We start from the raw sequence: 122,175 nt of genomic DNA, 5'->3' as shown, positions 1-122,175 counted from the left end.
GATTTACTGAGTGAAGCCATAGAAACAGGAACATTTTCAGAGGCACTATACCACAAACTGGCAACAAGAACAAGAATTGGTCCCCAATTATGGAGTTACTCACTCAGTTGGGTAGATATTTAACCAACATTCATTATAGAATTCTGGTCCTAACTCAATAATTGAGCTTCTAAATAAACTATTAAATAATAGCAGCAATAGCAATACTGAGAGAAGCTCCCCTTTCCCTCTGTTTCAGCTCACAGATTTGATACCATTTCATTCTGTTGTCCCTTGTTCTCCATCTTCTGGCATTCACAGAATGAGATGGCTCCATAAACCTCAAGTACCAAGAGTCTCAGATTCCTTAGCCTCAACTGAGGGGTTGAAGATCCATTCAGATCTTCACCTCATCGCGACTTAACTCCCAGCGACGTCTTCAGGTTCTCGTACACCACATAGCTGATGCTGACAGCTGGAATGACCTTCAGGAAGTTGGGGGCCAGGCCCCTGTAGAGACCAGTGGCCCCTTCTGTCTGGATGATTTGTTTGAAGAGCCCTGACATTGTCATCTGTGGGCTGCCCTCCAGCATGGCTATAGGAGATAAATGACAGTCAGCATTAGAGCCAAGGAACAGCAAAACGTGTAGTCATTTATAACCTCATCTAAATAAAATGAGGAAAATATTATATATTCCAATAAGCAGTGTAAATTAGGTGTGCATTGTTTAAGGTCTCACCTTGTGCCTGCATGCGGGTCCTGACAAGGGCCAGGGGGTAACTGGCCAGCTGACCACAGGTACTGGACACTGTGCCACATCCAAGCAGAACTAACACTCCCGGGTCAGTACTGTTGGCGCCATACTTCTCTAACCAAGAGTTCTTCAATGTCTGTAGAAAAAGGAACATATTCAGAGGCTATTCCAAATGGAGCATCCAATGCAGTGAAAACATGTAACTAGAGATTTGTAAAACCTTCTCTGGGTCTCTTACCTCATACACAGCCAGGTCCATTCCAGCATAGGGGATGATGCCCATCATGTTGGGGATGAAGCCCTTGTAAAAGGCACCTAGTCCCTCTCTCCTGAAGATGCTCTTTGCACAGTCAGAGATGCCAGAGTACTGACCAGTTTTTCGCAGGGCAAGCCGTGTTTTCAGAACCTGGTGAGCAGAAATAAACTGAAAATCTAGCAGGTGGCATGTAATCGAAACAAAAACATTACGAACTTTAAAATCATAAGTGTTTGTCCTCATCCTGATAACAATCACAGATGTAATCGTCCCAGATCTAATCGTAATGCTAGAGGGTGATGACTGACGGCTGCTCACCTCCATGGGGTAGATGGTGCTCTGAGCGATGACTCCAGCCATAGAGCCAGCTACAAAACGCTCCAGGATGCCAAGTGTCTCCTTATCACTGCCAATCAAACGCTTGATCTACACCAGAGTGTCCGTTGAAAGAAAAGTGAGGGGATGAGATAAGACAGGACAGACACTGTTAGAACATAAACTTGGTCGTCACAGACAGAATTTAGATGGTGTCATAATTAACGGTATACGAGTCCAAACTCTCTCTACATTAAGAAAAATGATACAGGAGTAAGTGTTGCACTGCATGTAGTACCTGCTCATAGGCCATGAACTTGATGGCGGATTCAGGGGCGATTTTGATAATGTTGATTCCGTTCCCTCTCCACAGCGACCTCATCCCACCTTCTTTGATCATCTGGGTGAGCCCACTCATGATGCACATGTTGTTGCTACGGGAACCGTGGACCTGACAAATCAAGAATATAAAATGTTTATCATGCAGAAGTCAAATGATCAATTAGATAATTAGGGCCGTATTCCGATTTGATCTGTGCGCTTAACTGAAATGTTCAGCCAAGTCTCCCATTGACGTCAATTAATGATTTAGATGAACGTTTACGTTGTGCAAGCTTATTATAAAACTCTGAATCGGCCCTTCCTTCTCAAAACATTTATTCAGTTATTTAAGTAATGAGGCATTAGCTCTGGGAATGTGAGTACAATGTGGAACAAGTCAAAGTGTACTGGGGTCAGTTGCACCAACCCACAGATGACTTGTTCAAACAGACCCACTGACGTCAATCGGGGGTCCACACTTTGCTATCACATAAAATCCTATCTACGCACTCCTGACTTATCTGCCACTGCAGCCAATCACATCTCAACAGAGAAGGTGTGCTGGCTCTCTGCCACAGTCATTGGTCGGCTGGATGAGCCAGGGAAAAACAAACAGCCCCTAGGACTCTTGACCCCATGTTTTGGCACATTTACATACTCATTAACCCATGTATGACGCTTAGGTAATCGCTCTTGCAACAGTTCTGTTATTTGCCTACAAGTTATGCAAGAAGCCCACTTTCACTCAACAATGAATAGGTAATTGAGGGCAAGGTGTACCATTCCTAGGACTTGTTGTTGTGTTTTGTTGTTGGGAATACAGGGCTGAGGTGGTATCTAAGACAGTAGATCAAGGGCTTCTTACCTGCATGAGTACTTTGAGTCGGTCTAAGGGGGCGGTGAATGTTCGGGACACTGCTCCTGCACCTCCACCTGCTACCAGATGCCTCCACCACATCCCTGTCAGTTTCTCCTCTGTCGTGAAGTCATCAGGCACCATCAGATTGTCACCTACGTCAAACAGCTAGACAGCAGACCGATTGAACATTAGTATAATTATCCACCACTAGCCCATTTATTTTGTCCCAATATACATTTGTTATCCAAGAGCAGCTGCAACAAGATGTTTAGTCAAGCTATAAGGGGTGAGCTGACATCAGTGTGTGGGATTTCTAAGGCCTCATGTTCACACAAACCATTCACCTAGAGGTGACGAGGGACAAGCAGTATTGACAGCTAAATGTGCGTCAGAGAAGACTCTGCCCTCATCCCTTTAGAGCAAAGGTCACAGGTTATGAGGCTTTAGGTCAGTTGACTTAATGTTCCGAGTTAGGAAGCAAGTTGGATTCTATACGTTTCCTGTTCTGTTATTTCTGGGACACTGGTGTGTAATCAGACATTAAACCAGTTAAAACATAAGGGTGCTTCTGCTTTAATGCAGTGGTTCGGACTTGACATGCACTCTTGATATTATGAGGGTAAAGACTGAGGGAAATGTTCCCTCCTTGTAACATTGTTTGTTGCACAATGACCATCTAGGTCAGCCAGGGAGACTCCAGACATAGTTTAAGTCCCTAGATAGGTGCCTTTGCAAAATCCATACCAGAGTACAGGCTCTATCCTTCTTTACCATGCCAGCACCAAATCACTAACTGAAAACTACTTAATGATAAGCAAGAACTTAGAAAATGTGAAATTGGCAGCACCTGTTATGTAAGTGTAATTAATTCTACTGCCACATGTTAGTCTGGCCAAAGTGACTCAAGAGTGAATGCTGCTTGACATTTTGCCTGGCCTTTGTTAGGTGGTCATCTCATCTCCAAGGGAGTACTTCTGAATATTTTTAGCCCCAGCTCAACCTATACAAGCTGTTCTGTAGCTTTTGGCACATTGGAGAGGTAAGCAGGCTAAGATTTAGAAGCAGCGTCGCTCATTAAGGCGTACAGTATTTCAATACCCCACCCACGTGCTGCCCAAGATCATACTGTCCCGTGAAGGTGGTTCTAGGAACGCAGGGGATCATTTTATTCTCCTCCTACCACTTTACAAACATGACGATCTTACATAAGGGATAATTAAATTGGTATCGACATTTTATATAAGGGGTAATTAATTCAACCCGTAAATCTTTTAATTATAATCTTGTATTCAGAGATTTCCTGTCCTACACCAATTAAGTCACGAATAAGATTAATTGGTGACACCTCCATTCGGTGTTGATCTATGTTATAGGATTAACATCCCCATTCACAATATTGAACTTTAAAGGCTTTTGTCAGTGGATACAGAGTGTACTCAAATTCATGTTAAATATAATTAAATTCTCTGCTTTGTGGATAGCTATTTCACATCCTCCCTCCTCACCGTGGAGTGTTTCCAGTATAGGGTGATCTCAGGGATGTTGTTCTCTTTGGGCTGTAGCAGAGGGTAGTTGCTCCACTCATTCCAATCAATGGTCATTGTTCCATTCTTATCCATGCTATTTAAAAAAACATAAAAACAAAGCCATAAACTCTTGAGAATATGAATCAAACCAGTAATAATAGCTATACAGACAACATTGACCAAAATCATAAGGAAACACTGTTTCATCCTAATATCTTACCTCTGTAGGACCTTCTTTGCATGCTGCTGGGATATGTGAACACCAAGGTCCTGGAGAGACTGCATGATCTCCTTAGAATCCATTTTATCTGAATCACAATGGAAGACAATTCATCATAATTCCACCTGAATCCAAACAAAAATGTGTATTTTATGGTAGCTTAGGCATGTTCTGAAACTAAGTTCGGATTTGTGCATAATAGCATACCAGTTCTTCTTCTGTCCAGGTTCTTGAAGACGAGTTTCAGATCTTTCTCCTGATCTTGTAAATAGTGAACAAACTCCTCAAAGACCAGCTGCCCATCCAGGTCATTGTCTGCACTTTTCACCACTTTCTGCAGGGGCAAAAAAAACTAAATGATCAACAAAATAGCTTTCTTATAACAGACACCATGGAGGACAATAGAAAAGCAATCGACAAAAGTAAACCCAAGACTGGGGCTTATCTGGAGGGGGACAATACTAATTGAATGCATGCAAGCACCTGACAGGAGGGTAAGGTGACCGTTGTGTGAATAATGTCAAACAGTGCATTCCTCAATGGTGTCATCACCTCAATATCCAGCCAAGACAAAGCACTTCAACAATGTCTCTGATAGGGCCTTGGTTTTCTTTGCCTCTATGTTGAAAGCCATTGACTCAAACCTAGGCTAACCTGTCCTTTATTTTAAACTATTTTGTCCCATGTTTAAATGCCATTCTATGTGAGAGAGAACAACGTGTATTCACTTTCAAAATGTGACATTAGGCCTGTAACATGGACAGAAAGAATGCTCTCAAATGGGAGCATTGTCACAGGTAACTGACAAAATAAAGGGAACATTTGAGTAAATGAGGGACAAAGCATATTGAAAGCAGGAGCATTCCACACAGGTGTGGTTCCTGAGTTAATTAATCCGTTAACAACCCATCATGATTTGGGTCATGTATAAAAATACGCAGTTGCCCATTATTTTGGCCACCATGGCTAAGAGATCAGTGACTTTGAAAGAGCAGTCTCAAAGGAGCATAGGGGGGTTAAAGGATGTGTGTGTCAGTCACCAGATCTCAACCAAATTGAACATTTATGGGAGATTCTGGAGCGGTGCCTGAGACAGCGTTTTCCACTGCCATCAACTCTCCAATAGAGTTACAGACACTTGTAGAATCTATGCCAAGGCGCATTGAAGCTGTTCTGGCGGCTTGTGGTGGCCCAACGCCCTATTAAGACGCTATGTTGGGGTTTCCTTTATTTTGGTAGATGCCTGTAGTTCAACACAGTAGAGCAAATATCAACACCAGGCCAGCAACTCAACTGCTGATGCCTCAGTCTATTTTAGACCAGGTAGGTCGACAGGCTTAGCACAAGTTGGCAGGTCAACTTGTCATTAAGGATATAGATACATGTCCACGACACTAATACCCATGCCTGAAGACACGAGGGCTCAAATCACGATGCCAACCTCGGCCAAGAACATCATGTCTTGCCTCTGTGGGTCACGCAGTCTTCAGGGTCAAGAAACTCTAGTCTTGCATGCATGGGGCGGCAGGTAGCCGACTGGTAGAGCGTTGAACAAGGCAGTTCCAAGGCTGTCATTGAAAATAAGAATTTGTTCGTAACTGACTTGCCTAGTTAAATAAAGGTAAAATAAAATTGTAATTTAACAATTCCATCATGTTTCAGTGATTTCTTCATGTGCCTAATTGACAACACTGAATCTGCTGGTTTAGTGCTTAGGGTCACTGATATGCAATTAGACTTAAGAGGCAAATATAAACTTGAAACTAGAAGCGGTTGCCAGCCAATAGTTTGAATGTGCAAGCCCAATGCACCATCACTGTAGAGAACAATAATAAATTGTCTATGCCTTCAGTGTTAGATTACAGTTAATGAATTATAAAACTGAGTCATTCAAAGAATTCTAACACTGATGAAGCAAATGCAATTCATTTTTCAAATATATTAATGAATATCAGGGGCCACATTCATCCCTCGGGGAACTCCTTGAGTAGGGGCTTAGAGTTTTTTAAAGCCTGTCTACATAATGTTATATGAAATGATGCGTTCTATCTTGATTTCCATGGGTCTGAATCATTGTTGCATTCAATTCATGCTGAAACTTTTATACATTATGGTCTGATGTGGTGGATTACATGCAACACTATGCAGTAGGTGAGACAAACCCTGACTACAGGAAGGAGGGGTTGTACTTACAGGAAAGTACGACAGAATTGTTAAAAAACGTATAGTTTAGGAAAAGCCTAATTAAATCACTCAAAGTGTAAAACTTGATGTGAAGTTCGCAGATGCATATACATACATATGTTAAAAGAATAGAGTGCAAGTCTTACCTTTCGCCATTTCCGATAAATTGAACATTCTTGGGACGGTAGAAACACACTCAATTTGAAGAGCGATTTCAGCTCCGATGGTAGTCCATTGGACTCATAATACTCGAATTCAATAGGATCCGAATTCGGAACAGGCACATAAAGGCACAGGCCAAGCATGTTTAAATTTAAGATAAAGCCACTCCACAATAAATAAATAAATAGTACACCAAAGATTGATAAATTCCCTAGGCGTGTTACTACTAAAACGCCGGTAATGAAGTGCCTCGTGTTATAGAAATCTATGAAACCACACCCTTCTGAAAATAGACCAATTTTATTGGCTCCTATGATGATTTTTTGCCCCCCTGTCTCGGTAACGTCATTTGCTATCGACCAGTCACTGCATCATTCAATTGACAAGCCTTGATCTTGCGTAAAAGCTGCTCATGACCCCCACCCCCTCCCTCAGACTATTGTTCCACATTCATGTCCTAGTCAGGAACTGAGAAACTCGGAAATGTCAGACTTGCGAACTGGTTGAAGTTACACGCGTACTGCGTTCAACCAGTTAGCAAGTCGGATAATGCCGAGTTTACTAGTTCTGACTATTTTTATTTTATTTTATTTTTATTTTTATTTTTATTAACAAATCACTACAGAAAGTACATAAGGGAACACAAGTATATATAGATTATATATAATGGACAATCGAGCTAGGGGGTACAAATATCACATTACAATTACACAAGGACCTTAAGGGACATACATACATTTACAATTCTAACAGCTTTTTTGTTAGTAGAGTATTTAACTGTCTTAAAATACATTTCAATTTATTTTTGTAGGATAAGAAAATGTGTTTTTTTGTTAGTAAATTTACATTTGTGTATATGAAATTTGGCCAAAAGAATAATGAAATTAATTACATAAAAATGTTTCAGTTTATTTTTATCGTATGTAAAGAATCCAAGCAGTACATCTCTCCACAATAGTGTAAAATCTTCATAAATGTGTTCAATTATAAATCTACTGATGTCTTGCCACAGTTTTCTTACATGAATACAATGCCAAAAAAGATGCAACACTGTTTCTGGGTGGTCATTACAAAAGGAGCAATTTGAATTTATGTTTTCCTTAAACTTCTTCATATAGTGGTTGGCAGGGTAATATTTATGAATAATTTTAAAGGAAACCTCCTTAATTTTGTTAACCAGTAGGTATGTGTGTGGCAACATCCAAACGTTTCCCCAACAGATATTATCAATACATCCATTCCAATAAGGCATGACATAAGGTATAGATACAACATCCTGCTGAAACAAGGTTCGTATCGCTCTGTTGTTGAATGGACCAGAAGAGAAACAAATCATTCCTACTGATGAGTCAACAGGGTCAATAGAAGGTAGGCTCTGAGGGTCAGGTCTTGACACGTTCCTGAATAACAGAGCAACACCTGAGGGAATGGCGTCTAAAACAATTGCAAAATCTTTAGGTGTTACAGGGACCTTGTAAAGAGATAAGAATTCCTTATAACTGAGTAAAATACCCTCTGCATTTACCAGTTGGCTCACCAATAGGATATTATTTCGGAACCAATATTCTAAAAACAAAGAAGTATTTTTATACAATATATCCCGATTATTCCATATATAATATCTGTGTGGAGAAAAATTGTGTTTATAAATTAAGGACCATGACAAGAAAACCTGCCTATGAAAAGCAGAAAGTTTCACTGGAATTTTGTCAATATTATAATTGCACAACAACATGAAGTTAAGGCCATCAAAAGTAGAGAAGACATGATGAGGAATACAATTCCAGATAGAAGTGGGTCTTCTTAGGAATTGTTTTATCCAATTGATCTTAAAATTATTATTTAAAGTAGTAAAGTCCAGAAAATTCAGTCCATCATTCTCATAAGTGTTCATTACAACAGTTTTCCTAATGTATTGGGTACGGTTTCTCCCCTAGTTCTGACTACCGTTTGTTAGCCTACCCCTATGTGACATATTATTGTGAGACTCGCTAGGCTAAATTTTGGGAAAATAACAAACGTTTCCTGTTTGGAGATTCATCATGCCTTGATTGGAATTTGTGATATGTCAGTACTACAGGTTTTATAAGCAGAGTTTTACAAGAGGAAGGCCTATATGCTGCTTTGCAGTCTACCTCTACAATACATCATATATATGAGGTTATTAGATTGAAATTCATTCAATTCTTTATTTTCATCAATATTTGTCATTCTATATTGTCATTTAAAGCTGATTGATTCTACCAGCAAGATGGTCTGAGTTCAGCCAACACATCTTAATAGCAACTTTCTGAGAATTTCCGGCTAAGACAGAACAAGCAGATCCTTAGATTGTTCCTTAGATTGTTATTTAGCCTTGTAGTAACAATGTTAACAACTGCAGGAATTATGAGATAACAAACTGTGCCTTTTATCAAATCAAATCAAATTGTATTTGTCACATGCACCGAATACAACACCTTACAGTGAAACGCTTACTTAAAAGCCCTTAACCAACAATTTAATTGTTTTTGGTTCAATAGAGATGAATTACATACATCTTTATGTGCACTAACCAATATCATAGGCTAATTAATTTGGGGTTCAACACATGAGGAAGTGGAAACACAAAACACATTAACTATAATACCCACTGCTAGTAGGCATTTTTCATCCAACAGCAAATGTAATGTCCTAAAAAAAACATTGCAGTTGTAGGCTACTACCCATGAGACATTTTGTGCGCCACTCCATATCTCAAAGCCATATTAAATATCTTGGTTGTAAAATACTTGCTACTGAGCTGTATATTGAGAGTTGAGAAATAAAAAATACCTACGGAAAGCTGATACCCTCCCCTCTCTTCGACAGGGACAAGGGGACGAAGCTTCCTAAGCTGTGTGTTTCACGTAACTGCCTTTTGAAATGTTATACAATCAGAATGCATTTTTTTCTCGAGCGGGCCCCAGCAAGGGCACCGGCACAGGGGCAGACACATTCATTACAGGAATCATGAGGATAATATAATTTACTGTTTGACCAAATAATGCTTTTAGCTAGTTTTTATATTTTTTTAATAGTATTTTATTAGGATCCCCATTAGCTGTTGCTGAAACAGAAGCTATGCATCCTGAGGTCCACACAAAACATAAAATATGACATAATATAGAACATCAATAGACAAGAACACCTCAAGGAATGAACTACACAAATTTAAAATAAGAACAATAGAACCAAAAAAGGTCTTACGGACACACATACATACACTAGTATATATAAAGTACTAGTCAAAAGTTTGGACACACGAACTCATTCAAGGGTTTTTCTTTATGTTTTACTATTTTCTAAATTGAAGAATAATAGTGAAGACATAAAAATTATGAAATAACACATATGGAATCATGTAGTAACCAAAAAAGTGTTAAACAAATAAAAATACATTTGATATATTCTTCAAAGTAGCCACCCTTTGCCTTGATGACAGCTTTACACACTTTTGGCATTCTCTCAACCAGCTTCATGAGGTAGTCACCTGGAATGTATTTCAATTAACAGGTGTGCCTTGTTAAAAGTTAATGTGTGGAATTGATTTCCTTCTTAATGCGTTTGAGCCAATCAGTTGTGTTGTGACAAGGTAGAGGTGGTATACAGAAGATAGCCCTATTTGGTAAAATATCAAGTCCATATTATGGCAAGAACAGCTCAAATAAGCAAAGAGAAAATGATAGTCCATCAATACTTTAAGACATGAAGGTCAGTCAATATGGAAAATTTCAAGAACTTTGAACTTTTCTTCAAGTGCAGTTGCAAAAACCATCAAGCGCTATGATGGCTCTCATGAGGACCGCCACAGGAAAGAAAGATGCAGAGTTACCTCTGCTGCAGAGGATAAGTTCATAAGTTCATTAGAGTTAACTGCACCTCAGATTGCAGCCCAAATCAATGCTTCACAGACTTCAAGTAACAGACACATCTCAACATCAACTGTTCAGAAGAGACTGCGTGAATCAGGCCTTCATGGTCGAATTGCTGCAAAGAGACTTGCTTGGGCCAAGAAACACGAGCAATGGACATTAGACCCGAGGACATCTGTCCGTTGGTCTGATGAGTCCAAATTTGAGAGTTTTGGATCCAACCGCCGTGTCTTTGTGAGACACAGAGTAGGTGAACGGATGATTTCCGCATGTGTGGTTCGCATCCGTGAACCATGGAGGAGGAGGTGTGATGGTGTGGGGGTGCTTTGCTGGTGACAGCATTCTGCAGCAATACGCCATCCCATCTGGTTTGCGCTTAGTGGGACTATCATTTGTTTTTCAACAGGACAATGACCCAACACACTTTCAGCCTGTGTAAGGGCTATTTGACCAATAAGGAGCGTGATGGATGGCTGCATCAGATGACCTGGCCTGCACAATCACTCGACCTCAACCCAATTGAGATGGTTTGGGATGAGTTGGACCGCAGAGGGAAGGAAAAGCAGCCAACAAGTGCTCAGCATATGTGGGAACTCCTTCAAGATGGTTGTAAAAGCATTCCTGATGAAGCTGGTTGAGAGAATAACAAGAGTGTGCAAAGCCGTCATCAAGGTAAAGGGTAGCTACTTTGAAGAATATAAAATCTAAAATACATTTTAATTTGTTGAATACTTTTTTGGTTACTACATGATTCCATATGTGTTATTTCATGGTTTTGATGTCTTCACTATTTTTTCTACAATGTAGAAAATATTAAAATAAAGAAAAACCCTTGAATGAGTAGGTGAGTCCAAACTTTTGTACATACAGTGCGTTCGAAAAATATTCAGACCCTTCACTTTTTCCACATTTTGTTACGTTACAGCCTTATTCTAAAATGTATTCAATAGTTTTTTTCTCCTCATCAACCTACACACAATACCCCATAATGACAAAGCAAAAATAGGTTTTTAGAAATGTTTGGAAATGCAATTAAAATAAAAAACTGAAATATCACATTTACATAAGTATTCATACCATTTACTAAGTACTTTGTTGAAGCACCTTTGGCAGCGATTACAGCCTTGGGTCTTCTTGGGTATGATGCTACAAGCTACAAGCTTGTCACACCTGTATTTGGAGAGTTTTTCCCATTCTTCTCTGCAGATCCTCTGAAGCTCTGGCTGGGCCACTCAAGTACCTTCAGAGACTTGTCCCGAAGCCACTCCTGTGTTGTCTTGGCTGTGTGCTTAAGGTTGTTGTCCGGTGGGAAGGTGAACCTTCATCCCAGTCTGAGGTCCTGAGCGCTCTGGAGCTGGTTTTCATCAATGATCTCTCTGTACTTTGTTCTGTTCATCTTTGCCTTGATCCTAACTAGTCTCCCAGTCCTTACCGCTGAAAAACATCCCCACAGTATGATGCTGCCACCACCATGCTTCAAGGTAGGGATGGTGCCAGATTTCCTCTCGACGTGACGCTTGGCATTCAGGCCAACGAGTTCAATCTTGGTTTCATCAGCCCAGAGAATGATGTTTTTCATGGTCAGAGAGTCTTTAGGTGCCTTTTAGCAAACTCCAAGCGGGCCGTCATGTGTCTTTTACTGAGGAGTGGCTTCGGTCTGGCCACTTCACCATAAAGGCCTGATTGGTGGAGTGCTGCAGAGATGGTTGTCCTTCTGGAAGGTTCTCCCATCTTCACAGAGGAACTCTAGAGCTCTGTCAGAGTGACCATTGGGTTCTTGGTCACCCACCTGACCAAGGCCCTTCTCCCCCGATTGCTCTGTTTGGCCGGGTGACCAGCTGTAGGAAGAGTCTTGGTGGTTCCAAACTTCTTCAATTTTAGAATGATGAGGCCACTGTGTTCTTGGGGACCTTCAATGATGCAGACATTTTTTGGTGCCCTTCCCCAGATCTGCGCCTCGACACAATCTTGTCTCTGAGCTCTACGGACAAATCCTTCAACCTCATGGCTTGGTTTTTGCTCTGACGTGCACTGTCAACTTTCGGACCTTATACTGAATACCATCTGAAGACCCTGTATATGTCATACATTACCATAACTGTTCCTGTATACTGCTGTATAAACTTACCTCAGTCTCCAGAGCAAATATATTGACAGACTAATCTACTTTTCTATTGAAACATGTTTCCTTGCCAAAAAATCTAGTTTAAATGATACACCAACTCCCTGCGTCATTTGTTTGAGCAGTTAGACTGAAGCTAGTTTATCCAAATGTATTTAATGAAAATCACAATGAATTGATCCAGGAGTTGAAGTCAACACTATATTCGTTTCTGATGCAGCTGGAATCATTTAGTCACTTGTCAGTACACTTGTAAAAAACAAGATTATATAAAACACTACTATATGCATATGTACAACAGCTAGCAATATCTATGCCACAATGCAGTTGAGAGCATACTAGGTATTATATATTATACAAAATCATCAAACTGAACATGGATGTTGTGTTAGTGTAATGTTCCAGGTAGGTTCCAGTCTGCTCTTCAGCTTGTGACCACAGATTTGTTTTGTGGCCTGCCGGAGGTCATTTTGCAGGGCTCTGGCAGTGCTCCTCCTTGCACAAAGGCGGAGGTAGCGGTCCTGCTGCTGGGTTGTTGCCCTCCTACGGCCTCCTCCACGTCTCCTGATGTACTGGCCTGTCTCCTGGTAGCGCCTCCATGCTCTGGACACTACGCTGACAGACACAGCAAACCTTCTTGCCACAGCTCGCATTGTTGTGCCATCCTGGATGAGCTGAACTACCTGAGCCACTTGTGTGGGTTGTAGACTCCGTCTCATGCTACCACTAGAGTGAAAGCACCGCCAGCATTCAAAAGTGACCAAAACATCAGCCAGGAAGCATAGGAACTGAGAAGTGGTCTGTGGTCACCACCTGCAGAACCACTCCTTTATTGGGGGTGTCTTGCTAATTGCCTATAATTTCCACCTTTTGTCTATTCAATTTGCACAACAGCATGTGAAATGTATTGTCAATCAGTGTTGCTTCCTAAGTGGACAGTTTGATTTCACAGAAGTGTGATTGACTTGGAGTTACATTGTGTTGTTTAAGTGTTCCCTTTATTTTTTTGAGCAGTGTATATACAAATTTCTTTAGCCTGCTGAGGTTGAAAAGGCACTGTTGCGCCTTCTTCACCACACTGTCTGTGTGGATGGACCATTTCAGTTTGTCAGTGAAATGTACGCCGAGGAACTTGAAGCTTTCCACCTTCTCCACTGTTGTCCCAAAAATGTGGATAGTGGGGTGCTCCCTATGCTGTTTCCTGAAGTCCACGATCATCTCCTTAGTTTTGTTGACATTGAGTGAGAGGTTATTTTCCTGGCACCACACTCTAGAGCCCTCACCTCCTCCCTGTAGGCTGTCTCATCGTTGTTGGTAATTAAGCCTGCTACTGTGTCGTCTGCAAACTTGATGATTGAGTTGGAGGCGTGCTTGGCCACGCAGTCATGGGTGAACAGGGAGTACAGGAGGGGGCTGAGCACGCACCCTTGTGGGGCCCCAGTGTTGAGGATCAGCGAAGAGGTGTTGTTAACTACCTTCACCACCTGCGGGCGACCCGTCAGGAAGTCCAGGACCAAGTTGCACAGGGCGGGGTTCAGACCCAGGGCCTCAAGCTCGATGATGAGCTATGGTCAATGAACAGCATTCTTACATAGGTATGCCTCTTGTCCAGATGGGACAGGGCAGTGTGCAGTGTGGTGGCTATTGCATCGTCTGGATCTATAGGGCGGTAAGCAAGTGGGTCTCGGGTGGCAGCTAAGTTGGATGTGATATGATCCTTGACTAGTCTCTCAAAGCACTTCATGATGACAGAGGTAAGTGCTATGGGGCGATAGTAATTTACTTCAATTAACTTTGCTTTCTTAGGTAAAGGGACAATGGTGGTCATCTTGAAGCATGTGGGGACAACAGACTGGGATAGGGAGAGATTGAATATATCTGTGAACACACCAGCCAGCTGGTCTGCGCAAGCTCTGAGGACGTGGCTAGGGATACCATCTGGGCCGGCAGCCTTGCGAGGGTTAACACGCTTAAATGTCTTACTCACGTCGGCCACAGAGAAGGAGAGCCCACAGTCCTTGATAGCGGGCCACGTTGGTGGCACTGTATTATCCTCAAAGTGAGCGAAGAAGGTATTCAGCCTGTCCGGAAGCAAGACGTCGGTGTCCGTGACGTGGCTGGTTTTCCTTTTATAATCCATGATTGTCTGTAGACCCTGCCACATACGTCTCGTGTCTGAGCCATTGACCTGGGACTTTGTCCCTATACCGACGTTTAGCCTGCTTGATTGCTTTACAGAGGGAATAACTACACTGTTTGTATTCTTCCATATTCCCAGTCTTTTTGCCCTCGTTAAATGTGGTGGTTCGCGCTTTCAATTTTGCGCGAATGCTCCCATCTATCCACGGTTTCTGGTTGGGGTAGGTTTTAATAGTCACAGTGGGTACAACATATCCTATGCACTTCCTGATAAACTCATTCACCGTATCGGTATATGTGTCGATATTATTTTCTGAAGCTACTCTGAACATATATCCAGTCCTCGTGATCAAAAAAAACATTGAGAGAATGCCAAGAGTGTGCAAAGCTGTCATCAAGGAAAAGGGTGGCTATTTGAAGAATCTCAAATATAAAATATATTTTGATTTGTTTAACACTTTGTTGGTTACTACATGATTCCATATGTGTAATTTCATAGTTTTGATGTCATCACTATTATTATACAATGTATAAAATAGTCAAAATAAAGAAAAACCCTTAGTAGGTGTTCTAAAACCTTTGACCGGTAGTGTACAGAAGTATGTGGACACCACTTCAAATTAGTCGATTCGTCTATTTCAGCCACACCCGTTGCTGACAGGTGTATAAAATAGAGCACACAGCAATGCAATCTCCATAGATACACATTGGCAGTAGACTGGCCTTACTGAAGAGCTTAGTGACTTTCAACGTGGCACCGTCATAAGATGCCACCCTTCCAGCAACTCAGTTCATCAATTTCATGCCCTGCTAGAGCTACCCGGTCAACTGAAAGTGCTGTTATTGTGAACTGGAAAGTCTAGGAGCAACAAAGGCTCAACTGTGAAGTGGTAGGCCACACAAGCTCACAGAATGGGACTGCCGGAGTGCTGAAGCGCGTAGCGCGTAAAAATTGTCTGTCTTTGGTTGCAACACTCACTACTTAGTTCCAAAATGCCTCTGAAAGCACGTCAGCACAAGAACTGTTTGTCGGGAGCTTCATGAAATGGGTTTCCATGGCCAATCAGCTGCACACAAGCCTAAGCTCACCATGCGCAATGCCAAGTGTTGGCTAGAGTGGTGTAAAGCTCACCACTATTGGACTCTGGAGCAGTGGAAACGCGTTCTCCGGAGTGATTAATCATGCTTCACCATCTGGCAATCTGATTGACAAATCTGAGTTTGGCAGATGCCAAGAGAATGCTACCTGCCCGAATGCATAGTGCCAACTGTAAAGTTTGGTGGAGGAGGAATAATAGTCTGAGGCTGTTTTTCATGGTTCGGGCTAGGCCCCTTAGTTCCAGTGAAGGGAAATCTTAATGCTGCAGCATACAATGACATTCTAGACGATTCTGTGCTTCCAACTTTGTGGCAACAGTTTGAGGAAGGCCCTTTCCTGTTTCAGCATGACAATGCCCATGTGCACAAAGCGAGGTCCATACAGAAATGGTTTGTTGAGATTGATGTGGAAGAACTTGACTGGCCTGCACAGAGCCCTGACCTCAACCCCATCGAACACCTTTAGGATGAATTGGAACACTGACTACGGGCCAGGCCTAATTGCTCAAAATCAGTGCCCGATCTCATTAATGTTCTTGTTGCTGAAAGGAAGCAAATCCCTGCAGCAATGTTCCAACATCTAGTGGAAAGCCTTCCCAGAAGTGTGGAGGCTGTTATAGCAGCAAAGGGGGGACCAACTCCATATTAATGCCCATGATTTTGGAATGAGATGTTCGATGCTTTTGGTCATGTAGTGTATATTAGTGATTTATTTTTCATTCATCTTAAAGAATTGTTAGAATGTTTCTTACAGTTTGACAGAGTATTTTGTGTAGATCATTGACCATTATTTTATTATATGCATTTTAATCCCACTTTGTAACATATTAAAATATGAAGATATCCAAGGGGGTGAATACTTATGATAGGCAGTGTACCTACCAAATACTGTATATATGAGGAACATACCCACCTCTGCAACGTGGTCTCAGAGCATTTCATATTATTTTGTACGTAAATCTGAGAGACTTCATTTAGTATGATATGTTCATTTTCGTATGGTATGTATTAATTTGTTTATGTCTATCCATTTCATTTGTACAATATGCTACAAATTTGCTAAACATATGTTGCATATTCCAATTTGATATGGTTGACAATAGCTAGGTGGCTAGGTAGCTAACGCTAATTTTAGCTATCACTAGTGGTTAGAGTTTTAGGTTAAAGTTAGGGTTAGGCGAAGGGTTAGCTAAAAGTGTTAAGGTTAGGGGAAGGTTTAGTTAACATGCTAAGTTGTTGCAAAGTAGCTAAAAAGTAGTAAGTTGCTGCAAAATTGCTAATAGCTAAAATGCTAAAGTTGTCTGTGTTGAGATTAAAACATGCAACCTTTGGGTTGCTAGACGTTCGTGTTATAAGTCCACCATGCAACCTTGTGGTTGCTGACGTTTGCTTTATACTCCCACCCATCCACCCCCTTAAGTAACCTTCTATCAAATCAAATCAAATTTTATTGGTCACATACAGTGGGGAGAACAAGTATTTGATACACTGCCGATTTTGCAGGTTTTCCTACTTACAAAGCATGTAGAGGTCTGTAATTTTTATCATAGGTACACTTCAACTGTGAGAGACGGAATCTAAAACAAAAATACAGAAAATCACATTGTATGATTTTTAAGTAATTAATTTGCATTTTATTGCATGACATAAGTATTTGATACATCAGAAAAGCAGAACTTAATATTTGGTACAGAAACCTTTGTTTACAATTACAGAGATCATACGTTTCCTGTAGTTCTTGACCAGGTTTGCACACACTGCAGCAGGGATTTTGGCCCACTCCTCCATACAGACCTTCTCCAGATCCTTCAGGTTTCGGGGCTGTCGCTGGGCAATACGGACTTTCAGCTCCCTCCAAGATTTTCTATTGGGTTCAGGTCTGGAGACTGGCTAGGCCACTCCAGGACCTTGAGATGCTTCTTACGGAGCCACTCCTTAGTTGCCCTGGCTGTGTGTTTCGGGTCGTTGTCATGCTGGAAGACCCAGCCACGACCCATCTTCAATGCTCTTACTGAGGGAAGGAGAATGTTGGCCAAGATCTCGCGATACATGGCCCCATCCATCCTCCCCTCAATACGGTGCAGTCGTCCTGTCCCCTTTGCAGAAAAGCATCCCCAAAGAATGATGTTTCCACCTCTATGCTTCACGGTTGGGATGGTGTTCTTGGGGTTGTACTCATCCTTCTTCTTCCTCCAAACACGGCGAGTGGAGTTTAGACCAAAAAGCTCTATTTTTGTCTCATCATTACATGACCTTCTCCCATTCCTCCTCTGGATCATCCAGATGGTCATTGGCAAACTTCAGATGGGCCTGGACATGCGCTGGCTTGAGCAGGGGGACCTTGCGTGCGCTGCAGGATTTTAATCCATGACGGCGTAGTGTGTTACTAATGGTTTTCTTTGAGACTGTGGTCCCAGCTCTCTTCAGGTCATTGACCAGGTCCTGCCGTGTAGTTCTGGGCTGATCCCTCACCTTCCTCATGATCATTGATGCCCCACGAGGTGAGATCTTGCATGGAGCCCCAGACCGAGGGTGATTGACCGTCATCTTGAACTTCTTCCATTTTCTAATAATTGCGCCAACAGTTGTTGCCTTCTCACCAAGCTGCTTGCCTATTGTCCTGTAGCCCATCCCAGCCTTGTGCAGGTCTACAATTTTATCCCTGATGTCCTTACACAGCTCTCTGGTCTTGGCCATTGTGGAGAGGTTGGAGTCTGTTTGATTGAGTGTGTAGACAGGTGTCTTTTATACAGGTAACGAGTTCAAACAGGTGCAGTTAATACAGGTAATGAGTGGAGAACAGGAGGGCTTCTTAAAGAAAACCTAACAGGTTTGTGAGAGCCAGAATTCTTACTGGTTGGTAGGTGATCAAATACTTATGTCATGCAATAAAATGCAAATTAATTACTTAAAAATCATACAATGTGATTTTCTGGATTTTTTTTTTTAGATTCCGTCTCACATTTGAAGTGTACCTATGATAAAAATTACAGACCTCTACATGCTTTGTAAGTAGGAAAACCTGCAAAATCGGCAGTGTTTCAAATACTTGTTCTCCCCACTGTATACATATTTAGCAGATGTTATTGCGGGTGTAGCAAAATGCTTGTGATCGTATGTAACCCAGTGGAGGGTGCTGAGGGGAGGATGGCTCATAATATTAACCTGGAAACCATATGTTTGATGTATTCGATACCATTCCACTTATTCCATTCAAGCCATTACCACGAGCCTGTCCTCCCAAATTAGTGTTCCACCAACCTCCTGTGATGTAACCATACCAAACGTAACATATTATACTAATTTGCATGTCTCGGATTTACATTCGCTATGTTAAATCTAGTCTATGACACCAGTCCGACCTCTTATGCATAGCCACAAGGGGTCGTATTCAGGTCGTTCGATGGGAGCACGAGCCAACACTGTCAATGACGCCTGACCATACAGGGGCGGAGCTAATTAAACAATAAAGGGACTCGATTATTCGGTTGGGCTATCCCAGTGAGAGGAGTTTGCTCAGGTAAAAAGTGATTGCATTCGTTTTGGAACCGGGCAGCCAGATTCCACGTTCAAAGCCCACGGCTAAATCTGCTCAAAACAAAAGTTATGTAGCCTAGGCACCTGGAGAAATTAGTAGGATTGTGTGTTTTCACTTGCAAAAGTGATTGCTTTTGATAAAAACTCGTTGCCAATGAAAACTTGTTAGAAAATTCAAAAATATATTTTCTGGAAAAGAAATGTAGGTTTCTGTATGATGCACCATATTTCCTTCTTAACAACATTGACGCAGATTACTGTTTCTTTTGAGAAGTGCGCTCCTCCCTCGCCGTTTTTTCCCGTCACCGGCCATAGACCGGTACACCGTGGCTCAGGTATTATTACTCCATCAACGGTATTGTTTCGGGGTAATAATACTGACCATTAGGGTTGTCTTTCTTTATGAGTGTGGGTCACCAATGGCATGTGAATTGTCTCTTTCCTAGCGATATGTGAAAAAGAGATACATGTCAGGATTTGTATTTCACATAGCATCAGAAGCTGGTTTGAACAGAAAAGTTTCAGACAAATGTGTTGCTTGTTCTACTATGGTTTGTTCTCCAAGCTGGCGGGTCGTTAGCCCAACAGCATTTGAGCCCGCATTGCATCAAGCGCACAAGAAAAAAGTTGTGAGGTGACAATCTAAACTGTGGTTCGGTCTCAAGGTATGTAATTAATGTTTTGGGATGATCATTTTGTCAGTTTGCAAGTTTGTTTCAATGTGCTATATTCACCACATCGGTTTAGAATTTAATATGAATTAATATGTTATGTAGGCTGTCGAGTTTTTAATCTATGAACGAGGCTTATCAGCACCTTAATCATGTGTTTTTTATCATTGTTTATAGGTTCATTAAAATATCCTTCATCAATGGCTTTTTTTGTGAAAAAGAAGAAATTCAAGTTTCAGACACATTTGACATTGGAGGAGCTGACCGCTGTCCCTTTTGTCAACGGAGTATTGTTCTGCAAGCTGAGATTGTTGGACGGTGGAGACTTTGTTGCAACTTCATCAAGGTAAAATGTTATTTTGTGCTCGCTGTGGGCATGAATTGTGCGCATGTCGCATGGGCAATACAGTAGCCTACATAATAACCAAACTGCTGTCATAATGTTATAACTTGTTAAATGCCTCACACCACTCTTACTCTATCATAACCCAAAACACAATGTTGTTTTACTGCATTGTTTGTAAACTGCATTGTTTGTAGCCTAGGCCTGACTAACATTGTCATGTTGGTCTTATGCACTGTCAGTCCTTGCATCCATAGCTTCATCTATACATTTTAGTTGTTAACCAACCTTCAGCTTTATATCAGTGATTCCTCACGAAACAGTAGAAAAGAATAACATGATTTTGGGGATTTTCACGAAATGTAATCCATAGAATAGTGCATTGGAGAAAGTATTTTTGACAGACATTTGTATCTAAAAGCATGAATGAAATATAATTAATACAAGTTGGCCTATGTATTACATTTTGGCCTTACCCAGGCCTCCTTTAAGACTCCATAATGTTTCATCTGTAGATGCCAAAAATGCAGAGTTGGCTTTATCACTTGCTCTGTAATATGAGTAGTATTATTATTTCAATAAAAATAATTTTTACATTAATATATGGAAGAATATAAACATGAATATTGAAAATATACCAAATTGTACTATATATTGTTGAACATAATATACTGTACTGGCACACCAACGTTCCAGAGTGCGATCTCTGCTAGTTTTAAAGTTATGGTCCATTTTATACAGAGCAATTGGCATAGTAGGCAATGTAACCAATCACAGCCCTCCTTTTAACTATATCATTGCACATCCTACAAATCACCAGCAGAGGGACATCATTTTGAATCAATTTAAATAATTGGTATTCAAAGTCGGGGTCGTGACCGGAACTGCAGTGGGTTTGCTAAAATGTAAACCAAACAATCTTCTTTTTTTTGGAGTGGCGACTACAAATTAAAAGTACAGGTCATTGGACAATATACACACGTTTTTGAGAAAGATAATTTCAAAGATACATTTACTCAATAAAAATTGTATTTATTGGTTTCTTTTCATTTTGATGAGATGAAAATGCAATGAATTGAAGGTTATTTGTTGATGTAAAAATCTAAATTGATTGATTTTTAAGGTTTTGTAATAAGATTTGGGGTGGGGTCGCAAGAAATACGTAACAAAAAATGGGGTCCCCAGAAATTCTGGAGGAAAAAATGGGGTCCCTGCTGAAAAAGTTTAAATACCACTGATTTAAACATTCACTCTGTTGGTAATGCTTACAAATTAGACAATAACCGTAAAAGTAACAGGGATCCCACCCAACAGGGATCCCACTATTATGTTCAACAATATATAGAAAAATGATCAAAATCCCAAATATTATATTTTCAATATTCATGTTTTATCTTTCTATATTCATAAATTAATGTAAAAATGATTTTTTTAAATGAAAGTACTACTCATATTACAGAGCAAGCGGTACAGCTTCATATGACACCAATGTTTGCTTTGTAGCACCTACAGGATCGGTGGGTCCCCCGCGGGACGAGTGAGCTAACGTAGGCTAATGCGATTAGCATGAGGTTGTAAGTAACAATAAAATTTCCCAGGACATAAACATATCTGATATTGGCACAAAGTGTAAATTCTTGTTAATCTAAATGCACTGTCCAATTTACAGTAGCAATTACAGTGAAAGAATACCATGCTATTGTTTGAGAGTGCACAGTTATGAACTTAAAGTTATTAATAAACCAATTAGGCACATTTGAGCAGTCTTAATACAAAATTTTCAAGAGAAATGCAATGGATCATTGGATCAGTCTAAAACTTTGCACATACACTGCTGCCATCTAGTGGCCAACATCTAAATTGCGCTTGGGCTGGAATAGTACATTATGGCCTTTCTCTTGCATTTCAAAGATGGTACAAAAAAAATAGCAAAAAAACGCATGTTTTATCTTTTACCAGATCTAATGTGTTACATTCTGCTACATTCATTTCACATTTCCACAAACGTCAAAGTGTTTCCTTTCAAATGGTATCAAGAATATGCATATCCTTGCTTCAGGTCCTGAGCTACCCAAATCTATCTGCCTGTATGTCATTTTAGGCAAAAATTGAAAGAAGGGGCAAGATCCTTAAGATGAAGGGTTTGTGTCTTGAATATGGCAGGCCACTGATACAGCATTAACCTCCAAGCTCTGGTTTAGAACCAAGCCAAGTGGGTCAGACGTAACTGGGTCATAAGAAAGAATTGAGTTGGAGAAAAGCCCTCTGCAGACATTTGTCTAAGCTCTCTGTCCTCCAAGTTGTACATTTCCATTCAAGTCACATACAATCCTTCCCCTCCCCAACCTCAACACATCAACAGCTTTTGTGTCTTTTCCATGTTGCCCCAGACAGAGTGGAGTGTAGTGGTTGGAGTTAGAGGACATTTACCAGGAGGAATTAGCTCACTTTGGGCAGACAGGGTGACTTGTAATGGTCTGGATCTGACACCCTTTGTGAAAACTGACACCGCTACTGACTCCTTCCCTAAAGCACACAACATTAATTGTACAGAGATGGGAAAGCTTTTAGGAAAAATTATGGAACTAGAGATTGTAGAATGTTGTTGCTCTTCCTCTCCTTCAGCTACACACCCAAACACTGGCATACTAACACCTGGTGAAATAAAACACATGTTTATGTGAGGGGGCATTGTTTACTTTAGTAATATAAATGGGAACACACAAGGAGTCCGGTATTTGATCTGGGAGTGTTTGTTGAAAAGTAGGCTGGAGAGGAATGTGATGCTTCTCTGGGGCTTTCACAGTGTTAGGTAGAGAGGGTTGTGTGACATCAGATGAAGGCTAGCTGTGCAAAAACATGATTAAGGGAACCTGAGTTATGTCTCAAAGAAAACTGTTTGGATCTGAGTTCATAAGCATTTGTCACGCCACATTTTTACTTTTGGTTATGTGGACACCAGCTTGTCAAACGTCTCGTTCCAAAATCATGGGAATTAATATTCAGTTGGTCCCTCTTTGCTGCTATAACAGCTGTCACTCTTCTGGGAAGGCTTTCCACTAGATGTTGAAACATTGTTGCAGGGACTTGCTTCCATTCAGCCACAAGAGCATTTAGTGAGGTTGGGCACTGATGTTGGGCGATTAGGCCTGGCTCGCAGTCGGCGTTCCAATTCATCCCAAAGGTATTCGATGGGGTTAAAATCAGGGCTCTGTGCAGGCCAGTCAAGTGTTCTTCCCTTCAAATTAGTGTATTCGGCTGGGTGTCCATATACGTTTGTGTATATATATATATAGAGAACAGTAACTGTTCATGTCAGCCTCATTTTACACTACCAGCAGGACTGCACACAGTCTTCCAGGACATTTCCAAGATGTATATTTTATTAATATACAGCTGAGTTTCCTTTCAAACTTTGAATTTGTTATTGATTCCATATTACCAGTCAGGTTCTTCCACATCAGAATAGCTGGAGCATGTCCCGTCTGGTTGACCTGTGAGGAAACCATTTTTCTGGGCTTTCAGATAAGAGCTCATCTCTCTCCCCACTATGGAGAACCTTATGATGCAGTATGTCCTAACTGAACTTCCGAACTGTGGCCACCCTGTGTCCCAGGACTGTATGGCTTTTGTTTCTCTCCTATGCCTGTCATCATTGATAATCACACTTTTTTTAACTCTGTTGCCCTCCACTTCCTTTTGCATGCAATGATACAAGACCTTGGTGTGCTGTGCACACATGAAGCCTGTTTTTGAGCATTATATAACCGGTTGTCTCCATCCAATCTGCTTGAGTTTTCTGGCAACTCTGTCTCTGATTATCTCTGTTACCCGAGTGCAGAAAACAAGGGTTTCTTAGAAAAAGAGACTAATTTGGGAGGGTCCCACTGTCTCTGCTAGAGATGTCGTGTTATGTCACAGGGCCTGGGGAGTACAGTACACACAACTCCCTTTGTTCTGTTGTTGTGTCTGAAATAGTTCTGAAATCCATGGAGTTTGACCAATGAGCCATGCTCCTTAGTGTGGAAATGCTTCAGTCCTAATGGTTGTAACACAAGCCGTAAGCAAGGGGGATCACAGGCTGTTAATGTGACTCTGGAAGCTCATTTTTGGGTCTTCTGATGTAGGTCTTGCTAAGAGCTACACTACATACTGTATATTAATTTCTGTGCTGAATAACCACTGTTCTTCATGCCAAATGTAGAAGGGAAAACAGCCCAGCCATTTGTACTCCCTGCATGAGTTTGTGTTTTAGCACCCATATCTGTTTTGTTCGAGTCTAGCTTTAAGAGCCAGCAGTGAGCAGAGCGTGTTTGATGTGGCAGTGGGGCCTGATTAGATCCATTTCCTGAACTGGATAAGATTTGGCCTGGGCTGCATGGTACAGACATGGTGGGGAATGTTCAGGTTCCCTCTTCCCTGCCTGGATGCCTGCTGCCTGCTGCACACAGACTGCTCTCCTTCCTGATTAACAGAGGACACATCTGATCATGGAGGGGGTTATAGGGACAACTAGATGGAAGTAGCAACACTCATGCCCCGCCCACACGAGTGGCATAGCAGTCTAAGGCACTGCATCTCAGTGCTAGAGGCGTCACTACAGACCCTGGTTCAATTCCAGGCTGTATCACAACCGGCCGTGATTGGGAGTCCCATAGGGCGGGGCACAATCGGCCCAGCGTCGTCTGGGTTAGGGTTTGGCCGGGGTAGGCCAAAGGTTCTTAACTGACTTGCCTAGTTACAAAAGGTTAAATAAATCAATAAAAATACATCTCTTTTTCAGCTATCTATTTCCTGTGTTTTGAGGGGTGCAAAATCAACTTGTCACTTAAATCATGCTGGATTGATTACTTTAATTTTACTCCTGCAACTCTTTCATACTCTTGCTTATACCTATTGTTTTTTCCCGTCAACGTTACGACAACGGAAATGTTTGTAATGACGTGTCAAACACACCCCAGTAATGGCTGAAATGGGCTCAATGGAATACATTGTCTTTCCGTTGCATCTATAAGAACGCTAACGCTTCGCCTGGGATTTAACGCATCATCTCAACAATTACATCACAAGAAAGATCACTTTATTTTGATGGGTGTTCATTTCTTGTGTAATTGAAAAAGTAATAATTTATTACAGTTGAAATATTTGCAAATTAGATATGCTGTAATGAAAGCAACTTCTGAAAATGGACTATAGTGATATTAGATCTCGCAAACAATGTAAATTATGCATACAGTAGGTGTAATCTAGAGCCAAGTGTGTTGATTTTTAATCAGAGGGTTTCCTGCAATTGACACACTTGTTGAATAATGCAACAGAACGTTACAACAGAACGTTACAACAACAGTAATTAACGAGAAAGTCTAGACAGGGCAGGTGAATGCAGGTAGGGTAAACAGTATGTTTTTGATGGTTGCAGCCCTGTTCCCCCCTTTGTTAGTTTATTCATACATGCAAATATAAACAGTGCATTTATGCAAATGAGGCACATCTACATTTCCCCCCCACACAATATTAAATACCTGATACCATTCAAAAAACTAAAAAAAAAATATATATATATATATAGGTGCATTCTAAGAAAAAAAAAAGGTAATAATAAATTGAATACCTGAATTCCCACAAATCGCTGAACTCCATTCATTAGTTGTCTGTGCCAGTAAAATGTTTTATGTGCTATAATTCAGTCAGTATCTGATGGATTGACAGGTTTGGAGTATCTTCATACATTGTCCAACTGTTGCATTTATTACAATTGTTTAATATATATATTTTTTTTTTTTACAATTTTGATGACTTGTTAATGGAATAATGAGTGAAGTAGAGAGTGGGGGAATTGGAAGAAGAGTAAAATTAGCGGATGTGGAGGTTGACTCACTGGGACGGGCTGCTGTCCAGCTGTTTCCTGTTTTCCCATCACCTCTTTTGCCCCATCCATAGAACAGAGACGAGGGTCTGCCACACCTCTTCTGGTCTTTGACCAGGTAATCAAGGAGCATCCTGTTTTAAAATGGCCTTCACTTTCAATGAATTTACAGTGTACATGCTAATTTAGGATTAGTGCAGGCTACTGACTGTATTTTGTATTGAAATGCCACATTGCCTACATTTGATAACTGCATTAATGGCCTGGACTGGAGCCTCATACGCCTTGATTAGACAAGGACATTTCCATGTAAAAGGACCATAAGCACCAACATGTAAAGTTCAAAGGAGCATGTCATCATATCAGCTAGGATTGTATTTATATATATTTTTTATACATTTTATACATTTTTCAAACATTTTCTATCCAAAATATTAAGAATAAGCAAAGGATTTGATTTCTCGTCACACAGATGGAAAAGGGGTATTGGAAAACATCTACCAGAACATGTTTTAAAGGGTGTTTATAAATACATCAAAACACAATCCTGTTGAAGTAAAGGCCCCTGCCAACTAATATCAACACTTATACTTAGTTTTGGATAAATTATTTGCCTTGTTTAAGAATTGGTAACAGAATTTCTGAAAAATCACTAACTGATTTACTGCATTTGAATTGGCTACAATGGGAAATCATATTAGTCACAAACCACAGTTGGGTCACCTGCAAAGCAAGTGTTAAAACAGTCTGGACAACCCCTCCCTCCACCTTTCTTCTCTCTCCAGTTAATGTCATCTCTCCCAGTTCTTACTGACACCTACCCATGAGCCCCCTCTTTGCATTGACTGTAACCAGCATCCTTAACCACTGTGCACCGACCGATACCGGACGTCCATGGATGTTGAAAAGTAGTTGATATTTGGTCAGTCCGCCCTGCCTTGTTTTCAACATCCACAGATGTAGTTTTTGGTCCGGGCGGCCTTGATTTGGCCCAAACGTAGACGTCAATGAGTACGGTTACATTCACACAATAATGTAATTTATTGTGGATAGATTAATATAATAGTTCGATTTAAAATGTTTACATGCTTTGCAATAACGATTCCCCTAATAATCCTGTTTACATGGATTATCTGAAATCAGGCTACTTGATGGCACTTATAAATGCAGAAAATTGCCAATCAAGATGACGTTCTACCACAGCGAACATGTTATTTTTGGGGAGCATATTTGATTCTGAGTTCATGCATGTTAAGTTTGTATGTGAAAACGAATTCTACTACGCATACATTAATTTGTTCCGAACACACTTCACTTGCGCTAAAGAGGGAGGCTCGATCGGATGCCGCAAGCACATGCCCAGATCAAATACACTGCTGGAACACCGATTTCTTTAAAAAAAAAAATTTTTTTTTTATTTATTTCATTTTTTAAAGATGTTTACATGTCATAATCATTTGAAAGATTGCTCAGAAAAACAGGTGTTTTAATCGGTTTATGCTTTGATTTTGACCTTATGACGATAAACAGAGTGTTGCATAATCTGCCTACTGCCATAATCCATTTAATATCAAACTATTAGTGTGCTTGTAAACTTACTCAAAGATTGGTTCAGGTTTGGACCGGACAAAATCTGAACCAATGATAGAAGTCTGTTTCACAAGTGTTTAAAATGTCAGTAGAGTTGAGTACACTAACTTATTGAACTGTACTGAACTCTACTCTGCTGAACTGTACTCTAGTTTGATGTCCAAAACTGTGTTAATTACACTGAACAAAAATATAAACGTAACATGTATAGTGTTAATCCCATGTTTCATGAGTGAAATACAACAAATCCCAGAAATGTTCCATATGCACAAAACTCTTTTTTTCTCTCAGTTTGTGCACAAATGTGTTTACATCCCTGTTAGTGAGCATTTCTTCTTTGCAAAGATAATCCATCCACCTGACAAGGGTGGCACATCAAGAAGCTGATTAAACAGTAAAATTCATTACACAGGTGTACTTTGTGCTGGGGACAATAAAAGTCCACTTTTTTTAATGTGCAGTTTTGTCACAACACTATCAGACGCCTCAAGCTTTGAGGTTGCGTGCAATTGGCATGCTACCTGCAGGAATGTCCACCAGAGCTGTTGTCAGAGAATTTAATGTTAATTTCTCTACCATAAGCTGCCTCCAACATTATTTTAGAGAATTTGTCAGTACGTCCAACCAGCCTCCAACCGCAGACCACGTGTAACCACGCCAGCCCAGGACCTCCACATCTGGCTTCTTCACCTGCGGGATCGCCTGAGACCAGCCACCCAGACATCTGATGAAACTGAGGAGTATTTCTGTCTGTAATAAAGCCCTTTTGTGGGGAAAAATGAATTCTGATTGGCTGGGCCCAGTGGGTGGGCATATGTCCTCCCAGGGCTGCTCCCCTGCCCAGTCAGGAAATCCATAGATTAGGGCCTAATGCATTTATTTCAATTGACTGATTTCCTTATATGAACTGTAATTCAGTAAAATTGTTGCATGTTGTGTTTATATTTTTGTTCAGTATAGATATCGTATTTGGTCCGGACCAACCACATTTTTTTTTTTTTGTGGGGTGGAGTTCATTAAAATAATAGCCAGTGTGTAGAATGATACCCTATATGCAACGGAGGATATTGCATATTTCTAACTTTGTGTACATATTTAGAATACATCACCATGAAGAGAATGACATTCATATCCATAATAACACATTTCTGTGTAGTACCGATCAGGGACCCATGATGCAATTCTGTTACCGCAATTCTGTTACCGGGTGTAAATCCACTTCACTTACTGTAGTTCAATAACCAAAATAGATTTTTCAAAGTCAAGTGTAGGCTCAGTGTACTGTTTCTACCATGGCCTGAAGTCATCGTTCACTGCAGCTTCCTCAGCTCTCCACACTGCTCTCCCAGGGCTAGGCTGTTTATCCGAGTCCTGTCAGGGGCCAGTGGCTGACACAGGCCTGCTGCTATTTTGTGTTGCTACTGGAGAGGGCCTGAGGACAGCACCCAGCCTCTGAGACAGGATGGGAGATAAGAATCCCATAGTAAAGCATGCCTGACTGAGTCATCCTAAACTGGGGCACAGTAGGGGGTGACGGTGTACTGTAGCTCTCAAATAAACAAACTCCTTTTGATATAGCTACTAGTGGATATGACTGTGATTTCAATGTGGTGAACAACTTTTTGTTCCACTGACTTATTTCCTTTTTTGACAACAACATCTGCCCGTTGTGTAAACTTTCAATCCGTTTCAGTCAATAGTCATAGTTCTCACCCTTTTTCCTTTTCCTGTGTGGTTTTATTTCCACAACTCCTGCATTTTCCTTTTTAAGTTTTGTTATCTGATGTTTGTGTTGTTTTGTGATCACTTTAACTCGCTCTGGGTCTGGATGTAACAGGTCATGCTGGTGTTGAGAACTGGGCTGGCCTCAATGAGGATTGTCTTTCAACATTGTTCAGATATTGTATATCTCCCCTTGTTTTCTCAGTGCGGTGTGTTGCGTTTCCTTGGTGAGGTCCCTGTTGATTACTCCCTGTGGCCTTGTGTATCTGTGAACTGACTCCGAGAATGTCTCAGATACTGCTGTTACAATGAGTTTGGTTGTTAAGTGTTGTCTCCAGACCCCCTCCCCCCCCCCGTCTCTCTCCTCAGTGCTCTAGCTCTTTCACTCCTGTTTTGAATGAACGCTGTAGTCGGGGGTTTGAGGCGTGTGGTTGCCATGGTGGTTGAATAAAGCCATCTGGTATGTGGAATGTGGCTGAGAACGTTTTCAGAGACAGACCAAAGGGGGGCAGTGATTAGTGTGGCGCTCCTGATAAGAGCTAAACAAGTGTGTGTGGCACAGCATTAAGAACCAAGGCAAAACATGAAGGGACGACTATATAAAGAACCTATTAGAGAAGAAAAATCTAAAATGGTAGTGAACAAAAACACTTGCATAAAAAGTGTTTTAAAACATTTATAGAATGTACAAGATGAATCATTGAGAGAGGAAATGGGGAACACATGTATGTTAGACATTTAAGTATGACTGAAGGTTTATAGTCATGCAAGTTGTTGGCGTTTGTGTAGGCCTACTATTACTAAAGGTTTGTAGCCAATCAATTAGCTGGAATCTGTTTTTGTAATACAAAGCAGCAGTAGTGGAGTTATGACTTGTTTTTTAATAGATTCTCTAGTAAACAACTATTTTATTTGGCCAATTGGCTTAACACACCATAGCTGGGTTTCAGTCATTCCTGACCTAAAGTGAGAGATGCATAAAAAGAAAAAAGAGAGACTGGGAAGGGAGGAAAAAGTGTTACTGGACATGCAGTGTTGGTGAGAGTTGCAAAAATATAATGGGTGAAGGGGAGGGGAGTGTTAGCAGCAGCTGCCACCAGTTTGCGCTGATCCATAACTGGCCGTTAACGCTATACAAGTGGCACTTGCCTAGCAACGCTAGCCTCGCCATTGTCAGCCAATCTAGTAGGAGCTTCGATTGGTCTCTCCCGTCGCAATATCGCAGATGATTTACAGTTGAAGTCGGAAGTTTACATACACCTTAACCAAATACATTTAAACTCAGTTTTTCACAATTCGACACATGTAATCCTAGTAGAAATTCACTGTCTTAGGTCAGTTAGGATCACCACTTTATTTTAAGAATGTGAAATGTCAGAATAATAGTAGAGAGAATGATTTATTTCAGCTTTTGTTTCTTTCATGACATTCCCAGTGGGTCAGAAGTTTACATACATTCAATTAGTATTTGGTAGCATTGCCTTTAAATAGTTTAATTTGGGTCAAACGTTTCGGGTAGCCTTCCACAACCTTCCCACAATAAGTTGGGTGAATTTTGGCCCATTCCTCCTGACAGAGCTTGTGTAACTGAGTCAAGTTTGTAGGCCTCCTTGCTCACACACGCTTCTTCATTTCTGCCCACAAATTTTCAATAGGTTTGAGGTCAGGGCTTTGTGATGGCCACTCCAATACCTTGACTTTGTTGTCCTTAAGCCATTTTGCCACAACTTTGGAAGTATGCTTGGGGTCATTGTCCATTTGGAAGACCCATTTGCAACCAAGCTTTAACTTCCTGACTGATGTCTTGATGTTGCTTCAATATATCCACATACTTTTCCTTCCTTATGATGCCATCTATTTTGTGAAGTGCACCAGTCCCTCCTGCAACAAAGCATCACCACAACATGATGCTGCCACCGCCGTGCTTCACGGTTGGGATGGTGTTCTTCGGCTTGCAAGCCTCCCCCTTTTTCCTCCGAACATAACGAAGGTCATTATGGCCAAACAGTTCTATTTTTGTTTATACTACGTTCATCTCTAGGAGACAGAACGCGTCTCCTTCCTGAGCGTTATGACGGCTGCGTGGTCCCATGGTGTTTATACTTGCGTACTATTGTTTGTACAGATGAACGTGGTACCTTCAGGCGTTTGGAAATTGCTCCCAAGGATGAACCAGACTTGTGGAGGTCTACAATTTTTTTTTCTGATGTCTTGGCTGATTTTCTTTAGATTTTTCCCATGATGTCAAGCAAAGAGGCACTGAGTTTGAAGGTCGGCCTTGAAATACATACACAGGTACACTTCCATTTGACTCAAATTATGTAAATGATGTCAATTAGCCTATCAGAAGCTTCTAAAGCCATGACATCATTTTCTGGAATACTCCAAGCTGTTTAAAGGCACAGTCAACTTAGTGTATGTTAACTTCTGACCCACTGGAATTGTGATACAGTGAGTTATATTTGAAATAATCTGTCTGTAAACAATTGTTGGAAAAATTACTTGTGTCATGCACAAAGTAGATGTCCTAACCGACTTGCCAAAACTATAGTTTATTGACAAGAAATTTGTGGAGTGGTTGAAAAATGAGTTTTAATGACTCCAACCTAAGTGTATGTAAACTTCTGACTTCAACTGTAAATAAAGTTCAGCTTTCTCGAACTTTAGTCCCGGCCTACTCAGTTCCCTTACCCATGCTCGCATCGCTTTTACCGGTCCCCTCCTCTTCTCTCGCTTTCCTTCCATTGAAAATGTATGACTTCCGATGTTTCACCGCACGATGATGGATCCTAGTGTAAATCTAAAATGCTTGCTGTGGTGGGGTTCAGTTTTTGTCGAACCGACACTCATACTAAAGATGGGAAGAATTTGTATAAACTTAAACAGTGCTATATATTCATTATGTGGAAGGCTGGATCACATCTCTTGCATTTTAGCCATGTGCCAATGCAGAGGGGACAGCCATGTACTAGTCAAGCAGTGTATAAAGTGTCACTGTCAGTCATGTGACTTCAGATAGTATGCCTAAAGTGTGGAATTGATACTCGGGGTCTGCATCGTAAAAGCCATGTGTGCAGTTGGGGACATGCTGTCCCTGATGTAGAGGTACTGTAGGGATCACATGTGGCTCACCTGGAACTTTTCTTTGGGCAGATGATCCTATGACGCCACTCCCTTGCATGGCATGGAGTAGGAACACGTGCCTTGGCTTTGTGCCCTGCAAGGAGCCAACGACTACCCACCACTATACTGAAGCCCCTCTGCAGCTCCTATAGTTAATCAAATGTGTCAGCTGGTTAGGGACCATGTGCTAACTGACCGCTGTTCACAGGGCAAATTCTTCCTCTTTGCACAACACCCAACCTGAATGGCAGTGAGTTTATTTTCTGTTGCTTGACAAAAGGGACTGTAGTACTCCCCTGTGCTTATTTCAGAACAGTGATGGTCAGTCTTAGGTACAGTGCCTTCAGAAAGTATTCATACCCACTGACTTATTCCACATTTTGTTGTTAGTCTCAATTCAAAATGTATTAAATATATTTTTTCTTCTCACCAATCTACACGCAACACCCCATAAGTGTGAACGTTTTTAGAAATTTGAGCAAATTTTATTGAAAATGAAATGAAGAAATACCCCTGAGTCAATACTTTGTAGAAGCACCTTTGGTGGCGATTTACAGCTGTAAGTCTTTAAGAGCTTTGCACATCTGGATTGTACAATATTTGCCCATTATTCTTTAAATAAATCTTCAAGCTCTGTCGTTGATTGTTGCTCATTGCTAGACAGCCTTGCCATAGATTTTGCAAGACGATTTTAGGTCAAAACTGTAACTAGGCCACTCAGGAACATTCAATGTCGTCTTGGTAAGCAATTCCGGTGTAGATTTGGCCCGTGTGTTTCAGGTTATTGTCCTGCTGAAAGGTGAATTCATCTCCCAGTGTCTGAAAACCAACTGAACCAGGTTTTCCTCTTGGATTTTGCCTGCGCTTATAGCTGTATTCTGTTTCTTTTTATCCTAAAAAACCTCCCTAGTCCTTGCCGATGACAAGCATACCCATAACATGATGCAGCCACCACCATGCTTGAAAATATAAACAGTGGTACTCCGTGATATGTTTTGTTGGATTTGTCCCAAACACAACACTTTGTGTTCAGGACAAAACGTTTATTTCTTTGCATAACGCAACCACTCAATTTTTCTTAACTGCATTCTTGGTTTAGGGCTTGTAAGCGTTTCACGGAAAGGTCTACACCTGTTCTTTGCTAGGCATTGGAAAAACCTCCCTGGTCTTTGTGGTTGAATCTGTGATTTGAAATTCACTCCTTGATTGAGGGACCTTTACAATTATCTGTATGTGTGGGGTACAGAGATGGTGTAGTCATTTAAAAATCATGTTAACCACTATTATTGAACACGGAATGAGTCCATGCAACTTATGTGATTTGTTAAGCACATTTTTACTCCAGAACTCGAGGGTGCCAGGTTGCCCTTCATTACGCATACCTGTCACCATCATTACGCACAGCTGCGCAATATTGGTCTCACCTGGACTCCTTTTACTTTGTTCATTGCCTCGTCTATCTGTCTGTTCCTCAGTTGGTTCCCCGTGTCAGCATTATTGTCGTTGATGTCGTTATTTTTCCCCTGTCCAGGCGCTGTTCCTGTTCTGTTTCATGTCAGTTGTTTATTAAATGCTCACACCCTGTACCTGCTTCTCGTCTCCAGCGTTGATTGTTACAGAATGCTGACGCCACTAATGGAAGCATCTGGGAGTTTTTGGTTTTTGTTTTGGTTGGTGATGTCGGGTCCGGGTGCAGTCGCCGATGGAAACGGGGGTGCCTCAGCTAGCACGTCGGGCTTCCACACCTTACCTGGCTCGAGAGGTCTTCTTGCCTCGGTGGGCTCTGCAGGCGCCCATCCCACGTCATGCCTCAGCTGGCCCTATTCTTCCCCCCCCCCCCCCCCCCCCCCCGTCCAGACGCTGTTCCTGTACTGTTTCATGTCCATTGTTTATTAAATGTTCACTCCCTGTACCTGCTTCTCGTCTCCAGCGTCAATCCTTACAAATTCCTCTTTGACGTTGTGGGGTATTGTGTGTAAATCAGTGACACAAAATCTCAATTGAACTATTTTAAATTCAGTCTGTAACACAACAAAACGTGGAAAAGTAAAGGGAATACTTTCTGAAGGCACTTTACTTCTCTGTTGGATCAACTGCTCAGGAAGCCTGCTGCATTTACTGCCTTCTCACTTGTACAGGGTGCTTGGGTTTTGCCTAATTTAAAGGATAGTTATGTTTTACTGGGTATCCTCTGGTGTAGTTGACTGCAGTCTGGTAATACCTGATTGTTTGAGCACTCCCAGAAGGTGGTACACACTACAGTAACCAGGCTGATCTGTCCACCATGGCTGTGTGTTTGCATTGAAGATGATGGGTCATGCATATCTAGCCCTATACATTTAGCTCCTCTCTGCAAGTTATTTATTCTTTCCATAGTCCACATTAAGCACTGAATTCACTAGAGTTTCTACTGTGCATTCTGAGTGGCTGGATACTGGGTCCATGCCGTGGCATGACTGTGGTACTGTCAAAGCTTGCACTCAGTCCATCTGTCCAGTTGGGAGAAGGAGGGTTTGAAGCATGTTAAAATGGGAAGTAGATTATCACCAGGAATGTTTTATGCCAACCACTCTGTATTCTCAGCCATTTTCCTCAACGTATGAATGGACAGGGTGACGTCAGGCACTGGCCTAATTACATCAACTTTCTTTTTACAGAAGCCTGCAGATTATTGTTCACCGTTTCCTCGACAACAAGTTTACTTTCTCTAAAACTGGAGCAAGACATTGAAGAGAGGCCAAATGCACAAGTGATGTCATATGCTACGTTGAATTAGTGACTTCTTTTTTTGAGATCACTCAAACATTAATGACTGTCATTCACTCTCCTCTTTCGATTTCTCTTGACACTAATAACAGACGTGTTAACCAATTCCTTTTTTATTGAGATTGATGCATCTGTGCTGTAGTGCCATCCCCTTGTTGATCCCTGTCCTCTTGTCACACAGAGTGGAGGTTCAGGAGAACTGTGTTCGATGGAAGAAGAGGTTCACCTTTTTGTGTAAAATGAGTGCCAACCCCACAACTGGAGTGCTGGATCCCTCGATCTGTCGGGTTTCTGTGCGGAAGGTCTGTGTTGACTGATTGGAGACTTTTCTCTTACCAACACACAGCTCTATGCTGTTATCTCTGTGAACATCCAGGGCTACAGTTTCCTGCATGTAATAATGGATTATGCATCTTTCCATGTACAATTAACACCCCCTAACTCTCTGTAGCCTCTATAATCTGATGGTAGAGCAGTGCTAAACACACACACTCCACTGCATGCCTGACTGTCAAAATCCTCAGGAGTCATCTCCCTCTTCCTGTTTTCTATACAGGAACTCAAAGGAGGAAAAACATATTCAAAGGTAAGAGCCCACTCCTCCTGAGCACTCCATCCTATATCCATAAACACATTTAAACAATTTACTGTAGCCTGATGTCAACACACACAAACACTCCTGTTACTCCATTTAAACAGGAACATTAGTCACCCCACTTCTACAAACACAAGCAACAACTTTGGCACTCCTGTATAAGCATATGTAAACTATACCATGTTAGATGGGGAAAGTTTACAGAGAATGCACACTCAGGTTGCCAGGGACCCTTCCTGTGTTTTCTCACGTTCTGCTTCTGGATTTCCTTAAGCTAAATATAACCCCTTTCCTCCTTGGAAGTAGGCTTCCTTAAATACACACATCTGTAAACAGTAGCTTCGAGGAAATGAAACCTGGATAAAGGGAAATGAGAGTCATCTCCTCTTGGATAACCTGAGATTTAAAATGAGAAACAGTAGGGCTAAGTGTCTGGAGCATATACAGTCTGTCTCTACATCCAGATGGCTACATGTATGTCACAGTATATGAAGGTTTAAAACTACTGTACTTAAAGGTAGACTCAGTGAAATGACGTTGCCACAAGCAGCACCGCAGATATTGAGATGAGAGAGATGCAAGACCTTGCTCTCACACAGTTTCAGCTATATGTGCACGGGTTTGCTTCACGCTGTACACAGCGTGGTAGCCAGGGCAACAACACAGCGGAGAAATTGAGCCTCACTCTTCAGCACTCTTAGTTTGACCCACAATGCTGTTTTACTTTCTTTATCTACGTCATATCGCTGAGTCTACCTTTAATGTAACTGTTGCTCTCCCTCAGCTGGGTTTTACTGACCTAAACATGGCAGAGTTCGCTGGCTCAGGCTCTGCGGTCCGCTGTTGTCTACTGGAGGGATACGACACCAAGAATACCAGACAGGACAACTCCATACTGAAGGTAAGTGACTGAGCTTGGGTGGACAGGAGTCGACTGTTGACCTTGGGACTTTTTCAGGGTTGGGTTTGGTTGAACAGAACAACTAATATATACTGAACAAAAATATAAAGTCAACATGCAACAAAGGCATAGGCCCACCCACTGGGGAGCCAGGCCCAGCCAATCAGAATTAGTTTTTCCCCACAAAAGTGCTTTATTCCAGACAAAAATACTCCTCAGTTTCATCAGCTGTCCGGGTGGTTGGTCTCAGACCATCCCGCAGGTGAAGAAGCCGGATGTGGAGGTCCTGGGCTGGCGTGGTTACATGTGGTCTGCGGTTGCAAAATTCTCTAAAACTACGTTGGATGCGGCTTATGGTAGAGAAATGAACATTAAATTCTCTGGCAACAGCTCTGGTGAACATTCTAGCTATGAAGTTGACACATCAGTCCAATCAAAGTTGGCGGGCATAAGACGTTGATTTATCTGTCGCTAACAGTGATGCCACCTTAGCAATTTTGTTGCTAGATTTAGCAACTTTTCAGACCCTGGCAACTCTTTTTTTCAAACAGCACCTAGCAACAAATTTAGCTACTTTAAAACATTTATTTAGAACTTTTAGCAACTGTTAAAAATGACTCAAATGCTAAAATGCATGCATTTTCCCTCTAAATGACACAAAGACAATTTTCTCTGTCACACACTGTCACAACTCACGTGCCTGGCTGCAAAAGTGCATTGTGAGTGACGTCAGCAGCAGGCGCTCAGCTCGTGCACAGGCAGCAGCAGGCCAGCAGCAATTTCAGCAAATTGCAAATCATTGTTGGCTGACTGCAGCAGCAGTAGTACGGGTTCGATGAGCCAAACCCAATGAATATAGTTGGTCACGAATGTTTGATCTTGAACAGAACTTACAACATGTCTCAATCAAAATTGTACAGCCAGAAGAACAGAAAATAGTGGGAGTCTGTACCCGAACAAATGTCAAATCATATTTTTCGTTGAGATGGCCAGTCAATTTGAGTAACGTTATTGTGTATTCTACGTAATGACGCAGTTTTACGTTATCACGCAATGACATCACAACGTCATTTAGCAACTTTTAGCAACAAATCAACCTGCCTCTAGCAACTTACCCTGAAAATTAGTTGGCAACACTGGTTGCTAATGTCAAAGAGCCTTTTTGGGCGAGCACAAGCAGCGACAACGGAATCACGGAATCCAAAAACATGGCAGACATTGGATGAATATAAAATTGTAATTGTGAGAGATTAAAAAAATTCTAATAAACGTCATCAGTGACAATTATTTGAATAATTCAATGGATGTTTTGTGCAAAGAGGTGATGACTATAGTGTCTTATTAAGAATTTTCAAATCTGACTTCCATCTATGGAAATTGTCTTTTGCCGGGCATCAGTTAAACTGCAGTACCGAAGCAAAACTGTAGGAGTAGTTGAAACTGTGCTTCTAGACCAGAACCCTGGCCCCTGGGCACCGAAGAGGGGCTTTTGCTGGCTAGCTCTCCCAGTAGGTGCTGCGGTGATGTAGTGACCCCATGAGTGACAGCACCCTGTGCCAATGATACCTATGCTCTGTACTTTCTCTGTCTGCCTGAAACTGCTGCATTTTTGAGCGGTCTTATTCAATAAAATTGACCAAAACAACAATGCAATCGGAAAGCAACCACGTATGCTTTATTAGATCAACCTATTAAAAAAAATATATAACCAATGTTTGCTAACTGATATGTTTTGTTGTGACATGAAATACCAGAATTGCATGCAAATATCCTGGATATTGGTGGGGCTCTGGACCACTTGGGACACATGACAACTGATCACCCAGAGCTGTTGATGCCCAGCACCTCAGCGGAACTTTTGATATAGCTACTGCAAACATGACTCACTGTCTTTTACTTTTTATATTGTAATAAAAGTTGTCTTTGTCTGGATCTTCTCTGAAGGTGACTATTGGGATGACCCTCCTCTCTGGAGATCCGTGCTTTAAAACGTGAGTGACCTGATAGATGTTCAAATCTCTGATCTGTCATTCATCATCATACATTTAGTAAACCTGATGCTGTCGCCACTTTTCCCACAGTATAACATGTGGACTGACCAGTCATGTTTTTTGCAGCGCCCCCAGCACAGCCAAGTCCATCTCGATCTCAGGCCAGGACCATACCCTGCAGCTAGACTGCAAGGGTGAGGGCACTGGAACCCCTAACCGGCCCCCTTCTTTGGGCCGGTCCATGAAGCCCAGACCCTCTGTCATCAGCTCAGGTATGACGTGCAAGAAGGATCCGATTAAACCTGGTAACTGTGGGTGTTTTATGATTATCTCATCAACACTAAACAGTTAACCCAGGTCTGGGAGACATGGTGAGGGACTGACTAATTGAGGTGTGGTTCTGGTTGATGTCAGGACTTCCAGAGGAGCCAGACCAGACCCAGGTGGCCAGCCCAGGAGAAGTGTTCCAGTCGGGCCACTCTCGCAACTCCAGCTACGCCAGCCAGCTGAGCAAGATCTCAGGTGTGTATTCCTGTTCCCCATCTTCCCTCTCCAGAGGTCATATTTCTTTGTTACTGTAATTGCACCAATGGCAGTAATGTAAACTCTTGTTCCCCAGGCTACAGCACAGAGCACTCCTGCTCCTCCAGTCTGTCTGATCTCACACACCGGAGGAACACCTCCACAGGAAGCAGCACCTCTGGGGGCCTGAGTGTGACCGTAGACACCCCCCCAGAGAGGGAGAGCGACATCTGCCGGCCAGAGAGACCCCCTCGCCCCCCGCGGCCCATCCTGCCATCCAACAGACCCCCCAGGCAAGACCTATCTCCCACCCACCAGATGTGTTTAGCCCAATGTGTCTGTTTTGACAATCTATGAAACACTCCAATCCATCAGTGAAACACTACTGATATTGTTCTTTGTATGACTGCTGTTTGTCACCTTGCTGTTGAATGACTGGACCTTTCCCCTCCACCCTGTAACAGGAGGAAGCAGGATTCTGTGGAGAGCCATCCCTCCTGGGTGAATGACACCCGCATTGATGCTGACGATATAGTTGAAAAGATCGTCCAGAGCCAGAACTTTGGTGACATAAGTAACACTGAAGGTATGAAGCCTGCCCTTTCACTTGTCCAGCACATTTTTGCAATCTCTTTTGTACATAACTGCCTCTATTGTACTGTGTTTCATTTGGCTCTCTCTTGGTGTGATTGTTTCCTCTTCAGACAGTAACCTGCGACTGTTTGTCAGTAGAGACGGGACCACTTCCCTGAATGAGCTACAGCTTGGAAACAGGTGAGAACCCACACACACACACACACACACACACACACACACACACACACACACACACACACACCTCTTACTCTCCTACTTTTCGTTCTTTCAGGGTGTCCGCCGGTGTCTATGAGCCCGTTGTGATTGAGAGCCATTAGGACTGGTGAAGATGTGAGTTTAAGTTGAGGCCTCTGTGGTCAAGCTTGTGGACTAACTCTAGAAACATATGGTAGTCATCCTGGAGCACCAGCTGAGCTGGTTGCCATGAGAGGAGGACTGTACCGCACAGTTTTCATGTTTAGTTGTGGATCTGTTTACCCTATGGGGTCTGATTGATTGTAAACTGTTCAGTTTTTGTCTGGTCATTTTGCACTTTATTTCTAATGTGTTGTACCCCCAGAAGATGTGGCTTAAGTCTGAACTCATTTCAGCTGTATGTTGTTGCAGTATCTTTGTTTCCATGGTATATTTCTTGTCCTGTTGATCAGGAAGTGATATCATGCATTTCTCTATCCTCAGCCTTTCCACAAATATTGAGAAATAACGATTGGACAAATGTAATACTGTAAAGAAAATACACAATACACATTATATGCGCTGCTTTAGAATGTATTTTTCTCATACATGACCCAAAGCACCAGATCATCTCTGTGATGACAGTGCTAGTCACTATTGGAGAGCTGGTGATGGAGAAGAGGGAAAGTTCTCAGCACGGTCTGACTGGTTTCAATCCCATTTAGATTGTAGTACTCTGGCGCCTCCTTGTGAAGAAATGGCCTGCTGAGGGATCAGTCTCTGATCTTCAATCATGTCCCCAAAAAACTGGTAGGTCCTAGCCTGTCATTTTTAGTGTGTACAGATCTCAAGGAACTGGGTAGGTGTAGTAATATGGGGGAAGTTTTATATGCTATAAGTTCTAAACCCATTAGATGGCTATTTGGTACTGTCTGATTCTCTCAGATCTGCAAACACCAAAGGGGTAAGAAGCTAGGGGGGTCAGACTTGACTATACATATTCAGCAGTCTTTTACACTGGCAGATGTCTTCAAACATTATCTTATGAAGGATCATTCATCATTTGTTTGTTTTTCCAACCAGCTTGCTGGTTTGTTAGATTTTTTAAATGGAATTTATCAAGCACTACAGGTTTGGAAGGTTCCCTGTTTATTGTTTTTATAGAATTACATTCTCAGTGATGTTGAAAAATACAGAACAAATTGTTTTCCTACATATCTGAATGTAAACTGGGATATACTTTTTCTATCATATGTGACTAATAGAGCTGTTATGGACTGAATTCTTGGAGGTTTGATACACTTGTTCAGAGTTAACATTTTGCAATGTGCTGATACATATTATCTGTCAGTTGTCTGCCTATGAATGTCTTAAATGAGATTCTGTATTTATTGCTGTGCATTATGTACAAAATATCAGTTATCACATGGGCTAATATTGACCACAGCTGGGTTTACATTGAATGGTCTCAGGTGATGTGTGACGTTCATTGCGACAGCACTTTAGATTGAATTATTTTTTTCTCCGTTCTTATTTCCTATTTGAAGAGGGGTTTAAGCTATACACACAACCCCAGTGTCCTACACATAAATTAGCATTTTGTCTAATCTTGTTAAAACATTTATTAATCTTAGATTGTCATTTTAACAAATGCACATGTATACTAGATTTTAAAATTAACAGTAATTCTAGTCTATTTTTGTGATCCTCCCTAAATGTTTCATGAACAATAAAAATGTATTTGATTTTTTTTCTTCTGTTTTCAATCTTTATTAAACTAAATGGAGCAATAACTTTGTTTAAAATGTTAGTCTGGTTGTTAGTTATGCTGTTCAATGCTATCCCACTGCTATTAACCCCACTCATTAACATATACATGCAGGAGACATGATTTTCTATATCAGTCAAATCATTGGAAATATAATCGATCTCAAGCCCAAGTTTCCCTCAGCGTTATTTCATATGCAGTAGCTTTGTGTCATCTTCCACTTTCTCATTCCCCATTTATCCGATATCCCATGCTTCACAGGGTTTCCTCTTGCAGGGAGATGTATCTTCTCCTCCTACCCCCTCTGCGTTCAGTGAACATGTAACAGAGCATGCACCACAGACTTTCCTCTGGAGCGATCTGCACTCCACTGCCTGCCCTGAATGGCCGCAAAGCACAGGACCCTGTAGAAAGGAGCACAGAGGAGAGGTTAGAAGGGGCTCAAGAGGGCACACGGTAATATAGTAAGGCACCTGCTGTCACCAGTCTGTATCTACATGTGGATACACTGTATTTACCCAGGATAAAGTAGGCAGTGGCGCTGAGGGAGAGGATGATGAGGAAGATGGTGCCAGGACCCACGTCCCCCAGGGCACAGGCGTTTGGACAGGCACAGGGACTCTCCACCCAGATTTGCAGGGGAATGTCTCCATTAAAGTGTAGGGCGAAGGAAGTGGATCTGTTGGGACTACAACGGTAGTGTACTACTGTCAGGGGTTGGGTGTACTCTAGGACTAGAGAAAGGGAAAGGTGATATCAATGTTGAGCGCACGGACCACAATAATAATGACGCTTCTGATTTACACTTCTGCTTACCAGAATATGAAACAGACAGTGTCTGCAAGCTGTTGTTGTAATGGAATTCGTTGCCCTCATGTCTCCCATAGTTTATGTAATGACTGATGTATCTGTTATTTCTGTAAAACCTGCTCAGTAAATGAATCATTTGATTAATCTTTGGGATCCTTTGTAAATACTTAGGCCTATATCGATGCTTCGCAGAATGTAATATTGTCCAAAACAAAAGACTGCCACTACTAGTGTGTTTTTTTTTTTTATAGCTATAAAGATTTTAACAAAAAAGTACATACCTGACTGTCAAACAGGCAGCCACATCTGTGCAGTCTGTCCCTGCGAGGTCCTCTGGCTCAGAGAACGGTTGACAGGGGCTGAAGGAGAGGAGGATTTCTGCATTTGGTGGTGCGTTCTCCGAGGGCACAGGCTTTAGGTGTCCCAAGAATCCGTCTGAATCCGCCATGGCTACCAGGTTTATCACCCCTGAGCCGTCCTTCATGATGCATCTACAGTTACTCATTTTTAAACAGCCTGTCTTTCTCTTCAAGTCCGAGGGCGGAGGGTTGGACATGGAGGGAGACGATGAAACGGCACCAAAGCAGATGGATAAAGTCAAGAGAACCATTTGAAACCTCATCTTGACAATGTTGAAGTGTAGACCTCGAGCTAGTTGTCTGTTTAGGAAGGTTCATTAAGGCAGCCATTTGTAATGTAGCAGCACAATGCCACTGATAAACTCATTAGAGCCCAACTGCTGACGCATTCCTGGCGGTTCACAAAGCTCACTCTGCTCCCAGACCACATAAATGACCAATGACACCACACACACAAACCCATGCACACAATTTGTTTTAGACTACTTCTGTATGATATATTACATCGACCCTCATACATAGAATCATACATTGAATGATTCCCCCATATAATGAGCAGTTGTTGCAGCGTTACACTTTTCAGCTGGATGGAGGGAGGCAAAGCCAGACAGAGTAGGCTAGTGTATGGGGGTATTGAAAACACAGCTGGGACAGGGACTGGATAGATTAAAACTATTCAACAAATTTCAAATGGATTGTGAAAATAATAGTGCAGAAGACAGACTTCCCATTGAGCACATGTGTTTTTGTTTTTTTAAATCTCATTTCAACCAGCGTTGTAAACATTGAAATTAGGGTCAAATGTCAATTTAAATTCAATAAATCTGACTAAAAGGTTGTTACATAAATCTAATTTCAAAATAATCATTAGAACTATGTATATGTTGAAATTGCATTAAAAAGCATATTTTTCATCCTATATTCAATATACTGTATATTGGATGGTTGAAATTATGTTGAATTTCATTGTTGTTTCAATGTTGATAGTAAAATGGTATGTTTGAATCAACGTCATTGTTTCAACATCATGCCATCAACTATTCAATGTTATTTAGGTAGTCTACGCAAATGAGTTTGGAAGCTGATCAATGTCTAAAGGTGTTTACATTAATGGTCAGCTGAAACCAACACAGCTTATTTTCAAAGTTAAGCAGGGTAACGTTACCCAGACATGCATCTGGATGGTAAACTTGTTCTCACTGAAGTGCATTACCCCTCATACCAGTAGGAGTCATTGTTCAGGGATGAATCGTTGTTAGCTAGCAAGCTAATTTAGCAAGTGCTCTGTGATGCTAGCATAGCAAGCTAAAAACTAAAAAAAAATCCAGTCCGCTTACTAGCCAGTCCATCTAGTTACATAGACAATGAGCACACTGAGGCTGCATGCAGACTGACCAGACCGCCCAGAATGACCAGACTGACCAGACTGACCAGACTGACCACACCGCCCAGAATGACCAGACTGACCAGACCGCCCAGAATGACCAGACTGACCAGACCGCCCAGAATGACCAGACCGCCCAGAATGACCAGACTGACCAGACTGACCAGACCGCCCAGACTGACCAGACTGACCAGACTGACCAGACCGCCCAGAATGACCAGACTGACCAGACCGCCCAGAATGACCAGACCGCCCAGAATGACCAGACTGACCAGACTGACCAGACTGACCAGACTGACCAGACCGCCCAGAATGACCAGAACGACCAGACTGACCAGACTGACGAGAATGACCAGACTGCCCAGACTCACCACCACCAGACTGCCCAGACTGACCACCACCAGACTGACCAGACTGACCACCACCAGACTGCCCAGACTGACCAGAATGCCTAGACCGCCACTGACCAGAATGCCCAGACCACCTTTGATCAGACTGTCCAGACCGCCACCTCCTATAGTGCCAACGACCACACCGCTGTCAACCAGAACGCTGACGACCCGGTCAACCACAACGCCCTCAAACAGACCGCCATCGACCAGACCGCCCAGAACATCGACCACATTGCTGACCACACCCCTGACCACTACAGCAACGACAACATCTGGCATTCCTCAGATGGCCATAATGGGTCTGTGGCTGGAGAGCCTGTGTGATTAGGTCCAGAACCAGGCAAGCTACACAGAGCCTGTGTGATTAGGTCCAGAACCAGGCAAGCTACACAGAGCCTGTGTGAGCAGGTCCAGAACCAGGCAAGCTACACGGAGCCTGTGTGATCAGGTCCAGAACCAGGCAAGCTACACAGAGCCTGTGTGATCAGGTTCAGAACCAGGCAAGCTACACAGAGCCTGTGTGATCAGGTTCAGAACCAGGCAAGCTACACAGAGCCTGTGTGATCAGGTCCAGAACCAGGCAAGCTACACAGAGCCTGTGTGATCAGGTCCAGAACCAGGCAAGCTACACAGAGCCTGTGTGATCAGGTCCAGAACCAGGCAAGCTACACAGAGCCTGTGTGATCAGGTCCAGAACCAGGCAAGCTACACAGAGCCTGTGTGATTAGGTCCAGAACCAGGCAAGCTACACAGAGCCTGTGTGATCAGGTCCAGAACCAGGCAAGCTACAAGGCAGCGATGCGCTGCCTAGAGAGGACCTGCACAGTAAGATTGCCACTGCTCCGCAGGGACTACTTTCTACTCTTTTTGGTGCCGAAGGGACTCAGCACAGCAAAGGGAGGTAGTGAGTGTAGCGATTGTACAATCATTGCACCTCTGTGCTCACCCTGTGTGTGTGTGTGTGTGTGTGTGTGTGTGTGTGTGTGTGTGTGTGTGTGTGTGTGTGTGTGTGTGTGTGTGTGTGTGTGTGTGTGTGTGTGTGTGTGTGTGTGTGTGTGTACATTTGTGTGTAATCCTATTGGCTACTGTTGGTCATGGGTATTTCATATAGAGGGCATGCGCTCAGTGATGATCAGTTAACAGACGGATTGCTTGATGGTTTAACGACATGGGCCTGGTGCACTGCTCGTCTTGTGCCAATCCTAAAGCGTCCTAGCTAGCTAACTCATTGAAGTTTTACCCTAATTGGAATATTTACAACACTGGTTGAATTTAGATGAAAACAGTACTGATTGATGACTTTTTGCAAATCCAAATGTCTTTTCCATGTAGATTCCACGTTATAATAGGTTGACAAATGACGTTGAAACGATGAGTGGGTTCTTTGTTTATTCAGCTTTGTTTTTGTAGAGGTTCATAAGGTAGTGTGCTTGCCCTCATGCCCTGAAACAACAGGTTCAAACCAAGTTGTCAGTCCCCTGTATAAGTCACTACAATGGGAGGTAAGTTGATGCCCTCACTTAATTTTTTTATTTACTTTTTATTTAACCAGAGCACATCACTGCACACACCTTTTGAGCCTCTGCACTGCAGGTGTAGAATCTTGCATTACTTCTCTGGACTGGAAAAATAGGTAAAAGAAGATCGACCATTGTCACGAAAATGTGCTTATTTTCATTTATATGAAAATTATGAATAGACTTCAAATACATTTCCAATGATTTTCACAGAATTCAGGTATATCCCTTGTACAGGAAGGCATCAAAAGATAAGACAACATCAGGAAACTAGGTTAAGGTAAGAACTGCCGTGAACACTGGGCGCAGACATCAGTTCAACATCTATTTTTGATTTACATTTGCTTGAGTTGTCAATTAACGGGAATTCAAAGTGAAATCAACTAAACATTTTGATTTAGGTTGAAAGATAGGTGAAAGAAGACATAATTTCATTGCGTTGATGATTTTTTGCAAATCCTATAAGTTTTCCATGTTGACTCAGTGTCATAAAATATTTTTGGTTGAAATGATCTGTAAATAACGTTGATTCAACCAGTTTCTGCCTAGTGGGTGGTTATCAGCGTTTATGTCAGTTACAACAGTTAGCAATGTCTGAGCGTAATGAATATAATTGTGTCCATGTTATACCTAAAAGACAAGATATATTTCCAATTTATTCAAATAAAATAACCTCTCTAACTTGAATTTGAGCTATACAATATACACTGAGTGTAGAAAACATTAGGAACACCTTCCTAATATTGAGTTGCAACCCCCTTTGCCCTCAGAACAGCCTCAATTCATCGGGGCTTGGAGAAGGTGTCAAGTGTTCCACAGGGATGCTGGCCCATGTTGACTGCAATGCTTCCCACAGTTGTGTCAAGTTGGCTGGATGTCCTTTGGGTGGTGGACCATTCTTGATACACACAAGAAACTGTTGATTGTGGGAAAACGCAGCATCGTTGCAGTTCTGAACACACTCAAACCGCTGCGCCTGGCACCTACTTCCGTACACCGTTCAAAGGCACTTAAATATTTTGTCTTGCCCATTCACCCTCTGAATGGCAAACATACACAATCCATGTGTCAACTGTCTCAACACTTAAAAATCCTTCTTTACCCTGTCTCCTCCCCATCATCTACACTGATTTGAAGTGGATTTAACAAGTGACATCAATAAGGGATCATAGCTTTCACCTGGTCAGTCTGTCATGGAAAGAGCAGGTGTTCATAAAGTTTTGTACACTGAGTGTAGATCCACCTGTTTGCGCTGTGGCTTGGTTTATGTGTTTCCTTTGTGGTGACTGTGAGTTGAGTTTGTGTGTGTGTGTCAGATGGAGAGGAAGGGTCTGCCTCACTCTGGGACAGCCAGGTGGAGGCATTGGTGGGGTCTGAGGAGGTACAGGAGGATGCTAGGACTGTTTGAGATCAACCAGGAACATGACTTCTACAGCCTCACCTGTCTGATGAAAGAGGGCCTCCATGCTGCCCAACACACCAGCACCTGTAAGCAAAACTATAGACTACACAACATTATTCACACTATTTAAACTCACTCAGAATACATTTAATTGCCATTGGAACTTACGGCATTGACCCACCTCTGAGAAAAGTACACCTTACAGTACTTGCACTGTACATACCGGTAGTTTTTCCTTATTTGGTATGCCCTATATCTGCCGGCACCTGAGGGAATGGATACATTCATATTTATTTGTATTGTGTTGTTTCCTTGTCTATTAGGACTTTGTTGTGGCAGAATTGGGGTGAGCTGTTGTAACTTCTCAAGGGTTATGCTCTGTTCTGTGTTGGACTGTGATGTTATGTTTATAGACTCCTGTTATGTCTGCACCCTAACACAAGGCCATTTGTGTTCTGGAACTGTTGTTTCTAAGTAAAGAAATAAAAACAACCATAAAAAGGTAGTGAATAACAGTAGCGAGGCTATATACAGTAGAGAGGCTATATACAGTAGAGAGGCTATATACAGTAGAGAGGCTATATACAGTAGAGAGGCTATATACAGTAGCGAGGCTATATACAGTAGAGAGGCTATATACAGTAGAGAGGCTATATACAGTAGCGAGGCTATATACAGTAGCGAGGCTATATACAGTAGAGAGGCTATATACAGTAGAGAGGCTATATACAGTAGAGAGGCTATATACAGACACCGGTTAGTCAGGCTGATTGAGGTAGTATGTACATGTAGATATGGTTAAAGTGACTATGCATATATGATGAACAGAGAGTAGCAGTAGCGTAAAGAGGGATTGGCGGGTGGTTGGTGGTTGGTGGCGGGTGGCGGGACACAATACAGATAGCCCGGTTAGCCGGCGGGAGCACTGGTTGGTCGGGCCAATTGAGGTAGTATGTACATATGTACATGAATGTATAGTTAAAGTGACTGTGCATATCTGGGGGGGGCACACAATGCAAATAGTCCGGGTAGCCATTTGATTACCTGTTCAGGAGTCTTATGGCTTGGGGGTAAAACTGTTGAGAAGCCTTTTTGTCCTAGACTTGGCACTCCGGTATCGCTTGCCATCATGCAGTAGTAGAGAAAACAGTCTAAGGCTGGGGTCTTTGACAATTTTTAGGGCCTTCCTCTGACACCGCCTGGTGTAGAGGTCCTGGATGGCAGGCAGCTTAGCCCCAGTGATGTACTGGGCCGTACGCACTACCCTCTGTAGTGCCTTGCGGTCGGAGGCCAAGCAATTGCCGTACCAGGCAGTGATGCAACCAGTCAGGATGCTCTCGATGTTGCAGCTGTAGAACCTTTTGAGGATCTCAGGACCCATGCCAAATCTTTTTAGTTTCCTGAGGGGGAATGGGCTTTGTCGTGCCCTCTTCACAACTGTCTTGGTGTGTTTGGACCATTCTAGTTTGTTGGTGATGTGGACACCAAGGAACTTGAAGCTCTCAACCTGCTCCACTACAGCCCCGTCGATGAGAATGGGGGCGTACTCTGTCCTCCTTTTCCTGTATTCCACAATATTCTCCTTAGTCTTGGTTACGTTGAGGGATAGGTTGTTATTCTGGCACCACCTGGCCAGGTCTCTGACCTCCTCCCTATAGGTGGTCTCGTCGTTGTCGGTGATCAGGCCTACCACTGTTGTGTCGTCTGCAAACTTAATGATGGTGTTGGAGTCGTGCCTGACCATGCAGTCGTGTGTGATTAGGGAGTACAGGAGGGGACTGAGCACGCACCCCTGGGGGGCTCCAGTGTTGAGGATCAGCGTGGCAGATGTGTTGCTACCTACCCTCACCACCTTGGGGTGGCCCGTCAGGAAGTCTAGGATCCAGTTGCAGAGGGAGGTGTTTAGTCCCAGGATCCTTAACTTAGTGATGAGCTTTGAGGGTACTATGGTTTTTAACGCTGAGCTGTAGTCAATGAATAGCATTCTCACATAAGTGTTCCTTTAGTCCAGGTGGGAAAGGGCAGTGTGGAGTGCAATAGAGATTGCATCATCTGTGGATCTGTTTAGGTGGTATGCAAATTGGAGTGGGTCTAGGGTTTCTGGAATAATGGTGTTGATGTGAGCCATTACCAGCCTTTTAAAGCACTTCATGGCTACGGACGTGAGTGCTACGGGTCTGTAGTCATAGGCAGGTTGCCTTTGTGTTCTTGGGCACAGGAACTATGGTGGTCTGCTTGAAACATGTTAGTATTACAGACTCAATCAGGGACATGTTGAAAATGTCAGTGAAGACACCTGCCAGTTGGTTAGCAAATGCCCGGAGCACACGTCCTGGTAATCCGTCTGGCCCCGCAGCCTTGTGTATGTTGACCTGTTTAAAGGTCTTACTCACGTCGGCTACAGAGAGCGTGATCACACAGTTGTCCGGAACAGCTGATGCTCTCATGCATGCCTCAGTGTTGCTTGCCTCAAAGCGAGCATAGAAGTGATTTAGCTCGTCTGGTAGGCTCGTGTCACTGGGCAGCTCGCGGCTGTGCTTCCCTTTGTAGTCTGTAATAGTTTGCAAGCCCTGCCACATAAGACGAGCGTCGGAGCCGGTGTAGTATGATTCAATCTTAGCCCTGTATTGACGCTTTGCCTGTTTGATGGTTCGTCGCAGGGCATAGCAGGATTTCTTGTAAGCTTCCGGGATAGAGTCCCGCACCTTGAAAGAGGCAGCTCTGCCCTTTAGCTCAGTGCGAATGTTGCCTGTAATCCATGGCTTCTGGTTGAGATATGTACGTACAGTCACTGTGGGGACGACGTCCTCGATGCACTTATTGATAAAGCCAGTGACTGATGTGGTGCACTCCTCAATGCCATCGGAAGAATCCTGGAACATGTTCCAGTCTGTGACTGCAAAACAGTTTAGCATCTGCTTCATCTGACCACTTTTTTATTGAAAGGGTGCTTCCTGCTTTAATTTTTTGCTTGAAAGCAGGAATCGGGAGGATAGAGTTGTGGTCGGATTTACCAAATGGAGGGCGAGGGAGAATTTTGTACGCGTCTCTGTGTGTGGAGTACAGGTGATCTAGAATTTTTTTTCCCTCTGGTTGCACATGGAACATGTTAATAGATATTTGGTAGAACTGATGGGTAGGGATGGGTTTACCTACAATGACTTGAAAAATACTATTGGAACAGCATATTAGCAGGCCTGCAAGTAGGAATTGGATTCCCTACAATTAAATACAAATATAATATATACAGTGCATTCAGAAAGTATTCAGACCCATTGACCTTTTGAACATTTTGTTACGTTACAGCCTTATTCTAAAATGGATTAAATAAAACAAATCCTCAGCAATCTACACACAATACCCATAGTGACAAAAAGAAAACAGGTTTTTAGAATTTTTTGCTAATTTATAAAAAATAAAAAATAATTTACATAAGTACTCAGACCGTTTGCTATGAGACACAAAATTGAGCTCAGGTGCATCCTGTTGCCATTGATCATCCTTGATGTTTCTACAACTTGATTGGAGTCCACCTGTGGTAAATTCAATTGATTGGACATGATTTAGAAAGGTACACACCTGTCTACAGTTGAAGTCGGAAGTTTACATACACCTTAGCCAAATACATTTAAACTCAGTTTTTCACAATTCCTGACATTTAATCCAAGTAAAAATTCCCTGTCTTAGGTCAGTTAGGATCACCACTTTATTTTAAGAATGTGAAATGTCAGAATAATAGTAGAGAGAATGATTTATTTCAGCTTTTATTTCTTTCATCACATTCCCAGTGGGTCAGAAGTTTACATACACTCAATTAGTATTTGATAGCATTGCCTTTAAATTGTTTAATTTTGGTCAAACGTTTCGGGTAGCCTTCCACAAGCTTCCCACAATAAGTTGGGTGAATTTTGGCCCATTCCTCCTGACAGAGCTGGTGTAACTGAGTCAGGTTTCCTGACTGATGTCTTGAGATGTTGCTTCAATATATCCACAGAATTTTCCTCCCTCATGATGCCATCTATTTTGTGATGCTGTGCACCAGTCCCTCCTGCAGCAAAGCACCCCCACAACATGATGCTGCTACCCCTGTGCTTCACGGTTGGGATGGTGTTCTTTGGCTTGCAAACTTCCCCCTTTTTCCTCCAAACATAATGATGGTCATTATGGCCAAACAGTTCTATTTTTGGTTCATCAGACCAGATTACATTTCTCCTAAAGGTACGATCTTTGTCCCCATGTGCAGTTGCAAACCGTAGTCTGGCTTTTCTATGGCAGTTTTGGAGCAGTGGCTTGTTCCTTGCTGAGCGGCCTTTCAGGTTATGTCGATATAGGACTTGTTTTACTGTGGATATAGATACTGTGTACCTGTTTCCTCCAGCATCTTCACAAGGTCCTTTGCTGTTGTTCTGGGATTGATTTGCATCCCTGACTCCTCCATCAATGCCTCTGGTGCCGAGAGCTACCTTAAAAAACAAGCTCCCCCAAAGTTTATCTATCCCCTTCTGAATTGGCTGATGAATTTTTATAATTTGGGCACATTGAATATTACTCTCAAAATAAAGTGAATATCCAACGGAAATTGATAATAAATATAATATTGTTAGGGTAGACTAAAATACAAACAATGCCTTCCAATAAGGAGAAAGTAAAAGGGGAAAGTGGCATCCCGGTGAACAGAAGTTATCATATCTGTTTTGCAGAACATTGTTTGAGAGTGATCCGTGTGTATTAGTAGTAGTGATTGAGAGGGTTTTCCTATTGGAAAGAGTAGAATGGTCCTAGTTGAAGGAAACAGACATGGAGACTAGTGAAAGTAAAGACAATGATAATGGAAAGATTCATGGTACTCATGGTCTATCAAATGTAATGAGTGTTGACAGTATGGTGAATGGTAATATGTTATTAGTAGCTTTCAGATAGCACTCTATTAATGCAATATTTTAGTAATTTGAAGAGCTATGGTTTCACTACAAGGTCACATGAAAAATACGAGTGTGAACAGCATTTGGTTGCCATTGCGAACAGAGGGATTGAGCCTTGGGACTGATATTGAATTAGAGGCTGCCGTCTGGTGTTTGGGTTAAACATAAGCTTCCTGTGGCCGGATAGATAAGCGGCCATTAACAGTGAGTGAACTCAAACAGGCTGTAAGGGACACAGTGGAAAAATTTGGAACAGAGGTATGAATAATAGAATAGGATACATTTGACAATTTCCAATTATTTCTCAATTCGATAGAGTTTGAATAAGTAAATAAGAAGGTAACGTCATCTAAAAACAATCTGTATTACGTGGAACACTGTCCAAAATTGAAGTGAGTAGATACAAATACATTTTTTAGTATGAAAGAGCTGATAAACCAGCACCAACTTTCTGAAGGCCCTAGCAGATTTGTTGAACAACAGGTTTCATATTTTGACTAGTTGATGTCCCAGGGACAGAAAGTACAGAACACAAGCCATATGTCAATTCAACAGGTCTAGATGATAATATTACAAGAAAGGGGCTCTGGGATTGTTTACTTTAGAAGGTTCCTATTTCGCTTAATGGGACCCTGTATCATCTGGGTCTCCAGTATGATTATCAAATCAAGTTTATTTTATATAGCCCTTCGTACATCAGCTAATATCTCGAAGTGCTGTACAGAAACCCAGCCTAAAACCCCAAACAGCAAGCAATGCAGGTGTAGAAGCACGGTGGCTAGGAAAAACTCCCTAGAAAGGCCAAAACCTAGGAAGAAACCTAGAGAGGAACCAGGCTATGAGGGGTGGCCAGTCCTCTTCTGGCTGTGCCGGGTGGAGATTATAACAGAACATGGCCAAGATGTTCAAAATGTTCATAAGTGACAAGCATGGTCAAAAAATAATCAGGAATAAATGTCAGTTGGCTTTTCATAGCCGATCATTAAGAGTTGAAAACAGCAGGTCTGGGACAGGTAGGGGTTCCATAACCGCAGGCAGAACAGTTGAAACTTGAATAGCAGCAAGGCCAGGTGGACTGGGGACAGCAAGGAGTCATCATGCCCGGTAGTCCTGACGTATGGTCCTAGGGCTCAGGTCCTCCGAGAGAGAGAAAGAAAGAGAGAAGGAGAGAATTAGAGAGAGCCAAGATTTTCAAAATGTTCATAAATGACAAGCATGGTCAAATAATAATCAGGAATAAATGTCAGTTGGCTTTTCATAGCCGATCATTAAGAGTTGAAAGCAGCAGGTCTGGGACAGGTAGGGGTTCCATAACCGCAGGCAGAACAGTTGAAACTGGAACAGCAGCAAGGCCAGGTGGACTGGGGACAGCAAGGAGTCATCATGCCCGGTAGTCCTGACGTATGGTCCTAGGTGTTACGGATACAAGTGTTCTGTGTGTATCCTGTGTGTATTTCTTTTCTCTCCTTCTCCCCTACTCACAGGTGACAATAATCATTCCCCAATCAGTCATCAATCAGTCGCTAATCGGAAGACACCTGCTCCTTTTCCCTTACCCAATCACAGTCCCTTTCCCTTGGTTTAAAACCCCTGTCAGTTGTTTTCTCCCCAGCTCAATCTCTTTGTAACATGCCTTCTGTCTGTAGATCGCGTGTGTGTTTTGCAGCTACATGTCACTTTGTCCCCACCTGTGAGTATTGTTTTGGTTATGGTGTTTGAGTGTTTGTTTGATGGTGGGAAAAGGGGGTAACCAGACAAGTCGCCCTTGGGCTACACTACCCGTAGTTAAACATTGTTAAAAACACTAGTTAGAACTGGGCGGACCAACCCCTGTATTTTTGGTTAGTTAGCTGTTTGTGAAGTAGGCTAGTCTAGCTTAGGGGTGTTTTTGAATTATTATTCTTTCATTCCTTGGGTCCCGCTCAGCCCCTTTTCCTGCTTCCCCCCCATTTACCGTGTGTTTATAAATAAACATTTAGTGTTTGACGGTAATTAAGTTGTCTGTGTTATTTGTTCTCACTGTTACGTTTTCACTACTATAATTTGCATGAGTTGTGTTACGGGTCCCATTACCATCCCCCCTAGACTGTCGGGCCAAAGGGATTCGTAACACTAGGGCTCAGGTTCTCCGAGAGAGAGAGAGAAGGAGAGAATTAGAGAGAGCATACTTAAATTCACACAGGACACTGGATAAGACAGGAGAAGTACTCCAGATATAACCAACTGACCCTAGCCCCCCAACACATAAACTACTGCAGCATAAATACTGGAGCCTGAGACAGGAGGGGTCAGGAGACACTGTGGCCCCATCCGATGATACCCCCGGACAGGGCCAAACAGGAAGGATATAACCCCACCCACTTTGCCAAAGCACAGCCCCCGCACCACTAGAGGGATATCTTCAACCACCAACTTACAATCCTGAGACAAGGCCGAGTATAGCCCACAAAGATCTCCACCACAGCACAAACCAAGGGGGGGCGCCAACCCAGACAGGAAGATCACGTCAGTAACTCAACCCACTCAAGTGACGCACCCCTCCTAGGGACGGCATGAAAGAGCACCAGTAAGCCAGTGACTCAGCCCCTGTAATAGGGTTAGAGGCAGAGAATCCCAGTGGAGAGAGGGGAACCGGCCAGGCAGAGACAGCAAGGGCGGTTCGTTGCTCCAAAGCCTTTCCGTTCACCTTCACACTCCTGGGCCAGACTACACTCAATCATATGACCTGCTGAAGAGATAAGTCTTCAGTAAACACTTAAAGGTTGAGACCGAGTCTGCGTCTCTCACATGGGTAGGCAGACCGTTCCATAAAAATGGAGATCTATAGGAGAAAGCCCTGCCTCCAGCTGTTTGCTTAGAAATTCTAGGGACAATTAGGAAGCCTGCGTCTTGTGACCGTAGCGTACGTGTAGGTATGTACGGCAGGACCAACTCGGAAAGATAGGTAGGAGCAAGCCCATGTAACGCTTTATAGGTGAACAGTAAAACCTTGAAATCAGCCCTTGCCTTAACAGGAAGCCAGTGTAGGGAAGCTAGCACTGGAGTAATATGATCAAATTTCTTGGTTCTAGTCAGGATTCTAGCAGCCGTATTTAGCACTAACTGAGGTTTATTTAGTGCTTTATCCGGGTAGCCGGAAAGTAGAGCATTGCAGTAGTCTAACCTAGAAGTAACAAATGCATGGATTAATTTTTCTGCATCATTTTTGGACAGAAAATTTCTGATTTTTGCAATGTTACGTAGATGGAAAAAAGCTGTCCTTGAAACAGTCTTGATATGTTCGTCAAAAGAGAGATCAGGGTCAAGAGTAACGCCGAGGTCCTTCACAGTTTTATTTGAGACGACTTTACAACCATCAAGATTAATTGTCAGATTTAACAGAAGATCTCTTTGTTTCTTGGGACCTAGAACAAGCATCTCTGTTTTGTCCGAGTTTAAAAGTAGAAAGTTTTCAGACATCCACTTCCTTATGTCTGAAACACAGGCTTCTAGCGAGGGCAATTTTGGGGCTTCACCATGTTTCATTGAAATGTACAGCTGTGTGTCATCCGCATAGCAGTGAAAGTTAACATTATGTTTGATTATGATGTAGTATGGATGTTTTAATCGAGGCTTCCTCCCCAAAATGCAGTGAGCTCGATTGAAAATGAGAGGGAGGTAGATAGGCATAGTAGTACCAAAAATTGCATTTTTAGGATTGATTAAGATGTAAAATAGTGAAAATTAATTACATGTTTATTTTCTCTTTCTGGACTGATGTAATGTCCACTACCAAGTTGTCTGATGAGTTTTAAAATGATTCTGTATTTCTTCCTTTGTAGTGTTTCCTGAGGCAGGTGCCTTGGGAAAGCAGTTAGTGAAATTCTGCAGTACTATAAAGTATAAAGGTACCTGGATCCGGCTGTTAAAGGAGCTCCCAAATGAAGTAAGGCCTGGCCATTTGTTTGTTTTTGCCCTATGTTTTACCGCACACACACACCTGCATACACACACAAACCAACCGTCTATACTTATGAATATTTGTTAGTGCTGTTAATACTGTGTCTGATTTATTGTGTGGGGTTTTCTATTTGGTTTTAGTGGGTTCTTCACGGGTTAGAAAGGATGCACCAAAACATGTACTTAGTCATTCTGTATTATGTTTCATGTTTTGTGTGGACCCCAGGAATAGTAGCTGCTGCTTTTGCAACAGCTAATGGGGATCCTAATAAAATACCAAATACCAAAATACCTTAAAGGGCACACAAAGGACATTTTCTGAAGTATCTATTGTCGGAATTTTGGTTGCACACATTTAAGTTGAGAAATGTACTGAAACACCCAATGTAAACCTGGTATAGATAATATTTAACATGTTTTAAAACAATAAGTCTGAAGTACAGGGAAAGAAAAGGGAAAGAACAGACTCACTGAAAGGTTTTGAATGACCTCTGTTCTGACGAGGTCACCCTCACTAGAAAGATCAGTATATTTAAATATAATATGTAAACGCTGATAAGTATGAGGAAGTGTATTGTTGTTTAAACAAATCTCACCTTTTTTTCTTTACCCTTTATAATTCATTGATTAGTTCTGATTTGGATGGGCGAGAAGGAGAGACAGAGCGCTGCCCCTGAACTGTGAAGAAAGCACACAGGAAGGGGGCGGGTGAGCTACTCACACACAAGTACACAGTGTGAGTCAAGTGTCCAAAGGGGCAATGGTGGTGGCTGTAGAAAAGAATGTGCCCAATGTTTAATTTGTCAAGATCACCGCAGGAAAGGAAGTACCAACCTATTTGTCAAGACTACCAGTCCCCTGGGGCCCTTTGGTAAATATGCAAATTGATTTTGTTCACACGCCTGCCTTTAAAAGAAAAAAAGAGATGTTGGTAATGGTTGACAGCCACTTAAAATTGATTGAAGCCTTCCCCACATCTAATGAGGAAGCAAAGACTGTGGCTAAATGCCTGTTACATATTGTTGCACAAATTGGTGTACAATAAAGTTTAGATAGCGATTGGGGTTAACATTTCAAGTCGAAGATAAAGAAAGAACTGTGAGACCTGACGCAAGTTAAGATATTTTTATGTACTGTCTCACCCGGAAAGTTCTGGACTTGTGGAACGCTATAATGGCATTCTGAAAAATAAACTGGCAAAAATATGTGCCCAAACAGGACTTGTCTGTTTGGATGCGCTACTCAGTTTTCAATGCGTTCCACCCCAGTCAGGAAAAGTTTCTGATGGCCCGTCCCATGACAACCCCTGTGTCACCACCAGCTGCAGTCCCAGATCTGCATCTGTTGGATGACACTATGATGAAGTACAGACTAACTGTATTCGAGCTGTTCACTCACGGGTCTCTGCTGCCCAAACTCGCCCAGACGACCGTCCTCATCACAATCTCCAACCTGGAGATTGGGTAATGGTCAGGAGAAACAACAGAGGTAAAGAACCTTTGAAAGCCAGGTGGAAAAGACCACATCAGATCACCCTCACCACCCCAACGGCAGTAAAAATCTTAGGGAAACACCTGGATCCACGCCTCCCACTGTAAGCATGTAGCAGAGCCGGAAGAAGATGTTACTCCTACAACCCAGTAGGGGCACTCTGCTTACCCTGGGACCTCCTACAACCCAGTAGAGGCACTCTGCTTACCCTGGGACCTCCTACAACCCAGTAGAGGCACTCTGCTTACCCTGGGACCTCCTACAACCCAGTAGAGGCACTCTGCTTACCCTGGGACCTCCTACAACCCAGTAGAGGCACTCTGCTTACCCTGGGACCTCCTACAACCCAGTAGAGGCACTCTGCTTACCCTGGGACCTCCTACAACCCAGTAGAGGCACTCTGCTTACCCTGGGACCTCCTACCAGTAGAGGCACTCTGCTTACCCTGGGACCTCCTACCAGTAGAGGCACTCTGCTTACCCTGGGACCTCCTACCAGTAGGGGCACTCTGCTTACCCTGGGACCTCCTACAACCCAGTAGAGGCACTCTGCTTACCCTGGGACCTCCTACAACCCAGTAGAGGCACTCTGCTTACCCTGGGACCTCCTACCAGTAGGGGAACTCTGCTTACCCTGGGACCTCCTACAACCCAGTAGGGGCACTCTGCTTACCCTGGGACCTCCTACAACCCAGTAGGCACTCTGCTTACCCTGGGACCTCCTACAACCCAGTAGGGGCACTCTGCTTACCCTGGGACCTCCTACAACCCAGTAGGCACTCTGCTTACCCTGGGACCTCCTACAACCCAGTAGAGGCACTCTGCTTACCCTGGGACCTCCTACAACCCAGTAGAGGCACTCTGCTTACCCTGGGACCTCCTACAACCCAGTAGAGGCACTCTGCTTACCCTGGGACCTCCTACAACCCAGTAGAGGCACTCTGCTTACCCTGGGACCTCCTACAACCAGTAGGGGCACTCTACTTACCCTGGGATCTCCTACAACCCAGTAGAGGCACTCTGCTTACCCTGGGACCTCCTACAACCCAGTAGAGGCACTCTGCTTACCCTGGGACCTCCTACAACCAGTAGGGGCACTCTGCTTACCCTGGGATCTCCTACAACCCAGTAGGGGCACTCTGCTTACCCTGGGACTCGCAGCCATTGTGGCTGTGGGCATCCTCAGGGTGGTAGCAGATTTCGAGCCGGAGGCGGGTTAACTTCCTTTAACCTCTCCCTGACCTCTCCGCTCCAAAGAGGCCCGGCTTCCACAGGGTTAAACCCAGAAGTAGATGACCCCGCTGACTTGGACCTGGACTCTGATGACCCTGCAGACCTGAAGAGAAGAAAAAGAGGACATGAACATCATGGGGTTTCCCCCGGGTCAAACACTTTCTTACAATTAGCTAGTAATGTCTCTGTACTACAGAATGTATCAGATTGTTGGGGTTGTGGATGGTTACCAGACAGTGCTGAGACTATGCCATTACTAGCTATACCCCTCGGTGTTTATGAAATATTAATGTGGACCAAAGCAGTTACCTTACATACCGAGAGCTCGATTCAGTGGAGGATAAGGTGTTTTATATGAGAAGGTTTTAATAATCCCACCTCTGCCCAAGCAACCCATCACCCTGGCCTACTCTTCCCCAGGTTATTTGTGTTATATAGCAAATGGAACCGGTCTCCAGTTGGGGGAAAGTCATTGTAAGTATAACCTTTCTGTCTACAATAACATAATCCTGCCCTTACTGTTGAGAAATGGATCGGAACCCTAACATGTCATTGGGAATGCTAAACCTACTTCCTCAGTAAGTGGAACTACTGTATGTATGTGTGTGGGGGGGAAAGCCTACTATTATCTGCCTACAAACTGGTCAGGATCCTGCTATGCTGCCTATGTTGTTCCTGTGTGTGCTATCCCAGTATCCCCAAATCACCCTTTTCTCCCGGCCCTGCAAAACTGTTTTTTCTCTGCATTAATTCCCAATTATGGCATGACAACTGTGCTTGATTCCTTTAGAGAACGAGCAAATGTAGAAAGAAGGGGTAATGCTACTGCTATTGAATAATGAACTGTTGAACTTGTAAAAGGGAGGGGTTTGTGCATTGGTGGGTCAAGAATGCTGAGTCAGTTGCCACTATCAGACAGGTGGTTTCTTTTGCAAACAAGCAAGATAACAAGTTGGGTTGGGATGTGTTTGCACAGAGTGAAAACTAGCCTGTGGAACTTTTGTTGCAATGTCCCCTGGTACTAGTTGGAGTCCTTTTGCTATCTTTTCTCAAGACGGACGACCTTGGTGAGGAGATTGTGTGAAGCAGCAGTATCTCCTCCCCACCAGATCGTCATGACCACAGAAGTTAACTTAAATGACCTGACAGACCTCGTCACCGTTTCACCCTTCATTGGGTATCCAGATGGCCCTATTGGGGACAATAAAGCCTACTGTCATCGAAATGACCCCGATCCCTATGAACCTCCCTTTCCCCCAGATTATTATTATTTAGTTACGTTTCAGGAGTTCCATTCAGACCACCCCTTTCCGTGTAAAATACAAATTTCCCAGAAACAAGAAGGTTTTAAGTAATGTCTGACAACAGCTCGGGTATATAATGTAGGGTGATGCTTATGTTTCCCGTAGCATCAAAGGGGGAATTGTTGTGGCAGAATTGGGGTGAGCTCTGTTCTGTGTTGGACTTTGATGCTATGCATTTCATAAACTCCTGTTATGTCTGCACCCTAACACAAGGCCATTGTGTTCTGGAACTGTTGTTTCTATAAAATAACTGTTGTGTAACAATATGATTGTTTTATCACCTCTCATTATATAAGGGCATGTAACCATTTACTCTTCCAGCTCCTTCCCTGACTGAGATCAGAGAGGAATCTACCTATCAGCAGCTTGTATTAAAGATTCACCATTATAGAACTAAATTAGTCTCTGCTTAATCTTTGGATCAAATGAACCACAACAATTTGAACAGAAAGTGAGATTAAGTGGTATTCACAAAGGTAAAAATCTGTCACGTATTAACAGATCAGCAGCGGTCCTGGCTTGTAGCTTACATTGAACTAGACTGTGCCTCCCTCCGTAGCCTCAATGTGCTTGACTACAGTATCCTGCTTGCCCATCAACCCTTCCACCAAGACATGCTGGACAGGAAGCACTCGGAGACTGTCAAATGAATAATCAAACAGCATTTTGTTCTGTTTGTGTCAGTGAACATTCTGTCTGTGTAATTACTTTATAAAATGCCTACATTCTCTGTAAAACAAGATTAAGAACAGTAGGTGGCATCACATATAGCTCCTGCTGCAGTGGTAGCCTATAGATATTTACTGTACATACACTTTTTGTCATTTAACTGTTATTCCATTTGTTCATAACATGGTATTTTGTGTGTTTTATGATTTAATAAATATTCTCAGGAATTTGACTGAAGAGACATTTCACCTGAAAATAATCTGGCATAGTTCTCATAAAAATAAATCATGCATGAATGCTTTTTTTGGGGGGGAATAACTTGTTAATAGAGAATCAATAATAAAACAAATCACAGTGAGTGTGATGGGTATTGAAAACACAGCTGGGACAGGGACTGGGTAGAGTAAAACTATTCAACACACTTAAAATAGATTATGAAAATAATAGTGCAGAAGACAGACTTCTTTGTTCAGCTTTAGTTGTGTAGTTTAGGTTCATAAATCCTGTAAGAGATCAATGGCAAACAGTATAATTTGAGTCTGTATACAGTAGTTATGCCCGGATCAAATCAATTTGTCAGTGTCATGAAGGAGGAATCTTCTATTGATGTTTTATATTGCCAGAAAGATTACATTCTCAACTTTCAGCTAAAAATATGAATTTATGTCTGTGTATCGATAAACTTTTCAGTGTATTCTGACACACATACAAAAACACCCACACGACACACACCCACTGATTGACAGGGTTGTTAACTGATATCTGCATAGGGAGTGTTAGCTAGCTAAGAGTCTGAAGGGGTTTGGAGCCTCTCTGATTGTTCCCTCAGTAATCTATGGAAGAGTACTAGGGCCAAGTGAAGAGAAAAAACAGCAACAGGTGGTGGTACTTTGACCGTTGAGCATTTTTGGGATGCTCTGGATCAACATGTACAACAGCATGATCCAGTTTCTGCCAATATCCAGCAACTTTGCACCGCCATTGATGAGGAGTGGGACAACATTCCACAGGCCACAATCAACAACCTGATCAACTGAAAAGCAGAAGTTAAGTTGCATGAGTCAAATAGAGGTCACACCAGATACTGACTGGTTTTCTGATCCAAGGACCTACCTTATTTTTTTGTTAAGGTATCTGTGACCAACAGATGCATATCTGTATTCCCAGTCATGTGAAATTGGTCCCCCTTTGAGGCTATAACAGCCTCCACTATTCTGGGAAGGCTTTCCACTAGATGTTGGAACATTGCTGCGGGGACTTGCTTCAATTCAGCCACAAAAGCATTAGTGAGGTCGGGCACTGATGTTGGGCGATTAGGCCTGGCTCGCAGTTGGCATTCCAATTCATCCCAAAGGTGATCGATGGGGTTAAAATCAGGGCTCTGTGCAGGCCAGTCAAGTTCCTCCACACCGATCTCGACAAACCATTTCTGTATGGACCTCGCTTTGTGCACAGGGGCATTGTCATGCTGAAACAAAAAAGGGCCTTCCCCAAACTGTTGCCAGAAAGTTGGAAGCACAGACTCATCTAGAATGTCATTGTATGCTGTAGCGTTAAGATTTCCCTTCACTGGAACTAAGGGACCTAGCCCGAACCATGAAAAACAGCCCCACATCATTATTCCTCCTCCACCAAACTTTACAGTTGGCACTATGCATTCAGGCAGGTAGCGTTCTCCTGACATCCGCCAAACCCAGATTAGTCCGTCGGACTGCCAGATGGTGAAGCGTGATTCATCACTCCAGACCCAGATGGTGAAGCGTGATTCATCACTCTAGAGAACACGTTTCCACTGCTCCAGAGTCCAATGGCGGCGAGCTTTACACCACTCCAGCAGACGTTTGGCATTGCTCATGGTGATCTTAGGCTTGTGGGCGGCTGCTCAGCCATGGAAACCCATTTCATGAAACTCCAGACTAACAGTTATTGTGCTGACGTTGTTTCTAGAGGCAGTTTGGAACTTGGTTTTATTTTTCTAACTTTAGTCTATTTAGTAAATATTTTCTTAACTCTTATTTTTCTTAAAACTGCATTGTTGGTTAAGGGCTTGGAAGTAAGCATTTCACGGTAAGGTCTACACCTGTTGTATTCAGCGCAAGTGACAAACACATTTTTATTTTATTTGATATGCCCCCTTTATTTATCCTACGATTCTGACTTGGTGTACAGTGGTGTTGGCTCCTCTGAGGAGGAAGGGGAGGACTACCCAGTATTTTTTTTTATTGTAAAACATTTAGAAAGTTATACTTTTAGATAAAACTATACTAAATATAATCATGTCACCAAATAACTGATTAAAACACACCATTATGCAAAGAAGGTCTACAGTAGCCTCAACAGCACTGTAGGGTAGCATTATGGTGTAGCCTATCAGAGCTCTTGCAGCATGAAATGACATGTTGTCAACCCAATCAAAGGATTAATCTAATACTGAAAGCATAAGCTACAGCTATCTTCTAGCACTGCAGTGTATAAAATGTGGTCAGTAGTTGACTCAGAGAGAGAAAGAATAGTTTAACAGTTTTGAACAAATGAATTTCTTCCAAAATGAAGGACAAGCAAGAGACAAATAGAGAGACAAAAGAAAATCACTTTCAGTTTCACTTACTTAGCTAGCAAATGCAACTAGCTAGTTTAGCCTACTGAAACACCCTGCTCAAACAGAGGGATGCTATTTTAGCTAGCTGGCTATGACTTTCCACACAACACTGGAACTCTTCCAAGGCAAGGTAAGCTTTTGGTATTACTCATTTATTGCCACCGGGACCCGCCGGTGTAACTGCTTACTGACTATACACTGATGTTACTGCATGAATGTAGCGGTTTACTAAAGTGTTAACTTTAGTTCTATTAGCTACTCTAACTATGACGTTACTTTAGCTAAAATGGTGACAATGCTGTAGGCTGTGTGTAGCGGTTTGGTTTGGAAAGGTTATTTCGCCTGGTCACATACAGCTGATGTGTTGCGCATTGAAGTCTACAATCGAAGGGAAGAGGTGAGAGGAGGAGAGTTCTTGGATGCGAGAAGGAATACAATGTGGTTGCTATGAAAGTGAACTGTGTTTACGCGTGATCAGGGGTGCGATTCTGTTGAAAAAGTTTCTTAAAAGGAAGCAAACGGTACAAAACGTGGATAAACATACCTGAATTTGGCGAATAGAAACTCCTGTTTGCAACTGTTGGACTAATGATCCCCCCCTATATCAGCTAGATGCAGGCAAGAGTGTGCAAGGCCGTACTGGATGCTGTTGTCTTTCACCTCAAATGTGTCTCTCGACCTGTGTGCACACCTATATTGTAAACTTTCATTCAGAGGCTAGGTTGTAGCCACCTCATGATGGGTAATGGGAAAATTTGAGTATCATGTAGTAGCCTAAACCTATCGCTGTTACATTGAACTGGGTGAATGGAATAAGAATAAGCGTCATCCAACATGCTGTAATAGAAATAAGGCCATGATCATGAATAAAAAATAATCCTCCCTCACCAGTATACCGTATTTTATGACATACCGGTATTGACGCAGGGACCGATTTGGGTTTTTACTTTACCATCTATACCGGTATTTGAATGTTTGGTTTGTTAAATGTGATACGACATGTGTAATGTCCATTTGTTGAGTTTACTTCGCTACTTGAGTCATCTCTCTCCGCGCCACTTTCCACACAGACCTAGCCACGCCCCCTGTCACTCAAGGAGCGCATTTGATGTTCCTCAACAATGAGACCCTTTAGTTCGGTCTGCATGGTCAATGCAGCACATGCAACAATGTTGATAACAATGCTGTTTTCACTTTGCTTCTTAATATAAATCCACTAACCTTCTATAATGACACTATTAGTTTGTGTTTCTTACATCAGCAAACAGCTCGTTTGTCTTTTCTTAGCAAGTTGCCCTAAATCTTGTGAGATGCTAATTGTTAGCCGCTATGCTAGCTAGCTAAAACATTTACTGGGTAAGAGCAAACGTAGCTAGCTAATACAGCCTGATAATACCAGTGATGGTGTAGACCTAAATCAGCATGTTGTTTGTGCAACAGTATCTTCTAAATCAAAGAGGAAAATGCAAAGCAAGAATATGTTAGCTACATGAAGTAGCCAAAGCTTATAGGGTCCCCTAGGAAACACGTATCAATACTTTAGTTTCTACCCTGTCACAATAACTCCTCCCTGGCATTTTAATTCGTTGTCATCTCAAACACTGTATTCAAAGTGCTCACTATTATATTCTAACTATAGAATTAGAATAGTCATTCTATTTCCATCATTCCAACAGTTTTGCTCTAATTCACAAGTCAAATCATTGGTTAAAAATAAACTAGATTATTTGCCCATATCGTGCAGCCCTACGTGCAGCCCCACATTGATCAGTGGTGTCAAAGTATTTAAGTAAAAATACTTTCAAGTACTACTTAAGTCGTTTTTTTGGTATCTGTACTTTACTATTTTTATTTTTGACTACTTTTACTTCACTACATTCCTAAAGAAAATACTGTACTTTTTACTCCATACACCCTTGACACATAAAAGTACTTGTTACATTTTGAATGCTTAGCAGGACAGGAAAATGGTCCAATTCAGGCACTTGTCGAGAACATCCCTGGTCATCTACTGCCTAGCGATACTAACCATCTTCTGGTATTTTTTTTTTTGAGAAAGCCGTTTCTTATCAATTAAATGGTAATGCTACAAAGTAGCCTATGCCTACCTGGAAGACGGATATCATGATTATTTGCATCAATCCAGTGGCCAATTGTTTTGCAAACTCCACCTCATGTGCACTGCAGAAATACAGCTAACCAAACAGTAGTGCCTGCACAGTTGAATTAAATGGTAACTACACTCAAAATCTAAATTTCTTAGATTTTTCCCAGACCTCAAAAGTGGTCTCTTGATGTGTTTAAGTATTGTTGTGGACTTAGAACATCCCATGTTTATGTTAAGAAAGTGTGATTTTGAGGGCGAAAACCAGAATATATATATATTAGCTAGTTGGCTTGCTATTGCAAGCTAATTTGTCCTGGGTTATAAACTTTGGGTTGTTATTTTATCTGAATTGCACAAGGTCCTCTACTCCAACAATTAATCCACAGATAAAAGGGTAGACTGAGTTTGTTTCTAGTAATCTCTCAATCTTCAGGCTTCTTCTTCTTTGGACTTTATATGTCACCCAGTAAAATACTACTTGAATAAAAGTCGAAAAGTATTTGGTTTTAAATATACTTAAGTATCAAAGTAAATGTAATTGATAAAATGTACTTAAGTATCAAAAGTAAAAGTATAAATAATTTCAAATTCCGTATATTAAGCAAACCAGATGGCACCATTTTCTTGTTTATTTTTTATTTACGGATAGCCAGGGGTACACTCTAACATTCAGACATAATTTACAAACAAAGTATTTGTGTTTAGAGAGTCCTCCAGATCAGAGCTATTTTTCCTGTTGCTTAATTGTTTGAAACCATATTATGAAGCATGTCTAAGCTTGCTTCAAAGTACCCTATAGCCAAAATCCCACCATAGAAATGTGGAGGCAATTATTTTATAAAGACTGCCTCATATTGCCCTCCTGTTCTAATGGTTTTCAAATCAACTTTATTTCATTGTCTAGCAGCCAAAGGTATTATCGTAGTTATATTAGCAAACCATGAAAGGTGTGATAGCCACGGGAAGTAGGGATGCTGGGGGTGCTACAGGACCATCTGGTAGTTTTTATTTAAATTCTCATTTACAATGACAGCCTACCCCAGCCAAACGCTAACCCGGACGACGCTAGGCCAATTGTGCGCCGCCCTATGGGACTCCCAATCCCGGCCGAATGTGATACAGCCTGGAATCGAACCAGGGTCTGTAGTGACGCCTCTAGCACTGAGATTTTGTGCCTTTGACCGCTGCGCCACTCGGGTGGTGAGATGTTAAAACTGCAAATAATGTGTAGTTGCAATAAAAAAACGATTAAACAATTTTTCCCATTGCATTATTGATATAAATGATAATGGGATTGGGATAGGTGAGAGAAAAAAAAACATGGGGTATTTATATATAGTTCCTTCGGAAATTATTCAGACCCCTTGATTTTTTCCACATTTTGTTAGGTTACAGCCTTATTCTAAAATTGATAAAATTGTTTCCCCCCCCCTCATCAATATACACAAACTACCCCATAATGACATTTTTGCTAATTTATAAAAAATAAAAAATATAATATTTACATAAGTATTCAGACCCTTTACTCAGTACTTTGAAGCACCTTTGGCAGCGATTACAACCTCGAGTCTTCTTGGGTATGACGCTACAAGCTTGGCACACCTGTATTTGGGGAGTTTCTCCTATTCTTCTCTGCAGATCCTCTCAAGCTCTGTCAGGTTGGATGGGGAGCGTAGTTCGATGTTCGATTGGGTTCAATTCTGGGCCCTGGCTGGGCCACTCAAGGACATTTAGAAACTTGTCCTGAAGCCACTCCTGTGTTGTCTTGGCTGTCTGCTTAGGGTCATTGTCCTGTTAGAAGTCTTAGGTCCTGAGTGCTCTGGAGAAAATTTCATCAAGGATCTCTCTGTACTTTGCTCTGTTCATCTTTGCCTTGATCCTGACTAGTCTCCCAGTCCCTGCCACTGAAAAACATCCCCACAGCATGATGCTGCCACCACCATGCTTCACCGTAGGGATGGTGCCAGGTTTCCTCCAGATGTGACGCTTGGCATTCAGGCGAAAGAGTTCAATCTTGGTTTCATCAGACCAGAGAATCTTGTTTCTCATGGTCTGAGAATCTTTAGGTGCCTTTTGGCAAACTCCAAGTGGGCTGTCATGTGCCTTTTACTGAGGAGTGGCTTCGGTCTGGCCATTCTACCATAAAGGCCTGATTGATGGAGTGCTGAAGAGATGGTTGTCCTTCTGGAAGGTTCTCCCATCTCCACAGAGGAACTCTAGAGCTCTGTCAGAGTGACCATCGGGTTCTTGGTCACCTCCCTGACCAAGGTTCTTCTCCCCCGATTGCTCAGGTTAGCCCGGATGGCCAGCTCTAGGAAGAGTATTGGTGGTTCCAAACATCTTCCATTTAAAAATGATGGAAGCCACTGTGTTCTTGGGGACCTTCAATGCTGCAGAAATATTTGAGTACCCTTCCCCAGATCTGTGCCTCGACACAATCCTGTCTCAGAGCTCTACGGACAATTCCTTCAACCGTGTGGGACCTTATATAGACAGGTGTGTGCCTTTCCAAATCATGTCCAATTAATTGAATTGACCACAGGTGGACTCCAAGTTGTAGAAACATCTCAAGGATGATCAATGGAAACAGCAAAGTGTCAGCAAAGGGTCTGAATACTTATGTAAATAAGGTATTTCTGTTTTTTGGTTTTTAATACATTTGCAAAAATGTCTAAACCTGTTTTTTTTGCTTTGTCATTATGGGGTATTGTGTGTAGATTGCTGAGGAAATTGTTTTATTTAATCAATTTTAGAATAAGGCTAACATAGCAAAATGTGGAAAATGTCGAGGAGTTTGAATACTTTCCGAAGGCACTGTATTGTCCCAATTCTGCATGGAGAGCTCTCCCGTACACTCTGCTGTATGATAGACAGTTTAGTTTGAGTTAAGTCGGGTCTCTCTCTCTCTCTCTCCCTCGTCTCTTCTCTCCCCCTTGTGGTGGAGATCAAGTGATCTGGAGCAATAATCTTCCACTTCTATTTTCTATTAGTTTACCATTCTAAACTTGGCGAAAAGAGAATGGGAACAATATCAAATAAGGAGCATGGCATTCTCTCGCCCTTGGTTCGAAGGCCTGCTCCTGCCCATGTCAAACACGTAGGCGTACTAACCTACGAGTCTACCAAGCGACACAGTTCTGGCCGCGGCCCAGCGAGTGGCGCTTTCCACCCACTGGTGAACGATGGATCGCATAGCTGTCCATTTGTGCTCAGTTTTAATAGATACAATCTTAGTTATAACACCACTTTCTTTATCTCTCTCTCACAGACACACCCTTTGTAATTATGCAGTACAAATAAATGTGCACTCTGTTCACAACGCTCTTTTCCTAGGCAGCGAGTGAGTTTCAAGTTTGGGAGTTTCAAGTTTGGGGAAGCTTACAATTTATCCAACCATTTAACTACCGATCTGCGTGCCAGTTTTGATTTTCATATGCACGTTTTCGTGGAACAGTTTAATTTCAATAATAACATTTTAATTTCTCTGAATTATTGTCATGTGGTTAATAACACAAATTGGATTTTTAAATGATAAAAGTCTAAAAGTAAAAATTCCATGGACACATTGATTCACTGTAAGCCGTTGGCGGCTAAATAAATGAGTGCATGGAACTAAGAGATACCCTATATAGGCCAATGTAGCAGTAGGCCTATAACTTCCATTGTCAACTAAGTAAAAATACATCAAGCCGACAAAAATATATATATATATATCCTGATGAAAATGCTGGTTCTTTCAATTGCATTCATCTCTCTACTCCATCTGCCTGCCTCCCTTTCTATTTGTCTTGACTTGAGCTATCGCTAGTGAAGTGCAACATTGTATCAAATCAATCAACTGTGTCCACCCAATGACTGTATATATGAAGGTCTGGCCGGAAGCTTTTGCTAGCAAACTTACCACATTGTATCAACTAGCCTATTCTGGGCCCCCAGAGTTTCCTGCACCTGTGAGCTCGGGACAGACACCGCCGTTTTTGTGCAAAGGGAAATGTGTTCAGGTATTTTATGACGTTTCCACTGGATATATAGTATCCCAAGAGCATGACATTTTGCTCTTTCACAACGAGGCCTGGTGATAATCAGTATTTTTCAAATAATGTGAGGAACTATCATCATTCACAAAGGATGTAATAAAAAGAGACTTGACTTACTGTGTGAGGTAAAAAAAAATTATGAGATGCTCCGCTGATTAGTGGTGGTGAGTTAAGACAATCAGAAATCAGACATCCCCAAATGGGCACTTTCCTACTTTTGCGCACAGCAGGCCAGTTAGCCTACTTCTATGCCTGCTCAGACATTAAGAGGACAGAGAAACCAGACACATGCTCATTGCTCACATGGAGCGCTCCAAACAAAATACAATGACAAAATTGAAAAAGCTCGTAAATGATGGTATGAAATAAATCCCAAATGCTTTCCCACAAGAAAGAGTAGCAGGTTGTGAACTCTGCAAACAATGTTTCCACTCTGAGAATAAGAACGGTAAATTACCTAATTAATCCATGCATTAACAGTAATGAATGTAACCAAATTAATGGTAAATGTTTTACTAGTGACATATGCAATAGGGAAATGATCAAAATAAACAAAGGACAAACAATTAACACAATAAAACAATGCATGCGCAAGAATTGGTGTGAGACAGCTTAGCGCATTCTGGAGAGAGACACGGCAATATCTTCGCCACTGTCTTGCCCGACTCAAGCCTCTCCTTGAGAGTAATGAGCTAGCCTAAATTATCCCTGCTTCAGGTTTATTACCAACGGGTGTTGCAGTTCCAGCCCAGTCCCGATCCTAGAGACCTGCTGATACCAACCGCGGCACCGGCTTCCAACTCGGCTGCCGACGGCTGGGGTGGTAGTAACCTTTATTAAAAACCACTCAGCGAGACGTCTAGATCAGGGATTGGGTGACCCATAGTTCATCAGGCTCTCCTAGGAATATAAGGCCAGGATCATTCCAGTGGTGAGTATACTTTCTCAGCTCGGCAACTAAATATTAGTTTTACACCCACGGGTGCGCGTCACAAACCCTTCACTTGTGGACCTGGAGTTACTCACCGTAATGGGACCTAGTGTCCCACAAGACAAAGAGGTATAGTCACCAATACGAAGAGGTATAGACATTTCTATACACATCTTCTATACACACATTTTTTTACATGACCTAAAACATTAAGCTATTAAAAACAGTACTGTAGTAATGAAGTTTGTGTAGTAGGCTATAGGCCCAAAACATTATCACAGCATATTGACTTTGCTTGAATTGCCCTCCCATGCAATGTTGTTCTTCTCAGACCATAAAAAAAATGATCAACATTTGAGGTAGGCTATATGTTCACACTGGTAATAGATCAGTTGTTGTATTACTTGTGAGGCACAGCTGAGTGAGAATATATTTGAATAATTCGCTTTTTTTAACTTTACTGGGCTGATGGAGCCTGCATCTGATGGTCAGTCTCAGCGGAGGGAGAGGGCAGCAGACTGGTTCCACCTCTCAATGTCCCTCTGCTCTCCCTTTCCTCCGCTGACACTGGCCAAAAAGGGACACCGGCTTTCAGCTGCTGGCGAAACTCGAGTTGCACTGGATTATTTCTACCTCGTGCACAAATTCATGTTGTTACGCCTATGACCAGAGAAAGTGAAATATTCCTAGATATTAAAAAAAATACCCAAGCCACTAATAATACCAATGCAAGCCTATGGATACACTTTCCTACTCATTCATTGCAGCTGCAGTGCTGATTGTAGCGTGAGTGGAAGTAGGGAGAATGCACATTTTATGGCTTATAAAAGTGTTGAATAGAAAGTGTTGACAGTGCTTAAAAAAACTTAAACATGAACTCACTCATAAAAACAGCAGCTCTTTGCTGTTTTCATTGACAGTCTCTCTCTTTAGTCATGGTTTTAAAACCTCAGAGCGTCAACTTTGCTGAAGCTTTCTTTTACGCCTGCTGCGTTACTGCAGGCGCGGTAATATGAGTCATCTGATTGGCCAGTGGTAGGCCTATACTGCACTTGATTTGCTTCCCCCGGGCCTGCCGGGAAGGCAGTTGTACCTTCAGACATATGAAATGGTTGAAAATGGGAACACTGCGCCTACCCCGTGCGCAAGGCATTTGAATCGGGTCCACCTAAAAATAGGAATGCAAGGCTTATCGTTGTTTTTTTACAGAAATGTTTGGCAATCAACTAGGAATGCCTTGGCAATCGACCGGTTGGTGACTACTGCCTTAAATCATGACTTACATACTGTCATATTCTCCCGACACAACTCCTCCTTCAAAACTGGCTACATCAGATTCATACAATACTATAATTTCCCCTTATTCAATCACTCCCTTAAAACCGGTTACATCTGGTCCATACTGGACTCCCCCTCCCCAAACTCCCAGCCCTTGTTGCTTGTCATCTACCAGAAGGACGTCAAAGAAGGGGTTTGTGGAAGTTCATGTTTCATCACACTTCCCTCTGCCTCCTGTTCTGGTAATTCCCCCAGCTCTACCTTTGGCTCGGCTGATGCTGGCCTCATTGGCAAAGTTGCTGACGACGACAGTAAGCATGCTGACTCGACCTTGCCCTTCCTGTTTTTCTTCTTTTCACAACAAGTTCATGTCTTTTTAGCCTCCTGTTCCCTCCGACCCAGAATTAGCTGTATTGAAGGCAGGAGGGAGACCTACTGTAACGCTCTGGGTGTCGGGGGGTGTGAAGTCAAGCGCAGGAACAACAGACAGTTCAAATATGGTGCTTTTAATGCACAACTGGCAAACAATGTCCACACGAATAAACACTGGGTGCAACAAACAAATGTCCCCTACACGGAGGACAAAAAACCCAGTCCAAAATACAATTGATGAAACGAAACAAACAAACGTTCATCTACTCCCGAATCTAACATACAGCTGAACAATCCCGCACAAAGAACCGTACGGGCTGGCTGACTAATAAAGCCCCACTAATTATAAATCACCTCAACACAGGTGTACCAAATAAACACATAAGGAGGGGGAGGAAAAAGAGTCAGTGGCAGCTAGTAGGCCGGTGACGTCGACCGCCGAGCCCCGCCCGAACGGGAAGGGGAGTCACCCTCGGTCGGAGTCGTGACACCTACATCCAACCCCCAGGTCACGACACCTGCTCCATGGATTAACTCTCTCTCCTGGTAGAAAACCTTTCCATCCGCCAAGTGAATGGTACGGATTCTGCCCCCACCTGGCCTTCCCCATGACTTCACCCTCCCCTCATGAATATATCCCAACCTTACCCCTCGAGCTCCCTCAGGCACTGGGAGGTAGGCTCCTCTCCACAGCACATTCCATCCTTGCTTAACGTTCCTACTATGCCCTGTTGCTGCACATTCTTGTTGCCCATATTCACACACACACACACACCACCAGGTATAGTCCTAAGTGCACCCCTACCTAGCGAGGTACCTAGTAAAACCCTCCAGTACGACGTGCCCCCATATCTCTAACGATACAGTGCAGGCCCTCGCTTCTTCACAGGTAGCATTAGTGTAAATCCTGTTAGAACCAACCCAGTCACTCAGCCACTCATTCATCCATTCCTGTGTGAACGTCTGACCAATCAGACCTCCACTCACATAGCCGCGGCATGAAAGTTTCCTTATTACCATTCAAACCCTACCTCCACCGGCTAACCTCTTCCACCTGGTTTCCTCTGGTGCCCTTTTTTTTCAAGTTTCCCTCTAGCTTCCTTTAGACTGAAACAATTCAGCTTGACCCTGGCTCATGCTATAACGGTCACATCCTTCTCCTTAGTTAACACTCAGGGGGATGGTCCTACACTCAGAGCATAGGGTACCTTAATCACTTGGTCCCATGTGTCTCCTGCTGAATAAACCATGGCCAGATACTGGTATCTATCCAGTAATTGTTTCTCCAATCCAGTTTATTCAGGCATGGTTTCATATAGTTCAGCACCTCCCTGGTTTGGAGACCGCACCATACACAAGCCTTATCAATGACAAACACCTGGGTAAACGATTTCAGCGCACTGTGTCCGATCCTCGTAGCCTTGTGCAATTATATCGCCATAATCCCTTCTCCCAGGCTCCACCTGGTGTAAAGAGAACCTAGAAGTTCCCCAGGACTTCCTGTCTCCATCCAAGGTGAAGTCCTTGCCTTACTCACACACTTATCCAGTTCCGCAAAGTGAGTTCGATTCACCCCCTCCAAATCCCCGGAGGTAGGTTGGGACTGTACCCACATTTCTATTCCCACCTCTCCAGGGGGTCGTTCACACCTAATGTGTACAGTGTAACAGGCCTCTTCCATACCCAAGGCAAGGTTTCATTAATCTCTCTATCGACCCCTACCTCAGTTATACTGCAGCAGGGACATTTTACACATGAGCCACTACCCGAGTCATAACTTTGGACATGACCTCCCATCCACGCATGAGCCTGGGTCCATGTCCAGTATCTTCGTCACACACTGTTCATAGTATCTATAGAGCCTGAGGTATTTACTAACCTGCCCATGGGCCTGTGACCTTGGGTCTCCCTCAGGCCTTACAGCCGAGGTGGTCTCTCTTGACCCGGGGCATGTCAACTCTAGTTCTCCCCAGAACCGGCTATCTTGGTGTATGCTCACAATGCATTCCGACCTCCACCCTGATCCACTGTTTCCACACACTCTCTTTCCCAGAGCGGTGTGTCAGTATCTCCCCTGGGGTTCTTAATACACCAGTCAGCATACTGACGAGGTAGTCCTCCCATTTCTCTAATCCAGTTCACCTGCATAGATCTGTCCTCCAGTTCGGACCATGACACGTGACCAAATACAAATATCTACGGTCCCAGTTCACACCCAAAATTCGGAAGCCAGTGTTATGATTCAGGTTGCCATCAGTGACCTAATTATCCAGCCATGGGTACAGTTGTCAACCATTCTGTTCAACTCCTTCCCCACTACTTTGTTGAACCCACTCCACTTTTTGCTCACATTCCAGTGTCTAAATAAACAGCTACCATCTCCGAGGCCCCGGCCTTGTCCCCACCCACATACTGTATCATTGGTAGTGTGTATGCTTCAAACACAAGTTTATACTCCGTTCCATTAAATTGTCTACAGTAGCTGGCCTTATTCCTCCCCTAAAATGTGTGCATTCCCAACCAAGTGTCCCTATGATGTACAGCGTTACCATGAGCAGAGCCCTGAACAGCATGATCATGCTCATTTTGTACCCTCATTTACACCACTTCCTGCTTGGCTTTCCTTCGGGTCCAGATGGTAGGGAAGCTACATCTTCCCTTTACCTCCATTCTTGCCATTTCTTAGTGTCCGCCCGGGGGCGTCCTTTTTTACCAGGTCAGTTCCAGCTCCTGGCCCTATCACTCTCACTTCTATCGAAAGAGAGCAGAAACCCGTTAACGCCACATAGACCGTCCTAAGCTTCTCCCCCAGCTGCGCAGGCTCCTTTCCTGCCAGTGGACCAGGCGCTCTGTCTGCCTGACTCCCAGGGACCTGCAGCACACCCTGTCTTGTTTCCTCGGCGACTGCCGTCAGACTCGCTTCCTTGCACCTTATTCGGGTTTCTCTACTCACTCAACCGTCTAATTTAGTAAGGACTTAGCGCAGCCTACTACTATTTTTCCCTTCCTCATCAGGAATTTGAATTCCCGTTTCCTCCCACGGGATTCGAGAATCCTTATTTATTTAATTTATTAACTGGTTCCAATGGTATAATTTGCATAGGACTGTCCAACCCTTAGCCATATCCTTATTAGCCACGGGGAGCAGGCTAAACTCCTCCCAAGCACCTTCCGGCCGATACATCCTGAACTGGGTCTCGGGCCTTTCCCAACCCAAGAGGACCTGGTTTACGTCGAACACACTGCTGGCCAGCAGCCATCGATGGCTTCTATCCAGTCGGTTAATTGTGTGACCCATATTTAGGTGTCCCCTCTCTGGGCACAGGGGTTCAGGCACTCCGTCCTGACGTGGCCTGGCCCACTGAGATACACCCCCCATTGAATCACCCCCAAGCCTCCTCCTGTGCTCGGAAGGGGTCTGGTAAATGTCCTAACCTGGTAACCATCAGCCAACTCGGCTGACATTAGCAGGCCTGCCCTTTTTAGATCACTGCATTCCTCACATCTCCCCAGCTGGGCCTCATCCCACTGACAGGAGCAGTCCTGGGGTCCTTTCTCCAGGCCCTCATTGCCACCCCGTCCTACCCACTGGGTGTACAACCTCAGCCGTAGAAGAAACTGGAGGCGGCAATAATGACAATATATGATCCTTCACCTTTACTGGACCTCATAAATTCCCGTCTAGATCATCAAATCAAATCAAATGTTATTTGTCACATGCGCCGAATACAACAACCTTAACCTCAAATGCTTACTTACAAGCCCTTAACCAACAATGCAGTTTTAAGAAAATAGAGTTATGAAAATATTTAGTAAATAAACTAAAGTGAAAAAATATACATTGAGGTGTAGTCAATGAACAGCATTCTCACAACCTAAGCCCTAGAAGAAACTGGAGGTGGCAATAATGACAGAATATGTGATCCATCACCTTTATTGGGCCTCATAAATTCCTGTCTATCCCATAGGCCACGTCCCTTTCTACACCAGGCATGACTGCAGGCCTTTTATTTCCTGGTCCTTCACATACATTGGGCAGGGCATATCCCAGGTAAACTGAGCATACTCCCCCAGCCAAAGGAACCCACCTAATTACTTCCTTCTCCCTGGATATCAATCCATTATTTGCCCTGTTCAGAAACCCCAACCCTCTACCGATCTATGCTTGGGTATACCCTCATCTCAACACTATGATCCCCTGTACAGTGGCCACCCCGGCCCAGGGGGAGTAGTGCTACAGTTTTCGCTGCCATATGCAGGGCCGTTGCCAGAACAAATCCGTTGGACGGCCATTTGATTTCCATAGAGCGGCAAAAAAAATAAAAAAAATACGGGACCTCCTATGTGGATATATATATATATATTAAAGGGTTCAGTGCAGTGCCTTTGCTACCACTATGAAACAGAAAGGATTGGTGTATAAGGTATAAGCTTATTTTTATCATGACAAAATAAAAATAAATACCCCAACCACCAAGACACACGGTCAGCAAGATGCATGGTTGAATTGCAAAAACATCAGTAGCCTAATCATCATTACAAGCGCCAAGTGTGCTTGATAATAGTGAACATCATCACAAAAGCAATAATGGCATTATAAATGCTATAAGTGTTGATATGACAGCAGTCAAAAAGTCAATGATCAGTTGGAGCATGTCCATGTCACATAGCCTAAACAGCGACAGCTGTTGAGTGCGTTGCTGATTTAGTTTCTTACTTGAGATGTAGGGCCTGCTCCCTCAGTGAGGACATTTTCTACTGATAATAGCCTGTAGAATTCTCACCGGCTTGTTCTATTCCAAACGGTGCCTTCCTCTTTCGGTCTCACGGTTTCATTTGGTGGTGGTGTGAGCACATGCTCAGTGCGCACAGTTCTGGATTTTTTGCGGTTAGGCCATGTAGGTTTAGGTTTAGGTTGAGGCGGGGACGCCATCATGATTCATGTCTTCCTCACCATTGGAGTAGTTTTCATTCATATTTTGTAGCAACGCTAACGAATATATATATATATATATATATATATATATTAGGCTTAATCACTGTCGGAAACAGGCCCTGCATTATTAGCAAGAAAGAATTTTACTGTAGGCCTACAGTGTGCACTTGATCAATAAACTTTGGTTTGATTAGAATACTAATTAGTTAGATCTCAATGAGGACATACCATAGAGATAGATAGAGGACTCATCATAGATATAACCTGTTTTAGCATGGACATTGCCATTGAGGACTTCCACAATTTTAAAGTAGTCAACTGTGTGGGGAATCCTATTGGTTGGAAGCAATCAGCTAATGATCAGAGCATTGTCTTCTTCTTCAAATTGGGTGTTATGGTTTGTAAATGACTTTAACCTATATAACCGTCATCGAGTGGCCACAATAAATGAATGACACAAGATTTGGTTCAGGACTCCAGCACTGCAGGTGGCAGCAAATAACCAATATTAGCTTTACACTTTTTTTAAACACAAAAGAAGAAAACTGACTACTTTAAAATGGAGATAGCCTAAATACCTATGACTGTATATATGAATAGACAAAGCCATCGATCACGTGACACCATTAATTCCTATGTGAATACTCAATAGCACATTGAAGCCAAATGAAGTCGGTTAAGATGGCATGTCATAGAGACATAGTAACACAAAGGTTGCAAGATCGAATCCCCGAGCTGACAAGGTACAAATCTGTCGTTCTGCCCCTGAACAAGGCAGTTAACCCACTGTTCCTAGGCCGTCTTTGAAAATAAGAATTGGTTCTTAACTGACTTGCCTAGTAAAATAAAAATAAACATAACATAGTTTGAGCTACTCCAAGAAGTCATGTTGCAGTCTTGGTCAGTGCTGCCCATCTCATTGAGGAACTCAAATTGAAGGGAAACCGGGGTACTGCAGGCTGCAATTAGTAACTAAATTATCCTTAACTTCTTCTGTGTGCGATTTTAAAATAATCTGTTCAAGGACATACATCTGGTGTATTAGAAGCAATTATTGGTACCATGACTGTCTTCTAAAAACATTTTTATTTACACAAAGATTTTTCTATTCACTATAGTGAATGTTTTACGCTAACATGGCTTGCAGTATCGCCGTAGGCCTTGAACTTCCATTGCTTCAATGAAAGGGGGCACTCATTCCCCCTGGGCGCTGCCCAAGCGGTCACAAACGCTAGTAGCCTATAATTGCACAGATACAGATACAAATCCTCTATCTATCTCTGGGACAAGCACCGAAGAATGGACAACGTTCCTGAGATTCCAATCTTTACGGAGAAATTTTTTAAACAGAAATCAGACATTCATAAGTCAAATAAATAACATAGTAAATTCACAACCAGTTCAGTTTAGTTCCCGAATCCGGGCCTTTGTCATGATGACGATAACGTAGCAGTCTACTAACTGCAGTGGCAGATTCAAAAAGCATAAGTCATTACGACACACGTTTTACGCCTGCAGGGGTGTAATCATTAGTGCACACCTGAGTAAACAGTTGCCAATACAAAACGTTTTCCATAGAAAACAAGAGTTTCTATTGGGCAAATTCAGGTAGGTCACTACCAATGACGTGCGTCATTGGTCAGTTCCGTTCGCTTTTGTTGGCTGTTTGGTTTCCAGATAGTAAATACAGCCCAGGTGTAACACACCCTGAAGATCTTGCCCAACCCGCTTACCATGGTATGCGACACTCGGCCTACTCTTGGCTGAAAAAGGAGGCCGACCGCTGTCATGAAAATGTGTTTGTTTTTATCTTTACGGTCCAAAATGCTAGCCACACGCATATGAAAATGGTAAAAGCATAGGCTTCAAATATATCTCCAATGATTTTCACTGAATTCAGATACTTCCCTTGTACAGCAAGGCATCAAAGCATAAAGGACAACACGAGGAAAGTAGGCTGGTAAGGTAAGAACGACGTGGTTGTCAGCTTTCATGACAGTTACAACAAATAACAATGTCTGAGTAGCTTCTCACATTCGAACAATGAATGTAATTATGTTGGTCAACTGTTTTTTTAATGTTATGTTGTCTCAGCCATGAGATGTAATTCCCATTTCTTAAAAAAAACATGTTAAGGGGAAATCTGCAGTTGTTACATCCATTTTTGGACTTGACTGTCACAACTCTATCAGAACCCAAAATATAAGCTTGTTTTACTCTGATGTTTGTAAACAAAGTAAATGTAAACAAACACTGTATAGCCCCAAAACATGGTTAAAACTATCATTTAGAAACCATGGAAGGTCAATCATTGCATCTATAGCTCTGTCTATGAATTTGAGTGGTTACATTTCTCCAACCCCATCTGTCAGCTTCTTATGGAAACTGTGGCAGGTGTGTATTTTGTTATTGTTTTAACTGCACATTTTTAGCTATACAATGTAGATCCAGAGGTCTGTCTGTGTGTGTTGTGTCTGTCTGTCTGTCTGTGTACAGTCTATGTGTGTGGTACCCTCCTGGTGAGCCTCTGGTGACTGTGAGTTGTTTGTGGTGTGTGTGATTGTCAGATGGATAAGAGGAGCGGTCTGCGCCTGTGTCACTTTGGGACAGCCAGGCGAAGGCGATGGTGGGGTCTGAGGAGAAGATGGATTTACATTTACATCACATTTACATTTACATGGAGGATGCTAGGGGTGTTTAAGACCAACCAGGAACATGACTTATGCAGCCTCACCTGTCTTATGAAAGAGGGCCTGCATGCTGTCCTACAGACCAGCAACAACACAACAGTACCTGTGAGCAAACCTATAGACTGCACAACAATATACACACTATTTCAACTGTCACATAGAATACAGTTTTATACCATTGGAACTTATGGCATTGACCCACCTCTGAGAAAATGACTCTACATACAGTACTTGCATTGTACATAGCTTTCCCTTAGTTACTTATATGACAAGAAACCTTTCATTGTGGTTTTATAATGAGTTGATCTTGTTTCAATCAGGATAAACTTTCTGCTGAACATTACAAATTGGCGGAGACTCAAGTCCATAAGGTGCTATTTAATCACTATTCAAACAAATATGTTAAACCAATCCCAACAGCATACTGCCTATTTGAGTAAATGTTTTTTGGGACACGTTTCAGTTTCGAACCATGGTCCTCTGTTGCCTCCCCCTGCAGGACTTGGAGATGCAGACGTTTGCAGGGCCTGTGTTTGCCGGCCTGCGGCGGTCCCTGGATATAACAGAGGAGGAGTACCACAGGTCCCTCTCTTCAGACGGCTGCTATCTACAGTTCATCAGCAACTCCAAGAGCAAGGCTGACTTCTTCCTCACGTGAGTCCTGCTGGAGGACATCATAAACCTCATAAATGTACACACAACACACCTAATCTATGTCAACTCTACATAGTAGCACATCTAGTAAATGTCATTTTTTTCCTCTTTAGGAATGACAAGAGGTTCTTCCTAAAGACACAGAATACGCGGGAGGTTAAGTTTTTTCTATCCAACCTGAAGGCATATATGGATCATTTGGAGAAATACCCCCACTCACTGATGGTCAGGTTCCTGGGTGAGAGAGAAGTCCAACAGCTTAAGATCAAAATATCAAATGACAGGGACTCCCGAGTGGTGCAGCTAGAGGCGTCACTACAGACTCAGGTTTGATCTCGGGCTGTATCACAACCGGCCGTGATCTGAAGTCCCATAGGGCGGCGCACAATTGGCCCAGCGTCGTCTGGGTTAGGAGAGGGTTGTGCCGGGGGGGGGGTTTATTTGTCTCATCGCGCACTAGCGACTCCTTGTGGCGGGCCGGGCGCCTGCAGGTGGACCTCAGTCATCAGTTGAACAGTGTTTCCTCCGACACATTGGTGCAGCTGGCTTCCGGGTTAAGCAGGTGGGTGTTAAGAAGCACGGTTTGGCAGGTCATGTTTCGGAGGACGCATGACTCAACCTTTGCCTCCCGAGCCCTTTGGGGAGTTGCAACGATGAGACAAGATCAAAATTGGGGAGAAAAAGGGGTTAAAATAAAATAAAAAATTCAACGAAATATCACAAGAGATAGACTGTCACCTTTGTCAGATGTTCATATTCTTATTTTCTTATTTCAGGTCTCTATAGCATCCAAATTCCAAATAAAACAAAGGTAATTTTAATGAAACACCAAATTTCACAAACACAGTCGTCTTTTTACTTTAAGTAACTTTTCTCTCACTCTCCCTCAGAAGTATTTCATTGTGATGCAGAATGTGTTTTACCCGGACGAGAGGATTAATACCAGGTAAACATTGTTTGTATTGTAGTTATGTAGTTATGAAAGATGATAAAATAAATGTAATCTCTTTCTGGATTGTCTGTTGCCAATTTTGGCTTTGTCTCTTAGATATGACATCAAGGGCTGTGAGGTGGGTAGGTGGACTGACCCTGCATCTACGGGGAACCCAGTTACTAAGATTCTGAAGGATAACAACTTTGAAGGAAAGCACATCATTTTGGGTAAGAGTCTGGTATGTCCTATATCTGTCAGTACCTGAGGGGATGGATAAAGTCATATTGTGTTCTTTCCTTGTGTCTATTATCAATTGAAAGGTAAGGGCCCATACGTTCCCCTAAGAAGTCAACATTTATCATGTGTTGACAGATAAGCAGCGCTCCTGGCTTGTGGATCAGGTTGAAATAGACTCAGCCTTCCTCCGTAGCCTCAATGTGCTTGACTACAGTATCCTGCTGGCCCATCAACCCTTGCACCAAGATGAGCTGGACAGGAAGCACTCCTTTAGTAACCTAACTATGCGCACTGTAAAGTAAGTGTTCAGTGGAGAACAATAATCTACTGTATGACAAAGTATGAAGAAAAAAGTAACACACTAGTTTTCTTTTGTGGACCTTCCAGACATGCAGCTAATGTAAAGTAACACAGTGAGAAGATAATTGGAAATCAGGTATTTTACTCTTAAGCTGATTATTATCTCTTTGTTATTCAGTTCTTGAATGGTCTTTCCTCTGCAGGTCCATGGACCAAGACAGTCCCGCAAAGGAAGATCCCCCCACTATTCCGTTGTTGGAGGGGTACTCTGCTCGACTGGCATCAGATACAATAGACAATGGGTCAGACCACGTCCAGAATACAGGAGAACACTCTGGCCATGGAATCCCCCTCCAGGAGATAAACCTACACTCCGTAAACTGTACAGATGCAGAACTCCTGGAGTTCCAAGCTCATCACCGTAGGCTGCTGCCTAATTTAAAAAACTCAGTGCATGTCATAGACGGACCAAAGCTGCGCTACTTTGTGGGTATTGTAGACTTTTTCACTGTGTACGGTGTGAAGAAAAGGCAGGAGAACCTGTGGAAGAGTCTGCGCTTCCCTGGCAGAGCTTTCTCCACTGTCAGCCCAGCTACCTACTCCCAGAGGTTCTGCCAGTGGGTAAAGGACCACACCAAGTAAAACAGGGACACTGAAGCCCATTGAAAGACACAGAAGAGACTGTCAAGTGAATAATCAAACTTGTTTTGTGAACAGCATGAACAGTAGGTGGCACCAAATAGCTTCTGTTGCAGTGCTAGCCTATTATATAAAAAAATATCTAGAGGAATTTTACATTAGTGATATTTCCCCCAAACAATACTGTGGCAGGTTTCTCAAAAATCATGTATGAATGTGTATACAAATGTATTGGAATAAGTCGTGAATAGAGAATCAATAATAAAACCTGTCACTGCATAAGAAACCATAAACTCCATAAATTGGAAAATGGGTAGACGATCACTGATAGAATAATGATTCCAGGATGATGTGTAGATACCAGAGACAGTGACAGATACCGCTGACTGAATAACGTCTCCCTGGACATAGCTAGATGTGTGTTTAGCCAGATACTTCCTACATAATGGATTTCAACGTGAAGAAATTAGCTTCGGATGCTGGAGTGTTTTTCACACGAGCTGTACAGGTAGGTTAATTTATGTCGTGTCTCCTATAAATTGACTAACGTTAAATGCTAGCTAGCTAATGTTCGCGAAATAGCTAGTAGCGTCTGGCTTAAATAAAAACTAGAAACGGCATGAGTTGGCATCATTGCCAAATACTTTAGCTTACGTTATTGGCAGAATACCCTCTATATCCTACACAAAACATTGGTTCAGCTGACGTTATCCTCCCTTCTTCATAGTAGCCATCGTACAGTACTGCTAGCAAGTTTTCCTGGCTTGTAACATAGACAGTTATATTGAAGGAAGGTTTCTATGCCATCTGTGATAGCTACTGCTAGCTTGATGCTATAGCTGACGTTCGCTAGTTGTGTTTTCGCAGAGGTCTTTCTTTGCTTTTCAGGTACGGTGTAGCTGTGGGGTCAGAGGTGACCTTTCGGGCCCCCTTTGCCCAACCCCCAAAAATTACAACACCAGATACACTGTCACAATAATGACAAATGTAACTAACAGGTCATGATGAAAATGTCAAGAGGGAATGACAGTGGGACTGATTTCCCAATGTCTACAGTAACGTTGCAAGGAAGCAATGGATGTCTGTTCAGCCCATAGAAATTCCATTCAGTTTGATTTCTCAGACTTTGTATCTAAACCCCTTGGCGGAGTATACTTGCAATGGGAAAAGACTGGTGAAACATTAATTAGACAGGGACTGGGAGACGAGCAGGTTTAGTGTTTCATGGTGTATGAGGGCGTGGTATAGATGGTTTCCAGTAGCCTATGAGGAGACGCATGGCGTGAAGAGCATCCCTACACCAGTGATAATGTTGAAGATTCAAGTGACATGGCATAGGGCAGCACCATGGACACTATAGAAAAGTTCCATGATACACAGAAACAGTGAAAATGCACTATTGATGTTGAGTCACTGCAATAGGCCTTGTTCACAGAGAAGTGAATGTGATTCTTTCATTGTGTATTTTGCCAAAGTTCACAGGGGAAAAGTTCGGACAGGTAGAGAAGACTGAGCTGGATGCCCATTTTGAGAATCTGCTCAGCCGTGCCGATTCCACAAAAAACTGGACAGAGAAAATCTTCAGGCAGACAGAGGTTCTGCTGCAGCCAAACCCAAGTAAGGCCCGGCATACACACTGAACTGATCAGGACAGAGGCCTCCACAACTCCCAACCCTACTTAATGCAGACACACACACAGGATAGAAGGACCAAAAACACATTAGATGAAAACCAATGAGTTTTTTTATGTTAAACATGGCGGTAGCATGGTGATAGAGAGCATTGTGCTCTAACCTGTGACTCTCTGATTCTCCATGCTACAGTTGACCACACTGGTGAGTATCCCTCCCTCCCATAGTGCCCTGTTGTGGAATCTTTTCATCTGTCTGGTCTGTAGTGCAGCAGACAAATGCTCTATGCAGTATTGGCTGTTTTCAAGCACCAGTCTGTTCTAGCGCTTGTTCTGTGGGTATGAAAACCTGTTGATTATCCTCTATTGCAAGCGGTAGCCTACTTATCAGTGAGCAGCTCAACAGCTCTGTGTGTTAAGCACACCAGACACTGACTCAGGCTTGTGGGTAACATGCAGCAATTCATTCCTCAGAAACATGCATTTACCGTGTGTGGGATAAATATGTTAATCTCTCTACAAAGGCATTATCTGAGCGAAATAACATTTATCTCCACGACATCTTCATTCTACACCTCATTCCCACCATGTTGAATTACAATACTCTACTTTGTCATATTGGGCATTTTCTTACTTTCCTTTGGCATTCTTCTCTCCCACGAATTTCCATTCTCAGACTAGGTTTCATCGTGTCCATCTGTGACAACTGTTTTTGGCAAGTCCTCTCTTGAAGCAGGACATCCCCCTCTTTGTATCGGCAGGTGCCAGGATTGAGGAGTTCCTGTATGAGAAGCTTGACAGAACGGTTCCATCCAGACCAAATAATGGAGAACTACTGGGTCATTACATGCAGGATGCGGCTAAAGATTTTGGACCTGGAACTCCATATGGTGTGTACTCAGGCTTTGTGTATACTTATTCTTCCCAGGTGGTCTAAATCTGGTTTGTTTGAGAGGATTGGCCAGTGATCATTTCATTTTTGAGAGAGGAAACCGAGACCGTGCCTTGAGCCCCAGTCAAGTCCATGAATTACATTTTCTGGAAAATGCATTTTCACACTTACCCAATACCTCTTCACCCTGTGCCCTCACCCTTGTGCTATAAGAAGGGCTCAAACCATTTGTGGTATATCCCTGTGAGAAAATATCTCCATAGTTGATACAGGATATTGATTTTAAATGACATTAGACGTTTAATGTACAGGGTTGCAGGTGTAATTACAGGGTACAGTGAACATCTTAACTTCCGAGCTTCAACATATGATCATTTTCCAGGAGTTTATAGTGTAGAACTCTTCCCAAAGCCTTTGTTTCTACTGATGATTTCACCCTAAGGTGAGTGAGCAGTGAGATTGGTGACGATAGCTGTTGTGAGCGTTAGTGAATTGGTCTCCTCCTGCCCTCCAGGCTGTCTCATGTTTGTCAGGCCAATAAATCAGCCTCTCTCTCTTTCACTGGCAGTCCTGAGGATCAATAGTTCGCGTTCGCTCTCTCTCTCTCTCCTATGTGAATGTTGTTGAGAGCTGCAGGCTTGGCTCTGATACGCAGAATGTTTATGCAGAAATTAGTTTATTAGGCTGCCTGTCTGGTGCTTTTCTCCTTCAGTTGGAATGGAGCTTATTCACAGAGACCTGAGTGCTGGGCCATGTACAGCTTAATGTAGAGCTCTGCAGTACTGCTGCTTAGCAAGGATTTGTTTTATACATTAATTCCATTATTTTAGAATGGCAAGCTGATGCCAATAAGTCCCCTTTTTGTTTTTTCCAAGAATAAAAATGCACACATACAGTAACCTATAGTAAGTAAGAACAGGCATGTTTTAGTGATTTAAATAATTTGATTTCTAATTAATTCATTTGTACACCATGTCACAAAGCAGACAACTGTGTGGAGCAGTGGAAACCCCTGTGGAAACCCCTTATTGGCGTACAGATCGATACATCAGTCATCAATCCCATTATTTCCTCTCCTGCAATAGTAGCTAGATGGGCACTCAGCTACTCTAATCAGGTCATTAGTGGCCTGTTTCTCAGTTGTGGGTTTTAGTGATGTAACCTTCTGTGTGTGGGTGTAGAAACTCTGTTGTAGTAGTGTCTCCTCACATCAGTGACGTGTCGAAAAACATGATTTCCTCAGTATACCAATTGCGGTCTGTCCATGCCTTCCAACAAGTAACCAACACAGATATGCATACTTCAAATTCCGCAAGTAGTAGGCCTGTTTGATGATATAATCCTTGCTGTGTGGTGTTAGTCATCAGGTATTCCTGTACTCCTTTTGTCTGTTTTACATCTGGAGAAACCCCTACATTCAAAGGGGAAATTTGAGTTTCTGCCATGTCAAGAATGTTGCTACTCTAGAGGTTCCCTCTCTGGTTCCGTTCCTCTTTCTTCGCTGGTATAAAGTAGTTGGGCACGTAAAAAAAGACGCAAAAATGAAACTTAAGAACGGGAAGCATAGAAATATTGCACATAGAACAGATCTACCGCTTCTTAGACTTGCTTTCAATGAGAGTGACAGACTAATAACTCACATGTCTATGTGAATTTGGTTGGGTCACCCAAAAAGTAACATTGCAGCTTTAATGTTTGAGATCCTGAACCGGTTGTGTTGCACTACCAAGTCCTATTGGTCTTGACTTTGTCTGTCTGTAATCTTATGATAAGCATTAAGTCATTCCTAAGTAATAAGTTAGACTCTTATACCTACAATGGGTTCCAAAATTACTGGCACCCCTGACTGGCAATGCACAAGCAATACTTGAACTTAAAATATAAACAGTATCATTATAGAGAGAAAATCAAAATAGCAACATGTGAAAAATACTGTACTTTATTAATGTTTCAATGGAACCCAACAAAATAATTTATTGATTTAATTAAAAATCAATGTCCCCAAAAATCAACGTTTCACAAATAATGGCACCCTTAAAGATTATTGAAAATAACATCAACCAAAATTAAACCAGGAATTAAATTCCACTTATTTAAGTGTATCTATGTCTTAAGGAACTATATTGAGCCATTACATCACTTCCTGTTTCACTAGGGTATAAAAATTAGGTAACACATGTGCAATATCCCGCTGTCATCCAACACCATGACGAAAACAAAAGTAGTGGCAGTTCAAACGAGACAGATGGTCATAGACCTTCATAAATCTGGTAATGCTACAAGAAGATCCACAAACGATTGAATATACCACTGAGCACTGCCAGGGCAATTATTAGAAAATTCAAAAGATATGGAACAGTTGAAAACCTCACGGGTAGAGGACGCAAATGCATTTTCCCCCCCCAAGATAGGGAGGGGGATGGTGAGAGACGCATCAAAATCCCCAAGAATCACTGTGAAAGAACTGCAGGCCTTGGTGATGTCTTGGGGTCACCAGGTTTCAAAAAGCACCATCAGACGCCACAACCACAGGCTCTTTGGAAGGGTTGCCAGAATAAAGCCCTTTCTGACCCCAAGACAAGCAAGCGCTTGGAGTTTGCCAAACGTCATTTACATTATGACTCGGTGAAGGTGTTCTGGTCAGACGAGACCAAAATGGAACGTTTTGGTCAGATACAGCATCTGCACATTCGGTGTCGAAACAGAGATGTATACAAGGAGAGGCACCTCATACCCACGGTGAAATATGGTGGTGGGTCAGTGATGTTTTGGGGCTGTTTTAATTCCAGAGGTCCAGGGGCACTGGTTAAGATTGATGGCATAATGAATTCTACCAAGTATCAGGCAATTTTGGCTAACAATCTGGCTGCCTCTGCCAGAAGGCTGGGACTTAGCCGTAGGTGGACTTTCCAACAAGACAATGACCCAAACATACCTCAAGATCCACACAGAAATGGTTCTGTGACAAAATCAATGTTCTGCCGTGGCTATCTGTCGCCAAACCTCAATCCATTCGAAAACCTGTGGGCTGTGTTGAAGAGGGCAGTTGATAAGCGCAAACCCAAGAATGTGAAGAATCTTGAAAGGATCTGCATAGAGGAATGGTCCAAAATCCCTCCAAATGTGTTCCTTAACCTTGTCAAACATTACAGGAAAAGACTCCATGCTGTTATCCTTGCCAGAGGTGGTTGCACTAAGTACTAAATGAGGAGTGCCAATAATTATGAAACCTTGATTTTGGTGAAATGTATTTTGTATTAAATAATTGCATAATTTTGTTTGGTTCCATTGAAACATTAATAAAGTACAGTATTTCTCACATGTTGGTATTTTGAGTGTATCTCTATAATTATATTGTTTATTTTTTTAAGTATTGTTTGTGCATTGCCAGTCAGGGGTGCCAGTAATTTTGGAGCCCACTGTATATTTCACATATTGTGTGTGGGTTCATCATATGCTCGTGTGTGTGTTCTGTAGGTAGCACCCTGATCAAGGTAGGTGACTGTGAGAGGAGACTAGGCGGTGCACAGAGAGAGTTCCTACAGACCTCCGCTATCAGCTTCCTTGCCCCACTCAGGAACTTTCTGGAAGGAGACTGGAGGACCATCTCAGTGAGTGGCTTTCTGGCCTCAGAGGGACATCATGAGATTGCATGCAGACCAGTGTATAGACCAGTATTTAATACAATGCTAATCAACACCTTGGGTTTTACTCTACTTCTTATTACTGTGTGGATGTAGCAGGGCATTAGGGCCTAGCCAAGTTAAACGTAGCCTGTATGTGTGGGGTCATGCCATGCAGAGAGGTGCTGATCTTCTCCTTTCTGTCTCAGAAAGAGAGGCGTCTCCTGGAGAACCGCAGACTGGACCTGGACTCCAGTAAAGCACGACTGAAGAAAGCCAAACTAGCGGAGTCCAAGGCCGCGGTGAGTCCCCCCTCTGCCCTCCACCACCTCTCGCTGTGCACCTTCAGCTGCATCATGTAACCAGGCTCCAGTTCAGAGTGAACTGCTACTGCTAACTAACATATTTCTCTGTTCTAATTATGTTCACAGTGTGAGGGAGAAGTGAGTATTAGTGTAAAATATTGTCCACTTTTAGTTATTTTATTTTCCCTTTTCCTTTCTGACATGCTCATTGCCACCATGAAATCCAGTTAAGTGCATGTTTGTCTTCCAAGCTCAAGAGAGAGGGAGAGAGGGAAAAAAACAGACTAGAGTTCTCTTGAAAGTGAGTGAAATGAACTTGTGGCATGGTGTAAGGCCTTGTAAGAATTTTAAGCTTGTAAGTAAGTATTTAACGGTAAGGTCTGTATTCGGCACATGTGACAAATACACTTTGATTTGATTTACACTGGAGCAAACCCGTATATGACCCTAGAGTCAACAATACTGAGTAGTACGCAAAAGTATTTGGAAAATGGTGAAACAAAAGTGTCTTTTAAATTAGACTCATTTGAGTCCGTGACAAACTGCATCCAATTACCAAATGTATCCCCTCATTAAATCACAAAGGCCTATTTGATAGCAGTAGTGAGAGGAGAGGCCCTGTCCCATGTGAGTGCAGATGACTGGAGTTGAGAGTCCTGATTGCTAACCTGCTTGCCCGATTATACCATGACCAACGTCTAGCTTCACTTCACATTCCCTGCTCCCATTCTATCAGAGCATTTCAAATGTTTAGATTTTTGGCTGAGTTTTTCCTTCAGGGCAAAGATCTGATTTGATAAGCCATTGTATTAGCCATTTGATTAGAATTTTTTTTCTGTAATAACATGAGTAAATAAACAGATGTATGTTCTTTCAGTTGTAGACTAATATCAAATCAGATATTTGAAACCTGTATGCATGGTGATTGCCACATGAACGCATGCTAATTTTGAAATATTTATGTATTTGTTTAGCCTACTTACACTATCTATACAAAAGTATGTGGACACTCCTTCAAATTAGTAGATTTGGATATATTTACATTTACATTTAAGTCATTTAGCAGACGCTCTTATCCAGAGCGACTTACAAATTGGTGCATTCACCTTATGACATCCAGTGGAACAGCCACTTTACAATAGTGCATCTAAATCTTTTAAGGGGGGGGGGGGGGGGGGGTCAGAAGGATTACTTTATCCTATCCTAGGTATTCCTTAAAGAGGTGGGGTTTCAGGTGTCTCCGGAAGGTGGTGATTGACTCCGCTGACCTGGCGTCGTGAGGGAGTTTGTTCCACCATTGGGGTGCCAGAGCGGCGAACAGTTTTGACTGGGCTGAGCGGGAACTGTACTTCCTCAGTGGTAGGGAGGCGAGCAGGCCAGAGGTGGATGAACGCAGTGCCCTTGTTTGGGTGTAGGGCCTGATCAGAGCCTGAAGGTACTGAGGTGCCGTTCCCCTCACAGCTCCGTAGGCAAGCACCATGGTCTTGTAGCGGATGCGAGCTTCAACTGGAAGCCAGTGGAGAGAGCGGAGGAGCGGGGTGACGTGAGAGAACTTGGGAAGGTTGAACACCAGACGGGCTGCGGCGTTCTGGATGAGTTGTAGGGGTTTAATATATTAGCTACACCCGTTGCCTACACATGTATAAAATCGAGCACACAGCCATGCAATCTCCATAGAAACATTGGCAGTAGAATGGCCTTACTGAAGAGCTCAGTGACATATAACGTGGCACCGTTATAGGATGCCACCTTAACAAGTCAGTTTGTCAAATTTCTGCCCTGCTAGAGCTGCCCCGGTCAACTATAAGTGCTGTTATTGTGAAGTGAAAAGGTCTAGGAGCAGCAACGGCTGAGCCGCAAAGTGGTCGGCCACATAAGCTCACAGAACGGGACCACCGAGTGCTGAAGCGCGTAGCATGTAAAAATCGCCTCTCCTTAGTTGCAACAATCACTACCAAGTTCCAAACTGCCTCTGGAGCAACGTCGGCACAATAACTGTTCGTTGGAAGCTTCATGAAATGGGTTTCCGTGGCCGAGCAGCTGCACACAAGCCTAAGATCACCATGCACAATGCCAAGTGTCGGCAGGAGTGGTGTAAAGCTCACCATCATTGGACTCTGGAGCAGTGGAAACGCGTTCTCTAGAGTGATAAATCACGCTTCACCATCTGGCAGCCCGATGGCCAAATCTGTGTTTGGCGGATGTCAGGAGAACGCTACCTGCCCAAATGCTAGTGCCAACTGTAAAGTTTATATTGTCCTCAGAAGAATAAATTATTTTCTACGTGCTCATACATTTACATAAAATATACATTTAAAGATCAAACCAACAACTCATCACCCAGTATATAACATTCCAGTTACTCCATTATATTATAGCTTAGCCTCTGACAGGAAGACAGGAACTATTGTCTAGGTATACTTTGCAGGCTACACATTGTAAGCTAGTTTGAGGCTAAAATGGCGTAATGGTTGAAGGTCGGCTTCCTTTTTATGGGCTACGACACATGACAGGCTGTGTCCACACAATGATCTCACATCCTGCTGTGTTTATATACACATGCTGTATAGTCATTAACTTTCTAGTCTAACGCGGCTTGGGAATCACCAGGAGATATGCAGGTGTAGAAAGATATTTGGACCGGTCTCAGACTTGTCTCTGTATATCAGCAAGCAAAGAACAAAGGGTTTCGTTTTTGCTGTGTGTGCTTTCCTGTCACATGACTTTATTATACTTTTTTTTGTTTTGTTTGATTTTGTTTCTTTGGTTTGGTGCACACCATACTGTATGTGTAAACTGCTCTGCCATGTCTGTAGGCTGTGCCTGATTTTCAGGAGACCAGACCCAGGAATTATGTCCTCTCTGCCAGTGCATCTGCGGTAAGGAGCTTAAACAGCCAGTCCACGCTACGCTAACACTACATGTAGCCTACTCTTGCTGACCTCCGTGTGCTCATAACCTCGAGCAGCCTCTCCATACACAGTGTCCACATGCGTCATGTTGCAGGCAGGTAGAGACTACAGCCATGTGTTGAGAGCCCCGCTCCCCCTAGAGGTCCTAGAGCAGTGTTTCCCAATCCTGGTCCTGCGGTTGCCTCGCGAGCCACCCTGATCTCACGAGCCATTCACGTAAGCTTGTGAGATATTCTCTACACAGATGCAGATATTTGTGTTGCGAACCATTTATGTAAGCTGACTGAGATCAGGGTGGCTGGCGAGGCTAGTCCTGGGGGGTCCAAAGGGGTGCACACTGTTTTTCCCTAGCACTAACACACTTGATTCAGCTGATCAACTCATCGTCAAGACTTTGATTATTTGAGTACGGTGTGTTAGTGCTAGGGCAAAGACAACAATATGCACTGTCCCAGAGAGACTATTAAGAATTAACTTCATAGCCATTGAATATTGCTGTGCATTATAGGGAAATAATGCCTGCTCTAGAATGCGCTTCTAGCCAATCAGAATTGACTATTCAACAATTCCATGGTATAATCCCAGTTTTAATTAAATAGAACGTTGTGGCCCCACCAACAACACAAATGGACTATACAGCTACAACATGACGTGAATATCAACTTGGAGTATAAGTCACTATAATGTTAATCAGGTCTATCTTTGTGTTGTCACTCATGACAACCAGGGTTGTATACAAGACACACTATGAGACATATGTTTTTATTCTAGACAATTCTGTGCTTCGACATCTGTAGCAACAGTTTATTTATTTAACTAGACAAGTCAGTTAAGAACAAATTCCTTTTTACAATGACAGTCTATCGGGGAACAGTGAGTTAACTGCCTTGTTCAGGGGCAGAACGCCAGATTTTTACCTTGACAGGGTTTCGATCCAGCAACCTTTCGGTTACTGGCCCAACGCTCTAACCACTTTATCACCAGATTGCTTTCGGCATAAAGTCCATTATCTGTGTGACACTTTTCAGACACACCCACAAAAGTAGTGTAAAGATCTTCACAGGTGTTTCACTTCAAATGATCCAGATAAAATTTACTCAGAGCACAGTACCAGAATATCTGGCAAATCTGCTGTCTTGAATGCACCCCTGGGTTAAAACGTATGTTTCTTAACTGTCATGTCATCAGTCTCAATCTAAGAATGTGTGTGTCTCCCCTGTGATGTCATCAGAATGTGTGTCTCTCTCCCCCTCTCTTGTTGTCCTGCTGCTTTTCAGCTCTGGAGTGAGGAAGTGGACAAAGTGAGTACGACATGTTTGGATACCGTCCTCACATACTGTCTAAATAAATTATATCTTTACTCTTTATCTTTTGTTTCTAGATAGTGTCTCTTTCCGCAAGTTATATCCCCCAGAGTACACACTGGTGGACACAAACAAAACAGCTGATAAAGGACAATGCTGTGAAGTAATATTACATGTAGCTATTACCGCCACACCAGCGTTCACGATTCATGAATGCAGTCAATTCCACGTGACTGTTTTAGTCATGGTAACTAGGCTTCTCCAAGCTCTGCTGCTGCTGTTCATTAGTAGCCTACCAACCTTCTAACTGCCTGGTACTCCACACTCTATTGTCCCTCTAATCACTCTGACATCAATGCAAATGTAATCGAAAATCTAATCAAATACTTCATGAGAGCTTGTGTTGCACAACATTTCTATAGGCTATGCAATTATGTGAGAAAACAGAGTGATGGCCTCTATTAAAAAGAGGAGGTTCCCATCAGCTTTCTATAGGCTAGGCCTACTATATTTATTTCTCAACTTTCCTAATATTAAGCACATTACTTATCTTTACAAAAGGAGTATAGCCTACCTGGGTTGCATGAAAATGAACCTTAGGAGAAGTGTCCTCCAATCGTTATTTAAGTGCATAGATGACATGTATTTTTTCTCGCTGCCCCTTTTTCGGGACAGGTGCATGATAATGGTCCATTCTAATTCAAATCAAATTTCACACACACACTATTTAATATATAGTACCAGTCAAAAGTTTGGACACACCTACTCTAAGGGTTTTTCTTTATTTTTTAATTATTGTAATTAAAAATAATAATATTTGTGGAGACATCAAAACTATGAAATAACACAGATGGAATCATGTAGTAACCAGAAAAGGGTTAAACAAATCAAAATATATTTGATATATTCTTCAAAGTAACCACCATTTGCCTTGATGACAGCTTTGCGCACACTTGGCATTCTCTCAACCAGCTTCATGATGTAGTCCCCTGGAATGCATTTAAATTAATTTGTGTGCCCTGTTAAGTTAATTTGTAGAATTTCTTTCATTAATGCGTTTGAGCCAGTAAGATGTGTTGTGACAAGGTATACAGAAATGGACCTATTTGGTAAAAGACCAAGTCCATATTATGGCAAGAACAGCTCAAATAAGCAAAGAGAAACGACAGGCCATCATTACTTCAAGACATGAAGATCAGTCAATCAGGAACATTTCAAGAACTTTGAACGTTTCTTCAAGTGCAGTCGCAAAAACCACCAAGCGCTATGATGAAACTGACTCTCATGAGGACCGCCACAGGAAACGAAGACCCAGAGTTACCTCTGCTGCAGAGGATAAGTTCATTAGAGTTAACTGCACCTCAGATTGCAGCCCAAATAAATGCTTCACACAGTTCAAGTAACAGACACATCTCAACCTCAACTGTTCAGAGAAGACTGCGTGAATCAGGCCTTCATGGTCGAATTGCTGCAAAGAAACTACTACTAAAGGACACCAATAAGAAGAAGAGACTTGGTTGGGCCAAGAAACACAAGCAATGGACATTAGACCGGTGGAAATCGGTCCTTTGGTCTGATGAGTCCAAATTTGAGAGTTTTGGTTCCAACTGCCGTGGCTTTGTGAGACGCAGAGTAGGTGAACAGATGATCTACGCATGTGTGGTTCCCACCGTGAAGCATGGAGGACGAGGTGTGATGGTGCTTGGCTGGTGACACTGTCGGTTATTTATTGAGAATTCAAGGCACCCTTAACCAGCATGACTACCAGAGCATTCTGCAGCGATACGCCAACCCATTATGTTTGCATTTAGTGGCACTATCATTTGTTTTTCAACAGGACAATGACCCAACACACCTCCAGGCTGTGTAAGGGCTATTTGACCAAGAAGGAGAGTGATGGAGTGCTGCATCAGATGACATGGCCTCCACAATCTCCCAACCTCAACCCAATTGAGATGGTTTGGAATAAGTTGGACCGCAGAGTGAAGGAAAAGCAGCCACCAAGTGCTCAGCAGATTGAGAGAATGTCAAGAGAGTGCAAATCTGTCATCAAGGCAAAGGATGGCTATTTGAAGATTCTAAAATATACTTTTTTGGTTACTACATGATTCCATTTGTGTTATTTCATAGTTTTGATGTCTTCTGTTATTCTACAATGTAGAAAATAGTAAAAATAAAGGAAAACCCTTGAATGAGTAGGTGTGTCCAAACTTTTGACAGTACTGTATGTAAAGACAATATTAATTCAATAATAGTCTGATGGGTGACAATATTAGACTATCACTTATGAATTATAGATAATCACTTGTGAATGATGCCCAGCATAAGGCAAGAAATAATAAAACATTTTGGCGACTTTTTCTAATCATAGTCACACGCCTCATGTATCCTGGCCTATATGTTTTGATAAGATTTGTATCACAACTAAAGTGGCCAAATAACTTCTTTAAAATTAAACACATTAATCTGCTTTACAAGGGGTGTAGAGCCTAACTGGCATACATAATCAGCGTGTGAGTTTCAAGTTTGGGGAAGATCATTTTCACCATAAAAATGCACCTTTTTATAGAAGCATTACATGCATAATCACATTTGTGGTCACTTTAGACAATGGCGTTTTCCCGCTCATGGAACATTTGTGCTTCTAGCCTACTGACATGTGCGCATTGCTGCACTTATAATGTGAAGAAATAGCCTAATAGTTTATCAACATTTCAAGCTAAACGTTCTGATCTGTTACTTCAGCCACATTGCGTAAAAACGTTTTTTTGATGCTAGTGGTTGTTATAATTTTGGATATATCACATCCCACAACTGTCACAGACTATGTTTGGAATATTTATTTCTCGCACAGATAAGAATAGGTCACCTTTTGTACTATGAGGGTAGTAAATTGACGTAGGCTGGTGCTTTTGCTGTTCGTTAGACCTACTCATCTTGTTGGCTGACAAAGTAAATGTGAACAGTTCTTCCAGTATCTTCAATATGCACCTTGGAATTGGATAAGGACGCGCGAGTTGCGTCCCCGATGTGTCTGTCTTCACTTGTAGCCTGTGAGAAAGACCTGATCAAGTGATGGAGAGCCATGTGAGTGAGAGGTTCATCGGTGTGCGCAGCACTCGGAGAGAAGGTCACTGGCCACAAAAGGCATGGATTTTTTTTTTTAGGGTGCATAACGGCCACACACAGGGGATGCCACCATGAAATTCGAGGCATTATCAAGTGCTGTCAAATTATGAATGAGAGACTGATCGTGTGTACAGCCTGTCCAAAAAAAAACAAAGCAGAGCTCAGGCTCTTCAAGCTAATTTTTTTTCAAATCATCATTAGTCGCATCATGCAGCCTTACAATGCATTCAAAATCAAAACATATAGCCCAACGTTTGTAGAACAACTAAATTTACATTAATAGTTCTAAGCATATAGTTGTACCTATTTCTTTGTTAACCGCTCAACACAATACCAGCACTCCCTCAAATCATTTGGAGAAAATATCCTTTCTATTTTATTCAACTTTGTTCAATTGTATTCTTCAAACTATAAAGTAATGCCACGGAATTCTAAGCAAATCTTGTCTGCTAAATTAGTGTAGCTCACAGCCAAATGGCATATCAAGACCTAACAAGGACAACGCATAGTATGCTATTTTGATCTTTTGAAATAGACTACATTTTCTTCATATCTTGCTTCTTTAGACCTTTCTTTAATAAATAATGGATTTATTGTGAAGGTGTAGGCTATATTACATGGATTTATTAGACTTTAAAATGTAGATGTTCCAAAAGTTCTGCATTTGTGGCTTGTAGGTGATGTGTGGAAACCAGGAGATGCTAAATATGTTTGTTAATTAACGTCAATTACCGTGAGACCGACAGTTATTTGCTTGACAATCACCGGCTGACCTAATTTCGTGACCGCCACAGCCCTAATTACATGTTATCTCATTCTGTGTTGTTGTTCTGTAGGCAGCGCATGAACTTCGAGTGGCCCAGACAGAGTTTGACAGACAGGCAGAGGTCACACGACTCCTGCTGGAGGGCATCAGCAGTACACACGTGAGTCATGAGGTCACACATATATAGAGAGGACAAACATGACCACTACACATAACCGTTCTCTTTAGCATATGTACTGTCTACCGTGTATTGTGCTGTTTTAACATGGTGGTAACAGGGTATGTTGAGGAGGAACAAATATTTCTAACGGGGTTGTCTTGTCTGTGTTTTGGATATGTTGTCTGTAGGTGAACCACCTGCGCTGCCTGCATGAGTTTGTGGAGGCACAGACAGCCTACTACAAGCAGTGTTACCTGCACATGCAAGACCTGCAGAAAGAGCTGGGCAGGTGAGGACTGGCTCTGAGTAGATGCACACATGTATATTGGGCATACTTAGCTGGGGTGTCTATGCCTGGCTTTCATTTGCTGCAATGTTTTGCTCTATTCAAATGGGTGTATGCTGTTTATCAATGACCATCTCCACTGTTATCTCTTATGCTCTCAGTTCCAATGGAGATGTGTAAGTAACATTTGATGGCGATTACAGTAACATATTTATGTTAACCGCTTTTCTAAATCAAACATGGTGGAGTCTTATTTTTCCTTAAGGAATGTGCTGTGTACCTTATGACTGTCTTCTCTCCCGAAACCTCTGCAGGTTTCCCAACGCGTTTGCTGGTAACCCGGGTCTCTCCATGGCCTCCGGTGGCTCCTCTCCCCAGGGGAATGCCACCCTACCCCAGGACGCTGCCACCGCTGTGGAGACAGACACACTGAAAATCGAAGAGGTACAGGCCCCCGCCACAGGCACACGCAAGGCCAAGGTCCTGTACGACTATGACGCTGCCGACACCAGTGAGCTCTCCCTACTGGCTGACGAGGTGAGCACACGCACACAATCCTTCCTTTGTGCACGCCAGTGATTTATTAGTTTAATCAGGTGTGTCCGTGCAAGGCTAGAATATGTGGACTGATTGCTGGCTCATGTACAGTTTAATTGTCTTAACACTGCTGAATAACTATTAATACACTACTGTATGTTGTTTTGTCTTTTCCCAGCTAATCACAGTTTACACAGTGCCAGGCATGGACTCTGACTGGCTCGTTGGCGCGAGAGGGAACCAGAAAGGGAGAGTGCCTGTCACATACCTGGAGCTGCTCAGCTAAAGAAACTACACTCAAAGAAATACATGGAGACACACACACACACACACACACTCACATGCCTTCAAACATGCAGACGTTGACGAATTCAAACAAGCAAACACACCCACTGTACATTCTGTACGCACCAGGACTGCATGAAATCATTGGTAATTATGAAGGCAAATGCGCTACATTGAATATGGAGGAATGGTTACCTTGGCTGAAAATTCTGAATTGTGAGATGTTTATAGATTTTAATTTCACCCTGCTTCTCACAGCAGGACAATAATCCTGCAGCTACAAGACATGTAAATGATTATGTGGATTATAATTAAGGGACATGTTTGTAGGGGCTGATACATTTTTTCAATAGGGCAAATCAAGTCTGACATTTTTTAAGTGGAAATTACAAACTTTAGAAGCCTTTTTAAACCTTGAATACACTACAATTTGCATTTCCTGCTCCGCTGGAAAATTCTCTGCGACAACGGAGTGGCCAAATTAAGATAGCAGATCTGTACATACTGAAATCCCCTGTATTATTCAGGCTTTTTGGTTTTATTTTAGGTGACCTTTCACAGCAGGTGTGAAGCTTCATACAGCCTGCCCACTCACTATCACCTGTTTAAACTATATGCACCAATGCACCAATTTTTTCCATTCCATACACCCTGTGCACCTGTAGTTAGACCACATTCCTATAATGTAATTTTCCTCTACCACTACCTGGAACTGAAACATTTCATGGTCGTATGCCCTGCTTAACGAACTGGGAATGTAATCACTCTTACAGCAAATATTTGAAGCACTCCTAGTCGTTTACTAGCTGCCTTACAATGATGCGAGAGAGCTGTTTCCATCTGCTGTAACTAATAGAATGTATTGTACACACCACAATGTCCACTCCTGTTTGCTTGGACACTTACTTTGAAGAAGACAGGCCAGATCTAACACAGAACATACATTTTGGCATGCAAGACCATAACTTGTTATCATTTAAGTATCTGTGATTAGCTATATTCCCATTTGTCCCTTTTTTTAGTTTGCTCTTTTGCTCTTCTGTTTCTTAAACATGTTACTGTTCCTTCAGTTGTCTTTGTTTCTTTTTAGTAAAATGTTTGTTTGATCTGATGTCTTTTCTGTGATCAAGTCTAAGTGTCTTCAGACAGGACCTAGGCTGCTGCATGTGCTACTGGCAGGAGTTGGTCAGAGTGTTCTGTCCACTGAAAAGCCTCTTTTAAAAAAAAAAAATGTAATCCAAAGTTTTAATGGTTGTATTTATTTATTTATTTTAGTACCAAAGCAAACAAGTATATGCATGCAATTCTGAATTGAGACCAACCCTGGTTTGTACCATTGCTGCTGTGGCATGTCTTGTTTTGACCCTTTTCTGCCTTTTACTGTCAATGTATTTATTGCCTGTTAACAAGCCATGCTGAATGAATGAAAATATGTAGGATGTAATAAAAAAAAGTATGCTTTATTTGGACACAATCCGGTCATGTGGTTGTCAGCTCAAGTTGTTCTTAAGCTAATATTCTGGTGTAGCAGTCAGATGGAAAGTAATCATTCTCTTCTAAATACATTTAATTTGAACTTTATGTCCAACATCCTGTAACACATCAAATCAAAGTTTATTGGTCTATTTGCAGGTGTTCCTGCAGATGCAGTGAAATGCATATGTTACTAGATCCTAAAGTGCAGTAGAATGTCTAGAAAATACACAAATAAGCAGAAGATCTAAACAAGAAATCAAATTTAACAATCCAAAGTAGATTATATTAGTGAGCAGTGTCAGAATCCAGAATATAAATACGTGGTGTGTGTATAGACAGTATAATTTGGTATGGTATGTAGGTATATTAGGATGAGCTATGTTGAGAATACAGTATACATACACAGTAAGTAAACAATATAATATATGCCACGCAGTCATGGGTGTATAGGGAGTACAGGAGGGGGCTGAACACACACCCCTGGAGGGCCCCCTTGTTGAGGATCAGTGTGGCAGAGGTGTTGCCTACCCTCATCACCGAGGGTCAGCCCATCAGGAAGTCTAGTACCCAGTTGCAGAGGGAGGAGTTCAGACCCAGGGTCCTTAGCTTAGTGCCCTCCAAGCTCATCACTATGGAAATCTGAGCTGTAGTCAATGAACAGCATTCTCACATAGGTATTCCTCTTGTCCAGGTGGGATAGGGCAGTGTGCAGTGCGACGGCGATTGTGTCGTCCGTGGATCTTTTGAGGCGGTATGCAAATTGTAGTGGGTCTCAGGACTCAGGTAAGTTGGAGGTGATATGATCCTTAACTAGCCTCTCAGAGCACTTAATGATGACAGAGGTGAGTGCTACGGGGTGATAGTCATTTGTTTCAGTTAGCTTTCTTGGGTACAGGAACAATGTTGGACATCTTGAAGCAAGTGGGGAAAACAGACTGGGATAGGGACGAGGTTGAATGTGTCTTTAAACACTGCCCTGAGGATGCTGCTTGGGATGCCGTCTAGGCCGGCATACTGGTAATTCACTGTTTGACACAACATACTCTCCTATTTCTAATCGTTTTATGAGTACGGCATCAACATGTTCATGTGTATAAAGTATTGCAAAATAATTTTAATGCTTAGCATTAAAATTATGATTTCATTTCAAATAAACAAAGAAAAATAGCTTCAATCCACATTTCAAATAAGTGCTGTAGGTAATTTGGGGGAATATACAGTATGTACGTGTTTATATTTTAAATGTCTCTCCTATCATTGCTATGCGGATGACCTTCAACTACTTTTCTCCTTCCTCCCTTCTGACACTCATTTGGCGACATGCATCTCTGTAAGCCTGGCAGATACCTCAGCTTTAATGCTAGCCTAACACCTCAAACTCAATTTCGACAAGACGGAGCTGCTCTTTCTCCCGGGGAAGGCATGCCTGCTCCAAGACCTCTCCATCATGGTTGACAACTCCATGGTGTCCCCCACCCAGAGTGCAAAGAATCTTGGCGTGACCCTGGACAACACCCTGTCGTTCTCTGCAAACACCAGAGCAGTGACTCGCTCCAGCAGGTTCATGCTCTACAACATCCGTAGAGTAGGACCCTACCTCACACAGGAAGCGACGCAGGTCCTAATCCAGGCACTTGTCATCTCCCGTCTGGAATACTGCAGCTCGCTGTTGGCTGGGCTCCCCACGTGTACCATCAATCCTCTGCAACTTATCCAGAACGCTGCAGCCCTCCTGGTGTTCAACCTTCCCAAGTTCTCCCATGTAACCCCGGTCCTCTGCACGCTCCACTGGCTTCCAGTCGAAGCTCATATACACTACAACACCATGGTACATGCCTACGGAGTAGCAAGAGGAACTGCCCTTCCCTACCTTCAGGCTATGCTCAAACTCTACACCGCAACCTGAGTACTCCGTTCTGCCACCTCTGGTCTCTTGGCCCACCCATCCCAGCTCCCGCTCAGCCCAGTCAAGGCTCTTCTCTGTCATGGCACCCCAATGGTGGAACCAGCTTTCGCATGAAGCTAGGACAACAGAGTCCCTGCCCATCTTCCAAAAACATCTGAATATCCTACCCCTTCCTGAATAACCTACCCCTTCCCTGAATATCCTACCCCTTCCCTGAATATCCTACCCCTTCCCTGAATATCCTACCCCTTCCCTGAATATCCTACCTCTTCCCTGAATAACCTACCCCTTCCCTGAATTACCTACCCCTTCCCTGAATAACCTACCTCTTCCCTGAATATCCTACCCCTTCCCTGAATATCCTACCCCTACCCTCCCCCCTTACTAGCACTGCATTTGCTGATGGCAACTTTATTGAGGAAAAATATATTTATTATGACTGAGATACTTTTGTATGTGTAGTGTATGTGGACACCCCTTCAAAATAGTGGATATGGCTATTTCAGCCTCACCCGTTGTTGACAGGTGTATAAAATCGAACTCCCAGCCATGCAATCTCCATAGACAACCAGTGGCAGTAGAATGGTCTTACTGAAGAGCTCAGAGACTTTCAACGTGGCACCGCCATAGGATGCCACCTTTCCAACAAGTCAGTTCGTCAAATATCTGCCCTGCTAGAGCTCCCCTCAGCAGGGGGGGGGCGCTCTAGCAAAAATCGTCTATCCTCAGTTGTAAAACTCACTACCGAGTTCCAAACTGCCTCTGGAAGCAACGTCAGCACAATAACTATTCGTCGGGCGCCAAGCAGCTGCACACAAGCCTAAGATCGCCCTGCTTAATGACAAGCGTCGGCTGGAGTGGTGTTAAGCTTGCCGCCGTTGGACTCCGGAGCAGTGAAAAGGTGTTCTCTAGAGTGATGAACCTCGCTTCACCATCTGGCAGTCTGACGGACGAATCTGGGTTTGGCGGATGTCAGGAGAACGCTACCTGCCTCAATGCATAGTGCCAACTGTAAAGTTTGGTGGATGAGGGATAATGGTCTGCAGCTGTTTTTCATGTTTCGGGCTAGGCCCCTTATTTCCAGTGAAGGGAAGTCTTAACGCTACAGCATACAATGACATTCTAGACGATTCTGTGCTTCGAAATTTGTAGCAACAGTTTATTTATTTAACTAGGCAAGTCAGTTAAGAACAAATTCTTATTTACAATGATGGCCTACAGGGGAACAGTGGGTTAACTGCCTTGTTCAGGGGCAGAACGCCAGATTTTTACCTTGTCAGCTTGGAGATTTGATCCAGCAACCTTTCGGTTACTGGCCCAACGCTCTAACCACCGCCGTGCACAAAGCAAGGTCCATACAGAGATGGTTTGTTGAGATGGGTGTGGAAGAACTTGACCAGCCTGAACAAAGCCTTGACCTCAACCCCATTGAACACCTTTGGGATGGATTGGAACGCCAAGTGCGTGCCAGGCCTAATCGCCCAACATCAGTGCCCAACCTCACTAATGCTCTTGTGGCTCACTGGAAGCAAGTCCCCGCAGCAATGTTCCAACATCTAGTGGAAAGCCTTCCCAGAATAGTGGAGGCTGTTATAGCAACAAAGGGGGGAGTGTATGTGGTTGTCCCAACTAGCTATCTTAAGATTAATGCAATAACTGTAAGTCACTCTGGATAAGAGCGTATGCTAAATTACTAAAATGTAAATGAGTAGACGTGTGTCAGGTGCAAATCGCTATGCACAGAGAGATATCACTACATATATGATCCAGCCCAGACAAACAAACACCCCAAACATCAGGCTGAACAGCACCAGCAAACGGGCCTTCTGGGAAGCCCTCTCTGCCTCCCTCATGTCCCCTCTGGCCAGAGCAGCACGGGTCTAGAGCAGAGTGGAGAGACAACCAGCTCAGTCAGGACTTGGTCTGTAGCCAACAAGCATATGTATTGTTTGAAGATGTTTGATAGAGTACAGTAAAAGTCAAATGAATTGAACTTTCTGTAACTTTTCTTCTGCTGTATCAGACATCTTGTTATGTCATCATTACTGTAAGGAAGGCCTCGGTAGTGTCACTGCATTCTTAGGATTCTACTACACCTACACTGAAACTCATGCCCACTCTCTGCCCTAATTCAATTCAGAGCCAGGCCTTTGTTAGTGCACTAAGGATGTAGTGCCTCATATGAGTGGGCAATTTACCTCATATGAGTACAAAAGGGCGATGAGGCCACTCATAAGGCAGCAGAAGATGGTGACCAGCAGGGACTCCACCATGTAGTCCTTGGGCAGGGGAGGCCGCTCGTCCCCCAGTGGAGGGCCGCTCATGTACTGAAACACAACAGAGGCAAACATGCAGGGACACAATAACCTATTAAAATAGTGGACATTCTTGATTTTGAATAGAGATTTCAAATACCAATGACCCACTGTCGTTACGTCACAGGACAATAGTTAGATCTATTGTTAAATCCGGAAGTAGTCTCGCGTGGCCATAAGGGAATAGATTTTTGAACCGTACAGGAATCATGTTGTGTGATTCAATAAAGCTATGAGGAGTAATTGAATGTGCAAATCCGTTCTAAACTTACTGTGTGTCTAATAAATCTCCACCTGTCCACCACCACCACATGAGAAAGTATGTGCGTTTGGCAGCACATTTACAAATTATTTTTTTTGCTCTATACTGATACTCTGATACTCTCTTACTATGGTGTAGGGAGGGTTGCTGGGTGAAGGCATGAACTGGGCCTGGTAGAAGGCTGGCTGGTTGGGTCCTGGCTGGCAGGCTATGACAGGGGGCCCTGGGTAGTGAGGTGGTTGTGGAGGATAGATAATATAGGCCATCTTGGGGTCAGGTGGGCTGTAGGGTGGGGGCTCTTCTGATTGGGTGGATGCTGTCACGTCTGGTTGGACCGAGGAGATCTGTGGTTGACACACAGTCGAGGGTGTCCCTCCTGCCAGGTCAGTCTGGCTTAGCAGCTCCTCCCTGGTTAACCTCCCATCACTGTCACTGTGAGCTCTGTATGGCGGACAGGCAGCAAAAGTACTGTCTGCCTTAGGCACTGGAGGGCAGACAGTGTGGACATTGTCACTGTTGGATGACAGATGAGTGGTTTGTACAGGTAAGCTTGTACGTCCAACAAGGTCTTGGGTTCCTGAGTTTCCCTCCTGCACTGCTGTCCTCCCACTGGACAGGGCCTGGCTCTCAGGGCCGGGTGGTTGAATGACTAATGAGTGAAAGAGGAAGGATAGATATTATAATGGTTAGACTGAGATTCTTGGTCAACTGGCAATGAAAAAAAAAATCTAAAAGCTATTTATCTACAGCAATGATGTAGCCATGACTACATGACTAACATTATTAATGAATGGCATATTTTAGAGGAAGAGAAAGGCCCCTGTGATCTCTATGAAGTAAACAGAGAAACTCTCAAGTTTCTCCAGGGCAGTTGACTGACCCACTTTGGTTTCTACAGTGGAAACAGTGCATCGGATTAATGAAAGGCTCAGGCAAAATGAGCGTGGTTATTCGGTGTCATTCTCCAGCTGCCGGTGTGGTTTGTCAAGGCTTATTGAGTTTCTGCTCTGGAGGGGGTGGAGCTTGCTGACTGACAGACCACAGCACAAACAGCAGGGCAGAGCCCGAGCCAAGGCATCCAGGCTGCTCTAGTGTTGCATGTCTGGGAAAGAGAGGGTTTAGACTTCAGCCTGCAAAGATATGAAGCATGTAGATTTAAAACCAACTGAGATCCTGTAGAATACATTTTTACTTGTAGATTGGTCCAAGAATGTATAATGGACCTGTGCATCACTGAAAATTCTGCAGGATAAATAGAGCAATAATAGCAACCTAATGTATCTTCATAACACTGTCAGGACCCATATATTTACACCTGTTGTGACATATATTGCGTTATTTTATGACTGGTTGTGACACCTACATAAGAGTGTCAAAACCCACATTTATTCAAATTCGTTTTTTTCCCTGCCAAGAAGTTTCCTTTCGCTTAAAATGTTGTTTATTAAATATTTTGTTGTTGTTGTAATCAGTCATGTTTTTTTTCATCATATTTTAAATCATTTGTTGAAAATACACTTTATGCACTGTCAAGAAGCATTATGACATCATAATCATATTAGGCAGATAGGCCTATCACGTACATGCCCTTACATCAGATGTCAGTCAAAAAGAGGTTGTCTGGTCCTGCTCCTGAAATCTGCTCCTACATTCATCCCAGTCATCAGCAACAGCGCATTGGGGTAGGTGCATGTCTGACATCAATGTGTGTGGAATTACAGTGATAATATGGTCAATTTAAAAAAAACAATTATACGACATAAGCATACTGTTGACATGTAGGCTATGGTGTAATTAAATGTTCTGTGAGTTTTGACACTCTTATGTAGGTGTCATAACCAGTCATAAAATAACTACTGTGGTATATTTTGTGGGTTTTTACAGTCGTATGTAGGTGTCATAACCAGCCATAAAATAACTACCGTGGTATATTTTGTGGGTTTTTACAGTCGTCTGTAGGTGTCATAACCAGCCATAAAATAACGCAATATATGTCACAACAGGTGTAAATATACAGTGGGGCAAAAAAGTATTTAGTCAGCCACCAATTGTGCAAGTTCTCCCACTTAAAAAGATGAGAGAGGCCTGTAATTTTCCTCATAGGTACACTTCAACTATGACAGACAAAATTAGAAAAAAAAATCCAGAAAATCACATTGTAGGATGTTTTATGAATTTATTTGCAAATTATGGTGGAAATAAGTATTTGGTCAATAACAAAAGTTTATCTCAATACTTTGTTATATACCCTTTGTTGGCAATGACAGAGGTCAAACGTTTTCTGTAAGTCTTCACAAGGTTTTCACACACTGTTGCTGGTATCTTGGCCCATTCCTCCATGCAGATCTCCTCTAGAGCAGTGATATTTTCGGGCTGTTGCTGGGCAACACAGACTTTCAATTCCCTCCAAAGATTTTCTATGGGGTTGAGATCTGGAGACTGGCTAGGCCACTCCAGGACCTTGAAATGCTTCTTACGAAGCCACTCCGTTGCCCGGGCGGTGTGTTTGGGACCATTGTCATGCTGAAAGACCCAGCCACATTTCATCTTCAATGGCCTTGCTGATGGAAGGAGGTTTTCACTCAAAATCTCACGATACATGGCCCCATTCATTCTTTCCTTTACACGGATCAGTCGTCCTGGTCCCTTTGCAGAAAAACAGCCCCAAAGCATGATGTTTCCACCCCCATGCTTCACAGTAGGTATGGTGTTCTTTGGATGCAACTCAGCATTCTTTGTCCTCCAAACACGACGAGTTGAGTTTTTACCAAAAAGTTATATTTTGGTTTCATCTGACCATATGACATTCTCCCAATCTTCTTCTGGATCATCCAAATGCTCTCTAGCAAACTTCAGACGGGCCTGGACATGTACTGGCTTAAGCAGGGGGACACGTCTGGCACTGCAGGATTTGAGTCCCTGGCGGCGTAGTGTGTTACTGATGGTAGGCTTTGTTACTTTAGTCCCAGCTCTCTGCAGGTCATTCACTAGGTCCCCCCGTGTGGTTCTGGGATTTTTGCTCACCGTTCTTGTGATCATTTTGACCCCACGGGGTGAGATCTTGCGTGGAGCCCCAGATCAAGGGAGATTATCAGTGGTCTTGTATGTCTTCCATTTCCTAATAATTGCTCCCACAGTTGATTTCTTCAAACCAAGCTGCTTACCTATTGCAGATTCAGTCTTCCCAGCCTGGTGCAGGTCTACAATTTTGTTTCTGGTGTCCTTTGACAGCTCTTTGGTCTTGGCCATAGTGGAGTTTGGAGTGTGACTGTTTGAGGTTGTGGACAGGTGTCTTTTATACTGATAACAAGTTCAAACAGGTGCCATTAATACAGGTAACGAGTGGAGAACAGAGGAGCCTCTTAAAGAAGAAGTTACAGGTCTGTGAGAGCCAGAAATCTTGCTTGTTTGTAGGTGACCAAATACTTATTTTCCACCATAATTTGCAAATAAATTCATTAAAACCCTACAATGTGATTTTCTGGATTTTTTTTCTCATTTTGTCTGTCATAGTTGAAGTGTACCTATGATGAAAATTACAGGCCTCTCTCATCTTTTTAAGTGGGAGAACTTGCACAATTGGTGGCTGACTAAATACTTTTTTCCCCCACTGTATGTGTCATGACAGTGACGTGTTATGTGTTATGGCGCTGGGTGTCAAGTAAAGTGTTGCCGAATATTGATTGTTTTACAACCCCATCTTCTTTGGTTTTACATCAACTCAATGCACACAGCTTATCTAATATTGTAATGTTTGTTGTTTGTTTTTGTGTAATCCTAATCATTCAATTTAAATTCCCATTTCTCCCAAAGTCCACTGTTTCACACATTTTAGACAATAACAAATTACCATTTTGGTTTGTAGTACTAAACATGCATTAAGGCATGAACAGAGACTAACCTGGGTCCATTTTGTCAGGAAGCGTACAGTACAGGGAACTATACAGTTGGAGGACGGTAGAGAGGAGGATTCAGGTGGTCATCGTGGGAAAACGTCTGATCCAGACAACAGAGACAGAACATGGGACAGTTTACAGCAGATATCCCATGGGCTCCCACAAATGGCTGCAGATCTTGTGCCTCCCCTCCACAGGGTTGAAATAGTATCGTGTTTGTTTAATAATTGACAGGCTTGTGTGTGTGTGTGTGTGTGTGTGTGTGTGTGTGTTTTAGGATGTGACAGTGAACTCTAAAGGGGGGTTTACTGATGAAGGTGGAGCTTGAAACCTGGTAAACATAACATGGAAACAGGAGCATCACAGTGTCTTTGATCACACCAAAACTAATGTGAAAATAAACAGGCATGTTTTAGAAATGGATGAGCTCATCATCATTAATGGGAACAGTGATAACGTTTGATAAGAAATAATTATAATGTATTGTTCAGATAACAAACAAATAACGTGAAAAACACTGGAAACCTGAGGGTGACTCAGTCATCAGATATCTAGAGAACTGTACTTCCCCTTCTCATCCTCAACCAAGGTGTGCTCCTTTCTTGTGTTCCTCAGGGTGATTCAACTAGCCGGTGACCCTTTCTTTTTGCCAATCATTCTGCTCACAGTGCACCTTGCTTTCTTCAATGGCAGAATGCTAGGTTTGTTATTTGATATCAGATGCTATGTCACTTTTATGGTATTGTATATCCCATTGTTTTAACAGGGTATGATGAGTCTCTGTTTCCATCGGTTCAACATGTCAGGTCTACTTATTGATTTCATGTATGTGTAGTGAAGTGTGTATGATATTATAGTCACGTCTATATTAGGTTTTGAGCCAGCAATGTATAAGATACAGATTTGAAAACCTTTGTACTGTAACTAGGTAGGAATCTAAAATGGTTATTTCAAGACCCACAGTAAATTGCAATACATTGGAGGGATGCATAATTTTATCATAGCGTTAAGCATATGCTACCTATGATAGTGTATAGTGAAAACTCTAACATCTGTGGCTGGGAAAGAGTGCTCCAAACAAAAGATTGTCAGTATTCTTTCCGGTGTTAAAATCTTTAATCCCTCTGTGTTTGGCACCTAATTATAGGCCGTCATTGTAAATAACCATTTGTTCTTAATCTTAACTGGCTTGTCTAGTTACATAAAGGTTCAATAAAAAATTACAAAATTGGACACTAGGCTCATTTGCACTCGCTTGCACAGTCAGACTGTGGTGAAGGAAGCAATCCCGTGCTTAACCCATGTACATCTCATTCACACAATTATATTACTAAACTGTCCAATTAAAAAGTTTCTCCACAAACTGTCACTAAAGATATTTGCAAAGATGGGCAGTGGGAGATGGAGCTTATAAGAGCTACATGCTGTAATACAAAGAAGATCCACATTGGATTGAACTTTGACAATAGCTACAACATTACACGGCACAACGCCTCTGACATAAACCCTAAAACTTGTATGTGTATGCAGTATATTAATATGTTGTATGTGTATGCAGAATATTAATATGTTGTATGTATATGCAGTATATTAATATGTTGTATGTGTATGCAGTATATTAATATGTTGTATGTGTATGCAGTATATGAATATGTTGTATGTGTATGCTGTATATTAATATGTTGTATGTGTATGCAGTATATGAATATGTTGTATGTGTATGCTGTATATTAATATGTTGTATGTGTATGCAGTATATGAATATGTTGTATGTGTATGCAGTATATGAATATGTTGTATGTGTATGCAGTATATTAATATGTTGTATGTGTATGCAGTATATGAATATGTTGTATGTGTATGCAGTATATGAATATGTTGTATGTGTATGCTGTATATTAATATGTTGTATGTGTATGCAGTACAGAACCTTTTTTTTTGTTTTTTGTTGTTGTTGTATTGATCTTATTTTACATTTGTGTGGCTGTTCTTGTCTAAGTGTTCTGTATGTTGTCGTGTTTTATGTTTTGTGTGGAGCCCAGGAAGAGTATCTGCTGCTTCTGTAACAGCTAATGGGGATCCTAATAAAATACCAACGCAAAGCTAAGTAACAAAGGCCAAGAATCAACAACAAGAATCAAAGGCTTTCCTTGGAGTAATGTCAGTCCAATGTCAAACGTGATATAGCGAAGCACCTGAGTGAGTTGGTTGCTCAATTACGCAGGTACTTTCCCGAAACGGATGACAAAAACAACTGGATTCGTTATCCCTTTCATGCCCTGCAGTCCATTTAATGATATCTGAACAAAAGAGCCCCATCAAAATTGCAGCAAGCGGTTCTGTGAAAATTGAATTTAATCAGAAGCCACTGACAGATTTCTGCAATGGGCTGCGCCCTGAGTACCCTGCCTTGACAAATCGCGCTGTTAAAACACTGATGCCCTTCGCAACCACGCACCAATCTGAGAGTGGATTCTCGGCCCTCTATAGCATGAAAACTAAATACAGGCACAGACTGTGTGTGGAAAATTATTTAAGACTGAGACTCTCTACAATACAACCCAACATTGCAGAGTTTTGTGCATCCTTTCAAGCACACCTTTCTCATTAATCTGTGGTAAATTATTCACAATTTTCGATGAACAAATAAAGTTTTATATGTAAGATGGCTAAATAAAGAGCAAAATTATTGATTATTATTATATTACTTTTTGTGCCCTGGTCCTATAAGAGCTCTTTGTCACTTCCCACGAGCCGGGTTGTGACAAAAACTCACACTCATTCTTATGTTTAATAAATGTATCGTATAGTGTGTGTGTGTGGCAGGCTTACAATGATGGCAACAAAAAAAATAACATTTGAGAGTGCGCTGAGCTGACCCTTGTGCTATATAGGGGGTATGCAGCTGGAGGTTGAATGTTTGAAGGGGTACGGGACAATAAAAGTTTGGGAACCACTGCTCTAAAATAACTGTCAGGATTCACAGAAAATGGCAGGTGCAGTTTCATCCCTTAGAAGTGATATTTATCATACCATTCACACCTTCTTAAAATCCAACCCACATGTTTATTGTTTTATTGTTTTATTGTTTGTGTAGTCCATACAGGCTTCAGGTGTCTTACTACAGCTTCATTACGCATTTTGTTATTCCTTTTAGGGTCACCATGCAAACCTATACGTTTCAAAGTCATTTATTCAAAGATTAATTTTAACGATTTACAAGCAAACCCAAAACATGATGCAGCCACCACTGTGCTTGAAAATATTCTATAGTGGTACTCAGTAATGTGTTATGTTGGATTTGCCTCAAACATAACACTTTGTATTAGGGACAAAAGTTAATTGCTTTGCTACATTTTTTTAAATATTACTTTACTGCCTTGTTGCAAACAGGATGCATGTTTTGGAATATGTTTTATTCTGTACAGGCTTCTTTTTTCCCACTCTGTCATTTAGGTTAGTATTGTGGAGTAACTACAATGCTGTTGATCTATCCTCAGTTTTCTACTATCACAGCCATTAAACTCTGTAACTGTTTTAAAGTTACCACTGGTCTCATGGTGAAATCCCTGAGTGTTTCCTTCCTCTCCGGCAACGGAGTTAGGGAGGACACCTGTATCTTTGTAGTGACTGGGTGTACTGATACACCATCCAAAGTGTAATTCATAACTTCACCATGCTCAAAAGGGATATGCAATGTCTGCTTTTTTATTTAAACCCATCTACCAATAGGTGTCCTTCTTTGCGAGACATTGGAAAACCTCCCTGGTCTTTGTGGTTGAATTTGTGTTTGAAATTCACTGCTCGACTGAGGGACCTTACAGATAATTGTATGTGTGGGGCACAGAGATAAGGTAGTCATAAAAAGAATCATTTTAAACACTATTATTGCACACAGAGTCCATGCAATGTTTAATGTGACTTGTTAAGCACATTGTTACTCCTGAACATAAGTAAGCTTGTCATAACAAAGGGGTTGAGTACTTACTGACACAAGACATTTGAGCTTTTCATTTTTTATTAATTTGTAAAAATGTCAAAAAACATAATTCCACTTTGACATTATGTGGTATTGCGTGTAGGCCAGTGACAAACAAATCTCAATTTAATCCATTTTAAATTCAGGCTCACAACAAAATGTGGAAAAGTCAAGGGGTGTGAATACTTTCTGAAGGCTCTGGTCAGCCTGTGTAAACAGGAAGCCTTGCATCATTGTTTCAACATTTACAACAATGGGTGTTGTATGTCACACGATGGTGCAATAGCGTGCATGCCATGCATTCTTAAGTAAGGTTAGGTTGAGGTGGTAAACACAGTGTACGCCCATACTGTTGTTTATCTGCTGGAAACACACCTCAAATGTCACTTTTACTTATTTTTTTTATACCGTAGAAAACTGAATGAGCTTTAGGGACATTTGTAGCTGACACAGTACCCAACCCCACGGGACAGGCTGGGAACACCACAGGGTCAGCCGTGGAGAGGCACTCATGGAGCAGTTAAGATTAAATGTGTTGCTCAAGGGCACAACTCAGATATTCCTCATCAGCCCTGGGGGTTTGAACCAGCAGCCCTCTAGTAACTAGTCCGCTTCTCTTACTACGTAGGAACTGTCACCCCACAAACACTTTCAACAGTCCAGGTCGGACTCTACTTATTTCGAACATAAATGAAGTTGTATATCACATACCGCATTTGGGTAAGATCATCAATCTAATCTAAAGTTCCCTATTTGTCTGTGTGACGGACGTCACCGTGCTTGCTTAACTGTACTTCTTCCTAACCCATCAGACCACACTGAGAGTGGAACACCGGGACCTCTGTTCTGCAAACACATGTGACCTCCCTCGTGTCCTCCCCACTAATGCAACTCGCTGACTCTGCATACATTTCCCAGATTGTACTTGTCATAGGCTACATTTACACAGACAGGCCAATTCTGATCTTGTGCCAAATTATTGGCAAAAGAGCTGACTGGTCAAAACACCAATTTGTGGATAAAGATCAGAATTGGGCTAACCCTATAGCAACATCACTGTTTTACTGAATAACAAGTTATTTATGGCCACTTGAGATCATAACAACAGTGCAATGTTGTACTTCAAGTTCTCTTTCACCCACATTCTCAAATCAAAACTCTCCAGAAATAAATAAAGTATATAGTGAAGAGATATGACATTTGTCTGATAAGTGATAGTGGTTACAATAATTTTAACAAAGCTATGCTCTCATTATGTAGCAGTTGACACAAGTCATGACGTATTCAATAAAAAACAGAAACCTAAAGCAGACATATATACAGCCCTAAAGTCCATTATTATCCCTGTACCTCAAATGAGATGTGCCCCAAAAAATGTCTTGTCTTCTTGAAGGAGCATCAACTCATGGTACCAGTCCTCGTTACTCACTCTAAGCCTGTCCCCAACTTTAAGTTTAAACACTCCGGATGTGTGTGGAGACTTTTCCCAGTAAGGAATCACTGAGTCCTCCTCCATGCAGCCCTCTGAGCCAGGGGGCTGACTCCAGTACACTGTGTCAGATGCTGTTAGGAGATCTCTGTCATTCTGGTAGTTCATTGCAAACAGGATCACCCTCTGGGAGAGGATGAAAACGGGGCCCTCTTTGCTACACACAAAGTGTTTACTAGGCCTTCGGAAGGTGATCTGCAGGTAAACCTCGTACACGCCATCTTTCAGCACGATGAGGTCGCCGTCATCATACTCAAAGTCGCTGATGTGAGCAAGTCCAAGTTTGTCCTCCCATTCAAGGTATTCCCTTTTCGAATTATTAAATGAGGCTGGAGCTGGAAGAGTGACAAGGAGGACATTACCTTTTAGCTTAGTCTTATTGATTGGTCTTTCAAGCAGTAATATCATGAATAGTGTTGGTATCATAATTGTACCTGTCAGATGGGCACTTGGATTGGTTCTAACTTGCTGCTGCTGAAGACAGCCTATATGGAGGGATAAAATAGACAGTGTGAAGATGATGATGATGAGGATGATGATGACGATGATTATAATAATATCATGACAACCATAATAATAATAATAATCAGAATTTACCTATAGAATAGCTCCCCGCTGAAGTGAGCTACAAATAAAAACACAAGATCCATTCAGATTTACTGTGTATAATAGTCTGCAAGATACACCACAGCTCTCTACAATTAGAATGACAAGCGTTTTCTGATCTCTCTAATAATTATATACATTTACTTTAGGCTACTGGGCCTAACAGTTTGATTCTTACCACACACACAAAAATAAGCTTACCTGGTTGTCCGCTGCCTTATGCTGATATGCGTGTAGCAGGAGTGCAGCACACGACAGAAGTATAGAGACAAACGCAGCGAACCGAGTGAGGCACACTGACAGCACTTTATCTCTGCGGCTCACCCGGGAATAAAGAATCCTGTCACTCTTCGCACGATGACAACGGATCTCACAGCAAACCTCTTCATTGGCAGCGGCTGTCATGATCAGGAGGGAGTGAGTACTACTCAATGGATTTTGCCGTTCAAGTCCGACGTTTATAAATCTTGTCGCCCACGTTCCACCTACAGTCAGGGTATCGTGTAAACGTGTTGTTTCAATCTGTGAGTTTCAGTGTAGGGCCTACAGTGGCCAATTTTTCATGTAACACTTAACTTCCTGTTTAGAAATTGAACTGGATATGACTGAAAAGGAACTTAGCCATACAAACCAAAATACTGTTGTAAATATCGTGACTCAACAACAAACAATTGTATTTTTTTTCTCAAGTTGTTACAGGATTCAAATTTCAATCAAGTTTAAAATATAATCTTTCGAAATGTTCAATAAATAATAGAACATTAAATAAATCCTTACGAAAAAAGAGTGCAGTCAGAGTGCAGTATAACGGCAGTACACTATGCTGGAAATACTGCCTCCAAAATACCCTCAAAATGTACTGGAGTAATTTTGCAGTAAAACTGTAGTTACAGTGCAGTATAACTGAACTGCAATACACTGCAGTTATTCTGCAATTATTGCATCCAAAATACCACAGTGCACTGCAGTTACAGCACCTTTACTGCAGTTTTAAAACAGCAATATATTTTGTAAGGGGATAACATCCAATCAAAGCAAAAAATAGACAAAATTAAAAGTCTCTTTTCATGGCTTGTTTTTTGTTTAAGTTACAGCTCTTTATTGACCATAACTGGCAGTAGACATGCTCAGTCTTCATTGTCACAACACCAGTGGTGGCTGGTGCCCCTTAAAATGGGGAGGACGGGCTCATAATAATGGCTGGAACGGAATAAATGGAAGGGTCTCAGACTCAAAAAATACCTGGTTTCCATGTGTTTTATACCATTCCATTGACTCTATTCATTATTATGAGTCGCCCTCCCATCACTAGCCTCCTCTGAACAGAACACATAGGTCACGTTCCCCTGTTCAGACCTTGCACGCATCAACCAATGATTGCGTGTGCCGTTGGGCACCAGATTCCTATAACATATGATGTGATTAGCTGATACTTAAAATATCTATCTAGATGTTGTAAGCTCTGGCATGCATCAGCAATGCCTGGGGCAGAGGAATGTTCCCTATACACTGGCTGACACTCTCACGGTTGCAAAAAACGAACTGTGTACAAACCACGCCTCCAAATATTCGAATGAGCCGTCAATCTAGACCACCTGGCCAGGCTGGAACGACCGGTGTAATGATACTAATGGTTTCAACAGTTGTGGCTAGAGGAATACAGGTCCATCCAGATGCCAGAACCGTAGAAGCCATCAGTTTCCAAGAAAACAGTAGTATCACCACAGCGGCCTTGACCACGATTGCCAGTCACTCTCCTCTGCTTGATTTTCACCTTCAACACACAGCCACTGAGTGTAGATGGGACGACAGCAAACTCAATAGAACTTCTCTCAGGCGTTGGAGGGTCTCGGTCTTCTGGGAGTGACCCTCCCCCACTGCCTCACGTACAGCTCGAAGGACATGGGCTTGAAGGGAACTGGGTAAAAGGAACTGCCAGACCTACGCATCACACGTAATCTCCTTCCATAGCTGAAACACAACCCCATTGTGAAGGGCCAGGCAGTCCCATTGTGAGTAGTAGGCAGATTCTGGCCAACCTCCAGTCAGCCCCACACAACTGCCAACACTAGGTGAGTTTCCTTGTTTTCTCTGAAAGTCCTGCTCATCCAAAACCTCCAAGGGGATATTCACCCTGTCTGCCACATGGATGATGACCCTGCCCATCTGCTGGGACACACTCAATTCGTGGGGGTCTAGCTGCATGGTCCTCTCCTAGCCGGCTGCTGCCCGGGCTGGCAGCTCCCACCAACGGTGCACCAGCTGAGGTGGAGCTACTGCTACACAGTACCGGGCCATGTACACATGAAAACATTTTGCTGTGTTGCCACTTATGCCCACAAAAAGGATGCAAAATGAATTAAGTTATGCAACTTAAAGCTAGAATTCTTAATTGAAACAATAACGAAGAACTCCCCACCACCTGTTTTTAAAAAAAAACTAAGGGATGGAGCTGGAGAAATTTTGCCACTCTCAAATTCATAGACCGAGCTATGGATGCAAGGACTGACTATCCATGATACACTAAATGACCAAAAGTATGTGGACACCTGCTCGTCGAACATCTCATTCCAAAATCGTGGGAATTTATATGGAGTTGGTTCCCCCTTTGCTGCTATAACAGCCTCCACACTTCTGGGAAGGCTTTCCACTAGATGTTGGAACATTGCTGCGGGGACTTGCTTCCATTCAGCCACGAGCATTAGTGAGGTTGGGCACTGGTGTTGGGCGATTAGGCCTAGCTTGTAGTCGGCGTTCCAATTCATCCCAAAGGTGTTCGATGGGGTTGAGGTCAGGACTCTGTGCAGGCCAGTCAATTTCTTCCACACCGATCTCGACAAACCATTTCTGTATGGACCTGACTTTGTGCATTGGGACATTGTCATGCTGAAAAAGGAAAAGGCCTTCCCCAAACTGTTACCACAAAGTTGGAAGCACAGAATTGTCTAGAATGTCATTGTATGTGCTGTAACATTAAGATTTCCCTTCACTGGAACTAAGGGGCCCGAACCATGAAAAACTGCCCCAGACCATCATTATTCTTCTTGCGTCTGCCAAACCCAGATTTGTCCGTTAAGACTACCAGATGGTGAAGTGAGATTCATCACTCCAGAGAACGCATTTCCACTGCTCCGGAGTCCAATGATGGTGAGCTTTACACCACTCCAGCCGACGCTTGGCATTGCGTCTGGTGATCTTAGGCTTGTGTGCAGCTGCTTAGCCGTGGAAACTGTAACGGTTGTCCTCCTCCTCTTCGTCCGAAGAGGAGGAGTAGGGATTGGACCAAAGCGCAGCGTTGTTATACGGCATGATGATATTTATTAAAGTAAAGACGAAACACGAAAATACTTCAACAAACTACAAAACAAATAAACGATGTAGACAGACCTGAACTAGAGAACTTACATATACACGAAGAACGCATGAACAGGTACAGACTACACAAACGAACGAACAAACGAAACAGTCCCGTGTGGTGCACAGACACAGACACGGAAGACAACCACCCACAAACAAACAGTGTGAACAACCTACCTTAATATGGTTCTCAATCAGAGGAAACGTAAAACACCTGTCCCTGATTGAGAACCATATCAGGCTAAATGACAATGAACCTAAACATAGAAACACATAACATAGAATGCCCACCCCAACTCACGCCCTGACCAACTAAACACATACAAAAACAAGAGAAAACAGGTCAGGAACGTGACAGAAACCCATTTCATGAAGCTTCCGACGAACAGTTCTTGTGTTGACGTTGCTTATACACCTGTCAGCAATGGGTGTGGCTGAAATAGCTGAATCCAGTCATTTGAATAGGTGTCTGCATACTTTTGTAGATATATATAGTGTTTCAAATGTATAGTTTTAACCATGTTGAGGCTACACAGTGTTTGTTTACAATGTTGTTTCCAAACATTGGAGTAAAACAAGCTTTTATTTTGGGTTCTGATGATGTACAACAGCTGAACTAAGGTGATGAGAGACTTATAATCTTCTTCAAGCATCAATGGGTATATATATATATCATTCATTTATAAGTCCAAAAATGGATGTAGCAACTACGGATTCTAGCTTTAATAAGAAAGAAAACATTCAGAGCAGTCTTCTCTGTTGAACCTAGGCTCGTGAGTGGCGCAGCGGTCTAAGGCACTGCATCTCAGTGCTTTAGGCGTCACTACAAACACCCTGGTTCAAATCCAGGCTGTATCACAACCGGCTGTGATTGGGAGTCCCATAGGGCGGTGCACGATTGGCCCAGCGTCGACTGGGTTTGGCCGGTGTAGGCCGTCATTGTAAATAAGAATTTGTTCTTAACTGACTTGCCTGGTTAAATAAAATAAAAATACTACAAAAATACACTTCATTAGCACTGAAATGACTCTAACACAGAAACACAGCCGCTGTGAAAGAATAACAAACTAAACCTCCAGGTAGGGCAAATATGAAGGAGCAGTTAGACTAACCAAGAAACCCAATTTTATTTAGCATTGTATGTGAAATTTTCAGTTTGTGGTATTTACACAATTTACCATGAATAATTTAATTGAAATCAGTAGTTAGGGTTGATGACATGTATCCTGCAAGACAATACAGAGGGTAGGTCAATTTATAATTAATTTCCTGTGTGGACTGTGCCCAGACCATATTGGAGCCTTTAAGTGTAACCGTACCGACTGTTCTGAGTGTACACCGCACTCTACCTGTACAATAATAATGATCCTATTCACATTCATCTGTACAATGTCCTACTCTTATTTACAGTGATCACACTGGGGAAAGAAGCAGTACCTGAGGAGTCAGTTCCCTTAATAACTTAACCCATGAATTCATTTTTACAGAAACAAATCCTAGATATCATTGTAGTTTATAAACAACATAAATGCACGAGCAGGATTAATAGTGTTGCTGCCGGCAACACATTACCAAGATCGGTCTATTTTGTACTGATATAAGACTATATAAGAAATGAAGGCTAGAATCATTTTGTCCTAGATTTGGATTACTTAATGAAACCAGCTTAACTAGACTAGAGCTACTTTTTGAGCAAGAATGTGTTCAACACCTTCCGTAGAGGTAGGCCTTTCTCAAACCAGCAGATTAGCACTCCATCAGTAAAAAAAAGTCAATGTGATGATCATAACAAGCAATGGGACCTACTGCCCTGCACAGTACTGAGTGGAGAGAGGATACAAGGTATGTTTGTTTCATCATCTAAAACACTCCTTGTTAATACTCAAGGTAAGGACCTGGCAATTGTTCATACAGGATACAACCGAAAACAAAAGACAAGGTCATTTAAGCCAGCAGCCGTCACTTTTCCCAATATCTAACAAAAAAGACATACATATGAACAAATGTTGCACTTTTCAATTTGCATTCAATATAGCACACAGTTCTAAACACCATGAAAAACATCTTACACGTGGAACATTTATCCCAAGAACAAAACTTGAAACAATAAATACAATTCATTAAAATAACAATCACTGTCTGGACCAGATCTCCGTTCAAGTTGTAACTTAAACTGTTAGTCCGTTTTAAAAGGTTCTGAAATGCTCGGTCTCCTGATGAGTGGTCTGATGGCCATTGAACTGCATAAGAAACAGTGTCCATACAACAGACACATGGTCCTATACTCTTGCATGGGCAAACACCCCATTACCACAACCATCCACATCTTTAACAGTGCCCTCTGCAGGCACAACTGAAGTAAAACAGTCGTCTCTTTGGACCCTTCATTGACTTCTTATTTTACGTGAATCACTTCAATCTGAAATGGAGCCCGAAATCTTGTCATCTTTTGCCAGGACAAAAGCAACAGAAACACACCATCCCTTTTTCATTTGTCTGTCTGTTGGTGCCAATGGCCTTATGCAGAATCTCCTTCTGTTCCACAGAGGGAGAGAGGAGCTGGGTAGAGGGAGTCGAGTTACACATGGAGCTTTGGGTTTGGTGTCCAGCAGCTTTGAAAGTCTTTATCCATTTCATGTCTCTGTCCTGTGAGGCAGGTAGCCAGGCCGGAAGCCTCTGTGTGTGTGTCCAGTCTGTTAGCAGTGTGCAGTCTGTCTGTCTGCCCTGTGGGCTAGGCCTTGTAGCAGTTGCCCTGGGTGGTGAGAGCCAGCTGGCCGTTGGGCGCCACCTCGTTGGCCTCGTCCTCCAGCAAGCCCGATACGTCAGCGTTGGGAATGCTGTCATGGTAACTGCTGCAGCTGATGTTGTCCTCCTTCAGCTCGATGGTCCAGAAGGGAGCATTGAGCTTGCGATTCTGGTACTCTCGGTAGGTGTACACCCCTCCCACGAAGCCCAGCAGCACCACCACCACCAGGATGATGACGGCCAGGACGATGACGTTGAACTGGGTCCAGGAGACCTCTGTGAGGGCGGCTGTGGTGTTGTCTGAGGGGCTGCCCAGGCTGGTGAGCAGCGCCTGGGTGGTGGCTATGCTCAGTAGGGTGCTGGAGTTAGTGGTAGAGGGGGGAGCACCGGTGGGCACCGTGGAGGTCAGGCCCTTGCTGCTGGGGGTTGGAGCAGGGGTGGGGGTTTTAGAGGCCTCGGTCGTTGTCACGGGCTCTGGCGTAGGAATTATCCGTGCTGCTAAAAAACAAATGATTTACAGTGTGAATGGGCATGCATTCAGCTACTCATGGCACATGCAATATACTAATACTCCTCTGCACCAAATGATTGGATGACCCTTACCTGGGCGGGTGCAGTTGTGGGCGCGGGCGTCCCCTGTGAAGCCGGCGGCACAGAGCTGGCATTGAGGCCCTGTGGTGTTGTTGGTGCAGCTCAGGCAGTGGCCAGTGTCAGGGTGGCAGAGCTGGGCCGGGCGCGTTGGGTCTGCGTTACCACTGCAGTCGCAGGGGACACACCCACTGTTGGCACTGTAGAATCCAGCCTTGCACCGTTTACACTGCTGACCGCTGTATTCAGACAGGCACTGGTCACACACTGGGAACCCATCAGAGTCTAGGGAAACAAAAAAACACACAAATACAGTTGAAGTCAGATGTTTACATACATCTTCGCCAAATACATTTAAACTCAGTTTTTCACAATTCCTGACATTTAATCCTAGTAAAAATTCCCTGTCTTAGGTCAGTTAGGATCACCACTTTATTTGAAGAATGTGAAACGTCAGAATAATAGCAGAGAGAATGATGTATTTCAGCTTTTATTTTATTCATCACATTCCCAGTAGGTCAGAAGTTTACATACACTCAATTAGTATTTGGTAGCATTGCCTTTAAATTGTTTATCTTGGGTCAAACGTTTCGGGT

General features: G+C 42.5%; 6 protein-coding genes and 1 long non-coding RNA gene across 12 annotated transcripts in view; 3 read left to right on the top strand and 4 right to left on the bottom strand.

Annotated features, from left to right (window-relative positions):
• Positions 1-6,815, bottom strand: part of LOC120063139 (calcium-binding mitochondrial carrier protein SCaMC-2-like) — a 7,660-nt gene extending 845 nt beyond the window's left edge. The window contains exons 1-10 of the mRNA XM_039013326.1: positions 6,562-6,815; positions 4,439-4,565; positions 4,232-4,319; positions 3,991-4,105; positions 2,492-2,650; positions 1,604-1,756; positions 1,309-1,416; positions 973-1,140; positions 720-870; positions 1-574 (exon numbers count right to left, since the gene is read on the bottom strand). The exon at positions 1-574 is cut by the window's left edge and continues 845 nt beyond it. Coding sequence (XP_038869254.1) covers positions 390-574; positions 720-870; positions 973-1,140; positions 1,309-1,416; positions 1,604-1,756; positions 2,492-2,650; positions 3,991-4,105; positions 4,232-4,319; positions 4,439-4,565; positions 6,562-6,720 — 1,413 coding nt within the window. The 5' untranslated portion in view covers positions 6,721-6,815 and the 3' untranslated portion in view covers positions 1-389. The remainder of the gene's footprint in view (positions 575-719; positions 871-972; positions 1,141-1,308; positions 1,417-1,603; positions 1,757-2,491; positions 2,651-3,990; positions 4,106-4,231; positions 4,320-4,438; positions 4,566-6,561) is intronic.
• A 13,405-nt stretch (positions 6,816-20,220) lies between these two features.
• On the top strand, positions 20,221-41,933 carry fam102aa (family with sequence similarity 102 member Aa). Its single transcript, XM_039012772.1, has 11 exons — positions 20,221-20,383; positions 35,629-35,749; positions 36,004-36,033; positions 36,827-36,943; positions 38,888-38,934; positions 39,061-39,206; positions 39,349-39,456; positions 39,554-39,749; positions 39,921-40,042; positions 40,161-40,230; positions 40,325-41,933. Exons 1-11 carry the CDS (start codon positions 20,238-20,240, stop codon positions 40,368-40,370), a joined length of 1,149 nt encoding a protein of 382 aa, XP_038868700.1. The 5' UTR covers positions 20,221-20,237; the 3' UTR covers positions 40,371-41,933.
• Positions 41,934-54,139: 12,206 nt separating this feature from the next.
• On the bottom strand, positions 54,140-64,816 carry LOC120063138. Of its 2 annotated transcripts, XR_005478472.1 has the most exons (6): positions 64,560-64,816; positions 59,358-59,546; positions 58,119-58,172; positions 57,555-57,626; positions 57,317-57,398; positions 54,140-54,190 (listed from the first exon to the last, which is right to left on the bottom strand). It is a non-coding gene; the product is annotated as an uncharacterized LOC120063138 (long non-coding RNA). The 2 variants fall into 2 exon arrangements; XR_005478471.1 differs by lacking the exon at positions 58,119-58,172 and having other exon boundaries at positions 64,560-64,810.
• On the top strand, positions 64,101-83,376 carry LOC120063136 (phosphatidylinositol 4-phosphate 5-kinase-like protein 1). Of its 4 annotated transcripts, XM_039013320.1 has the most exons (11): positions 64,108-64,145; positions 79,594-79,641; positions 80,244-80,471; positions 80,687-80,737; positions 80,866-81,020; positions 81,134-81,258; positions 81,797-81,831; positions 81,911-81,966; positions 82,069-82,181; positions 82,327-82,489; positions 82,695-83,371. In XM_039013320.1, the coding sequence occupies exons 3-11, from the start codon at positions 80,244-80,246 to the stop codon at positions 83,131-83,133; spliced, it is 1,365 nt and encodes a 454-aa protein (XP_038869248.1). In that variant the 5' UTR covers positions 64,108-64,145; positions 79,594-79,641; the 3' UTR covers positions 83,134-83,371. The 4 variants fall into 4 exon arrangements, with proteins under 4 accessions (XP_038869251.1, XP_038869247.1, XP_038869249.1 ...); XM_039013319.1 differs by lacking the exon at positions 79,594-79,641 and having other exon boundaries at positions 64,107-64,145; positions 82,695-83,375; XM_039013321.1 differs by lacking the exons at positions 79,594-79,641; positions 80,687-80,737 and having other exon boundaries at positions 64,107-64,145; positions 82,695-83,376.
• Positions 83,377-83,472: 96 nt separating this feature from the next.
• On the top strand, positions 83,473-99,084 carry LOC120063137 (endophilin-B2-like). Of its 2 annotated transcripts, XM_039013324.1 has the most exons (11): positions 83,473-83,638; positions 84,606-84,747; positions 85,523-85,651; positions 89,131-89,264; positions 89,486-89,578; positions 92,398-92,460; positions 93,771-93,794; positions 97,763-97,852; positions 98,041-98,141; positions 98,453-98,675; positions 98,854-99,084. In XM_039013324.1, exons 1-11 carry the CDS (start codon positions 83,576-83,578, stop codon positions 98,959-98,961), a joined length of 1,170 nt encoding a protein of 389 aa, XP_038869252.1. In that variant the 5' UTR covers positions 83,473-83,575; the 3' UTR covers positions 98,962-99,084. The 2 variants fall into 2 exon arrangements, with proteins under 2 accessions (XP_038869252.1, XP_038869253.1); XM_039013325.1 differs by lacking the exons at positions 92,398-92,460; positions 93,771-93,794.
• Positions 99,085-103,953: 4,869 nt separating this feature from the next.
• On the bottom strand, positions 103,954-108,991 carry LOC120062711 (proline rich transmembrane protein 1B). Its single transcript, XM_039012771.1, has 4 exons — positions 108,821-108,991; positions 105,048-105,568; positions 104,541-104,669; positions 103,954-104,222 (listed from the first exon to the last, which is right to left on the bottom strand). Exons 1-4 carry the CDS (start codon positions 108,828-108,830, stop codon positions 104,076-104,078), a joined length of 807 nt encoding a protein of 268 aa, XP_038868699.1. The 5' UTR covers positions 108,831-108,991; the 3' UTR covers positions 103,954-104,075.
• A 3,904-nt stretch (positions 108,992-112,895) lies between these two features.
• LOC120062709 (tumor necrosis factor ligand superfamily member 6-like) lies at positions 112,896-115,435 on the bottom strand. The gene is made up of 4 exons (XM_039012770.1): positions 115,091-115,435; positions 114,881-114,908; positions 114,718-114,768; positions 112,896-114,618 (listed from the first exon to the last, which is right to left on the bottom strand). The coding sequence occupies exons 1-4, from the start codon at positions 115,292-115,294 to the stop codon at positions 114,146-114,148; spliced, it is 756 nt and encodes a 251-aa protein (XP_038868698.1). The 5' UTR covers positions 115,295-115,435; the 3' UTR covers positions 112,896-114,145.
• Positions 115,436-122,175: the final 6,740 nt, after the last annotated feature.

This window comes from Salvelinus namaycush, chromosome 18, assembly GCF_016432855.1.
Source record: "Salvelinus namaycush isolate Seneca chromosome 18, SaNama_1.0, whole genome shotgun sequence".
NCBI lineage: Eukaryota > Metazoa > Chordata > Actinopteri > Salmoniformes > Salmonidae > Salvelinus > Salvelinus namaycush.
The sequence above is the reverse complement of the archived record's forward strand: the minus strand, read 5'-3'. Positions and strand labels throughout refer to the sequence as shown.

Bases quoted from the DNA above. Each gene is read 5' to 3' on its own strand.
- fam102aa (XM_039012772.1), top strand. From the start codon at position 20,238: ATGGCTTTTTTTGTGAAAAAGAAGAAATTCAAGTTTCAGACACATTTG. The intron at 39,457-39,553 runs GTGTGTATTCCT...CTTGTTCCCCAG, and splicing joins CCAGCTGAGCAAGATCTCAG to GCTACAGCACAGAGCACTCC. The intron at 39,750-39,920 runs GCAAGACCTATC...ACCCTGTAACAG, and splicing joins CCATCCAACAGACCCCCCAG to GAGGAAGCAGGATTCTGTGG.
- LOC120063137 (XM_039013324.1), top strand. From the start codon at position 83,576: ATGGATTTCAACGTGAAGAAATTAGCTTCGGATGCTGGAGTGTTTTTC. The intron at 84,748-85,522 runs GTAAGGCCCGGC...TTGTATCGGCAG, and splicing joins TCTGCTGCAGCCAAACCCAA to GTGCCAGGATTGAGGAGTTC. The intron at 93,795-97,762 runs GTGAGTACGACA...GTTGTTCTGTAG, and splicing joins GGAGTGAGGAAGTGGACAAA to GCAGCGCATGAACTTCGAGT.
- LOC120063136 (XM_039013319.1), top strand. From the start codon at position 64,107: ATGACTTTCCACACAACACTGGAACTCTTCCAAGGCAAG. The intron at 80,738-80,865 runs GTGCTATTTAAT...CTCCCCCTGCAG, and splicing joins CGGAGACTCAAGTCCATAAG to GACTTGGAGATGCAGACGTT. The intron at 81,259-81,796 runs GTGAGAGAGAAG...TTCTTATTTCAG, and splicing joins ACTGATGGTCAGGTTCCTGG to GTCTCTATAGCATCCAAATT.
- LOC120062711 (XM_039012771.1), bottom strand. The intron at 104,670-105,047 runs GTAAGAGAGTAT...GTTGTGTTTCAG, and splicing joins GCAACCCTCCCTACACCATA to TACATGAGCGGCCCTCCACT. The intron at 104,223-104,540 runs GTAAATTGCCCA...ACTCTGCTCTAG, and splicing joins CCCTTTTGTACTCATATGAG to ACCCGTGCTGCTCTGGCCAG.
- LOC120062709 (XM_039012770.1), bottom strand. From the start codon at position 115,294: ATGACAGCCGCTGCCAATGAAGAGGTTTGCTGTGAGATCCGTTGTCAT. The intron at 114,909-115,090 runs GTAAGCTTATTT...TTTTATTTGTAG, and splicing joins ATAAGGCAGCGGACAACCAG to CTCACTTCAGCGGGGAGCTA. The intron at 114,769-114,880 runs GTAAATTCTGAT...CCCTCCATATAG, and splicing joins AGCGGGGAGCTATTCTATAG to GCTGTCTTCAGCAGCAGCAA.